At 37.5% G+C, this 133,621-nt stretch overlaps 18 protein-coding genes across 33 annotated transcripts; 9 read left to right on the top strand and 9 right to left on the bottom strand.

The window, feature by feature from the left end:
- Positions 1-12,478: 12,478 nt before the first annotated feature.
- Positions 12,479-14,081, bottom strand: LOC137709849 (protein MHF1 homolog). The gene is made up of 4 exons (XM_068448831.2): positions 13,923-14,081; positions 13,762-13,833; positions 13,035-13,115; positions 12,479-12,855 (listed from the first exon to the last, which is right to left on the bottom strand). Exons 1-4 carry the CDS (start codon positions 14,005-14,007, stop codon positions 12,707-12,709), a joined length of 387 nt encoding a protein of 128 aa, XP_068304932.2. The 5' UTR covers positions 14,008-14,081; the 3' UTR covers positions 12,479-12,706.
- A 6,564-nt stretch (positions 14,082-20,645) lies between these two features.
- On the top strand, positions 20,646-22,004 carry LOC137710445 (trihelix transcription factor ASR3-like). Its single transcript, XM_068449468.2, has 2 exons — positions 20,646-21,417; positions 21,609-22,004. The coding sequence occupies exons 1-2, from the start codon at positions 20,679-20,681 to the stop codon at positions 21,896-21,898; spliced, it is 1,029 nt and encodes a 342-aa protein (XP_068305569.2). The 5' UTR covers positions 20,646-20,678; the 3' UTR covers positions 21,899-22,004.
- A 188-nt stretch (positions 22,005-22,192) lies between these two features.
- LOC137710447 (magnesium protoporphyrin IX methyltransferase, chloroplastic) lies at positions 22,193-23,931 on the bottom strand. The gene is made up of 2 exons (XM_068449469.2): positions 23,286-23,931; positions 22,193-22,828 (listed from the first exon to the last, which is right to left on the bottom strand). Exons 1-2 carry the CDS (start codon positions 23,847-23,849, stop codon positions 22,421-22,423), a joined length of 972 nt encoding a protein of 323 aa, XP_068305570.2. The 5' UTR covers positions 23,850-23,931; the 3' UTR covers positions 22,193-22,420.
- Positions 23,932-26,362: 2,431 nt separating this feature from the next.
- On the top strand, positions 26,363-32,546 carry LOC137710310 (putative alpha-mannosidase At5g13980). Its single transcript, XM_068449242.2, has 27 exons — positions 26,363-26,693; positions 26,786-26,958; positions 27,055-27,229; positions 27,344-27,463; positions 27,612-27,698; positions 27,817-27,888; positions 27,982-28,095; positions 28,191-28,291; positions 28,388-28,481; positions 28,583-28,750; positions 28,838-28,927; positions 29,020-29,085; positions 29,175-29,231; positions 29,438-29,657; positions 29,764-29,903; positions 29,993-30,067; positions 30,151-30,210; positions 30,299-30,370; positions 30,464-30,511; positions 30,617-30,736; positions 30,873-30,938; positions 31,076-31,188; positions 31,298-31,382; positions 31,473-31,679; positions 31,781-31,828; positions 31,915-31,983; positions 32,085-32,546. The coding sequence occupies exons 1-27, from the start codon at positions 26,460-26,462 to the stop codon at positions 32,277-32,279; spliced, it is 3,069 nt and encodes a 1,022-aa protein (XP_068305343.2). The 5' UTR covers positions 26,363-26,459; the 3' UTR covers positions 32,280-32,546.
- A 439-nt stretch (positions 32,547-32,985) lies between these two features.
- Positions 32,986-41,367, top strand: LOC137710505 (putative alpha-mannosidase At5g13980). Of its 2 annotated transcripts, XM_088695611.1 has the most exons (29): positions 32,986-33,323; positions 33,399-33,670; positions 34,348-34,431; positions 35,447-35,535; positions 35,642-35,816; positions 35,946-36,065; positions 36,221-36,307; positions 36,393-36,464; positions 36,579-36,692; positions 36,779-36,879; positions 36,969-37,062; positions 37,164-37,331; positions 37,413-37,502; positions 37,650-37,715; positions 37,813-37,869; positions 38,016-38,235; positions 38,342-38,481; positions 38,582-38,647; positions 38,734-38,793; positions 38,867-38,941; positions 39,079-39,126; positions 39,236-39,355; positions 39,478-39,543; positions 39,669-39,781; positions 40,012-40,096; positions 40,197-40,403; positions 40,504-40,551; positions 40,638-40,706; positions 40,809-41,367. In XM_088695611.1, the coding sequence occupies exons 2-29, from the start codon at positions 33,455-33,457 to the stop codon at positions 41,001-41,003; spliced, it is 3,045 nt and encodes a 1,014-aa protein (XP_088551737.1). In that variant the 5' UTR covers positions 32,986-33,323; positions 33,399-33,454; the 3' UTR covers positions 41,004-41,367. The 2 variants fall into 2 exon arrangements, with proteins under 2 accessions (XP_088551737.1, XP_088551736.1); XM_088695610.1 differs by lacking the exon at positions 32,986-33,323 and having other exon boundaries at positions 33,388-33,670; positions 37,140-37,331.
- Positions 41,368-41,800: 433 nt separating this feature from the next.
- Positions 41,801-47,545, top strand: LOC137710399 (signal recognition particle-related / SRP-like protein). Of its 5 annotated transcripts, none has more exons than XM_068449406.2 (14): positions 41,801-42,106; positions 42,212-42,302; positions 42,393-42,459; positions 42,579-42,689; positions 42,872-43,067; positions 43,295-43,380; positions 43,698-43,893; positions 44,005-44,116; positions 44,882-45,009; positions 45,141-45,347; positions 45,473-45,582; positions 46,151-46,280; positions 46,574-46,723; positions 47,120-47,545. In XM_068449406.2, the coding sequence occupies exons 2-14, from the start codon at positions 42,212-42,214 to the stop codon at positions 47,339-47,341; spliced, it is 1,806 nt and encodes a 601-aa protein (XP_068305507.2). In that variant the 5' UTR covers positions 41,801-42,106; the 3' UTR covers positions 47,342-47,545. The 5 variants fall into 5 exon arrangements, with proteins under 5 accessions (XP_068305507.2, XP_068305504.2, XP_088551741.1 ...); XM_068449403.2 differs by having other exon boundaries at positions 41,838-42,106; positions 46,571-46,723; XM_088695615.1 differs by having other exon boundaries at positions 41,915-42,106; positions 42,200-42,302.
- A 1,089-nt stretch (positions 47,546-48,634) lies between these two features.
- LOC137710506 (ADP-ribosylation factor GTPase-activating protein AGD1) lies at positions 48,635-54,241 on the top strand. Of its 3 annotated transcripts, none has more exons than XM_068449547.2 (21): positions 48,635-48,739; positions 48,813-48,895; positions 49,437-49,513; positions 49,892-49,992; positions 50,069-50,139; positions 50,283-50,345; positions 50,516-50,560; positions 50,706-50,771; positions 50,891-50,938; positions 51,029-51,124; positions 51,201-51,242; positions 51,364-51,579; positions 51,671-51,802; positions 51,887-52,111; positions 52,216-52,302; positions 52,387-52,716; positions 52,794-52,939; positions 53,021-53,114; positions 53,214-53,379; positions 53,458-53,707; positions 53,817-54,241. In XM_068449547.2, exons 2-21 carry the CDS (start codon positions 48,851-48,853, stop codon positions 53,929-53,931), a joined length of 2,415 nt encoding a protein of 804 aa, XP_068305648.1. In that variant the 5' UTR covers positions 48,635-48,739; positions 48,813-48,850; the 3' UTR covers positions 53,932-54,241. The 3 variants fall into 3 exon arrangements, with proteins under 3 accessions (XP_068305648.1, XP_088551739.1, XP_088551738.1); XM_088695613.1 differs by having other exon boundaries at positions 48,653-48,739; positions 50,500-50,560; XM_088695612.1 differs by having other exon boundaries at positions 48,716-48,895; positions 50,500-50,560.
- A 485-nt stretch (positions 54,242-54,726) lies between these two features.
- On the bottom strand, positions 54,727-58,685 carry LOC137710831 (uncharacterized). The gene is made up of 2 exons (XM_068449968.2): positions 55,270-58,685; positions 54,727-55,152 (listed from the first exon to the last, which is right to left on the bottom strand). Exon 1 carries the CDS (start codon positions 58,654-58,656, stop codon positions 55,504-55,506), a length of 3,153 nt encoding a protein of 1,050 aa, XP_068306069.2. The 5' UTR covers positions 58,657-58,685; the 3' UTR covers positions 54,727-55,152; positions 55,270-55,503.
- A 132-nt stretch (positions 58,686-58,817) lies between these two features.
- LOC137711509 (uncharacterized) lies at positions 58,818-61,521 on the top strand. 4 transcript variants are annotated; one of them, XM_068450748.2, is made up of 5 exons: positions 58,818-58,960; positions 59,168-59,454; positions 59,936-60,124; positions 61,004-61,083; positions 61,287-61,521. In XM_068450748.2, exons 2-5 carry the CDS (start codon positions 59,191-59,193, stop codon positions 61,369-61,371), a joined length of 618 nt encoding a protein of 205 aa, XP_068306849.2. In that variant the 5' UTR covers positions 58,818-58,960; positions 59,168-59,190; the 3' UTR covers positions 61,372-61,521. The 4 variants fall into 4 exon arrangements, with proteins under 4 accessions (XP_068306849.2, XP_088551745.1, XP_088551744.1 ...); XM_088695618.1 differs by having other exon boundaries at positions 58,821-58,960; positions 59,173-59,454; XM_088695617.1 differs by having other exon boundaries at positions 58,833-58,960; positions 59,140-59,454.
- A 17,186-nt stretch (positions 61,522-78,707) lies between these two features.
- Positions 78,708-84,271, top strand: LOC137709841 (auxin response factor 2B). Of its 2 annotated transcripts, XM_088695609.1 has the most exons (15): positions 78,708-79,535; positions 79,644-79,756; positions 80,011-80,106; positions 80,229-80,285; positions 80,381-80,536; positions 80,630-80,714; positions 80,884-80,974; positions 81,074-81,238; positions 81,393-81,512; positions 81,622-81,697; positions 81,779-81,950; positions 82,065-82,969; positions 83,075-83,265; positions 83,397-83,611; positions 83,707-84,271. In XM_088695609.1, exons 1-14 carry the CDS (start codon positions 79,394-79,396, stop codon positions 83,575-83,577), a joined length of 2,550 nt encoding a protein of 849 aa, XP_088551735.1. In that variant the 5' UTR covers positions 78,708-79,393; the 3' UTR covers positions 83,578-83,611; positions 83,707-84,271. The 2 variants fall into 2 exon arrangements, with proteins under 2 accessions (XP_088551735.1, XP_068304923.2); XM_068448822.2 differs by having other exon boundaries at positions 83,397-84,271.
- A 2,493-nt stretch (positions 84,272-86,764) lies between these two features.
- Positions 86,765-89,745, bottom strand: LOC137711326 (transcription factor ICE1). The gene is made up of 4 exons (XM_068450557.2): positions 88,167-89,745; positions 87,640-87,867; positions 87,282-87,452; positions 86,765-87,083 (listed from the first exon to the last, which is right to left on the bottom strand). The coding sequence occupies exons 1-4, from the start codon at positions 89,319-89,321 to the stop codon at positions 87,000-87,002; spliced, it is 1,638 nt and encodes a 545-aa protein (XP_068306658.2). The 5' UTR covers positions 89,322-89,745; the 3' UTR covers positions 86,765-86,999.
- Positions 89,746-98,425: 8,680 nt separating this feature from the next.
- Positions 98,426-104,000, top strand: LOC137710272 (ATP-dependent Clp protease ATP-binding subunit ClpA homolog CD4B, chloroplastic). The gene is made up of 10 exons (XM_068449200.2): positions 98,426-98,777; positions 99,500-100,070; positions 100,435-100,550; positions 100,642-100,764; positions 100,881-101,066; positions 101,206-101,421; positions 101,706-101,923; positions 102,185-102,260; positions 102,355-102,444; positions 102,605-104,000. The coding sequence occupies exons 2-10, from the start codon at positions 99,509-99,511 to the stop codon at positions 103,781-103,783; spliced, it is 2,766 nt and encodes a 921-aa protein (XP_068305301.2). The 5' UTR covers positions 98,426-98,777; positions 99,500-99,508; the 3' UTR covers positions 103,784-104,000.
- Positions 104,001-104,409: 409 nt separating this feature from the next.
- Positions 104,410-109,279, bottom strand: LOC137710273 (dual specificity protein phosphatase PHS1-like). Of its 3 annotated transcripts, none has more exons than XM_088695608.1 (11): positions 109,074-109,279; positions 108,774-108,859; positions 108,488-108,630; positions 108,204-108,403; positions 107,893-108,069; positions 107,648-107,808; positions 106,237-107,311; positions 105,973-106,119; positions 105,664-105,891; positions 105,280-105,437; positions 104,410-105,114 (listed from the first exon to the last, which is right to left on the bottom strand). In XM_088695608.1, the coding sequence occupies exons 1-11, from the start codon at positions 109,236-109,238 to the stop codon at positions 104,757-104,759; spliced, it is 2,898 nt and encodes a 965-aa protein (XP_088551734.1). In that variant the 5' UTR covers positions 109,239-109,279; the 3' UTR covers positions 104,410-104,756. The 3 variants fall into 3 exon arrangements, with proteins under 3 accessions (XP_088551734.1, XP_068305302.2, XP_088551733.1); XM_068449201.2 differs by having other exon boundaries at positions 108,204-108,408; positions 108,774-108,839; XM_088695607.1 differs by having other exon boundaries at positions 108,204-108,408; positions 109,074-109,124.
- A 501-nt stretch (positions 109,280-109,780) lies between these two features.
- LOC137710275 (serine carboxypeptidase-like 45) lies at positions 109,781-113,185 on the bottom strand. Its single transcript, XM_068449205.2, has 10 exons — positions 112,776-113,185; positions 112,472-112,573; positions 112,230-112,325; positions 111,561-111,653; positions 111,349-111,425; positions 110,993-111,274; positions 110,668-110,792; positions 110,454-110,546; positions 110,257-110,374; positions 109,781-110,172 (listed from the first exon to the last, which is right to left on the bottom strand). Exons 1-10 carry the CDS (start codon positions 113,131-113,133, stop codon positions 110,023-110,025), a joined length of 1,494 nt encoding a protein of 497 aa, XP_068305306.2. The 5' UTR covers positions 113,134-113,185; the 3' UTR covers positions 109,781-110,022.
- Positions 113,186-117,248: 4,063 nt separating this feature from the next.
- On the bottom strand, positions 117,249-122,118 carry LOC137710274 (coiled-coil domain-containing protein SCD2). The gene is made up of 17 exons (XM_068449203.2): positions 121,548-122,118; positions 121,025-121,197; positions 120,846-120,927; positions 120,656-120,697; positions 120,450-120,512; positions 120,221-120,270; positions 120,115-120,142; positions 119,904-119,978; positions 119,716-119,826; positions 119,575-119,635; positions 119,186-119,302; positions 118,954-119,072; positions 118,766-118,835; positions 118,494-118,535; positions 118,065-118,105; positions 117,788-117,914; positions 117,249-117,608 (listed from the first exon to the last, which is right to left on the bottom strand). Exons 1-17 carry the CDS (start codon positions 121,914-121,916, stop codon positions 117,478-117,480), a joined length of 1,701 nt encoding a protein of 566 aa, XP_068305304.2. The 5' UTR covers positions 121,917-122,118; the 3' UTR covers positions 117,249-117,477.
- A 1,104-nt stretch (positions 122,119-123,222) lies between these two features.
- LOC137711500 (acyl carrier protein 1, chloroplastic) lies at positions 123,223-124,886 on the bottom strand. 2 transcript variants are annotated; one of them, XM_068450740.2, is made up of 4 exons: positions 124,732-124,886; positions 124,155-124,253; positions 123,867-123,989; positions 123,223-123,666 (listed from the first exon to the last, which is right to left on the bottom strand). In XM_068450740.2, exons 1-4 carry the CDS (start codon positions 124,801-124,803, stop codon positions 123,535-123,537), a joined length of 426 nt encoding a protein of 141 aa, XP_068306841.2. In that variant the 5' UTR covers positions 124,804-124,886; the 3' UTR covers positions 123,223-123,534. The 2 variants fall into 2 exon arrangements, with proteins under 2 accessions (XP_068306841.2, XP_088551732.1); XM_088695606.1 differs by having other exon boundaries at positions 123,316-123,666; positions 124,155-124,268; positions 124,732-124,879.
- A 1,539-nt stretch (positions 124,887-126,425) lies between these two features.
- LOC137711501 (mitochondrial phosphate carrier protein 3, mitochondrial) lies at positions 126,426-128,933 on the top strand. The gene is made up of 6 exons (XM_068450741.2): positions 126,426-126,774; positions 127,498-127,859; positions 127,946-127,989; positions 128,087-128,301; positions 128,394-128,518; positions 128,621-128,933. The coding sequence occupies exons 1-6, from the start codon at positions 126,487-126,489 to the stop codon at positions 128,676-128,678; spliced, it is 1,092 nt and encodes a 363-aa protein (XP_068306842.2). The 5' UTR covers positions 126,426-126,486; the 3' UTR covers positions 128,679-128,933.
- Positions 128,934-129,028: 95 nt separating this feature from the next.
- On the bottom strand, positions 129,029-132,381 carry LOC137711499 (uncharacterized). 2 transcript variants are annotated; one of them, XM_068450739.2, is made up of 14 exons: positions 132,094-132,381; positions 131,874-131,967; positions 131,648-131,758; positions 131,418-131,515; positions 131,247-131,330; positions 130,933-131,066; positions 130,769-130,841; positions 130,631-130,676; positions 130,420-130,529; positions 130,222-130,329; positions 130,085-130,144; positions 129,904-129,965; positions 129,427-129,739; positions 129,029-129,306 (listed from the first exon to the last, which is right to left on the bottom strand). In XM_068450739.2, exons 1-14 carry the CDS (start codon positions 132,169-132,171, stop codon positions 129,091-129,093), a joined length of 1,587 nt encoding a protein of 528 aa, XP_068306840.2. In that variant the 5' UTR covers positions 132,172-132,381; the 3' UTR covers positions 129,029-129,090. The 2 variants fall into 2 exon arrangements, with proteins under 2 accessions (XP_068306840.2, XP_088551731.1); XM_088695605.1 differs by having other exon boundaries at positions 131,856-131,967; positions 132,094-132,315.
- Between the last annotated feature and the right edge of the window lie 1,240 nt (positions 132,382-133,621).

Genomic DNA, 133,621 nt, shown 5'->3' with positions numbered 1-133,621 from the left:
ATTTACCCCAAAAAACATGCAATTGAAAACTGGAATATTCCAACAATTAAGAAAAGGTTGTCTACAGGCAAAGTATATGGATTAACTGATTTGTTAAACCACTTTAGTATTATGGTCATTAGTATTATTCTTTACTTGTAAATGAAAGATTTTATGTTCGATTATTTTTAAACACGAATTTAAACTATATTATTGATAATCATTGTGAATCTTAGGAAAATTGAAATTAAACATGCATGTAAGAAATGATATATTTTGTTATGTTCTGTCTTCCCTAATCGGATAGGTCGAGGTTTCGTGTACGAAATGTTTTGGTTTCAAGAATAATTACAAACTTCGCCTATTAACCTGTCCTAAACATTCAATGCATGAAAATACATATAAAAATTTAAATTAAATTAAATTAAATTAAAGGGTTAATCTCTGTTTACTACCCTCAAGTTTCGTGGTTTTCAACATTTAATACATGAAGTTTTTTTCGTCTCAGAGTCATACCTAAAATGTTAATTCTGGACAGTCTCATACATTCGTTAAGTTTTCCGTCAGAACTTCTGTTAACTAATGACATGACGCTCACGTGGACAATTATTGAGTGCCACGTATCAATATAGGCCCATTTTAATATTAAAAAAATTATTAAAAAATTTAAAAACAAATAGTCGTCTCCTCCCTCATCCCCGCACCCTCTTCTCCCTCACTCCGTCCGTTCTTCTCCCTCCCTTCTCTCCTCTGCAAGAACCCACCAAGCCCTTATACCAGATCAGAATTTACACCAAGAAATCAATACAAAAAAAATATTGGAGCTCTCCTCCTTCTATCTTCCTCCTTCCCTCTCTTCTATGTGCATTAGTTAAAGTTGAATTAGGGTTTGAGATTTGGGTTCTTACAATGGTATCACCCATATCGATTCTTGGATTCCTTTTTGTGCGCGCCCGTTGATCCGCTGCTACTTGCGACTCTGCCTTTGAGTCCCATGTTGCTCCCGTGGAGGCTTCCTTGGCGGCTATCATCGCCCATTAACCTTCCCTCATTGCCACTGAGTACGCCAAGGTCTTCGATGTACGTCCCTTTGCGGTTGTTGATGTACGTCCCTCCTGTGGTACGAATCGCATGATGTGGTGTGAAGGAGGACATATGCAGTTTGTCGACTCAGCATTAGTTGCTGAAGCAACTTCAAAATCTGCCAGTGATGCAATGGCGCTGGCCTTTTGTCTGCCCTCCCGTCTTTTCTTCTTCCCTTCTTCTTTCTTTTTCCTTTTGATTTTCCTTTTCTATTTCCATTTATTTCATCTCGAAAGAGACCCCAATTTTTTTGGGTTCACAAAAGAAACCAATATTAGTTTATTTGAATTTTTTTTTTCTTTTAACTTTATAGTTTTCTGGAAAATTGGGAGGATTTGGGTCTCCTCCACCTGCTTCGAGTTTGCATTTTCTAGGTTAGAAGATCCATACTTGAAAATGCCAAATTCTTGTTGAATTGGAATTCCTTTGGTGGGATTTTGTTGAGTTGGGTGTGCGGGGAGGGTGGGTACGGGTTGCAGAGGAGAGAAGGGAGGGTGGTGCAGGTGTAGAAGAGAGAAGGGAGGGAAGGGATGCGGGTTGCAGAAGAGAGAAGGGAGGGAGGAAATGGTGGAGGGGATGAAGGAGGAGACGGTTGTTTTTTCTTTTTTTTTTAATATTAAAGTGGCCTTATATTGACACATGGCGTCCAGTAATTGTTCATGTGGGTGTCACGTCATCAATTAACAAAAGTTCTAACGAAAAACTTAACGGATGTATGAGAATGTCTCAAAATTAACACTTTAAGTATGACTTTGGGACGAAAAAAACTTCATGTACTAAATGTTGAAAACTACGAAACTTGAGGGTAGTAAACAGAGATTAACCTTAAATTAAAATATGCTAACAATTGTCTCCATATTAAAAAAGAAAAAGAAAAATATAGATCAGGTTGTAGATGATGATTTATTGGATTGACAGAAAATAATGATTTATGCACTTTGATACATGTTCGATGTCTTCTTATCCTCCTAATAATTTGCAAATAAACTTATTAATGCTATATTTGTCACAAGAAAATAGTGTTATATGCATATTTATTTTTACCTCTTTATGTCGGTTGTTAATTTCTGTTATGTGTTTTTCTTCGACTCATTCGATAAAATGATCGAAAATCGAAATACGTGTGTGAATAACACCATGCACTTTATAGATGAGGCTCTTCTGATTAAACTAATTAATCTTATGTATGTCAGTGTCTGATTATCTTAAGATAAATAAAGTAGAGATTCGCAGCCAATTTGGATTTACTTTTTCAACATTATAGTAACCAATCACATGGCAATATAGCCAATCATTTATTTTCTGCGTCTTTTGTCCTTTTGCTTTTGGTGTTTCCTATTACTTTAGAAAATTAAAGGAAAGTGTTATTTACACTCCAAAAATCTCATTTTTCACTTTTTATAAGAGTATTTTTATTTTTAAATATAGAAAGTTTGGAGTGTAGAATGAAGAATTTGAAGTGTCAATAACAATTTCCAAATTATATTACTTTATACTAATTTAAAGTTACACTAAGATGTGTTATCCACACTTTCATATTTAACTCTCACATATTCATCTTAATTTTTAACTTCTGAGCTTTTTGAAATAAATAAAACATGTGGAGTTTTTGGAGCGATAATTGGTATCTTATTGAATAAATTGAAAAATATTAATAAACAAGAATTAACAAGAGTCCGGATATTAAACAATGAAAGTTGATTCAGTCTCATTCTAATAATCCGAATGTTGCCATGATAATTTGGATCTTCACATGCAATTTTTCTTCAAATAGTATGGAAGTATTTAGTAGTCCGGTTGTTGAACAGTGAAAGTTAATTCTAAGAAATTAAACGGTGATAATTGTTTAAAAAGCTGAACGTTCACCTGTAATCTCGTCGCTGGAGAATTATTAAAAGTATAACCCTATATTTTATAAGGAAAACTAATAAAAATGACTTGAAAACTTTGAATTTTAACGATAAGGACAAAATAAAAGGTAAAGTTAATAATACCAGGATTGACTTTTTAGTATAAAAATGTGATTTTTTGTTAAAATAAACACTACCGGAAACTTTTCGTTAAAGTTCTGTATTTTATAAGAGTGTAATGTGATTTTACACTCCCAATATCCAAATGAAACTTTTGAATATTTAATCAAATGATCATTGACCTTTTAATCATAGTTATGCCAGCTAGTTCCATTCTCAGCGAATCAACAAATAAAATAAATTATCTTCTTCTATTATTGTTTATTTATAAGTACGAAATGTCAAATTTTAATAATGGTGCATTGTTAATTACTATACTTAAATATTGTATCCATGGCCTATGTGTTTATTTTGGACTTAAAGCTGGTTAAGCCGCGCCGAGCCGAGCGGGAAAGAGCAAGTGATTGTCCACATGGGAGGGACCAACACAAATTTGGTGGCAAATCAATTTATTGGATTGTTAATAGATACCTATTAGACTCGTTTAATTTGATATTACTATAATGTATAGGTGAGATTGTTAGTAGCGAGGATGGTGTAAAGCAAAATCAAACAAAATAAGTCTTAATTGATACTCATTAACAACCCAATGAATTAATTTGTCGCATTGGGGTAAATCATTTGAATGCGTGAGGCTTTGGGGAAGTATCACACAAAAACAAAGTCAAGTCGTCATAAAAATGTTTATTGTAGTTAGATGTCAAATTTATTGCAAATCTATATATAAAAAAATTACGTGAGTTAGACTCGATATCCTAAAAAAGACTATATGATTCTTCAAATGTTTAATTAACTGGTTTGAAACTTGTTTATGCAACTAAGAGATATAAATTAACATTGTACAACTTGTTTAATCTTTTTGAAACTTTTTGTATTTTGTGTTTTGTTCTCTGTATTTTCATAATTAAAGAAAGTCTACTCAAATGATGTACTAGGATACGATGTTCTGTGTTTGAATTTCTCTTTTTTCAATTTCATATGGAAGTTTCTTAATGCAACATCATCCAATTATTATTTTTCCATTCATGTTTATCTAAATATATGCACAACTGGATTGAATTTTTATTAGTAAGTTTTGCATAAAATATACAAAAATTATATATAATATTTGATGAAAATGTTGATATGGTACAATATGAAAGAAAGAATCAAAGTCACCATCATTGACGAATTGAATTGGGTATTCAAAAGCTCATATTCCCAAGATTTTGAGAATATCAACTTGTCACGTCCTTAACCATTGTTGGCAAGCACACTTCACAAAGGAATTTCATACTCATATTTCACATAACACATCTTGATATCGATTTTTGGCACTAATGAATAACATGATAGTGGTCATGGAAGGCTGAAATGTCTCTATGAGTCTTCCTAACCCCAAGAAGGGTGGACTATCGTGGCGAAGCCATAAACTAGTCCATTTTTTTAGTACATCGATATTTTTACACTAAAAGGATGGGGAGTTCAGCAAAGCCACACAATGGGCAGCTAATTTGGTATCGAATTCTCCATTCACGAGATTCAAACCTAAGACCTCTCATTTTCAAGTGATGATAAATACCACCAAACCGTAGTACTGAGTGACAGTCTCTTTTTTTAGAAGAAAAAAAATACAAGATAAATGTTAAGGAGATTCTCTCAAAGTTGGACTCTCCATTAATTCTTTGTCACCTCATAATTAGCCTCAATTTCCGTACCAAAATTATAAAACATTATATCAGAAACATAAAGTAGCAGATAATGTATGAAAAGTTCCAATTTCGAGAGAGTCCACTTTAACATTTCTCAATATCACAATTCACCTCTGTGACTTGTGAGGTGTGACTTGTGTGCCACATGATGATGCAATTAATAATCAATCAAAAAAATTATTTGTTATAACAAAATATAATAAAGTTTATTTTTGAATCATCATACTACATGATTCTTTTTAGAACACCATTATTCTTAACAAAAAAATAATAATAGGGGGCAATAGCCCTAACCACCAAAATTATTTAATTAACTAGATAAATTCACGCCACTTAATACTATGGTCTAGTAGTATTTATCTTTATTTGTAAGTGAAATGTCTTACGTTTGATTTTTGCTAAAGAAGAATTTGAACCATATTATTGCTTGCCCATTGTGAAGCTTAAACCACTTCCTTTCTCCTAGTGTAGATAATATCGTTTGTTAAAAAAAAAAAAAAACAAAGACAAACCCACATGAGAAATGCCAAGGAAATAAATTGATTGGTGTATATAACTCTAGCCAGGTACTTAAGGCTGACACGTGGATAACATCTCACCGAGTAGCCACAAATACGAAGATGGAGCAGGATGGGTCCCGCAGGGGGTGCATCCTTTTTATTTCTTTTCAGATCTGCAAACTTATTTCTTAAGAAACATCATTTCATTTCTATACCAAACCCAAAGGCAATACGAGTAAAAAGAAGAACAAAATTTCCCCACAATTTCCAACTTTTGTCTTCTTTTTGTTTAATCAACCTCCCAAAAACAAAAAATCCCACAGCGACTCACATTATCGTGGCGGGAAATAAATTTGAAATTGAAAATGATAAAATCATCGAAATTAACAAAAAAATGTATGAAAAGTAAATAATGTGTCAATAATGCCACCTTTTTAAAAACAATGATCATATCTGAACTTGTTTAACTAAAACCCCCCAAAAACAGCTTGACGATTAAATTATGTTTCTCTATAAGTCGTCTCTAATTGCCAGTGCCTTCCTGAAAGGCTCAGGGTCAAGGCAAAATCCATAGATGCACAAATCGAACAATATAGAAGGACGACTGCATTTTTTGGCCCCTCTTATATTTTCTATATTATTTACCCTATTTCTTTTTATTTTCTTGGCTTATCTTCTCATGCTTCCATGAAAGTGTACAATTTTTTTGAAACATTAGTTCTAGAGTGTAAAAGATACAAAATAGCAGTGTCGAAATCAATATAGTGTCATTGGCTGCTCATGACTTCAATAGCTTCATAATTTTAGTGTATATTATTTGTATATTTGTATATGACACCTTTACACAATTACGATAAACTGAAAATGAGTCAAAATACTAAACTACAAATTGTTGCTTCTTTTGTGCAACTCCCTCCGTATAGTTACTTGTAAATTTTCTTCTTCTTTCCTTTGTCATTCTTCTCCTATCTCTTCTGTGTGATCTTATGATGCGCAACAAGTGTTTGATAAAAAGTCTCACTTGATAGTTCTCGATAAAAATCTACAAAACGTAGCATAATTGGGCAGATACACACCATAACCTCGACGAAATAATCCAATAAAGTTTTTTTGCCCAAAATTGTTACCCTATTATTATTAAATTATGGCTTCGCTAGTGCACAATCGGATGCCTACTCATTTGGTACGAAGGTGAGAAGGAATAACGGACGTATAAGTGATATACATTTTTTTTAAAATCTATTCGTTTTAGGGACTAATTTACTCATACATTATATATCATCGATGAATTTAATTTAAAAAAGTTTGCCCCTTCAACATCGAATGTTTGACATTGACTCAATTGTTAACCAATCTAGTGTCAAATAGTGTTAAATTTTAATTTGTTAATTTCGTGTTCGTTGTGTCATGTCGAAAAATTACCGCCTTATTTGATGGAATTAGAAGGTACTGGCAACAAAAGAGAAGAATAATTTTCTATTTATTATCCTTTAAGGTCAAAAGTTTGTGCTTGATTATTAATTCAAGGTCTAATTTGAACCTGTACAAATTGTTAGGCAGAATTTTGGTTGTTAGAACTCCATTTCAATATTACCCATACACTAGAGATATTAACAAGAACACTAATTCAATCAAATATTCAATCACGCCTTTGTATTTGCACAAATTTTAACTTGAGTACTCCTAGGTAGACTACATTTTAAATTTATATAGCTGGTTGCAGGCTAAAGATCTTGAACTCAATAATTGAGCTGAATTATTTTTCAAAATTGCTTATGATATGTTGTGAAAATAAACAGCTATAAAAAAAAAAGGTAAGTTTGGTGAATTATAGTGCTAAAAGTGCTTTTAGCAAAAAAAAAAAAAAAAAAAAAAAAGGTATGATTGTTAATATGAAAGTTTCATTAACCAGTACTGCTAACCTGCCTCCAATGAAAAAAAATTTATTTTTTTAGAAGCATGTGTAGAGTTGTTTCTGCTGTTTCGGCATCATAATTTTTTTCCATTTACTAAAAACAAAAAAAAGTCAATCTTTTTTACGAAGCTGCTTTTAAAAAAAATAAAGCAACCCCAAACCATGTCACTATGCGTCCTAACAAAAATCAAACAATTGGCTTGAAAACCTAAGATGAGTAATTCTAGAGAGACTAAATTTGTAAACTAAATGACATAAAAATTGATGATTGAAATTATTAATTAGATTATTACTTAAGCGTGAACATACTTATTTCTCATTTGTAACATATCATTTAGTTTACAAATTTAGTCAACCCAAGATTACTGAAAATCTAATCGAATCTTGTTCGTTAATTAATTAATTAATTAACTGCTCATTTCTTTCTAAAAGTAAAAAAAAAGAATAAATAAAAATACTACTGTTCATAGCATATGCATGAGGCTCGAGAGTGGAAATTGGGCCACCACATAGCAGGCAAATGAGGCAGGGCAACAGGAGCTGCTGCTGGGGTTCTGCAGCTTCTAACAGGTTTCCGGTAAATCGGACGGTCGTTGTGAAAGCGAAAGACAGGGAAACGCATAAGGCGAACGGTTAAAGATAAAAGGTTCACGTGGCATGGGTGGCCTCCTGGCCGTTAGATCTACAGCCTGTTGTTCTTGCATGAAAGTGACACGCTAATCGGCATTATTTATGGCAACCAAAGCAAAACTGAAATAATAATAAATAAATAAAGAATAAGTAAGAAGGAAAATCTTTATTCTTCCCTAATTTGAGCCGTTCGATATTCTTATCATCGTCTAAATATTAGCTCTAAAAAAATTCATTCAGCTTGGAGACTGTTTCACCCCCATATATTTCGAACAAATCAACAATTATAGTTATACATAACATCCTTATGATGAATCATGAATTTCTATGGTTCATATGGAAAAATCCTTAATCGAATGTACTCACAAATAACCTTTAGAGATAATAGAGACAATAATTTATTTCGATTATAAAATTTATGCGATAAAATAAGGTCATGCGTGTTTGTTGAGAATGAGACAAGTGTTGCCTATAAAAACTAGAAAACAAAAACAAAAAGGACAATAATATAGATGGACACGTGGCAGGCCAAAGCTGCTCTTTGTACGTACCTGCAAAGTTATATGGATATGGCTTCTCTGCCTTACCATTTCTTATACATTCTTATTTCCTTCTATTTGTGCAGTTACGGTTAAATTACGTTAACATTTTATATTATTATTATTTTTTATCTTATTATTTCTATAAAAATTAATATAAAATATTGACATAACTTAACTGCGACCGTACAAAATAGAAAGGGATGAGAATGTATGGGAAGTGGGTGTGCAGAGAAGCCGGGTCCAGTTATATGATAATTAAGCATGGGCTTCCATGCTCGGAGCTGCTTGTCTCTTCTGTTTTGTTTTTGTCTTAGGAATGAGGATCCTCATCGGATTATCTTTGTGAGGATTCTGGGAATCTTCAAATCGTATATGTTCATCGTTCATCGTACAATTAGAAATCATTTTAAATAACTTTATTTAAAAATTAAATATAAATAATACATAACAAAAACTGATCGCACGATATACGATAAACGATCACGATTTGAAGATCTCTAGAATCCTCACGTCCTAGTTGTTTTAGGACCACGCAACTGTGGCTTTTTTGTGTGGCTGTGGTTCATAAATTGTGAAAAAGTCAAGCGTTTTTTGGCAAAGCACTTATAGTTTTGGGAGTAAGCATTTGACCATTTTGCACTTTCATGTCTGCCCTTTGTATAAGACATTTGCTTTCATTTTTCTTACTTAAATGGATGAATGGCCATTCTTGTGTATATGTCAACATTGCCAATGACATTTGAGTATTTTTGCTTGATTGGTATTTGATATCCAGCATCACGAATATCCCATCTAAGAAGCGACATGCGAGAAAATCTTTACAGCTGACATATACAATGCCAAATGATCGAAGTTGAGTAAGGCCACACGATTAGTTTCTATTCAAATATCACTTATAGTTTTGAATTCATAATCGAGCTAGCCAATTAGCATTACCTCGAGTGACTTTGAATTTTCTATCAGTGTTTAATCTTTCTTCAATGCAATATTTCTAACATACTCTAATTTACCGGGAAAATACTCAAACACGAATGCAAGATAAAAGACATGTGTCCGTATCAAATAACCTAACATACATATATTTTTTCACCACAAGTAAGTTGTAACATTAAATAAGAGACAAATTTTCATAATACATATAGATAAGTATTGTGACGGTGTATTTTTGTCAATAAAATTATGGATAAATTGCCGATTTAGTCATTAAATTATCACATGCATGAAAATTAAGTCCTTAAATTTTATTTTTTTTCCGAAAAAATCAGTCCTTAAACTAATAAAAATTGCCATTTATGTACATTCCTAATATTAGATTTGAAACTATTCTATCTAGTTTTTCATCAATTTAAGTCACGTAGCTTGCATGTGATACACTTTAGAGGGTATACTGGTAGTTTTTCATAGTTTAAGGAGTTTTTATTTTAAAAATAGTGTATGAGTTAATTTGGGAAGATCAATTAGACATCAGTTTCGCAACATATATTCAATGTGAAGGCTTATAGGCAAGATAATTTGCTGCTTAGTACTATAGTTTAGTGGTATTCATCTTCACTTGTAAGTGAGAGTTCTTAAGTTCTATTATTGTCAAAGGCGAATTTGAACCATATTATTATAGCTAGCCCAATGTGAAATTTAGCTCACTCCTCCATCCCTTAATATATAATGTCGTTTGTTCAAAAAAGAAACAGCCTTATAGGCAAGAAAGTGACAGGATTACCCTCTAAAATGTATCATATAACTTAAATTGACAAAAAATTAGATAAATGTGGTAATTAAAGAACTAAATCTGAAGTGCACCTTAAAATTATTAACAAGTGTGATTAGCATCTTTTACACATTTGTATGGAGCAACACATTCATCTGTGCTTTGGTACAATTTGAAAGACCATCATTGATCCTGAAAAGTGAACGATTTATATACAACAGATTCACCACAACGTGACATTTCGGTCTAATAACACACCACTAGACATTAATTTTTTCTATATAATAATATTGTTAGATCGAACGTTACAATAATGGTCAATCCGTCGTGCATTATTGCACACCTACAATGAAAGAGAGTTTCGAGATGCAAAGAGGACACGTCAATCAATCCCACACGCATGCATAATGCATTCATATTACTGTTCATTTCTGGGTTTCTGTGGACACTGGATAATTATTACTGATGCTGTGATTCCTGAAGGAATCCTGGCCCTCAGATTGCACTGCAGGACAAAATACATCCACCAATCACCCATCACAAAAATATTAAATTAAATTAAATAAATACACTTTTACAATTTATTCTTCTTCTGCAAAAGTAAATAAATATTTAAGGTACTGATGTACATATTTTGCAGGTTTCAGAATCCAGATGAAGAAACTATACATTTTTAAAAGGCGCACAGCTTCTGCTGCAAGAGACACAGATGGGACAACTGGAACCACAAAAGGACCTTTTTATTTTAATTTTTTAATTTTTGCCTTGGGGACCATGGGCAAAGGTTTCAGGAAACTGAAAACTCACTACATATTTTGCTTTCAAAATATCTTTGGCCCTTTGTACCCAAAAATAGGTCTATGACCTTGTCAAAAAGTAACTCAATTTCGTCACCCTTCTTTAACAACCACAAAAACTTAGAATCGTATTACTTGAAACAGCGTTACCGTTGCCGTGATGTTCTGATCAATTAATAAAAATTGTGACGTTTTTTCTTCATATTATATTGCATTGTTAGATTGAAACACTACGTAATGCTAAATTCGTTTCATATAAATTGCGTTCAGGAAATTGAAATGATTCCAAAATCTAAAAATAAGATTGAAAATCTTCCCTCCTTCCTACTATACTAGCACTAAAAAGGCTATTCCTAGTAGAAGCTATGTACATTTTCGAGTTTTCTATTCACTCATGATCTGACTTGGTCGACCTATTCAATTAACCAACTCTTAAGATTTTGATTCAAGACACATATTATTGAGTACGACAAATTTATATGTAATGTTTCTTACCATCATTGTTTGCATGAGTCGTGATCGTCACTCAGAACAATTATTGTAAATTTGTAAGTAGATGGCGTGCCCACCCTTTGTATTCAACAACCTGTCGTGGTCGTTAGCCTAAGTATGCCTAACAAGGCAATGTCCGTGCCGGCAACAAAATTGAAAATCGGTTTAAGTGGGGACATTGGATAAAATTTCGTTTAGTGGGTGCAATTTAGGTATTTTCCATTGGGCCAGTGGAAAAGTACCCTAATTCAGATTGGGCTGTCCCACTCTAGCCAGATTTGGGTCAAACATGGGTCATACCAAGAACTAGGGACTCCTTCAGAAGTGTTTTTTTTATTTTACCCAATTGGGAGCAAAAGTGCTTTTATTAGAAGAGTAAATTGTAGCAATGATCATTTAGCTTTAATCAAATTGGAGTAATGGTCCCTAAACTAAAAATCCATTACCATTGGTCCCTTAACTCATCAAAATGTGTAGCCATGGTCATTTTCATCAAATTCGTTAGAATTTTGTCAAGATGAGTTATGTTGGAAGGACCATTGCTAAATTGGGGTCTCTCAACTTATCAAAACGTGTAGGTATGATCCTTTTCGTCAACTTCATTAGAAATTTGTCAAAATGAGTTATGTTGGAAGGATCATTGCTACAATTTGGTTAAAGTTGAGGGATCATTGCTCCAATTAGGTTAAAGTTGAAGGACCATTTCTCTAGTTGGATTAAAGTTGAAGAGACCAATGGTAATAAATTTTTAGTTGAGGGATCATAGCTTCACGCTTTGATGAGTTGAGGGCCCAATGGTAATGAATTTTTAGTTGAGGGGTCATTGCTCCAGTTGAGTTAAAATTAAGGGACCATTCCTACAAAGTTTTGAAAGTGCTTCCTAAAAAAGCATATGTCATGTGCTTCTCTAGAAAGTCTCTCTATGACTTATAAACACTTCCAAATTTTTCTCCCAGTGCAGTTCAAAATGCTTTCAAAAAAACAATTTTTTAACATTCCACATTCCATAAACAATCTCAGACGAGTCCTTGATTATCAATTAAAGTTCTTAAATTTTTCATTAGAAACATGTTAAAAAGTTAATTAAAAATCCAAGTGTTTCCTAAAAATCACTTTAAATTGCTTCCTGATTAAGCACCAGCTAGGTGCTTAATCTGAAATTTGACACAAGATAATCTGAAATGGCTTTTGTTTTTCATATGTATTTACTCAGGATTCTTCAGAAAGTCACATGATGCAGAAGTTGGAGGCTGCTAAAAGGTCAAAACAAGTTGCAGATTTCTTACATGGACATAAATTTGGCAAACTTGGACAACAAGGTTTCATCCCTCTATCCGATTTTCGGAATCCCTCTATCCGGGTGTGCATTAGTAAATCATGTTAAGGCAGAGACATACCCAAGCTAAGAATCTGGAATATGTACTACACTGGTAGTTGCTTGGTCTTCCTTCTTTGACGCTTTCTTTCTCTTCCTCTCGGATTGTGGTTCTTTGGCTTTCAGATCATTGCAGAACGACCTCAACATGGCGGCCAGATGTTCGTTTCTATGCACTGAAACCGTGTTTTCCAAGAAGAATTAGTACATCCAGAGTCCAAAGAAAAAAGCTCAAACAAAAAATATAGATGACTGAACATAATAACTAGGTTCATAAGAATTTGGGACACATTGTTGTAACATTCAGTCTCGGTGGAGCTGAAATCAACGAGAACTCTAGGGCTTGAAGACTCACCAGAAAGTATGACATCTTCCATGTTTGCTGTTTTACGACCACCGTGTTGAGAAAATAACTCGAGGTCCTTTGCCAGCTGTTCTGCTTTGCACAAATTGCAAATCTTCCATTAGTAATCCATGAGTGCTGCAAATCTTCAATTGCAGCAATCTAAACTTTCTTTCACAATGATGCATCAAAAGCTATCTCACAATTTTCAAATCATCACATAATATCTCTCACGATCCCTCTTACCAACAAATCTAATCCGAATTTCAAACGAAATGCATTCATTCTCCTCCTAGTAATCCAACTTCCAAATCAGACCTATCATTTTTCAATCGAACTCCAAAAACCCAATTCAGAAACTAATTTTCCTACCAAAAGAGGCAGTCCATTTTGGAGTATCAATCACCTCCTACCAACAAATCTAACTGGAATTGCTTCGGTCCACGCAAACGACATTCGTTCATCAAAATTCATTTCTGCTCCGAGTAAGGAAGTGGCCCAATTCCTAATCCGACATTTCATTTCTCTATCAAACTCCAAAAACCCAGTTCAGAAACTAAAATCATTACCAAAATAGGCATTCCGATTCGATTTTCAATCACACAAGCACAAGAATTCCACCGCTCTGTTCCATCCGGTTCTATCATCGATTAAACGAAACTGTGCGGTCATCGCAATTTTCCCAAAATTCTTAATTGTAAAGCAAGAAGCAAAAAGATCAAAGCTAAACACAAAATACCTGTATACTTGAAGGCCAAATCGGCAATGCAAGTCATCACGGGGCCTGAAATCTCCATGTCATTTCGCTTCGCTGCGCAGCGAATGGGGAATTTGTAGACGAAATCAGAACCTTCCAAATTAATGAAATGTTGTGGAAAATTGGAGAATGCGTGCGTTTACCTTCGGCTTCGGCGATATGGATGGTGGAGAGTCTGAATCGATCTCTGAGAAGCTCGCTCACTGAGTCGTCTTCCTCCCTCTCCATTTTTTACTCTTCTTGCTCTGTGGGAAATTCTAGGGTTCCGTTTACTTATACCAGTTGCGCGCGGGAAAACGGATCAAACGCAGCGTTTGGTAAATTGAAATGGAGATTGAACTTCGCGGGTTTAAACGCACCGCTTTGCTCAGCTATTGTGTTTTGTCGTCTCATAGTATATTTGTTTTTCTATATTCCAAGTACGAAGACTTCAACTTGGAAGCCTCGTATACATTCCTTTAAGCCTGACGTAACAGAAAAGTTGGTCTTTTTAATTGAAAGGTCGCTGATTTGAGTAGTGAAAATAACATTTTTATAAAAGTAAGAGTAATGTTACGTATGATATACGTTGCCCTTCTTCGACTCTCGTAAAGCGAGGAGTCGTATTGGCATGGGATCGTGCTTTTTTTTTTATGTGCAGTTGGCTAGATGCGATGAGTTTGATAACAGTGCAGTTTCGAGTCGTGGATGTAATCTTTTTGCAAAAGCAAGGGTGGTGTTGCGTATGATGTATGTTCAGCTCTCGACTTTCGAACGTATGATGTATGTTCAGCTCTCGACTTTTGAAAAGTAGAGAACCTTATTAGCTTATGATCATTTTTTTTATGTGCAGTTGGCCAAATGCGATAAGCTTGATAACAATGTGATTTTGATACGTGGTGGCAATCGAGGTTTAGGATGAAAGGTTAGTGTAGAATTTTGGTTGTTTTAGGTTCCATGGGTCTGACTAGGGTTATGATGTACTGGTGATGAAGGCTTCGTAGTTGCTAGTGTGGATATTGTCCGCTTTAGTTGTGCAACGTTGACCTGCTTTAATTTTTTTTCATTGATCATTATGGTTACAATTAAAAAAATCTGAGTGTTGATGTTAAATTGAATTGAAGTATTAGTCCATGAATTTGTTATAATATGAAGTATTGGTCATTTTGAGTAATTATGTTAGAATTTTAGTCAATTATTTGCCTTTTGAAACCCTTCATTTTAGAGTTTTAACGATGTTATTAAAAAATATGATTGCTCTACCCATAAATTTGTAGTTCAGCGACCAAGGCTTTAATCGGGTCAAAATTCGGGGACCAATGTTCCAATTTTCTCTTACAACTAATGTCTTTGATATATTGTAAGAGAATTGTTATTGGCATTTCAAAATTCGCATTCTACATTCCAAACTTTCTATATTTAGAAGAAAAAAAAATATATACTTGTAATGAGTGTAGAAAGAGATTTTTGAAGTGTCATATCCCGGCCCCGCCCCTCACTATATCCTGGGCTCAACTCCACCGTAGCACGATATTGTCCACTTTGGGCCCCTACCACACCCTCACGGTTTTGTTTCTGGGAACTCACATGAGAACTTCCTAGTGGGTCACCGATTCTGGGACTGCTCTAGCCCCAACTCGCTTAACTTCGGAGTTTCGATGGAACCGGAAACCAATGAGCTCCCAAAAGGCCTCGTACTAGGTAGAGATGAGAATATACATATAAGGTTTACATGATTCACTTCCCTGGGCGATGTAGGATGTTACAATCCACCCCCCTTAGGGGCCTGATGTCCTCATCGGCACACTTTCGACCAGGGATTGGCTCTGCCATAGCACGATATTGTCCGCTTTGGGCCCCGACCACACCCTCACGGTTTTGTTTCTGGGAACTCACACAAAAACTTCCCAGTGGATCACTCATCCTAGGATTGCTCTCGCGCGATCTCGCTTAATTTTGTAGTTCCGATGAACTTCGAAGCCAGTAAGCTCCCAAAAGGCCTCGTGCTAGGTAAAGATGGGAATATACATATAAGACTTACATGATCCACTCCCCTGGGCGATGTGGGATGTTACAATCCACCCCCCTTAGGGGCCCGACGCCCTCGTTGGCACACTTCCGGTTAGGGATTGACTCTGATACCAAATTGTCACATCCTGGCTTGGCCCCTTACCATATCTCGGGCTCGACTCCACCGTAGCACGATATTGTCTGCTTTGGGCCCCTACCACACCCTCACAGTTTTGTTTCTGGGAACTCACACGAGAACTTCCTAGTGGGTCACCCATCCTAGGATTGCTCTAACCCAAACTCGCTTAACTTCGGAGTTCTAATGGAACATGAAGCCAGTGAGCTCCCAAAAGGCCTCGTACTAGGTAAAGATGAGAATATACATATAAGGCTTACAAGATCCACTTCCCTAGGTGATGTGGGATGTTACATGGAGTGTCAATAACACTTCCTTGTTGTAATTGTAAGCATGTTTGAAGTACGGTTTAAGCTTATCTAATGAATATGTGGCATGAAGTTCCTACAACGTTTGCTTTCAACAGGGTAACGTTCGCAAATTAAATTCATGATTTTAGGATAGGTGCTAATATTTTCATAATTAAGTTTATCCTTATGTCACTTAATACTACGGTTTAATGATATTCCTCTTCATTTTTAAGTGAGAAGTCCTAGGTTTGGTTCTCGCCGATGGCAAATTTGAAGCACACTATTGCTGGGCCGTTGTGAGACTTAACTCACTCTCCCGCCCCCTTAGTGTAGATTAGACCTGGCATTTCAAACCCGACCCAACCCGACCCGTTAAAATGAGTATTCGGGTAAGTGTTTAATGGGTCGGGTGGTTAACGGGTCATTTTGGGTGAATCTGTAAGACCCGTTAACCACCCGTTAACACCCGTTATTGAGGGCTTTTGTGTAATTTCAATAGTCAATAATGAAACCCCTGCTGTTGTATCAGCACCTCCAATGCATTTCTTTACTCCCGTCATTCTTTGGTCCTCTTATTCGAACTCAGCTGATGACAATTCCACATCAGAAGAATCATATGTCAAAACTCAGCTGATGACAATTCCATAGCAGAAGAATCACATGTCAATGTTGCTGTTGCTGTTGCTAACGACGACGACGAAGATGATGATGATACTGAGTTGGGAGTCTCGGATTTGGGTCTTTCTCGAAATGTGAAAAGCATTGTCGACATCTTAAGTTTACGAAGCAAGTCGTTAGGCTCTGAGATGAAGAGGAAGCTCGATCAATGTGGCATAGCAGCGTCGTCAGAGCTGGTGGTAGCGGTTCTTTCACGCGTTCGCAATGATTGGGAAAGTTTGACACTGCTCACACTCTCTTGATCATGATCAGGAGGTACTCTTGCGTTCATGATGTTGGCAAGGCTATCAATACTATGCTTATAAATGTTCAGCTCTCAACTCTCGAAAAACGGAGAACCTTATTTGTTTAGGATCATCTTTTTTTATGTGCAGTTGGCCAAATGCGATAAGCTTGATAACAATGTGATTTTGATTCGTGGTGGCAATCAAGGTTTAGGATGAAGGGTTAGTCTAGAATTTTGGTTGTTTTAGGTTCCATGGGTCTGACTAGGGTTATGATGTACTGGTGATGAAGGCTTCGTAGTTGCTAGTGTGGATATTGTCCGCTTTAGTTGTGCAACGTTGACCTGCTTTAATTTTTTTTTCATTTGATCATTATGGTTACAATTAAAAAAATCAGAGTGTTGATGTTAAATTGAATTGAAGTATTAGTCCATGAATTTGTTATAATATGAAGTATTGGTCATTTTGAGTAATTCCGTTAGAATTTTAGTCAATTATTTGCCTTTTGAAACCCTTCATTTTAGAGTTTTAACGATGTTATTAAAAAATATGATTGCTCTACCCATAAATTTGTAGTTCAGCGACCAAAGCTTTAATCGGGTCAAAATTCGAGGACCAATGTTCCAATTTTCTCTTACAACTAATGTCTTTGATATATTGTAAGAGAATTGTTATTAGCATTTCAAAATTCGCATTCTACATTCCAAACTTTGTATATTTAGAAAAAAAAATATTTACTTGTAATGAGTGTAGAAAGAGATTTTTGGAGTGTCACATCCCGGCCCGAGCCCTCACCATATCCTGGGCTCGACTCCACCGTAGCACGATATTGTCCGCTTTGGGCCCCTACCACACCCTCACGGTTTTGTTTATGGGAACTCACACGAGAACTTCCTAGTAGGTCACCCATTCTGGGCTTGCTCTAGCCCAAACTCGCTTAACTTCGGAGTTTCGATGGAACCGGAAGCCAATGAGCTCCCAAAATGCCTCGTACTAGGTAGAGATGAGAATATACATATAAGGTTTACATGATTCATTTCCCTGGGCGATGTAGGATGTTACAATCCACCCCCCTTAGGGGCCTGATGTCCTCATCGGCACACTTTCGACCAGGGATTGGCTTTGCCATAGCACGATATTGTCCGCTTTGGGCCCCGATCACACCCTTACGGTTTTGTTAACGGGAACTCACACAAGAACTTCCCAGTGGGTCACTCATCCTAGGATTGCTCTCACGCGATCTCGCTTAATTTTGTAGTTTCAATGAACTTCGAAGCCAGTAAGCTCCCAAAAGGCCTCGTGCTAGGTAAAGATGAGAATATACATATAAGACTTACATGATTCACTCCCCGGGGCAATGTGGGATGTTACAATCCACCCCGGGCCCAACGCCTTCGTTGGCACACTTCTGGCCAGGGATTGACTCTGATTCCAAATTGTCGCATTCTGGCATGTGCCCTCACTATATCTCGGGCTCGACTCCACTGTAGCACGATATTGTCTGCTTTGGGCCCCTACTACACCCTCACAGTTTTGTTTCTAGGAACTCACACGAGAACTTCCTAGTGGGTCACCCATCCTGGGATTGCTCTAACCCAAACTCGCTTAACTTCGGAGTTCTAATGGAACCCGAAGCCAGTGAGCTCCCAAAAGGCCTTGTACTAGGTAGAGATGAGAATATACATATAAGGCTTACAAGATCCACTTCCCTGGGTGATGTGGGATGTTACATGGAGTGTCAATAACACTTCCCTATTGTAATTGTAAGCATGTTTGAAGTACGATTTAAGCTTATCTAATGAATATGTGGCATGAAGTTCCTACAACGTTTGCTTTCAACAGGGTAACGTTCGCAAATTAAATTCATGATTTTAGGATAGGTGCTAATATTTTCATAATTAAGTTTATCCTTATGTCAATTAATACTACGGTTTAGTGATATTCCTCTTCATTTTTAAGTGAGAGGTCCTAGGTTTGGTTCTCGCCGATGACAAATTTGAAGCACATTATTGCTAGGCTATTATGAGACTTAACTCACTCTCCCGCCCCCTTAGTGTAGATTAAACCTGGCATTTCAAACCCGACCCAACCCAACCCATTAAAATGAGTATTCGTGTAAGTGTTTAATGGGTCAGGTGGTTAACGGGTCATTTTGGGTGAATCTGTAAGACCCGTTATTGAGAGCTTTGGTGTAATTTCAATAGTCAATAATGAAACCCCTGCTGTTGTATCAGCACCTCTAACGCATTTCTTTACTCCCGTCCTTCTTTGGTCATCTTCTTCGAACTCAGCTGATGACAATTCCACATCAGAAGAATCACATGTCAAAACTCAGCTGATGACAATTCCATAGCAGAAGAATCACATGTCAATGTTGCTGTTGCTATTGCTAACGACGACGACGAAGATGATGATGATACTGAGTTGGGAGTCTTGGATTCGGGTCTTTCTCGAGATGTGAAAAGCATTGTCGACATCTTAAGTTTACGGAGCAAGTCGTTGGGCTCTGAGATGAAGAGGAAGCTCGATCAATGTGGCATAGTAGCCTCGTCAGAGCTGGTGGTAGCGGTTCTTTCACGCATTCGCAATGATTGGGAAAATTTGACACTGCTCACACTCTCTTGATCATGATCAGGAGGTACTCTTGTGTTCATGATGTTGGCAAGGCTATCAATACTATGCTTATAAATGATTTCACTTTGATATATATATGCACACACACACACACACACGATGTTAGTTAATGTCTGTAATTTTGGTTAAAAGATGTGTAATTTGTATTGGAATTCAAAATGAAAAAAAAAAAAAAAAATTGTTAACGGGTGTTAACGAGTGAAACGGATGACTTATTAAATTAACGGGTTGGGTTTGGGTGACCCGTTAGCTTAACGGGTTGGGTTCGAGTGACCCGTTAAATTAACGGGTCGCGTTGAACTCGACCCAAACCCAATAAACCCGACCCGTTTACAGGTCTAGTGTAGATAATACCGTTTCTTAAAAAAAAAAGTTTATCCTTATATTATGGCTATGTAATGATGGTTGGAAGATAATGAAATCATTTTTGCATCTGCCGTTGTCTCCAAACCCAGATTTTTGCATATCACAAAATTAATAATATACCAAATATGTAACCACCAAAATCTCTGATTTCCTTAACTGGCGATTCGTACCACATCTGGGCTCAAGGCAATTCCTTAAATCTGCCAAAACTGATTAGATTACACCAAAAACCATAAGATTTGAAACCGTCACATGATGATAGTAATTCACGTGTCATAACATCAATGGTTGACAGACTTCTACACTCCCGATGCCTAGAGTATATTTTTAATAGATATATACGTGTTGCAAAATAACTGGATTGGTAACCCAATGTAGCAAAGTTACGGTCACACTGAATTATTTCTCCGCTGAGAGTGCCTATGCATTGAAGATTAGGCTGTAAATTTTACTTAATTTGTAGGATTTACTAGCAATATATGGGCTGTAAATACTTATAGGAGGAGCCATTGTCCCAAAAGCACAGTCCTCATCACTTCTAACCAAAACTTTTGTGTGATAAGAAGACCCTTCGGTCTCCTGATGGCATTGGAGTCTATGAATCATGAAGCTGCCAGTCCTAGACCTGACCAAGCTGACAAGCAGCAAACGCCGAACGGGAGCAGTGAAGACAAAACGAAGATCACGAGGCACCCTCGATGGACCAGACATGAGACCTTTGTCCTCATAGAGGGCAAGAGGGTCGTGGAGAATGCAGTCCAGAGGGGCCAGCGATCTACTTCAGCGTTGGGGGCAGAAAATTTCGAACCCAAGTGGGATTTGGTCTCGTCTTACTGCAGGCAGCGCGGCATGAGCAGATTGCCGGTTCAGTGCAGGAAAAGATGGAGCAATCTGCTTGTGGATTTTAAGAAAATCAGGAACTGGGAGGCACAGATAGAGCGAGAGGCCGAGTCTTTTTGGGTGATGAGGAATGATGCGAGGAGGGAGAGGAGGCTGCCTGGGTTCTTTGATCGGGAGGTTTACAATGTGTTGGATGGAAAGGAAGTGACTGCAACGGAAGCCTGTCCACTGGCATTGTTTATGCCGGGGCAAACAGATGCGATGGATGGTGATGGAACAGAGGAGGCGGCTGCAGAGGAAGAGGAGGAGGAGGAAGGACCTGAGAAAGATTTACATGGCGGTGGAGATGATATGGCAGAAGATGGATTATGTTCAGATTTTGAGGAGTCTGGGCAAGACAAGACAGTCAAGAAATCAAAGAACGAAAACATTATGCAAGAAAGTCCAACAAAAACAGTCACAACTCCAATGCCTAATTCAGGTGATTTATTTTCTTTGCATCAAAATCATTTCATTACAATTGTGAATTGTCATCCTATAAGCTTTCGGGTTTATGATTCTTCATCTGAATGCAAAAGGTCTATCTGAATACCTAGTCAAAACGTAACACATTGGGCTTGAAGCAAACATACAACTTGAATTTTGTTTATTTGTTGTGATTCGATTATACAGGGGTGGTAAAGGAGAAACGAAGTCTAGGCTCAAAGACTTCTGGAGAAAATATTTATCAGGAGAAATGGAAGCAGAGGCGGGTGTCGACAGATGAAAGCGAACACAGCAGCAACATCGACCAGCTGGTCAAAGTTCTGGAAAGGAACAGCAACATGCTGAGTGCGCAACTTGAAGCTCATAACATAAATTGCCATTTAGAAAGGGAACAAAGGAAGGAGCAAAACAACAGCATACTCGCTGCTCTCGGCAAGGTCACAGATGTTCTAGCAAGAATTGCTGACAAACTATGATCAAACTTCGTGGTAAAGCGAAAAATCCTAGGAAGCTGCATACACATCTTTATCTTAGGCTCATTTTTATTTTCTTCTTGTACTAGTTATTGACATAAAGCTATCAAATTTCTTTCTTCGAGTCTTAAGTGGTTAATTACAGACAACATCAGACTCCGTAAGAGATACACAGATCATTGTTAGCTTCGGAAACTTGATCGTTGCATCTGCTTACTGTTATGGTTATCAAGTTTTTGCCATCTAGCTATGCAAATCGAAACCAGGATAATAAAATTTCAGAATTGTTTCTTGGGATCGAAGGCAACGAATTTAAATTTCATATAAAGACACAAAATTGTCATCATACAATTAAGATTGATACATGAACATCTAGTTTATAAAGAGTACAAAAGCCATACATACACGAAGAGGATGAGATTCGTGAGAACGTACATGTAAATGAGCTTTACAACCAGTTAGAGGAAGATCCTAAGAATTTTCTGTATCAGAGCAAAATGCAGAACTCAAATATGGCATTCTTCCTCACTTAGCAGGAACAGCCTCGACCAGCCTTGAAAAATAAAATTGTGTAGTGGTTAGTCCTCTCTTCCTTATCCTCCACCCAACCTTCTTCAAGGCTCTCTCCACATCTGCCTCCGAATGTAGATACGCCCTTGTTGCCTTCGAAGGCCCCGGGAACAACTCTCCTATCCTCTTCAGCACATCATAATACAATGTCTTTGGTGCAAAACTTATAAGCAAGCGATTCTCCGCCAATGAAGCAAGATGGGCAATCATCCCATCAGCCTTGCTCTGCGGGTAATGAATCAAAACATCAAGACAGACCACTGTATCGTACTTCCCATCCAAGCTCTCCAAATCCTTCACTTCGAATTTCGGCAGTACTGGCCCTGCTGAGAAGCCATTGCTTAACTTAAGCTGCTCTTTTGCCTGCACAAAAATCAAAAATTTGAGATTAAACCACAGTCACCACCCACCAGCAACTCACATTCAAGCAAAACTATCACCAAGAAGACTAAAGGACCATTTGGGACTGCTTCTGTAAGAAGCACTTCTGGTTATAAGTACTTTAGCTAGAAATGCTTTTATTACAAAAACACATTGAAATTATTTTTCAAGTGCTTCTATAGAAAATGCTTATAGGACCCATATAATACTTAAAGGTTTTTGTGCTAAATGTAGTCAAAAGCACTTTGAGTGGTGGTAAGAAAGTGCGAGAAAGTGCTTTTAGCTAGAAGCAGTCAAACACTAACCCAGATTAGCAAAATCCAATTCTACCATAACCCACATTGCCAATTTCCCCAATTCCATCGAATTCAACACTTCTTTCCAAAACCCACAACCATAACAAGCAGCTTTTTTTCAAAATCACTAATTCAAAACTCACCTGCTTCTCAGCCTCTGCAACCATGGCAGCTGAAATATCCGCAGCCGTGACAACCGCCCCTTCCTTGGCCAACGGAATGGCCAAGCACCCGGTCCCACACCCGGCGTCGCACACAGAGACCCCCTGAAGTGGGCCCTCATCGGTCAACATCTTCATCACATTCTCAACGGTCTTGGAGTGGCCAAGCCTGATGTCCCTCTGAACCCTGTTGACGTCATCCGTCTCTCCGTATATCTTCTTCCACCGCTCGAACCCGGACTTGTTGAAGTAGTCCTTCACGACCTCCTTGTCGCCGCCGCCAACCTCCTCAGCCTGGAGGCGGCGCCTGTTTTCTGGGTCCGATAAGGAGAGCGCGGCGGCGAGGGCGGCTACCGAGCCGCCGCCAATGGCGGCGATAGTGGCGCTGTCGACGTCGGCGGGAGGGAGGACGAAGAGGGGCTTGACGGTGGTGGTGGGGGCAGGGGGTCTTAGGGTGGTGGGTTTTGTGGGCATTGGGGAGAATATGGGCCTGGGATTGGGGTTGGGGAAGTGGAGGGGTGAAGATAGCGAGGCGGAGGATGCCATTTTTTGTTTTTGGGTACTTCTCTCTCCGACCGGCGAGAGAGAGAGTTGGAGCTTAACTGTGTCTCTGTGTACGTTGGATGGTTGATGAGCTTATCCTCGTTAGGATAAGAGACATCGTGCTTCCCGATTCCCGCGGGCCCCACTTTGTTGGGCTGTGTTTGGCTTGGGAATATTTTCGAGTGCGTCCCGTCGTGCTACATTACTTGTGCACTCGATAGTTTAAAATACATTAACATCAAGTAAGATTTCAATAAAAAATAGTAAAATTTGAACATGTAAAATTACATTATTGTTCATTAATTTTTTTTTGTGTGATAAAAGGCTAAGTAATCTTTTCACCATCTTTTGGTTGACAAAGAGGATTTCATTAATTAATAGAGATATACGAAACCCTTTTGCATTTGAAAGAAAGAAAAACTAATGAAAAGTTTAAATTTTTTTTAGTTTTAATGAAAAATAATAAATAAAGGTATAGTGAATAATACCAGGAAAAGGTAAAAATGTGGTTTTTCGTTAAAAGTAGAAATGTTTCGTTAAAACTCCCAAAATAGTGACAATACTAGAGAAACCGCATTTTATAGTTCACATGTAAATCATTTTTTAGGGATCTTAATACAAGTAGGTCCCAATTTTATTATACAAGTAATTCACATGTGGTATTCTTAACATTTTGACATAGCGAAAGTGATGAGTTTAGAGATTACAAATGATCATCCTTAGATAGAACTCTGGAATACCAGAGGTTGTGAAAGAAACTCTCGTTTTCTGAATTTTTATTCAATGAAAAGGTTGCTCAATACAAGGCCTAGGAACATACTATAAAGGCTTGCTCAAGAAAAATAAAAGCAGCTAATAAAATCCTTGAAACCCGAAAAGACAAACTATAAAGAACATAAAACCCTTGAAAAATAAAAAACCTCATTTGTTAGTAACTTGCAGTTTTGACGAATTTCTACGAAGATGGTTTGAGGCACTTTTGTGGGAGAATTGCGTTAACTGATTTTTGCGAAAAGTGGCTAGAAAGGACCACCTCTTCTACGACCGCGTTATGGCTTACGGAGAGAAATCTATTAGGCCAAATGAAAGTACCGCTCATTTGAACAGTCTGAAAAGTCCATAACATCCATTTTCGGGATATGGCAGTATCAAATAATTTTTTAACCCCTGAATTACCAATTCTCCAATAACTTTTTTTACTTAAATGATGCTTCCGACTTTTAACTCTTCCGCATCTAAAATAATACCAAATTCGTCATTCATTTTCCTTCAAAAGAATCTTACATGCATCCAATGAAAAATTTCATCAGCGCCTCCTAGGCTTGTATTGGTGGAAAGTGATAATTAAGAGGAGAGAGAGAAAAAAGAGAGAAGAAATCACAACACTCACTTGTTATTGGTATGAATACGTGAGAAATTTTCTCCTTGCATATTCACTCCATCATAGTAGACTCGTATTTGACCATAATGCTTAGGGGTCTTCTTCTTGTGTGTGTGTGTTTTGATAGATGGTGACGTGGTATGACTGAACTTCAGATTTTCTCGTTTAATTTTTTTTTGTTATCGTTTTTGATTGACTTGAGATATTAATTCGACTTCTTCTGTTTAAGAGAATAAGTTTAATTAAAGAAGTCATTCTCATATTCCCTCCGTGATCCTCATGTTAATATTTGTAAATGAATCGATAAACACTATCTTCCTTCGCGAGAATGTTGAATAAAAATGGATTACCATGTCCTCCGTCTTAACTATGGTTGTAGTAAAGGAGGGGATGAGTCTAAAATTATTATTATTTCAAAACGATTGGCACTACAAGATCATTTCAACAAGGGTGCTCTCTTAAATAATCCGATGTAATCTTCATAAAATATAAAAAACAAAAAAAATCAGATGTAATCTTCATAAAAAAAATATAAAATAACAAAAACTCAGATGCAATCATCCAAATAGTTGAGTTCATTAGACAAGTCAAAATTGTTACACAAACAAGCCCTTAGCCTTAAGAAATAGCCAGCACTCATAGGGCCACACTGATGACACCAATCCAATGGTCCAATCTCAATTCCCAAAACCCAAATTTATTTTGTCAATGGTCCCGGCGCCTGCACCGAAAACTAATTTTCAATATCTACACATCACATTGTATTATTAGATCACGAGTCATTATTAGATAATGAGTCAGTTAATAATGACGATGAATCTTATTTCATGCGAGTCAGTTTCCGAATTACATCTTAATAAGTTTAAATTTTAGCGGAACGACAAAGGCACTGCTTTGACTAACTTGATTCGTTAGTCGTAGTAGGGAAGAATTTACTGTTATTTCACATGCAGCAGCACCATACCAAAAGCTAACTGGCAGCAGCCAAAGGCCAAAACTTGGCATATATTTTAACATCATCGACAAACCAAACTACAAGACAAGAGTCCATCCGATTTTGTTGATTTGCAACATCTTCTTCCTTAATATTGTCGCCCCATCACAATATACATACATACATACATACATACATACATACATATATATATATATATATATATTTATATGTAAACACTTTTCTAGGGTCTCAGTGCATTCCGTCACCGACACCGACAACATTAACCTGCGACGACATGGCGGCCTTTGAAGCTCGCCGCCGTGTAACACGGCTTCTGTTGTTAGTAGTAGTAGTACTAGTTGTGTCCGACTTTATTCTGTCTGCGGAGTCCAAGTATATGCAGTACAATACGACGTCGGGGCTTGTCGCCGGGAAGCTGAACGTGCATTTGGTCCCTCATTCCCACGACGACGTGGGGTGGTTGAAGACCATCGATCAGTACTACGTTGGCTCCAATAATTCCATTCAGGTATGATTAAATTATTATGCTCCTTCGAATTAATTTACGTTTAATTAATTTATTATGATTAAAATAACAATAATGTTTATGAATATTTGCAGGGAGCTTGCGTTCAGAACGTGCTGGATTCTCTGGTTCCGGCATTGTTGGCCGATAAGAACCGCAAGTTCATATATGTTGAGCAGGCTTTTTTCCAACGTTGGTGGAGAGAGCAGAGCGAGGGGACTCAGAACATAGTGAAACAGCTTGTCAACGACGGTCAACTTGAACTCATGTACAAAATCTTGCAATGCCCTTCACATTGTTTCGAATCATTTCGTTGGTGTTTCGCTTTGGGTTGTGAATTTGTTGATTTGGGTTTGTTTTGCAGAAATGGGGGGATGTGCATGCACGACGAGGCTGCTACTCATTACATTGATATGATTGATCAGACGACTCTCGGGCATCGGTTTATCAAACAAGAATTCAATGTGACTCCGAGGATTGGATGGCAGATCGACCCGTTTGGACATTCTGCAGTGCAGGCTTACCTGTTGGGAGCTGAGGTCTGGGTTTCGAAACTTTTTGTTTTCGAAATTGCCAATTTATTTAGAGTTTTTCTATTAGCGAATTGTATTTGTGAGACCACTGATTGAACATCAGCAATATTGCTTGCATAGGTTGGATTCGATTCTCTTTTCTTTGCAAGAATCGACTACCAGGACAGAGCTAAACGGATGGGTGACAAAAGCCTCGAGGTTGTCTGGCGGGGTTCTAAGAGTCTCGGTTCATCTGCACAGGTATGTGCAACACGAAGTTTATGTTCTTCTGATGTTGGACTAATCAAAATTATCAGTGTTGAATTTGGTCTTTCAGCTCCGAAACTGTGTTAATTGCTTGAATTTGAAGATTGGAATTATGTTATTAATCAATCCTTCGTGTGTGTAGATTTTCGCAGACGCATTTCCTAAGAATTATGAACCTCCTTCTGATAATTTCTACTTTGAAGTTGATGACCCTTCACCTATTGTACAAGTGAGTCCACTGTCAAATGAAGCTGACACGATGTTCTATATGTGTGTGTGCGTGTGTATCAACTACGTTCCCTGTAGTTTTATAAATATTCAATCATTTCTGCTTTCGTTGTTTGAAGGATGATACGTTTCTGTTTGACTACAATGTGCCCGATCGCGTTAACGACTTTGTATCAGCTGCAATGTCACAAGTAAGATGATCAAACTGTCATCAGTTTAGGCTGATTACTTTAAGTGTGAGAATCTCTCGGCGCTTATATGAATTACTTGCTTCTCCTTTTCAGGCAAACATCACGCGTACGAATCATATCATGTGGACTATGGGAACGGACTTCAAGTATCAATACGCTAATACATGGTTCCGACAGATGGATAAGTTCATCCATTATGTGAATCAAGTTGGTCCATAGCCGAAAATATTGGTGTCATTTTGCATCTTCTGCCCCTTTTATGATTTCTGCGTTAATTGAAGTACTCATATGAATCCTTGTAGGATGGGCGTGTCAATGCGCTATACTCAACCCCGTCAATATACACCGATGCCAAGTATGCAGCAAATGAATCCTGGCCAATCAAGACCGATGACTTCTTTCCGTGAGTTCAAATTTAAGAAATTCAAATTCTCTTGCAGGTGCGGATTCCTTCTCCTTTCTCTTGACCTCTAAGGCTCTAACCATGCTTATTTATCAGATACGCCGACATTGTCAATGCTTACTGGACTGGATATTTCACGAGCAGGCCAGCCATCAAAGGATATGTTAGAACACTGAGCGGCTACTATATGGTAAACTCTTACGATCATTTTAATTCTTGGTAAAGTATTACGTTTTATGCTTTTAGTAAATGTGAAGCCTGTTGAGGTAACTGTGCTTTAATTACAAACAGGCAGCAAGACAATTGGAGTTTTTCAAGGGGTTGAACAAGTCGGGGCCTAACACAGATTCGTTGGCTGATGCTTTAGCGATTGCTCAACATCATGATGCAGTTAGTGGCACAGAGAAGCAGCACGTGGCGTATGATTATGCAAAACGGCTCTCAATAGGTTACACGGAGGTAAACTTGATCTCTCCTGATGTTCTCAGTAGTTAATTTCTTTAGTTTCGCTTCCTGAAATGATTTCTGTTCAATTGTCTCATGCAGGCGGAGCAGGTTGTTGCGGAATCACTTGCTTGCTTGACAGAGACAAAATCAGAAGCTGGTTGCAAGAGTTCTTCAACTAAGTTTCAACAGGCAAATTATAACTACCCTTTATCGTACACTTTTGGGGCGCTTCGCTTAAAAACTAGACTAAGAAGCTGACACTATATCCATCCTTCTTTCAGTGTCCACTTCTAAATATTAGCTATTGTCCCCCATCAGAAGCTGATCTATCAAATGGGAAAACCCTGGTGAGGACAATTTGGCGACGACTTTTACTTCCATGTTTGTGTTTTGATTAAGAAGTAAGAATTATTTCGTGACACATTCTCTTTCGTAGGTTATTGTTGTCTACAACGCTCTCGGATGGAAGAGAGAGGATATCGTAAAGATTCCTGTAAGTAATTATTTCCGGTTCTATGTTCTAACCCTCACCTTTGCATTTTGATGGAAATCATTACTTCAAGTCCTGAACTGTTTTCGCTTTGGATAAAATTGAGCAATATGTTTTAGCTTCGCATACAATCTACTCAATGTAATCTTGTTTTGAATACTTGTTTTGTTTATTCGAGTGAACGATCTCATCTTCCCGACCTGGTACAGGTTGTCAGTGCGAACGTCACTGTAAGGGATTATACAGGAAAAGAAATTGAATCACAAATCTTACCGCTGCTTAATGCGTCAGTGGGTCTAAGAAACAATTATGTTAAGGCATATCTGGGTGTATCACCAAGTGTCACACCAAGTTACTGGCTTGCATTTTCAGCAACTGTACCACCTCTTGGTTTTAGCACTTACACCGTGTCAAGTGCCACACGAACAGGTTAGCGATGAGAATTTTTACGCATACAATACTCATTCAACATACCGTACTACTTGTGCATAGTGGCTCAAATTTTGGTTCTCATGCTTCCTTACTATTGCTGCAGCTACAACTTCTGAGAGACAAACTGCTTACAAGTCAGAAACGAGTCAGAATGATACCATAGAAGTCGGGCCAGGAAAATTGAAACTTGTTTATTCCGGAAATGATGGAAAACTTACTCAATACATCAACACCGGAAGCTTGGTAAGCGAATTTGCCAACTTGCATCTGTGTTTCGATTCTTGAGGCTATTTCTCAATGCGTCTGATTTAACATCTGGTTTACAACTGAAGGTCACCAAGTCGATACAACAAGCTTTTAGTTATTATCCTGGAGATGATGGAGATCATGGAAGTGCGGATAAACAGGTAAAACAAAGATATATCGAAGTCTTCAGTTGTTGCTGTTGTTGTTACTTCCCTAACCTTGATATACATTTTAATTTCTGAAGGCCTCAGGAGCTTATATCTTCCGCCCTAATGGTACAGTCCCCATTAACTCCGAAGGGCAGGTACATACATAATATCTTCTATGAATGTTTCAACTTTTATCAAGTGCAATCTCAATAAGAAATAGCGAGTTACCGTTAGAAATTGCAGGTTTCTTTTACTGTGCTGAGGGGACCGTTGTTAGATGAAGTACATCAGAGGATCAACTCTTGGATATATCAGGTGTGTGGAAATGATATATGGGTTTTCTTTTTCACGGTGTGAAGATTTCGCTAACGATGTTACCAATTGTTTATTTGCTGCAAATTTAAACAGGTCACTAGATTGTACAAGGAAAAGGAGCATGCTGAGATTGAATTCACCGTGAGTTACTGCGTTGTGTTGCGTATTTCCATTGCATGTTTCATGTGGATATCAAAGAATTACCATTTGGAGAACTTTCTTTGACAACAGATTCTCATTTTGCAGGTTGGGCCTATACCAATCGATGATGGAATTGGCAAAGAAATCGTGACTAAGATTACAACCGGCATGGAAACCAACAAAAAGTTCTACACAGATTCTAACGGGCGTGATTTTATTGAAAGAGTATGTCATATACTTGTTTCATTTGTAGTGCAAAAATGTCCTCTATAGAACATGTACGAAGCATCTGCAACTCGAAAGAAACAAGTGAATGTAAGGTGCAGCTATACATTGTCTTAGCAAAATTACTATTTTGCAGATTCGAGACTATAGAAGGGATTGGAACTTGGAAGTGAATCAACCCGTCTCAGGAAATTATTATCCGGTATGTGTATATCGGATAAAGCAGGACAAAGAAAAAGTGGCCAAGAATTTCCCAAATTCATCATTCAAACCGTTGTAAATTATGAAGTGATTAGGTTCTTTAATCACATGACAAAGTCTGGTTTTCTGTCATTTTAGATTAATCTCGGACTCTACACAAAAGACAACAACACGGAGTTTTCAGTACTAGTAGATAGATCTGTGGGTGGATCCAGCATTGTGGATGGGCAATTGGAACTCATGGTTCATAGGTTTGTTCTCTCGGTTACTTTGAATTTTCATGTTTAACTACGCCTAATTATGTCGATTGATATTGAGTAAATTTCATGGTTATTGATGTTGCAACCATCTGTCTATTAGGAGGTTGCTCCATGATGATGACAGAGGCGTTGGAGAAGCTCTAAACGAAACTGTGTGCATTCAAGATGGTTGCAAAGGATTAACAGTAAGATCATAAAAACCAGCCTTATGGTTCTTTGTGTTCACAAATACCAGAATTTTTTGCATCTAATGTGATTGATTTGAATACTGACAGATCATCGGAAAGTACTACCTCAGACTCGATCCATTGGGAGAGGGTGCTAAATGGCGCCGATCATTTGGTCAGGAGATATACTCTCCATTTCTTTTAGCCTTCACAGAACAAGATGAAGATAGCTGGAAAAGCTCTCATGTCACAACCTTTTCGGGAATGGATCCTTCCTACACTTTACCTGATAATGTTGCGATAATAACCCTCCAGGTTCGTATCTCTCCTCAAGAACATGGGAGCAGCATCCTATGAAAGATGAAAAATTCCTCTATCAGATTAACATTGTTAATCCTGTTTTTCAAACTCTGTAGGAGCTGGATGATGGAACACTTCTGTTCCGCCTTGCACATTTATACGAGGTTTTAGTTTCTTCCTTATTCATACTTTACGTTTTCAGCAACGAATTCTAATAAGATTGATATTTTTCTGGTTTATCAAATGCTAGATTGATGAGGACAAGGATCTTTCGGTCATGGCAAGTGTAGAGCTCAAAAAAGTGTTTGCAGATAAGAAGGTACGTAACATAAACATCTGTGCACGAAGATAAAAACTGATCCAAAAAACTAACCATCTAAATACTTCTGGTAACACATTTTTCATTCCAATGAAACTCAGATTAGAAAAGTAACGGAAATGAGTTTATCTGCAAACCAAGAAAGAGCGGAAATGGAGAAGAAGCGACTAGTGTGGAAAGCAGAAGGCTCCTCCGAAGGAGAAGCCAAAGTGTTGAGGGGAGGACCTGTTGATCCAACAAAGCTGGTGGTTGAACTTGCTCCAATGGAAATCCGAACGCTTATCATCGACTTCTAGTCCAAATATCCGACGGCTGAAAGTAAGAATGTGCGACGTACAGACATTGCTTTCGCTCGATACTAAGCTCGAACACTCAAGGGTGCTCGGATAACTTGGATTCAGAAGGCACTGAATCAAAATGAAGTTCAGAGTCCTTTATGATTGTTATACATTATTGCTTCTGTTATAAGATAATGTCATGTGGATCACTAGCCTGGCTCTAATTCTCAGAAGTTTTTAAGACGAATGATTCATAATATAAACACGTTTTCAGACAACCAAAAACGCTTATAGCAAACGAAAATGCACAACTGTGCTAGAATTGATTATATAGCATTTTTTGGTGTAGGATCACATCACATGTATGTACTTTATTCAGAAAGTATTTAAAATTCTTTGAAATATGTCACTTAAAAAAGATATATTAAAATCCTATGAAAAAGTGCGGGTCTTGGTCGAGAAGATGCGGATAAAACGCCAATAGCTTGATATTAGCTTCTACGGAATAAGCTTTAAAGAAGAGAGCTATCATACCACACCCCCCCCCCCCCCCCTCTCTTTCTCTTTCTCTTTTAGAAAGTGTTACTAAAATAAACACCTATTAGGACTTGTTTGGTGAGCTGGATGAAATTTGGCCTTAAGGATAGAATTGGATTGGTAGAGACTTGTAAGACAAGACTTGTAATCTATGTATAAAGATATGTTAGATAACCCACTTTATTGTGAACTCATAACCTATAATGTTCAATCCTGTTCATCTCACATTTAACACAACAAACAACAAACCGGACTCAAGTCCATTTTAATTGATCACAACCTATCTCATGCAACCCACCAAACGAAACCTCAATGCTAGGCTAGCATATAACTGGTTAGACATCAAACAACACGTTACATCTGCTCCAGTCAAAGTGATGTAGTCTACAGATTTTACCCAATAAAAAAAAAAAAGAAAATGGGTCCTGCCGACTGCCTCCATTAACACTTCCTTAATCACAAAAGACCCAATGCCAACCACAAAAGACCAAGACACGCATATTTTCCACAACGACCAGGACTTTGGTATTGCGACGTCCTTAAATAAGTTCATGTGCTTTCTCATCACCTTAATATATTTTCTTTCTTTTGTTTTTCAAGACTTGAAACGTTGGGTGCAAGCGTGAATGTTCTTAAACAACTGAGCTACGAGTTCAATGGCGGTTGAAGCTAATTGCTTGAGGCTTCTTTTGGTTATGGTACTGCTAGTTCAAGTGTTTCTACGTGGGGAGTCCAAGTACATGGTTTACAATACGACGTCGCGCCTTGTTCCCGGGAAGCTCAACGTTCATTTAGTACCTCACACCCACGACGACGTCGGATGGAAGAAGACCGTTGATCAGTACTATACTGGCTCCAACAATTCCCTTCAGGTTGGGTTCCCATCCCTTTCTTTAATTTGATCATTTTACTTTTAATTAATAATTCGATAATGCTGGTGTTTCTCATGGGGAACCTACTTATGACGTGACCTCTCACTTATGATTAACGCGTTTTCACTCTACGAAAATCATAATCAGAATCATTCATTCTCTTTCTCATCATCTGAAGATTATATCTGTAAAAAATCATTTGATCTGGATATTATTTAACCTTCCATAAGTGTCAAACCAATCAATGGTTTTGACCACGATGGAAATGCTCTTATGATGAAACGTCCATTTTTTGGTGCATAAAAATGGTTAAAAGATCTCTACACTGAATGATTTTTTTTTTCATATACGATCTTTAAATGATAATAAAGTAAACGAACGGTTCCAATTATGATGTTTGTAGGATGAGGAGAGGTAGGGGACAAGTAGGTTCCCCTAAGGGAACACAAGCATTATTCATATTAATTTACTTGTGCTTTTCAGTTAATTGTATTGCTTTTATTATAGGAAATTATTAAGAAAAAATCCCGTATGAACATTTTTTCTTCATTCACTTTTTAAATTTTAATTTATCTTCCGGTTCTTAATTTGAAATTTGGATGTTCAATTGCTAATGAACACTCGATCTTTTATGATATTAAAATAATAATAATAATAATTAAAGCTACTGTTTTCAGGTAGCTTGTGTTCGGATGGTGCTGGATTCGTTGGTTCCCGCTTTGTTGGCCGATGAAAACCGCAAATTCATATATGTTGAACAGGTAATCAATATCGTTAATATTAGTTGAAAATATGTGATTTTTATACGTATGATTAAAAATTGTGTGAAAATAACGGGTTTTTAATGTAAAAAGTATATATGTATGTGTATAATATATGTATTGTATGTTAGAAAATACGTACGCACAGATACACGTATTTACTTACCAGGGTCTTGAGAGAAAGAGGGTGGGCAACAAGCACCATTTGAAAGTGGGTGAAGAAGAATTGATGAATTGGAGCGGTGTGGTATCCAAAATTGATATCATCATTATATAGAGGTGGGATTGGTAGTGATGAGGATATAAGGTGAATCAAACTAAATATATCTTAATAGGTATTCATTAACAACTCAATGAGTTGATTTGCCACCTCTACCACATACAATAGTAGAGCACATAGGTTCTTCTGTAGGGTATCCGGCCATCTAGATTAGAGGTGGTGCGAGAGGGAGGTGGGACCAAAATTTGGGGTATGGTTATGGGTCCCACTATCAAGGGTTGGGTTTAGTGGAAAAGGATCCTTGTCGGATCCTTTTTGTGGGGATCTGGGGGATCAAGCAATCAAGGTCGTTCATCGTATATCGTGTGGTCAGTTTTTGTTAGATACTATTTATATTCAATTTTAAAATTTGAATTTAAAATGATATCTAACCGCACGATATACGATAAACGACTGTAATTGCTTGATCCTCACAAAAAGGATCCGACGACGATCCTTTTCCAGGTTTAGAGGCTATTTTATGTGCTAATTTTATGTCTAAATAATACTATGTTTTTTTATATAACAAGCCAAATGGGTTCGAACTGAAGTGGGGAGAGAGGGGATGTTACTTAAAACCAATCTAATCTAATGTTTAGGAGGGGGAATTAAGGTCAAGTGTATACGGAGAGCGTATCCGCTCTAGCCAATTTAATTACATTAACATCTGATTGTTGATGTGTTTTTTTTTTTTTTTTTAAGAAAAACGAAAATGGAATCAGAAATGTAAATGGATTAGTTGATTAATTAATGCAGATTTTTTTCCAACGTTGGTGGAGAGACCAAACGGAGGCGACCCAAAACACGGTTAAGCGACTAGTCAGCTCCGGTCAACTGGAACTCATGTACAAAATCTGCAATGCCTTGCAGTCCAAGTTTCAATTTTTTTCGTTTTATTTAAAAGAAAATAAAATGTCTTGCTGTTGTTTACGATCTGGGTTTGTTTTGCAGAAATGGGGGGATGTGCATGCATGATGAGGCTGCTGCTCATTACATCGATATGATTGATCAGACGACTCTCGGGCATCGGTTTATCAAGCAAGAGTTCAACGTGACTCCCAGAATTGGCTGGCAGATCGATCCATTCGGACATTCTGCAGTGCAGGCCTACCTGTTGGGAGCTGAGGTGCGCGTTTCTTGAAACTATTAGGGCCCGTTTTATAACCATTTCGTTACTCTATTTGTAACATGCATTTAGTGAATGCTCGATATTTGTGAAACCATTTGTTGAACATCAGTTATACTGTTGGCATAGGTTGGATTTGACTCTCTTTTCTTTGCGCGAATTGACTACCAAGACAGAGCTAAACGGAAGAATGAGAAAAGCCTCGAGGTTGTCTGGCGAGGTTCTAAGAGTCTCGGATCATCTGCACAGGTGCGTGTGCGTGTGTGCGCCACAAAGTTGTGTTGTTAGTTCTGGAGGGATTGGTGTTTCAGCTTTGAAACCGTGTTTTTTTCTTTCTTTCAGTTGCGAACTTTTTGAAGATTGGAAATGTACTATTAATCAACCTCTTTTCTTTGTGTTTGTAGATTTTCGCCGGTGCATTCCCTGAGAATTATGGACCTCCGACAAATGATTTTTACTTTGAAGTTGATGACTTATCCCCTATTGTTCAGGTGAGTCCACAGTCTAATGCCTATGTAGTCCGTAGTAACGTGATGACAGATTCATTTATTTTCTTTTGGCTTTCCTTGTTTGAAGGATGATACTGATCTGTCTGACTACAATGTGCTCGAGCGTGTAAATGATTTCGTATCTGCTGCAATCTCACAAGTAAGATGTATCCTATTAGATTGTCTACCAGCGATTCATTTCTGCCCAAGTTTTACTTTCAGGAAAGAGTTTAGATCTGTCGGGGCTTATGCAAACCACTCGTCTGGTTTTCAGGCAAACATTACTCATACGAATCATATCATGTGGACAATGGGATCGGATTTCAAGTATCAGTACGCGCATTCATGGTTTCTGCAGATGGATAAGTTCATTCATTACGTGAATCAAGTTAGTCCATGGCTGTAAAGTGTAACATTGTTGTTGTTTCACATTTTCTGCCCTGTTAATGGAAGTCTTCGTATTAATGTTCGTAGGATGGGCGTGTGAATGCGCTATACTCAACTCCGTCAATATACACTGATGCCAAACATGCAACAAATGAACCCTGGCCAATCAAGACTGGAGACTTCTTTCCGTGAGTTCAAATTTTTTGAAATTCATCGTCATTTACAGGTACCTGGTCCTTTTCCAGCTTGCTAACCTATAACTATGCGCATCCATCAGATACGCTGAGAAAGAAAATATTTACTGGACCGGATATTTTACAAGCAGGCCAGCCCTCAAGGGCTATGTTAGAATGATGAGCGGCTACTATTTGGTATACTCTTCTGAACATTTTAGCCTGCGTTGGTAATAATTATGTTTTGAGTAAGATTTCAAAGAGTATTAAGGTAGTTGTGTTCTTCAATTTATGATCAGGCAGCGAGGCAACTTGAATTTTTTAAGGGAATGAGTAAATCAGGGTCTAAGACAGATTCTCTGGCTGACGCCTTAGCAATCGCTCAACATCACGATGCAGTTAGTGGCACGGAGAGGCAGCATGTGGCCGATGATTATGCAAAACGACTTTCAATAGGCTACAATGAGGTAGATAAAACTTATACCATTCCCGATATTCTCAGTAGTTTCTTTACTTTTGCATAACGAAATGGTTTCGATTTCTTGCAGGCTGAGAAGGTTATTGCAGAATCGCTTGCTTGCATGACAGAATCCAAACCAAGAGCTGGTTGCGAGAATCTGTCAAGGAAGTTTCAACAGGCAAATTAAACTACCCTTTGTCCTACATTTTTCGGCTGTTTCACTTTACCACTGGATTAACAGCAAGCTGACATTACGTTAACAGATTCTTATTTCCTATCACTTTACAATTTTTGTTCATATTCTTCCATTTATATTTTGTTTCAGTGTCCACTTCTGAACATTAGCTATTGCCCCCCATCAGAGGCTGATCTGTCAACCGGGAAATCCCTGGTGAGGATAGTTCAACGATGACATTTATCATCTGCCATGCTTATGTTTCAATCAAGAAGAACGAATTATTTCGTGATTATGCATTTCTCTTTTGTAGGTTATTGTTGTCTATAATTCTCTGGGATGGAAAAGAAAGGATGTCGTAAAGATTCCTGTGAGTAGTTATTTCCTCTTTCATGTTGAAATCCTTACTGTGTTTTAAGATTTTTTATATTTCTCACGCGTTTGTGTGCATATCTCTAGGTAAGTAAGTATATGTTCTTCCTGTTTTTTTTCTTTCTGGATACTTGTTTTCTATAGGTTATCAATGCAAACGTCGCTGTGAGAGATTCTACAGGAAAAGAAATTGAGTCACAGCTCATACCTCTGCTTAATGCATCCTCGACCATAAGAAATTACCATGTCAAGGCATATCTTGGTAAATCCCTGGGAGATACTCCAAGTTATTGGCTTGCATTTTCAGCAACTGTACCCCCTCTTGGTTTTAGCACTTACGTCATCTCAAGTGCCACACGAAAAGGTTGACTATGTGAATTCTTTACCGTGTGATACTGAAGAAACATATCAGAACCAGATTTAACTTTTAATGACGGCTCAGATATTGTGTTTCCGCCTTACAAATGCAGCTACTACTTCAGAGGGACCGACAGTGTACAGGTCAGAAGCAGGTCGAAATGATACAATAGAAGTCGGGCGAGGCAACTTGAGACTTATTTATTCTGGAAATGATGGACAACTTACTAAATATATGAACAGCAGAAGCTTGGTATGTAACTTCTGCACTCAAACAGTACTTGTTTTCTGCAAAAATGTTCGTTAAATTGATTTTCTCCGTGCATATAATTTGATATGTACTATAAATACAGGTCAAAAAAGGGATAAAACAATCATTTAGCTACTATGCTGGAGATAATGGATATGTCGATTTACAGGTAATGAAGTAATACACATTTTAAATGTAATTAAACGTGATTATATGTGATGAAGATTGAAAAGGGAATGTTTCTATTTTCTGAAGGCCGAGGGAGCGTATGTCTTCCGCCCTAATGGTTCATATCCCATTAAATCCGGAGGGAAGGTAGGTAAATGAATGTCATTTTACCATATGCAGTCACAGTCAGAAATAGCAAATTCACCATTAGGAATTGCAGGTTGATCATTTTACTGTTCTGAGAGGACCATTGCTCGATGAAGTACATCAGAGGATAAACTCTTGGATTTACCAGGTGGTTACAGAATCTTAATAAAAATATGGGATCATATGTGTATATGTGTGTGTGTGTGTGTATGAGTTTTCTTTCGTGGTGTGAAGGTTTCGTGATTGATACTAACAACAGTTTATTTGTTGCATATGCTTAAACAGGTCACTAGAGTGTACAAGGAAAAAGAGCATGCTGAGATTGAATTTATTGTGAGTTAACTGCACTGTATTGTGTGTTTCCGCTGGATACGACAATTGAAGATCCAAGAACTAAAAGTTTTGAGAATTTTCCTTTTACAACAATGCTCTGATCTTTCAGATTGGCCCTATACCAATCGATGATGGTGTTGGCAAAGATATTGTAAGCAAGATTACAACCGGCATGAAAACAAACAAACGATTCTACACAGACTCCAACGGGCGCGATTTTATCGAAAGAGTATGTTCTGTGTTTGTTCTCATTTGTTATGCAGAATAACGTGCTGTCTTTCCGGTTTTTGACCAGCCTTGTTCAATGTCTTCAACTTGCTAGAAATTTTCACAGAAATTATTGTTTCACAGATTCGAGACTACAGAAAAGACTGGGATCTTGAAGTGAATCAACCTGTTGCAGGAAATTATTATCCAGTATGTGTAATTACTACATCGATCAATGTGTCTCGTTGTCTCATGTTCGAATTTTCTGGAAAATTACCTTTTACGACAAGTATGTATCTTTAACCAAGACATGACAAAGTTCTCTGTCATTACAGATTAATCTCGGAATCTACACGAAAGATAACAACACAGAGCTGTCAGTATTAGTAGATAGATCTGTGGGTGGATCCAGCATTGTGGATGGACAATTGGAACTCATGCTCCATAGGTTTTCTTCCCTTTACTCTGGATCTACATTTCTTTTTTCGATCTGTCTTTGTTGTTTAGTTAATAACGCGGTTAGTGAGAACGCTATAATCTATCTTGAATTTATATGCCTCGGCATTAGCCTCCCGCTATTTGTTTTGGAAACGAATCAATTTCCTCACTCTTATTCTGAAATGCTGGAATACTAACGAATTCGTTAATATCTTCTTGATTACACTCCACTTTTATTAGGAGGTTGCTCAGTGACGATGACAAAGGTATATTTGAAGCCCTAAACGAAACTGTGTGCATTCAAGATGATTGTGAAGGACTCATTGTATGATCCTAAAAACTCACCCTAGCTAGCTAGGGTTCTTAGTGTTCATAAAGACCATCACTCCCCCATATGATATGCTAACTTTTAAATACATTGACAGATCATCGGAAAGTACTACCTCAGACTCGATCCATTGGGAGAGGGCGCTAAATGGCGTCGATCATTTGGTCAGGAGATATACTCTCCATTTCTTTTAGCCTTCACAGAACAAGATGAAGATAGCTGGACAAGCTCTCATGTCACAACCTTTTCCGGAATGGATCCTTCCTACACTTTACCTGATAATGTCGCGATAATAACCCTCCAGGTTTGTGATCTCCCCGAGAAGATGGAAGCAGCATCCTACAGGAAAATAAAAAATTCCCTTATCAGATTAACATTGTTAATCCTGTTTTAAAACTCTGTAGGAGCTGGAAGATGGAAAACTTCTGTTCCGCCTTGCGCATTTATATGAGGTTTTAGTTTCTTCCTTGCTCATACTTGACATTTTCAGCAACGAGTTCTAATAAGCCCGATGTTTGTATGGTGTATCGAATGCTAGATTGATGAGGACAAGGATCTTTCGGTAATGGCAAGTGTAGAGCTCAAAAAAGTGTTTGCAGATAAGAAGGTACGTAACATAAACATCGGTCCAAGAAGAAAAACACTGATCCGAAAAACTAACCATCTAAAATACTTCTGGTAACACCTTTTTCGTTCCAATGGAACTCAGATTAGAAAAGTAACGGAAATGAGTTTATCTGCAAACCAAGAACGAGCGGAAATGGAGAAGAAGCGACTAGTGTGGAAAGCAGAAGGCTCCCCCGAAGGAGAAGCTAAAGTGTTGAGGGGAGGACCTGTTGATCCAACAAAGCTGGTGGTTGATCTTGCTCCAATGGAAATTCGAACGCTTATCATCGACATGTAATCCAGATGTTCGACCGCTGAAAAGTAAGAATGTGCGATGTTGAGGAGTTCGTTTGTCAAGGGCGCTCGAGTACTTGGATTTAGAAGAGACTGAATTGACATGTCTCGTCGGACATGGAGAAGATGAGGAACCAAATGAATAAGGAGAATCGGCTCGTACACGAGCCGATTCTCCCCATTTACAGATTACTTATTTATTTTTGGGTTTTTGTTCTAATTTTTTTTTTTCACAACACTGAATTATCGTCTTTATATTCTTCAAAATGTAGTCTTTGGTGCAAACCTCTTATCATTGAGCTTTAAACGCTCTAAAAACAACGATGTAAAACTTAAAGCTAAAGAATTTTCAACTTAAAAATATGAAATTTGACTATTACTAGAAAAAAGTTACTTATTTATAAAAGCAGCTTAGAATTGAAAAATTTTGACTTTTACTTAGATGAAACATGTTTACTGTTATCGTAGCGTTTTTGTCCAATACAATGCATTACTAAATCAAAGCGCCATGTGATAATAAATCGTATCCACGACTAATATAACACAATTTGGCACATAAGCATAAATTGCTCATTCAAAACACAAAATTAGAAATATTTGCACACGTGTCAAACTCATTGACAAAAATATTTGCTAAGTTACGTGCATTTACCTAATACATTCACCATCTAAAATTCTTCCATACAACATAAATGTATAGCAAATTGCTCATTCAAAACACAAAATTAGAAATATTTGCACACGTGTCAAACTCATTGACAAAAATATTTGCTAAGTTACGTGCATGTACCTAATACATTCACCATCTAAAATTCTTCCATACAACATAAATGTATAGCATTAAATACTACAAATATTGGATGATCTGGATTGATTTAAATTATTGTTTATATTGTGGTGCCGTGAATTCAGAACGCATTGGAATGGAAATAAACTTTTTGTCCATTCACGTGAAGGGCACATGCTGTAACAGCGCCAAAGGCAAGAGACCAACCACAAAAGTAGAACGTGCCAGAAAGAGAGATACCTAGAGCACTGCGACTGCGACGCCGCCGCCGCCGGAGCAATCCATCGAATTACATTACCCGAGACATCACCTTATCCCAGGTAGGTATTTTCTGGTAACCAAACGCCGCCGTTTCTCTGTGAAATGCTTCTACTTATCAATTGATTTGTCTGTGTTTTTTTTTTCTCAATGAGAGAGTTTTTCAGATGAGGAAAGAGAGCCAGGCGTCCGCCATGGAAATCGACGATACAAAGCCCAAAAATTCCGATCAGATCTCCCCTAAATTCTCCATTAACGGTTCGCTCGCAAATCCCTTCGTTTCTGATATCATTATATCCGTCATCGGTTTTTTTCGTCTGGATTTTAATTTAATTTTGATTTAAACAGTGCTGCAGCTCTTGAAATCTGCTCAGATGCAGCACGGATTGCGCCACGGAGATTACACTCGTTATCGGTACATATTCATTGTCATTTGGTTTAATTTTGTGTTTTATTGTTGTTCATGGTGTGTGTTTGTGTGCATTGTGAGTAGAAATTGATATGTTTTGTTGCTGGAATTGAATTTTTTCGCAGGAGGTATTGCACTGCAAGGTTGAGGAGGTTGTATAAGTCGTTGAAGTTCACTCATGGCCGCGGTAAATACAACCGCCGGGCCATTACTGAATCTACTGTCACTGAAGTGAGGTGGGTCTTATTTTCGCATGAATTTTGTTTTCGGAATTGAATTATATGTTGGTCGTCTATTTTTGTTGCTGGACTAGCGAAAATGTACGAATTTTGGTATATGTATGAACTAGGAAACAATATTTTTTATTTCATGAGTTTTTTTCATGATTTAACGGTTTAATTTTCTGGATTTATGATAGGTATCTTCATGTGGTTCTTTATACGGCGGAGAGAGCGTGGAGCCATGCCATGGAAAAGAGACAGGTTCTGGATGGTCCAAATGCTCGTCAGCGAATCTATCTAATTGGTAGGCTGAGGAAGGCAGTAAAATGGGCTACACTTTTTGCACAGTTGTGTGCAATCAAGGGAGATTCCAGGACTTCTTTAGAAGCCGAGGTGCTTAATTTTTTCTTGTTTCAGTTGCATGTGCATGTCCTGTCCCAAATTTATAATATTTTTGGGTCATAATATGATGTGTTCTAGATGTTTAATTGCCATCGGCACTGATGATAATCATATGGTATGAGATTAACATGTGATTTTCATTGATTTAATAGAACTTTTGTTTCAAGGGGGCATGGTTTATTTTCTTCTCACCTTGCAACTTTTAATTTAATATGTAGGCTTATGCCTCCTTTATGAAAGGGAGCTTGTTGTTTGAGCAAGATCAAAATTGGGACACTGCATTGATGAATTTCAAAAGTGCCAGGTTCAATCTCAAATTATATACATTGATTAATGCTGCTTTTATGTTAGAAATTCATGGGTAATTTGATGCCTATAGTTTGTGTTTGCCCCAAAAGTATAAAGTATCAATGTTCAAAAGCACTAACCGATTAAAATACATGCTGCAAAAGGGAATATAATTTCTCTAGTTGCTTTTTGCTACAAGTTAAGCTCCAATTATACAATTCTAATGGAACAGATACAGCATTTGAATTTTGAATTAGACGGTTATGCATGTAGGAGTCAAGTATTTTTGGTTCAATGAGTAGTGTACGTATAACTTTGTGTTAATATGTTTAGGGCTGTTTATGAGGAACTTGCTAAATATGGAGACCTGGAGAATCAAGTTTTGTGCCGTGAGCGTGTTGAGGAATTAGAACCTAGTATTCGATACTGCCTACACAAGGTTGGAGAGTCAAATCTACAAGCCTCTGAACTTCTACAGATTGGTGAGATGGAAGGACCTGCGCTGGACCTCTTCAAGGCTAAATTGGAGGTAGGGTTGGTTTCATTTAAAGTAAACCATACATTTGATGCTTTTCCTCCCTTTATCCCTCAGAGGCTTCTTTTTATTTTACTGATGACTTGAAGAAACCTGGAAATATAGGCTGTTATGGCCGAGGCAAGATCTCAACAGGCTGCCTCCATGACAGAGTTTCATTGGCTTGGTCATAGATTTCCAATAACAAATCCAAAAACTCGAGTTTCCATTTTAAAAGGTCAGTAGTTTGTTTACTATTTTAAGTCATGGCACCAATATAAAGATTTTTTCTTTCTTGTTCTCATAAAAAAATAAAATAAAATAAAATTCCTACTGATTTTAGGTTTTTGTTAGTTGGTAGAGGACATTGCATAGCAGATCATATCTCTTGTTGTTCATGCTTGTGTGTGTGAGAGTGTAAATGTATGTGCCAGTAAGGTCTCACGAGAGTGATTTGTTTGTATGATGAGAACCTTTAGCTGAAGATGGAAATTTGTTTTTCACTGAAAAAATGATGGTATGTCTATAACTCTAAAAGGATCTGAGAACCACAAAACTGAACTACTCTTTGGAATTTGAAAAGGTGCACCATTCAATAAGACTGTATGTGGGGTGGGGTCTTTGTAATCTTCAGAATGGGAAAAAAAACTAGACAAGGTTTTGATGCATATTTCAGGGAACTGCTATGAGGAAGATATCCTTTTAATTTTGACTTAGAAAAGTTATAGGTAGGGAAAAGTCCTAGCCAGAACCGGATACTTGTCATATGTCATTGCAATTGAGAAATATGCAGCCTTTAACCTCCTTAGATTTCACAAATTACAGATTCTATCAAATTTTTGTGCAAATTTAGTGTGAATCATCATGTCATGTTTCTTTCTTTATTTTTGCACATTTATAATTCCAATAAAATGCTATCTTTTGTTTTATTTGTTTCTTTCTTTTTGCATACTTTAATTCCACTAACCGCTATTCTTTGTTTTGATGTGACAAAATTGTTCAGCTCAAGAATTGGAGAAAGATTTGCTTGGTTCATCAACTAATTCACTCCCACCAGAGAAAAAACTAGGCATTTTTGACAAAATTTTTACTGCATACCATGAGGCAAGGGGTTGCATTCGCAGTGACTTGGTATGGAAGTTTCTCAATATAAGATATTTTCTTTTCCTTTTCTGATGCCCCCAGGGATTTGTCTTTTTGTCATGTGCTTCATCATTATTTTGTATCTTTTTCATGCTGCTGTTCTGATGCACTGTATATAGGCCAGTGCAGGTAATTCTGAAAATGTGAAGGATGACCTGAATGGCCTTGATAAAGCTGTTAGTGCTGTATTGGGAGAGCGAACCATTGAGCGCAACCAAATGTTGGTTACCATTGCGAAGAGTAAACTTACCAAAAGACGTGATGACAAAAACGAGAAAGCTACTAAGCCTGAAGAGCTTGTTAGGTTGTATGATCTACTATTACAAGTTAGTTGCCTCTGTTTTGAATTGTTTCCTACTTGCCTTTCATCATGTGTAAATGAATTACTTTTACTAGATGCTGATATCTCAGGTTATAAATAGAATACCATGTGTGTTGTGATATTTGGCAGAATACATCTGATCTATCAGATTTAGTCAGCTCGGGAAGAGACAGAAAACCAGAAGAAGTGGCTTTTGCTGACGAATGTGAACTAAAAAGTTTAGCCTTCCGGGCAGAGAGGTTTTTTTTCGGCAGAGCTCTCTTTTTAATATATATATATATATATATATATATATATATATATATATATATATATATATATATATATATTGTTTTATGAACTCTGGCATACTTCTCTTCATCAATGTTATGTTCTGGGGATTGCTTCTGTGCTTGTTTTTTCAGATGACACCTATGCCTCATTAAATCTTGAATTCAGGCATCCCTATCTTCTACAAAATCATTGGCCCTAAAACACCAATTTTACATGTATCAAGATGACTTTTCTTGCCATTGTAGGAACTCTTACGTAAAAGCTAATACCACAAAGTGGTTTTCTTGTACTTAGGTTGACTTTTAAATTTTCTGCAGTTACCAAATTACGTGTCTTTTGTCTTCTTCACCCCTTTAGAAAAAACTAAGGCACTTGATAGCGAGGTTCACTATATCTTGTTTACAGTTTCATGCTTGTTATTTTGCTCTGCTTGAACAAACAACCAAGGTTCTACTCTTATCAATAGAGTTGGTATATAGGTGTCAAGGGATATTGTCTATTCTATAAATTTATCAGTATTCCAACTTTTCGCAGGTGTTTCTTTCTGGGCAAATCATACAGCTTGGCCGGTAAGAGGGTAGAAGCTTATGTGTTGTACTGCCATGCTCGCTCCCTTGCAGAGAATGCCCTACAGAAATTCCAGTCTCTGAATAATGGTGATGAGGTGCGTATTAGTGTGGGTTTTTATTTTTTTATTTTTTTTGGAAATATGTTTGCAACTTTGCATAAACATTGACCTCTGTACTTTAAATTAATACTCTTTTGTCAGATGCATCTTGGGTTACATTACATTAGGTTTCTGTTTAGTATATGGCCTTTGGTTCCCATGCAACCAGGGAGACCGATCTTTTTGAGTTAAAACTTTCAATTAGTTGACCTCTTATCATACCAAATACCAATTTTCATGAATGAGCTCTAAGATGAATACAAGTTTGATCGGTTCTATCTTTATAGCAGGCGGTCATCAAGGAGTTGAAGACATTGTGTGATGAGTGCAGATCCAACAGTTGCATCGAACATGCCATGGGGATCATGGAAGAGCTTAAGGCTCCTGAAAACCTTTCAAAAAAGATATCTAGTATCAACTTAAGTGGCGTTGACAAGAAGGTACCACTTAAATCATTTCCTCTTCTTTAAAAATAAACCAGAATTGTGCAAAAATTTCTGGTAATCATATCGGTGTTTGTCTGGTTAGTGTGTAATGTGTCGGGCAAGATACTGAGGCCAAAAGTGAAGAGGTGTACCTAATCTGGACCATTTAAGGCCGTCTCGGGCTTGTCTAGGCTTGCCCAGACATTGGACCATCCAGATTCAAGAACTGGCTTCTATAGATGTTCAAGCTGTTATGTATTATCTAGGTTGTGAGAAACCGTGACTCCTAACCCCGTGATACTAACCTTCTTTTGGATGAGTTTCTCTGAAATTTTGTGTATTAGCATCTCTGTGATTCTGCTCTTAATATGATCACTTTATGTGATACGCTGATTTGGATATTTATTTCAGGTGGAATTCCTCCTTGAGAAACTCAATGTCTACGAGTCTGCAGTTGGCGATGCAAACGTGAAAAGTGCTCCGCGTATTGAAGCCTTCCCTCCTCCCTTTCAATCAATTCCTCGCAACCCCATTGTGCTCGACCTTGCCTACAATCACATCGACTTCCCGTCACTTCAGCATAGGATGAGGAAAGACAAAAGCGGCGGCTTCCTTAAAAGGTTTTGGGGATGAGTTCTCAGAGTTTTTTTCTATACGATAGGTTCACTACATACTCGGAAGAATTTGACGATTTCTGTTAATTGTACTGTCCTCGGCAGCCTTAGAGACACAAGTTTTTAAATTAGCAAACAGGGAATATGGATATGCAACTTCTACTTTTGTTGTCGAATGATGGAAAAATTATATAAGCACAACATGAAATTTTTAGAGGGGAAAGTGGTGGTTTTTATTCCTAGGCGTTTTAACTAAAATGGTCCTTGAGATTGATATAATTCTTCACTTTAGTCCTTAAAATTTAAAATCGATAGAATAGCGTCAATTATTTTGATCATTCCGTGAAATTGAGGTATTTTTGTCATTTATCCTTATTTAACAGATATTTTTTACGGAACAATCAAAATGATTGATAGTGGGCAAACTCAGAGGTCATTTTTATCAATTTCAAATCTCAGTAACCAAAATGAAGAGTTATGTCAATTTCAATGACCATTTTGACTAAAAAGTCTTGTTCTTATGTGTTTTTAGTTGAAGATGTGATAGTGGCCTTCTCTGTGGGTCTGCCCAAACCCGCCGTGTGCGGGGCGGGGGTCGGGTTTGTCGGGGAAGTATCCATCTCTAGAGAAACTTGGTTATCATATCTCACAGCATGACTACTTAATACCGGCAAGTGGCAAAAGAGATTGGTGTCACCGACAATGAGGTTTCTATCAATGTCATCAATTGCTGGAAGTAGTTGGCGGAGGCCAACGTAACGTTATTATTACCTTCATTATATTAACAACCTTGGCTTTTAAGTACAATTAGGTACATTGAATTTCATGCATGACAAATCTTGCGGGATGTGAGAGGCCGGTCCGCCGGTTGTATTTCGTTGATCGACCGACCACTCATATCCCGAATTATCCTACAAGATTTATATTAATTGTAAAATAAGTGTTTTTAATCATTTTGGGATAAGATCCTGTAATTTATGCTTCTTTTAACATTGGAAGACTTACCTTAGAATCCGAGTAGAAAAGAGTATTTACTCCTGCAGCCGATGTTCTATGTTAGACTTCCCTCCTTCAATATTGCATTGTATAGATTCAAACAAATATGTTGTATCTGGTTTAATATCCTAATGTATAGGGTATTGAGTTTTCATCTATGCATTCTGAGTTTGAATCACCCTAGCCTAAACTATTGTAAATTGTAATAGTTTCGAATAATAGTAAAAAAAAAAAATAAATAAATAAATGGAAAGAGAGAGTAAAAAGGAAAAAGGCGGGTGAGATTTTAGTGACATGTAATTTAAGTTTTAGTAACGGCCATGAAAAATCGCAGACACCTTCGTCCTCCAACTGCACAAACCTCCCTTCACTTTCGATCCCTCCCTCTCTAACAAAAACAAAAAACAGCAACAAGAAGAAGGTTTTTTTTTTTTTTTTTCCTGACCAAAAAAGAGAAGCTTTTGGAACCCCCCTCCTCCTCTCTCTCTCTGCAGAAATTCAAGACGAAGGCGATCTCTGTATCCTTCCAAACATGCATTTCGCAAAGCTAGATGATTCGCCTATGTTCCGCCAACAGGTTTCTTTTTTCTTGTTTTCTTTTTTTCAAACGATAAATTTTGTTAGATTAGACGTTAGATTAGCACCGACAAGTTTCTTCATTTTCTATATTTTTATATTTATTGTAATTATTTTTGTGTGTTAAATTATGCCAAAAAAAGCTCAAATCAAATTGTTTGTTTTGGTAGCTGATTTTATCGTCATAATTTACAAATTTCACCTCCTTTTTTTTTCTGAATTTATGGATTATGGTTAACAATGGTGTGACATTTTTGCTTGTATCAGAGTTTGCCGGTTTGGTTGATGTTCTTTATAAATAAACGCATACAGTGAAACAATTTCTGCATAATATGGATAGCTAACGCAGCAACCTTGATGTTCTAATTATATTCGAAACCATGTCGTTAAAATTCCTACGTACCGAAAAAGAAATTACATGGGAAGAAGAAAGTTGCTACTTTTCTCTGCATTTGTTGTTTATTCGATATTCGTTACTCTGCACAATCTGGACACTTGAAGTTTTGATGTTTGCTTACTGATTTATGCTACTTTGGAAACAGATACAAGGCTTGGAGGAAAGTGCAGAGTCACTGAGGGGAAGATGTTATAAGTTTTACAAAGGATGCCGAAAGTATACGTATGATGAGAAGTCTCTCTATCTCCTTATGCTTTCGAGCTGAATAATGAGACCACTTCCTCGTTGAACAGTTTTCTTTCGCAGTCGTGTCTTTGTTGAGACATCGAAACATCAAATCTTAAGAATTTTAGTATCTGAGAATAAGCAGATTACACTAAGAATAGGGCACAAACACATGAATGCACAGAGGAAAACTATACCCTCTTTATATGAAGAATTTAAACCAAAACTTCCCCCACAATCTCCCCCCGTTCAAACCACGGAGTTTTTTACTTCTTAAGAAAAGTAGATGGAATTGCGGAGGTTGCTTTTGTAGTTATATAATTATTAGCAACTGTTATATGTATCTTATAATTTGTATCCAATTTAATTTTTCAGAGAAGGGCTTGGAGAAGCGTATGATGGTGAAATCGCTTTTATAACTGCCCTTGAAAGTTTTGGGGGAGGCCACAATGATCCTATTTTTTCAGCTTTAGGAAGTATGTCTGTGTATGGTTGTGTTTATGTCTGCCTATTTTCAGTCAGTACTTATAAATTCCACATTAATTTTCTCAGGCCAGGTTATGTCCAGATTCACAATTGCATTAAGAGAAATCGCGACGTACAAGGAAGTTTTGCGTTCACAGGTAGTAATTTGGTCTGGTTTCCTCAACAAAATCATAATCTGAACAATATATGTCGATAATCATATTTTTTCAACCTTAACCTTTTCTTCATCTCACGATACTTATATATGATTGATGTGTTGAAATCTCATGTTTGTTCTCAGATAGAGCACATGCTAAATGATAGGCTGGTGAACATTGTCCATGTTGACCTCCATGAAGTCAAGGTACAAGGCGAACGGTTAACTAGGCTTGTTTACATATGCACTATATTTACAGCAGTTGCTTCTACATGGCATCGCTTTCGATATATTGAACTGTGATGTGTTGTACTTCCTTTCATCCCTCTCATTGTCTAACAAATTCCTTTTTTCGCTAAAGTATCTTATTGATGCAGGAATCCCGAAAGCGTTTTGACAAGACTTCACTTGTATATGATCAGGTGGTCTTCTGTTCTGAAAATTTCATACATACGTGTTACTTGTTGAAGTTTGTAGAACACAATATTTTTCTTCAATCAAAATATGGTTTCTTGTGCAGCAAGCATATGTGTTTTTGTACAAGGGTAATGTGTATTCTATGCACAGGCACGTGAAAAGTTTCTGTCATTGAGGAAGAGCACGAGGATGGATATAGCTGCTAGTATAGAGGAGGTATATCCACAATGGTTTACCTCCGAGTTCCAGTATTATTTAGTCTGTTGTATAGGTTGAACTAAGATAGTTTTCCATGGGTGACCATTTAAATCTAATTTGGTAGAGAGACATTCCAGGAACTGCAGAATGCAAGATCCTCGTTTGAGCAAGCCCGCTTCAGCCTGGTAAGATAAGTTTCACGACATTTTGTTTTGAAGAAAGATACAATGCAGAAGCAGTTAGGCTTTCAACATATAGTCCCCTTATGCATCCAGGTTGCTGTTCTTTCTGATATTGAGGCCAAAAAGAGGTTTGAGTTTCTGGAAGCTGTCAGCGGGGTGATGGACGCTCATCTTCGTTACTTCAAACAGGTATAGGACACAACCCTAGCGTAATTTGCAATCCAACATATACACTGCTTATGATATTTTCCCCCTCCGTTTGCAGAGTTATGAGTTACTGCATGCAATGGAACCCTACATTCATCAGGTTTACAATTACAAACTTTCTTCATCACTTGGTATTTTTCCTGAAGAGGTCTGTCCAGTCACATGGCAAAGTTCTCTGTTAATTGTTGATTGTAAGAGTTTTTGCTGTTTTTTCTGTGTAGGCTTTGGCTTACGCGCAACAGACACGAGAAAGTTGCAACCAGGAACAGACGTGTCTCAATGAAAGGATACAAGAGTACAAAAAGCAGATTGATCGGGAAAGTACGCAGTCCTTGAGCGGCATCCATGGTTCTCCTAAAGGAGATGGTCCGCAACCTTTCTCCAGGAAATCACATAAAGTGATCGAGGAAGTGATGCAATCTGCTGCAAAGGGGAAGGTAATTGCAGTTGCAGATATTTTTTGGATATCTTTTAGTTTCAATATATACTTTCAAGTTGCATCCCTTTAGATACAAATATCCTCTTCAGGTACAAACCATTCGGCAAGGATATCTATCAAAGCGTTCCTCCAATTTGAGAGGTGACTGGAAAAGAAGGTATTTCATTCTTGATAGTCGAGGGATGCTGTACTACTATCGCAAACCATGGAGTCGGCCATCTGTAAGTCATTCGCCAGAGGATACGTTATGTAAACCCTGTTTTGTGCCTCCCACTGCTTACTTGATGTTAATCATACTGTTTCAGTATGGGAGTCCATCTTCTCCACAGAAGAATAATTCCTCTGAAAACGGCTCCGGGCTTTTGAGTCGATGGCTTTCATCTCATTACCATGGTGGTATACATGATGAGAAATCCGTTGCTAGCCACACTGTGAACTTGCTGACATCAACGATAAAGGTTGATGCAGACCAGACGGACTTAAGGTTCTGCTTCAGAATTATATCACCTGCTAAAATCTACACTCTGCAGGTATTTCTTTTCCGAAAATTTCTCAGAGGGTAATGCCAGATGCATAGTGAATTTAACACGTTAAACATATGACGGTAGGTCCTCAAATTTTTTTGGTGATGCAGGCAGAGAATGCACTTGACCAAATGGATTGGATTGAGAAAATAACTGGAGTAATAGCTTCATTGTTGAGTTTCCAGACACTTGAGAGGGTAATTTTACTGAATGTGCATTCTTTCGGACATGCAATCTTTGAATCTATAGTTGTTGAAATGGTTATAACAATTGTTTTGCAGCGTCTCTCAACTAGCCCTACAGGAAGCGATGATCAATTCTCTGGAAACGAGGGCTACTTATTAGAAAGTGCTCCTGATGCTGAGCAGACAGCTATTCCGGAACTGTCACCTAAGATCACAGCTTATAATTATCTACGAATCTCTAGAAGTATGCAGCCGCACAAGCTCAAAAGTGAGAAGCCAATTGACATACTGAGAAGAGTGTGCGGTAATGAAAAATGTGCTGATTGTGGTGCACCTGAACCAGATTGGGCATCTTTGAACCTCGGAATTCTTATTTGCATTGAATGCTCTGGTGTTCATCGTAATCTTGGTGTACATGTATCAAAGGCAAGTTGTCTAGGTTAAGATTTAGTCTGTGAAATGGTTATGGATGTCTTGGTTTGTTTAATACTGCTTTGATGCAGGTTCGATCACTAACACTTGATGTGAAAGTATGGGAACCTTCTGTCTTAACCTTGTTTCAATCACTGGGAAATGCTTTTGCAAACTCGATTTGGGAGGAGATGTTGTATTCAAGAAGTACTTTGCAGGCTGATAAAATGCCTATAGGGTAATTAAGGATTCTGTAAATCTATATGATTGAAACTAATATTCTTAGTGTGCTAATAACTCGTCAGTTCGTGCAATGTAGTTTCTCCAAGGCTGATAGGAATGAGCCGTTTCTTATGATAAAGCCATGTAATGACGATCTTAATTCGACAAAGGAGAGGTATATTCAAGCAAAGGTATTCTTCTAAATAATCTGCTCACACCTTTTTGTTTCAACTGCATAATTTCGATATGATGTGTTGTTCGGAACCTCTGAGATTTCCTTCTAAATGCAGTATGCAGAAAAACTTTTTGTTCGTCGTACAAAAAACAATCAGAAACTTCATGTCATGGGGCAACAGTTGTGCAAAAGCGTCCGTGCTAATGACAAGAAAGCAGTTTACCGCTATATCGTTGGTTATGAAGCAGATGTTAATTCTAGATCTGTGCAAGCATTAGATGGTATGCTCTTATAATCTGCAAAATGCAATGTGATTGGTTGAACAGAAAATACTTGATACCAATTTGGTCGCTTTGCAGATAATTCCGGAGACAAGCCCTCCTCAAGTAACTTAAATTCCGTCACTCAAAGTGAAATTCAGCCCGCAGAAGACACCGCTGAAGGCTGTTCCCTGCTTCACCTAGCCTGCCAAAGTGCCGATATTGGCATGGTAGAGCTCCTTTTACAGTACGGTGCCAACGTAAAAGCTACTGATTCAAAAGGTCAAACACCACTACATTATTCCGTTATAAGAGGGAATATTGCTATTGCAAAGTTGCTTCTAACAAGGTAAGCCTTTGTGCATTTGGGACTGCTTCTGTTCGAAGCACTTCTGCTCATAACTGGTTCTTCTAGAAGTGCTTTTATTAAACGCTCGGCTTGTTTAATTTAATTGCAGGGGAGCTGATCCAAAAGCCACTGACAGAGAAGGTAAAACACCAAGTGAGCTTGTATCAGAATCAGCCTCCAAAGACAATGGGATGCTGGCTCTTTTAACAAACTCCGGCAGATGATGTTTAAAACCGAAACTTTTGCGCATACTTAACACGAGAACTGATCGAAAACGTGAGACCGTTTTGCCTCTTCGAACTGTAGGATTAGAGGCAGTTTGATTTGGTTTGTATCTGTTTGTGTACTATTTTGTTCTTTATAATTTGGATTTGTGTATAGAAAAAGAATGCTAGTAGGTTTTAGCAAAGTTATTTTGTTGTTGTACTTGTATGTAGATGATCAGTTTAGTTTAGGCAAAATTTCATTTGCTTTTGTATCAATGAGGTAACTATTTGTTTCTTATTTTTTATAAGAATTGTCGATTGGAAGTGATTTCTGTACGGCTTTTTTTTCTATGTATTTTTGTTTATTTTTGATTTTGAATTAAATAAATTAACAGAGAATTAAGAAACAACAATAAACATGGGGGCACAAGAGGAAAAAAAAAGAGTGCGAAAATCAAAATTTTAATTTAATATTGGAAACCATCTTTTATTCGTTGCAAAAGCAATTTACCTATCTTAATTCTAACTCATTACCGCCCACTAGCAGTGATAGCCTTTCTGAATGAATAGATAAGGAAAAAAAGACATGGTTTATAAATCAAATGATCTGCGCAGAAAATGCAACCTATGACAAACATCATTAGAAACATGACATAAAATGTCAATATTGAGAAGAGTTTTAGTAAATAAAAAACATAAAAGCAATTTAGAAACAGTGTTGAATTCAATCTGTCCAGAAACACCAGCAGCTTCAGACTGCTCTATCATTTGCGAATTTGCATAACGGTAATTAAGATTTAACACGCGAACAGCTGAGATGCATTATGAGCAAGACGCAATTTAGTCGTTTATCAAATCTGACTGTTGAGATACAAGAAAGTAGAATGTTCAAAACAGATCCTCTTTACATTGACTCGAAATGATTTTCTTTCATATCTAATCTGCGTTCATTCTGTACAATACAAGGGCACTTGCTACGTAATATCAGACATTATTAAGGGGAGGAACTAAGAAGTTCTAAACAAATGAGCACGAAGAAGCAGAAATCTTCCAGCATGAAAATATCAGCCAACTAAGTTGCTTCTTTCACAAGCAAAATTGCAAGGTCTGTTACCTGATCTTGCTTTTATCACCCATCTTCGTATCATCTGAATTAGCCCACTACACCGACCTTCGAGTGCACTGACTACTTCATATCCTCCCACTGCTGTGCCTTCCCCATCCTCTTTACATCAACATCTGTTTCAAACCAAAAAAGAGAGTTGCACCAAGTTTTCATGAGGTTAAAATTAAATCAATAGAAACATTCCAAACCATTATGCAGTAACCTATTAAGTTGCACAGGTAAAAGGCTACCTGTCTAACCATTGAATCCACCACTTTGCTTTAGCCTTTAGGGAGAACACAATCACTGGTCCAGAATGAGGAAGCCGCGCTTTGGCAAAAGCAGACCTTTTCCACCACCACAACTTCCTAAGTCCACCCTCGAGCCAGCATTTGAATTTGGTTCATGAAGCAATGAATAGGAAGAGAACCAGAAATTCTGTCACAATCAACTAGACTTGTGCCTGATCGCCACCTTTTTTGGCTTCAACATATTCCGGAGCTAGCCTCACTTCGGTCCTCATGAATTAAGTCATCTAACCTGGTGGACTGTGAAACCCATCCAAACCTAAGCGTGCTCTCAAAAATCCTTGCTGCTTTCTCCACATTCCCTAATTTGTAAAATCCGCGAACTAATGTGCTGCATGTAGCAAGACTGAGCACAAATCCTTGTTCTCCCATTTCATCAAGTGACTTCATTGTCTTGGAAAATTCTACCCTCTGGAATAGTGTACCTGTCAGTGCATCAACCACTACACTGTTCGAGATTGCACCATTGACCAAAGTTTCATCCACCAGCCTTAAACATTTTACCAAATCACCCTCTTTGCAATAAGCATCAACCATCATACAATATGTAACTTCATTAGGCTTGAGTCCCCTCGCCACCATCTCCTCAAAAAGAGCAAACATCTTAAATCTGCTTCCCGTGCTATTGTATCCTTGTAAAAGTGAAGCATACAATAAAATATCTGGCGTCATATTCCTTTTCTGCATTTGCAGAAAGAGCTGTTCTGATTCTCTCATGAATCCCTCTTTGCAGAGGGAAACAATCAGAATCGTGTAGGTGACATGATCTGGTGTCACATGCTTATCCACCATATCTTCCAACAACTGTTTAGCTTCCATCATCCTCCCCAATTTGCAGAAGCCATCAATCAATGCATTGAAAGGAGAAGTGGCTGCAATGCCCTTCCCCACCATATCCCGAAATAAAGACAGGGCCTTCTCTAGGTCACGTGCCTTGCAGCACCCATCAATGAGGATGCAGTAGATGAAGCTATCTGTAGGGATCCTGTGTAGAAGCATCTCATCTAATAACTGAAATGCCTCGGTTAATTTTCCGGATTTGCTATATCCATCCATCATTGTAGCATAAGTCACAGCATTAGGAGACAAACCCTTTCTGGAGATTCCATCAAACAGTTCTCTGGCTCTATCAGTGTCACCTGACCTACACAATCCATTAATCAAGGCATTATAAGTAACAATGTTTGGATCAACACCTCTCCGGCACATCTGTTCAAGAAGTTCGAAAGCCTTGTCCAAATTTCCCTGCTTACAAAGGCCAGATATGAGAGAGCTGTAAGTAAAAACATCTGGAACCAGATCCTTGCCAAGGAGCTCGGAGAAAATCCCCATTGCTTCTTGAATTTTTCCATTCTTTGAGAGACCATGAATAATGACACTATAAGTTTTGATATCTGGGAGCACCCCTCGTCCAAGCATACACCTAAACGTAGAATATACTTCCGTTAAGTTACCCTCTTTGCAGTGCCCTTCAATCAGGGCTGTATAGATAACATCATTAGGAGCTATACCGCAACTCAACATCTCCTGGAAATACGTATTCGCAAGTTGCATTTTCCCCTCCTTACAGTACCCATGAATAAAAGCCCCATAAGTATACGCATTAGGCTTTAATCCTCTCTCAACCATTTCGACGAAGTAAGTCCTGGCTTCGTCCATTTTCCTGGCTTTACAGAGGCCAATTATAAGAGAATTGTAGCAAAAGGCATCAGGCATGACGCCCTTTTCCATCATTCCTTTTAGTACTTTTATTGCCTCTCCAAGTTTTCCTTCCTGGACATGACCTCTAATTACAGTTGTGTAGATAACAGCACCTGGTCTCAAACCTCTGCCAGTCATTTCCTTCAAAAGTTGATTAGCCCCTTGCATATCTCCACACCGGCTTAGGCCATTGATTATAGCTCCATAAGTGTAAACATTGGGTGCAAAGTTCCTCTTCTTCATCTCGTTAAGTAACTCACAAGCCTTGACCATATTTTGCTCTCGACAATACCCGTCAATTAAAAACTTGTATGTATGGGCATTAGGTCTAGTGCCCATAACATTCATCTCATTCAGGAGAGCTTCTGCCTTCTCCATCTTACCAATTTTAGACATCCCAGCAAAAATTGCATTACATGTGGAATCGCACAACTTAAAGCCACGAACAATTGTCTCATCTTTGATCCTCAGAGCCTCTTCCAAGTAACCTTCTTTCATCAACCCATCAATCAAGGCAGCGTAGCAGGTGTTGTCAGGACTCAAACCTTTATCATACATGTATTTCAACATCAATTTTGCTTCTGTTGATCTCTTCTGTCTGCATAACCCATCAACAAGTGCCGAATAAGTATACCTATCCGGGACCAATCCCTTCTCAACCATAGACTTCTTTACCGCTAAGGCTTCATCGACATCCCCAGCTCTACACAAACCACCAATCACCACATTATAGGTACTTAAATCTGGATTACCACCCTTCTCCTCCATCTCAAACAGAAACCTCTTTCCCTGCCCGGCATTCCCTGCCCTACAATGGGCATGGATCACATTGTAATAAGTGTAAAAATCGGGTTTCATTTTCGCCTCTAACATCCCATCATACACCTTCCAAAACAACTCCATTTTATTACACTTCAACAAATTATTCAACAGAAAATTGCAGCAATCCAATCTTGGCAGAATCCCAACTTTCCTAAGTCCCAGAAAAACATCAGCAGCCTCGTTCAACCGCCCCGCCGCCATAAAAGTTCTAATCAGAATCTCAAAAACAATCTTATCCGATCCATCACACTCACCATCTCTAAAACAACTAACAACAGAATCCAAAACTTCAAAAACCGGTTTTCGGGTCTTAACCATTCTATCTAACACAGCATTAGCCTGCTCAAACATCTTGGAATTGCACAGAACAACAGCAAGAATCGAAAAGGAATGCAAATTTTGGGGAAGACCCAGGTGGGTATCGGTCCATAGGAAGAAACTGAGGAGGCGTTTTGGGTCACCAACCTGGTGGTTCTGCTGCAGAACGGCTCGGACCACATGTGGGTTCAGCTTCCTGGGGAGGTGCGAGGAGTTGAGAACCAAGTGCCAGTCGCTGTGGTTTCTGAGGATGGTGGAGATTTCTCTCACTGTTTCGTCATCGTCCTGTTTGAACGTCTCTGATTGCTGCGAGGTGGTGGTGCAGTATTTGATATGAATCACAAGTCTTGCTTTTGCAATACCAATTCGATTGCTCAGATGAAATGCAAAGAGATTTCCATGAGAAAATAACCCCATTTTTTTCCTGATACCCCAACTTGTGAGCGACTCAGCTATGGCAATGGAGGCATGAGAGCAACACAAAGTCATCTGACGAAGGTGAAATGCGTAGAGGGAGAAAGAAGAGAGAGAGAGACAGAGTGATTGGGCTGGACTATTTTGTAAAGTCTTGAACTTTGAAGCCCAATTCAAAAACCCAAATGGCCATGTACATTCTTCAGCTCCAAATTCTCATCTGCTGTTAGTTGCTGCTGGGTTCCCTCCTTCTTCTTCTGCCTCAAAAGCTTCTTGAACTCGTAACCTCCATTAATGCACTGCAAACAACAAACGCTCCTTTGAATTCTGCAGAAAAATCCATGGATGCTCTGTAATTATCCTATCTAATCAGCATCAGGTACATCTTGTTCAATCTGTTTTTTCAAATTGTTTGATGGGTTATGCAATTTTGGATCGTATATTTAATGGCTAATTTTCTTTCATTTATTTTGTTCAATGGACTTTTGTCTCTTTTTCGATTCATGAAGTGGGTATTATACAATTTGTTCAATGAGAAATGTGAAATTTACTTTGAAGCTTTGGTCTTTGAACTGTTGCTGCATAGGAAAGTGATAGAAGCCAGCAGGTATGAACTGGGTGAAGCAGAGAGTGCTGTGGTCAGTTGGGAGGCAGGGGCAGAGGCGTTTGCTGCGTACTTACGATGCGCCGAGCGAAAGCTTGAAGACGAAGATTGCAGAGTTCGGGAAAATGAGGAGGAGGAGAAGCTCAAAGAAAGATAAACAATCGGTGTTCGTCGAGGTTCCGGAGTCCATGACCTACCTCGACACAGCCACAATGCCCCAGATTCTCACTGCCGTTGGCATTGCCCTCTTCGCCAAGCTCCTCATGATGGTAAGAAAAATTAACCATATTTTTCCATCAATGTTTCCACAACCCCATTTGTTTATTTGCTTTCTATTTCCTAAATTTTGTTGCTTTATTGTAATCTCCGAATAGAAATCGCATCTCGTGGAAAATTTGATTTTGATGATATTCATAGCAGTCTTTTGCACACTGCATTGTTCAGCCATTGTTATAGCTGCTTGTGTATTCCAAGAAAAGAATGGTTTCCTACTTGTTTGCACGTTATAAATGCTTGAGAATATTAGTTTCTTGTACAGATAAAAAGGATTAGATCAAGGCCGAAAGGTCAGATCAAAAAATTAGATCTTGGAAGTTATAATCTTGTCTTCTTACCTGTCACTGGTCATGTTTGATTCAAAGTAAGATGAAATACGTAAATGAATTATACCTTGATGTAGGTAATGTTTTGGATTTCGTTGGTTTTAAGTCTATGTAGTGACTTATGTAACTGGCCTCTCATCGCTGGCAGTATGACGACTCAAGGTCCCAAGAATTGATTGAACGCAAAATAAAGAATGCTCCTGCTGAGCAAGGCACTGTTAGGATGCTCTCCCAAGAGGAATGGGAAGAAATTCGTGAAGTAAGACCGAGGACTCCATTTGAATCCAAGCTTGCTCGTCCAAATGCACGCTTAAGAACTGGAGAACCATTACGCATGGTGAGGCATAAGTTATTTTTTACTCTTAACCAGTGCTACATATTTGTAACATTGTTTTTGCAGTCTTGGTCTTGCTGATCGTTGGATAATAGGCTAGGATCAGTCTTGTTTTCCTACATCAAATTGCAGTGTCATTTTGGTATATATGCAATGAAAAATGGTATCGCATCTCAAGTTTTATAACTAATGGCACCAGCTGATGTTCTCCCCCAAGCTGCCATTTACAGAATTTGAGTCTAGTTTTAGCGGGTCTGCTTATGCACATGAATGTTAGGTTACTGCTGGTTTTTCTAATGCACATTAATGTTAGGTTGCCGCTGGTTTTTCTAATGTGCATGAACGTTACGTTACTACTGGTTTTTCTAACATACTTGAGTGCTTAAGCAACCGTGTATTTTTATTGTTGGTTTTCAATTGGCCATTTAGTACTTGGATATTTGCATACCTAGACTTGCACTGGTGACAAATTTGCTGACATTTTCACAAGTTCTGAACTATATATTTGCCTCTTGATCTGAGGAGTTTAAGTTGTATCATGTTTCTCACCCTTAATAGCTTCCAACCCTCGTAAAATTTTCTGTTGCAACCTTGCTATGCTTAACTGCTTTAGAAAGTATCGTCTCTGTGATATTTTACTTCGGTGCTTTTTGTTTCATAATTTGGTTCATTGCCGACGAGAAGGGTCTTACACTGCACTAGAATGTAGAAAACCATAGATCTTAAATATTTTGATTTTAGTGGATTTCTCTGAAAGAACATAAGTAGGAAATGTATATTCCATTGTCCCAAATGAAAACGGTTTGATGCTTTGTACATCTGCTACCCTTTATGTTTTGCTTCCGAGCAGCAAAAAAATGTTTGTTCACACGTTTCTTGCAGGAGGATGTGAAGGATTGGACGATACATGTGCTGACAGATGCATTTGCTCGGGTTGAAGAAAGCGTTAGACACACTTCCAAGTGACTTTTCCCCCATCTTTTGACTATGTAACATAGTGAATATCGAATTTTTTTAATCAAGAGTCACACACAAAGCCTACTTTGGACCAATTCTACGTACTTACGAGCCTCCAGAAGATAGCATCTATGAGTTGCTTCTGAAAAGATATCTTGCAGTCATGTGGATTCGATTTCTGGTATAATTTTGTGATGCTTTAATGCAGAAAATATACTTCAAAGAACCATCACAAAGCAATGGTTGCAAAGGCAGGTGGGAAAGGATGCAGTCTGCTTGCACGTTCCATCTGATGGTAGCCAGAGCTTGCAGAGGCAAGTGTGTACGATTTTGTTCAATTTGTTGGGCCTACTTGCTCTGTTATGTTTGCTTTCCAAAGGCAAACTCTGATATCTTTTCTCATTTTCCTATCTTTATAGTAAAAAGTAAAACCTTTGGTACCACCTGAGATGTGATTGTGGTAGTATTTAAAGCCAATCACGTATTTAAAGCCCTCCTCCTCTAATATCAAGTGATTAAGAGCACTTATCTTACACATGGTTTTTTTTTTTTTTTTTTTTTTTAGGTGAAACAACTAATTCTATTAAAGACAAAGCACACTAATACAAAGTGAGGCAAGTTCGAAGACAATCCACAACACTGAAGTAAAAGTGCAGCCCATTACAAAAGTAAAGTAAAGAAACAAGCTCCAAAAACGAGACCAAAACAATGCCCTAATTGAAACCTTAGATCTGGAAACGAGAGTCAGCCTCCTCCACCAAAATAGCAGCACCACCATCGCTAAGCCGCTGCCATTGGTAAGAAAAACCAACGAAGCGCAGGGATGAACGGAAAATGGGGGTGCGCAAGCCACCTGCGCTAAAGTTCTCCCATAATCCTACCAAGTAGTGCGAATTGCACTTTAGCAGCCACAGAAACCCAAAGCACGCCTTCAACCGAAGTACATGGAGGAAGAATAAGGAGCCGAATAGCCGAACCAAGTGCAGATGTTCGACTCTCCCTTCCTTAGTATTGTTTTATCAAAAAGTAAAACGTTCAACCCTCGATTGCCAATTACGCCAAATTTTTGTCCTTACAAATGATATTACTGTTCTAAACTACCAAAGAGAAGAAAAAGATTATCAAAATAATCCACGACTTGCTCGGTGAGTACCAATTAATGCCAATTGAGTCATAAAGAATCGGAAAGCCAAGAATGTCGGTTTGCAACATCTTTCACTGGGTTTTTGTGTTTGCCACTACCCTTTCAAATAGAACTCAATTTTTGCCCTTTCAAAAAGTGCAAGTGGATATGTGTGTTCCAACTCGTTGTAGGAAAAGAGAGATTTTATTCAATTTCTAGCATTTGGATTGCACTTTTTAGTACAAGAACTAGAACTTGCTGCTCAAAGGCCACTCATTTCTCAATTGACATTGTGGGGGACGGTGATGCAATTTACACTATGCTATTCCTAACCACATATATTCCACCCTCACTAAAAGGTTTATTCATCTGTTGAAATATGGCCCATGCTAGAGCCCAGAGGTGCTTAAATTTTTAAAATTTAGTTTTCAAGTGCACTAATGTGAGAATCACTAAATTTGCTAATCAAATGTCGTATACATGTTAGCACCTTATGGTTTGTGGGCCTAGTTTTTGGATAAATCAAATCGGAATAAAGGAGTTTCAAATCCGATCAAAAGAATTTTGAACGAGAATTGCCTTCCAATTCTATTTTTTTTTTTTTAAATGGAATTTCAACATCCATTACAATTTCCAAAAAATCAGAATTTATTGGAAACCTTAGAAGCAACATATTTCATTATGTGTAATGCTACACTTACCACATTTGTATCACTACTCTAATAGAGATAGGACCACCAATACACGCGACTCCCACTTTTATTAGAGCATTATTATGGATATGTATGAAAAATATAGTAAAAGTAGCATTTTTGTTTCATAATTTTTTTATTACTTACTCAAAATTTTGAGTATGTCCTACAATTTGAAAGATCAAAATTGAAAACCGAGTGAAACCCCGAAGAAACTATCATATGCTAACACAGGAGCTAGAAAGTCGCATTTTGCAAGAAGAATTATAATTAGTGGAGTGTTACTTTTGAAAAAAAAACTATTTCAAATTTGAAATTTCAACATTCATACTAAGGTATGTACTGACTACTAGTTTGTCATTCTAAATAGTTCAAACTTGAATAACACAGTATATTTTGAAACTTTCAAGATTTTAATATATATTCCTATTCCAATTCCAATTCTAATTTTAAGATACAACTAGAGGAGAGACTTTCTAGTGTGTTCATAATACCGGACGGAACATTACGTGTCATTATACAATTGAAATGACTCTTGAAAGAAAAAAAAAAAAAATTCCTCCAAGTGTATAGTAATATGTGGTGTTTCGCCCTGTGTCTTAGGCACATAGAAAAATTTCTCCAACTAGAGGTGTCCACAATTGCAAAGTTATGACTTCAAGTACGGTGACATTATGTTTACTAAATTTTCTAATCAAAATACGTACTGGTAACCTGTACACATGTCAGTATCTTATATGTTAGAAATACACAAGCGTGTGCCCTTTATGCAAAGGGGTCTTTATTTTTATTTTTTTTAAATGGGGATTAGGTGTGGGGTTCACTCCACATCGAACTTCAATGATCCGAACCATCTATTTTGTAAATCTCGATTCATAGATCATCCTTGCAAAAATTCAATTCAATCTGAAACCATTTGCCTATTTAATTATCAAGATAAATTTTCATTGTTTCTTATATAACAAAGTATTCGTTAATTTATTTGAACCAAATTAGATGTCTTAAACATTTTCGATTTGGCTAATATTTTTCAAGGATGATCTATGAGGTGCAACTTGAAAAATAGATGGTTCGGATCGTTAAAGTTTATGTAGTGTGGACCCCACAACTAATTTCCATATTTATAAAAAATTGGGATCCCTTCCATTAAAGATTTCCTATATATAGAGAGGTATTTGTTAATTTGCCCCTTGAACTTGTATGGAGCTGCCAATTTCTCCCTTGAACTTTAATTTTAGCCAATTACCCCCTGAACTTTTATGATTAGCCAATTCGCACCCCCCCCCCCGGGCGTTAGAATTTAAAAACTTTCATTCAATTTTTCATCCATCCATTTTTTTCACTCTTTTTGCCCTCATAGTTGTTTCCGTGATCAAGATAGATGGAAAATTAGATGAAATTTTTTAAAATCTAACACCAAGAGAGAAATTGTCTATTTAAAAAGAGGGTTGCAAATTAAAATGGGTACAAACTAAAAAATAAAAATATATGATACAAAATTTAACCATAAATATAAATATATCAAATGTAACGTTTTTAACACTAAATGAATATCTCTACCAAGTAGTTTTTATTTGAGATCACCGTTAGCAGTGGGCTATGAATGTTATGTGAGAGAGGTTGGAACACAAATGAGACCGATATATATGAAAAAAAAAAAAAAAAAAAAAAAAAAAAAGAGATGAAGTAGGGTGGTTTTATCTGTGTCTGGAGCCGTATGATTGCATGATTCGCCACATCTGACCATAAAATTTCTCCTTTACAAGTGGGTGGAAAATAAGCAAATTAATCTCAAAATTCCAGACTCCTGGATGCAGTATTTTTTTTATTGTTAAATAAAAAGAAAAAAAGGCTTGTGCTCCAATAGTATTTTAGGTTATCCCCTTCCAAAAATATTAATATTATTTTAGGTTATCCCCTCCCAAAAATATTGATATCTTGCCCATGATTCCCTGGATGGATATATCTGATTTTTTGGGTCTTTTATGTATGCTACAAGGAACCATGACCAAGCTTTATTTTGTTTTCTTATTATATGCACTTTATTTTTCTTCTTCATTACTCAATATTCAAATGTAAGGTATTCAATCAAATATTCAGCCAAGAAATTAACATTCAAGTGGAAAAAAAAAATATATATATATAAAGATAAACACATAAAACATATGACAAGCTGATAATTTAAAACGCACCACTTTACTAAATTAGAGTGTAAAAAGACGGATATACTGCTTTAACAACAAGAACGATTACAAGGTTAAAACTAGATATCAACCTACATTAACCATTATGTTAAAAATTAATACCATTATTATTAGAACCCGACGTGATGTGGTAGACGTACCAAAGCATGCAAATTATCTTGATTAGGGTTTTGTATTCAGGTAAATTAAGATGGGTTAACTCACCTAGGATATGTTCAAAGTCGGGCATGCACGTCGGTTTTATCACTTTAAATATGAACAACCAAATTGCCTGCAAATTTACGTTTTCTTTGACCAGGCCCTCCCTCCATTTTAAAAACCATGAATGTCGTAAATGTGAAAAAAAAATACATGTATAGTTTCAACCCTTTATACACACTGTATTCCATGTTTGAAAATTAAACAAAGTTACTTTTGCTCTTTAGGGTTTTTCTTTTACTTTTCTTGCTAAGATTTCCAAGCATACATATTTCAATAATTGCATGTAGCTCCCATGCAAGCACATAGAAATGTCAAAAGTAAGATTTCTGATATTAGCACAACTTCTCACTTTGATTTCTTAGATTTAAAATTGATGGAAGTAGTTTCTGAGATTGTCCACAAACAATCATTTTGATCACTACGTGAAAATTTTCCGTTAAATTGAAAGTATCTTTATCAAATCAAATTGTCCCCTTGAATTGATGGTTTTTTTTTTCAAATTAGGGGAGATTTTCAATTTATTATTTTAATAAACTTTATGTAGTGATTTTCACGCAATTTTTTTGTTTCTTACGCGTTCATGTTAATCATGACAATTGATTTTATTTAACTTTATTCAAAGTCTCACGCTGATTAAGAATCAGGTACTTTGAACTTGGTTTACGCGACACTATTGTTACGACGAATTTGTAAGTTAGGATAAGACGTGCTACGTGTCATATCCCGCCCCGGGTCCCTACCACATCCCTGACTCGACTTCATCGTAACACAATATTGTCCACTTTGGGCCCGGTCCACACCCTCACGGTTTTGTTTCTGGGAAATCACACGAGAACTTCCTAGTGGGTCACCCATTATGGGATTGCTCTTGCGCGCTACTCGCTTAACTTCGAAGTTCCGACGGAACCCGAAGCCAGTGAGCTCCCAAAAAGCCTCGTGTTCGGTAAAGATGGGAATATACATATAAGGCTTACAGGATCCACTCCCCTGGCGATGTAGGATGTTACAATCCACCCTTCTTAGGGGCCCAACGTCCTCGTCGGCACACATCCGGCCAATGATTGGCTCTGATACCAAATTGTCACAACCCAGCCCGGGCCCCCACCACATCCCGACCTTGACTTTACCATAGTACGATATTGTCCGCTTTTGGCCCCGACCACACCCTCAAGGTTTTGTTTCTGGGAACTCACACGAGAACTTCCCAGTGGGTCACCCATCATGGGAATGCTCTCGAGCGCTACTCGCTTAACTTCGGAGTTCCTACAAAACCCTAAACCAGTAAGCTCCCAAAATGCCTCGTGTTAGGTAAAGATGAGAATATACATATAAGGCTTATAAGATTCACTCCCCTGGACGATGTGGGATGTTACACTACAACTATAAGTCTATAAGCGTAATGTTCAATTTTAACTGCGGCACTCACTAATATAACATCAAGGTAAAAAAAAAAAATATTAATAACTATCGCGAATAGTAATTTTTTTCTCAATTTATCTCTTTCAGAGTAAATATATTGTTATATAAAAAATGAATAAAAGAAAAGAAGCGAAATAATTTTGTGGGAGATGAACATCAAACAACTAGTGTAATCAAGCCATTATAGGGTGACTTGTTGGTTGGGATGAATTTCAAGTTCGGATTTCACACGAGATGTAATTGGTTCGATGACGCTGGTAAATTACAAGATTGTGACTATGGGAGGGCCTCTATGAGTTTTCCGGTCCCCAACGAAAATATTAGACATCTTAAGTTAATTAATCAATTTTTTTAAGTGTGATTAGAAGGAGATAAACATTGACAACAATAATTAGAAAAGAAATGAAACCTGATGCATGCATATCCTTTCTTTTCGTAGTGGGTGGCCTAGTGGGGAAAGGACTATGTCACATAGATTTGAGAAATTTTTATGGCATGGACCCTACGTGCATGCCCTTCTTGTTCTTGTGATATTTAATTATTTTTGGCCATGTTGTGTGGACTTAGCAAAGAATCTGTATTTTCATGTATAAACATGAAGAGCGTGGTGGAAGTGTATTTAGCAATGTCAGAAGTTCTTTCAAATAACCAACAAAAACTTTGAATTTTTTTTTCTTAATTGGGGTTTCCTAGATTAAGCATGTGGAGCGTCTTCAATTAGCGTTTTTGACCAAATACATAGAAAATAATTTGAGTTTTAAGCACCTATGTGCTCCTAATAAAAACATTTTATACGCGCCATTGTTTAAATACAATGATGGACTCAAAATTTTCACAAAATGATTGACGTTAGACAATCTCATAAACTACTTGTATTAATTTAAATCTCTGAGACCAAAGTGAGTTATGAAATTCTCATAGACCATTTTGGCTATGAAGCTTCAAATTAATTTTGATATTCTTTTCTGTCATCCTCTTTAAAATTAATTTGATTAATTATTCTTCAAACTTGACTTCAAATTAATTTTGAACTATACTTTACTTGGAAACAGCTATATACTATACGGCTATACGTCTCTTTTTTTTAACTACTTATAATGTGTTGCTTGTATGGTAGACTGATCTGAGAAGAAAGAGTAAAAAGAATTAAAAAGTCTAAAGATATTATACCCAACATTTGAATAAATTAAGAAGTCTTTGAAGAACATAAGTTTGAATTGTTTCAAACGTATGTGCAAGCAAGAAATATGAGAATATGGATGCTTAATTAACAACTATTTACACAAAAAACGTGCCGCTTCAAGGATCATTGAAGGTAACATCCCACGTCATTTAGGGGGAGTCGATCATGTAAGTCTTATATGTAAATTCTCATTTCTATTTAGGACAAGGCTTTTTGGGAGCTTACTGGCTTTGGGTTTTGTAGGAACTCCCCAAAGCGGACAATATCGTGCTACGACGGAGTAAAGCCTCGTGCTCGGGACCCAAAACAGACAATATCGTGCTACAGCGGAGTCGAGCCCGGGATATGGTGAGGCCCGAGCCGGGATGTTACATTGAACCTCTTGCTCTTTATTTTTATATTCATTCATTTTTAATTAATCTAATAATCTCAAGTTGACTTTTCAAATCTCTATCTGCATATTATTTTATGAGCAAAAATTAATAAACAAGTTTTTTATGCACGAAAGACAACAATTTATAAACAAACCGCCCTCGCTTAAAGATTGAAATTTGAGAGACATTGTAACTTTTTAGATTTAAAAATACCAAATAACACATCTGATGAATATTTTAAAGGATGTTTTAACGAAAAACTTACGGTACTGTTCACTTTAACGAAAAAATCATATTTTTACACTAAAAAATCAAACATATTACTATTCACTTTACCCTTTATTTTATCTTTATCGTTAAAACTCAAAATTTTTAAACCATTTTCATTAGTTTTTCTTATTTTAAACAATTATTTGCTTCAAATTTAGTACTCAACAATGATGGTATCTTACCAGCACATCTTGTGGCTGTCGAGTTTATAATTTATATTTTTTTTCTTCTTATTGTTAATGTGTATTTAATTAGTTGGAGTATTGTGTCACTGATTTCTGATTATATATAATTAATCACAGACCCCTCATATAATAATGGGATTTGAAGGTTAATGATAACAAAAAAATATGCCTACAAAACCATCAACCCTAGTTTCTTCCATGGTAGGAGGAGACGCCTCCCTAGCTGACAGCTTTCATGGCCGGTTATTTTTATAACAACAATGCTTGATTACTCTAATATGAGTAAGAATTCTGATTCGGCATTCGTCGTGTTCGAATCGTAGAGTTTATGCTTAAAATCAGAACTGTTCATATTATCAATCACACTGTAAAGATCACCTATGCAAGAAAAGTGAACTAAAACTAAAGTCGTTTAGTCAATCTATTCTAGCAAATACATAGACGGTTCACAATGTTTTTACCAATTTAGTTTGTTCGTTTTTATACAATGTTGGTGATTAAACGAACTTAATTTTAATTGATCTTTTACAGATAAGATCCTTATAGAATGATTTATAATATGAACGGTTTTGATTATAAAAACGAAGTTTTATAAATGGACAACGAACAATTTTGAATTGGAACTCTTATTTCTCATTCGAGTAGCCAAATATTATTCTTTTTTTATTGGCTTTTGTCAAAGGTATGCCTTTTTTTCTTCTATTTTTATATAGGAAGTCTTAACGAAACACTTATGATACTGTTCACTTTTAACGTTAAGGACATTTTTACTCTAAAAAATCACTCTTGATACTATTTACTTACAACATGTTTTTGTCATTTAGGTTAAAACTCAAAGTTTTCAAGTTATTTTCATTAGTTTACCTTTTTATTTATCTCCAAATTTCCAAATGTGTAAAATTTTTCTCACTTTTATGTTCAGACAACCAGAAGGGCTGAATGACTTGATTATATTTGGAATATTTCGGCAAACTGACCTTTAGACGCTCCAACATGACATCAAAGGTGGAATATGAACAGCATAAGAGTCGGTGTACATGAATGAGTTGTGTGCGATAGCGATAGTGGGTGTATGTCGGTCGTTGATGCATTGTTTACATTAACATATGAGAGTCTCTTATGATTTTATTTTATAATTTAAGAAATATAAGAGGTTATTAACTTGGTATCTATTTGATCATTGGTGAAAATGAAACCAACACACGGCTTAATTGTATGTACCAAATTACAGATCACAAGTCTCTACATTTAGGTTTTGTGTTTTTATCTGTATTTCGCTTAATCTATATTATTATAATAGATGATGCGTCGTGTCCTAGATCATCGGATTATTATAATGATTGAGACTGAGCGAAATGCATAAATGCGCAAAATTTAAATGTAGAGACTCGAGATCCTACTAATTACTCTCAACTCTCACATAATCAAAATTTTGAGTTCGTCATTGTATATAAACAATGGCGCGTATAAAATGTTTTTATTAGAAGCACATAAGTACTTAAAACTCGAATTATTTTCTATGTATTTGATCAAAAACACTAATTGAAGACGCTCCACATGCTTAATCTAGGAAACTCCAATTAAGAAAAATAAAAATTTTCAAAGTTTTTGTTGGTTATTTGAAAGCTCTTTTGACATTGCTAAATACACTTCCACCACGCTCTTCATGATTTTACATGAAAATACAGTTTCTTTGCTAAATCCACACAACATGGCCAAAAATAATTAAATCTCACAAGAACAAGGAAGGGCATGCATGTAGGGTCCATGCCATAAAAATTTCTCAAATCTATGTGACATAGTCCTTTCCCCACTAGGGCATCCACCACGAAAAGAAAGGATATGCGTGCATCAGGTTTCATTTCTTTTCTAATTATTGCTGTTAATGTTTATCTCCTTCTAATCACACTTAAAAAAAATGATTAATTAACTCAAGATGTCTTATATTTTCATTGGGACTGTCTCCATTATTCATATTATTATATCACTAATTTTGAAACTCCTATCAATTTTGTTGTTTTTTTTCTCTAAAATGTACCAGTTGGTGGCCTACCATTGAGTTTATCTTTTTGGGACCGGAGAATTCATAGATGCATTTTAACCTCCTCTAGTCACAATCGTGTGACTTACCAGCACCATAAATTGAACCCAGTACGTCTCGTATAAAATCTAAACTTGAAATTTGTCCCCAACTAATGGGTCATCCCGTAATAGCTTGATTACACTAGTTGTTTGATGTTCATCTCCCACAAAATTATTTCATTTCTTTTCTTTTATTCATTTTTATATAACAATATATTTACTCTAAAAGATATAAATTGAGAAAAAAAAAATTACTATTTGCGATGGTTATTTATTTATTTATTTTACCTTAATGTCATATTCTTGAGTGTTGCAGTTAAAATTGAACATTATGCTTAAAGAATTGTTATTAGCACTCTAAAAATCTCATTATACACTCCTAATAAGTGTATTTTTCTTTCTAATTATAGAAAGTTTGGAGTGCCAAATGAGATTTTTTTAGTGCTAATAATAATTTCTTATGTTTATAGTCATAGCACGTCTTATCCTAACTTACAGATTCACGCCGTTATAACAATAGTTTCGCAGAAACCAAATTCAAAGTACCTGATTCTTAATCAACGTAATACTTTGAATAAAATCAAAGAAAATCAATTGTCAGGATTAATAGGAACACGTAAGAAGCAAAAAAATTGTGTGAACTTTAAAAGTCTTAAATTGAGAAAAAAAGGTACTATTCACGATAGTTATTTATTTATTTATTTTACCTTGATGTCATATTCGTGAGTGACGCATTTTAAATTGAACATTACGTTTATAGTCGTAGCACATCTTATCCTAACTTACAAATTCAAGCCATTGTAACAATAATGTCGCGTAAACCAAGTTCAAAGTACCTGATTCTTAATCAACGTGATACTTTGAATAAAATCAAGAAAAATCAATTGTCATAATTAACAGGAACGTGTAAGAAACAAAAAAAATCGCGTGAAAATCACCGCATAAAGTTTATTAAAATAATAAGTATGACGTGCTACATTTGATTAATGACGTAGACCCGTAACGTTCCATCCCCACCTAACCCCCAGTCACGCGAACCCCGTGTGGGGATTAGGACTCGCAACCAAATTTTCAGAAACCGTAAAAGACGGTTGCGCATGCTGGCGTTCAACTGAGAGGCCCACGTGTTCCCCAAATGACTTCACTTCCACGTGGCCGTACGTTATTAGTGGACGAAAAGCAGTCAGTTTCCCCCATAAAGTTCCTTAACTGGATTGAATTCCCATTTGAATTCCGGAAAACGCAATTCAGTTCCGTTTCAGGTCCGTAACCGTCATTGGGCCCGTGGTCCGTAAGATGACGTGGGGCTGTGATAAAGGTGATGGAGATTTCCATGGTGACTTTAGCAAAGCAAATAAATAAAGAAAAAGTTAGGGGTAAATTTGGTATGTGAGAGAAAGACATGACGAGGTTTGGTCTGTGGGTTAGGGGTCAGGAGAGAGGGATTAGGGGGTTGTCCAAACTGCTAAGGGGAGAGGAGGCAGAGCAAGGATGGGCCCACAACTTGGATTAGTTGTAATCTAATTAGGAGACACCATCTGGATGTGGGGCCCACGCTATTCATTTTCCGTTCAGTTCGGTTCATTTTTTAAATATTCGATCGATCTAAATTTAAAGAAAAATAATTATATTCATATCATTCTGCTTTAAATAGATCAATTTTATCGGCCCATCAAAGATATCATTTTGTATCATGTAATTTTTAAAGTATGATCATTTTGGTTTCGGTTCCTAATAAATTTAATTGTTAGACTGAAATTTTGTTTGTTTAAATATTTCGATCGATGTCTTTAGCTTTATTAGAGAGATTTAACTCATGCATTTATGCATTTAATGTCCCACAAATTATGAAATTCAAACACATTCAAATAATATTTTTAAAATATACTAAATACTTAAGTTTTAGAGTAATATTGTTCTTCACAAAAATTATAGCAAAAAAATTATGGACCCACATAATTATTAACAAATTTTATAAAATAACTATTGATATATTTTAAGGCATAAAATTAGCATGAGTACATTTAGCAAAATTAAAAATAGGTACAAATAAATTAAAAAATAAGGGTACAAATATAATAAAAGTTTAAAAAGTACAGGCACAAAAAAGAATTAATACAAGGGTACAAATTAAAACTAAAAATAAAATTGATACAAATTTAAAAAAGGGTTGCAAATTAAAAATGGTTACAAACTAAAAATAAAAATATTGATAAAAAATTAGCCATAAATATAAATATACCCAATGTAACGTTTCTAACACTAAATGAATATATTTAAAAATAAAAACTATTTTATTATTAAAATAATTAATGATGTATATTAAAATTTAATGACCTTGATAAAAAAAATTAAAAAAAAAAAAGGTTTTAATCAATGAAATATGAGAAATAGAGATGAAAGCCTAATTTTTCGTTTAAAATAACTAACTGCTATCTGAATTAAGATCAAATCCTTCATTACATTTGGCGGTTGCTATAACTTGCTTCGTCTCCTTGACCAACATTTTACGTTTTACTTTGCCTAACAATCATTTTGCCTAATATCGTCATATGTGCAAGTGCAACTAAATGTAACAGTAATCTGATCAACTGTCATCATGTATGAGTGGTATATATCATAAAATTATATAATTCATATGTTAACTTTACTTATTTAATTTATTCCTTACTTGTCTCCTTACCCACCCTTATATAATTTATTTAGTATATGAAACTCTGAAACTTTGATAATTTTGTAGACGATTCAATACAAGTTGAATTTCTCCTAATGCAGGTGACACTACACACAAAAATGGTACATCAATTGGCAAATAGAGTACCACGTCGCTTTAGTATGTGGGCCTGTAAATAGCCTCACTCCACGTTAGGTGAGGGAAATTCATTAAAGTAGTTCAGTGGTCGGGAATGAATTTCAGACATGTATTATACATAACATATTCTGGATTTCTTTTATCGTTTTGATGAATCACACGATGATGGTTAAAGAGAAGCTGAAATGTCTCTGTGAATCTTTTCAATCTAAAAAAAATTAGACTAACGTGGCGATGCTAACAATTAAAATTTCCTTGCAAGATAAGTTAGGTGAGGGAGGCAGAATTGGCTTATAGTGACTCAAAATACTCACGTTTTATTCACTTTTATTGCTTTATAATTTGGGTGGTGACTTGACACACTTGTCACCGCACAATTTAGACAAGCTTGCTCGAACACATGCAAGTTTGGGTTCCATTTCTCTCTTGCATGTACATTACATGCAATTTATACGGCAATTTTAAAGAACAATAACATTTTCTTAATTTCCAATAAATTAGTGTGACATAGAGTTCTTTTTTTTTCTTTACATGGACAATCCAACGTGTATGATTTGTTTGGAATTGTTCTTAAAATGACTGGAAATACTTTTGATTAAATTGAGTTTAGGTTCCTAAAAATGTTTTTTAAGAATTTACTTGAATTTTTACTAAAGATTGGTTTTAAAAGTATTTTAGTCATTTTAAAAGCACTTTCAAACGAGTCTATAGTCTATGTACCATTTCGTTCATCTCATTCGTACACTTGAGTAGAGCTTGCTAAATTTTTGAACAGATGGAATTTTTAAGTGCTAATAGGTCGTAGAAGGCTCTTTGGAGAAGCAAATGTTTTTCCCAACTGCTTTTGTATAAGGGCTCGTTTGGATGTACTTTTAAAATGACTGAAAGCGTTTTTGGAGAAAATATTTTTGGGTCCATAAGCACTTAAAGTGTTTTCTACAAGAAACATCAGTTATGTGCGTATTCCAAGAAACACTTTAAGTGTTTTTTCAAGATTTTTTACTTGCATTTTTACTAAGGATTATTTCCAAAAATACTTTTACCAAAAACACTTTCGGTCATTTTTAAAATACATCTAAACGAGCTCTAAATCTCTTATTAATATGTATTTTATTCATAGCATTATTATTTAAATAAAAAACATTTATAATTTTATTTGTTACTTACTGAAGCAGTTCCAAACGTGTCATCCGTCATTCACACTTTATAACACCGAATGATTTTTTCCGGACCATAACCACCTAACATGAGAGATGCTTGAATAGCCCAAAATTTTCGTTGGAGAAAAAGGGTGAAGGGAAAGGGAATGTCAAGAAGGAACCTTTGCTTTGTAGGTTTTTTTTTTTTTTTTTTTCCTCTTGGGCGAATTGTTTAATGGATTTTTGTGTCCCTAAAAATTGAGATTGAAATTGTTAGCGAGTAAAATAACAAAAATGTTATGTTACTACATACTTGTTTCATCTTTTTAATAGAGATGAAACATACATATGTTGGCATGTCCTATTTTTATTAGAAATATGATAAAAATACGTAATAATTGTAACATTACTCATAAAATAAAAGTAAAATGTTTCGATTTTTTTAATTATTGAACCGGAATAGGATATCAACCTTTTTCGGGACAAAGATTGGGATTCCTCCAGTTGTTGCTTTAGAATGAGGATCCTCCATTCACGTTTGTTCATTGCACATCGTGCGACCAGTTTTTGTTAGGTACTGTTTATATTCAATTTTAAATAAAAAAATTATAATGATTTCTAACCGCACAATGTATGACAAATGAAAGTGATTGGTAGATCTCTGAGATCCTCACAAACACAAAGAGGATTCTCATTCGTAGCTCGAGGATCCTCACTAAGGTCATTTCTAACTGAATGGTCCAGAGAGCCAGATGATCGAAAATAACCTGAAAATCGTCTCCAACCGAGAGTCAGGCCAAATGGCTTGTGGGCCCATTGGACAAAAAGGGCCAAAGGGCCAACCGGTTGGCCCAAAGGAACCAGCCAGCCAACCTGGGCAGGGTCACAATTTCAAACACAACGGCTAGCTGAAGTCAGTTACCGTTGGATTTTAATTTTTTTTTTTGGGCCAAATTTTAAAAATAAATTAGAAAAAATTCTTTTTTTTTTTTTATAAATACCTAAGTCATTCTTACACCATTTGTCACAAAATTTTCACCATTTCAATTCTCATATTTTCTTACCTCTTCCAATAATCTTTCCTTCAATTTTTTCAATAATTTTCAAATGGTCTCATTTGCAATGAAAGATAAGGCTTGGACCCGAAAAGAAGATGAAGCTCTTTACAGGGTTTATAGATGGGTCTCGGAAGATAGTGTGAGGGGTAGTTCTCAAACAAGTGAATGTGTTTGGACTCGTGTGTCCAAAAAATACTATGAGTTCTACAAAGACACCACTCCACCGAATACTCGAAACCCTGAGAGTTGTTCTTCAGAATGAAAAAAACATCTTCATCGAAATTTGAATAAATAACATTAAGCACTATTAGCAACTACAAGTAGAGATAAAAGCAGGTCACATTCGTTGGTTTAGACCATACACACCTGCTACTGGACAATGCACGTGGGCCCACACTCGCTTTGTACCCCCAATCTCTACTCCTCTGGTACGCCCTACCTCCTTCAACCTTTCCCCCAACACGTGACTTGCCCTCCCAAACCACAAAAAGACCTTTCTCCCTAAACCCTTCTGAGCTATTATTACGGAAAAGCACGGCAGAATAAATTAGTATCGACTTGTTATTTACATTTTTCAATTTTAGATATATGCCTACAAGTAATACCGAGTAATGCAGAAAAATCATTGTCAAACTACTTAATAATAGCCTTTTTGCATGAACTTCTGCGTGCACGAATTTTTTTAAAAATCCCGGCTCGCTATGTATGCCATAGAGTTCAATTTATTTTTCACATTTGTACTCAATTTTTCTAATCTAGAATTTTCATCAACATTTGATAATTGGCTGGTATAAAATCATGTCTTGGTTCTGTAAGGTATTTTCACTTTTGAATTAAATTTGCTAACGATTTTCACCATAAAGATTTAAATCCCAAGTTTTTAACCACGTAGGCTATTTTCTAACTACCTTATCACAAAATATTAATTCAATTTAGCCAAAATTATAGGGTGAAAAAACCCGTTACTGGTGTGGAAATCAAACTTGTGATCAGGAAGAGGCTGAAATGCATTTGTGAGTCTTCCTGCCCTCGAAAGGGGTGGATAACTGTGATTTGTCACCGGTTGTCCTTCTTTTAAAAAAGAATTATAAGGTGAAAAAGTGGACGAAACCTTAACCCACCTACTGTTAGTGAATTGCTTTGGGGGTATTTTCCAAACCATTGTTGAAAGTCATATAATTTTCATGGGCATTTATGTCCAATTATTTTCCATGAAGCTTTGTAACCCCAAACGATGACTTGGTTTTATAATAGTAGCGATGAAAGTATAAAGTACGGAAATATGTGTTGAATGCTACTTTAAATAAAACTAAAACTTCAAGTCGTCTTATCGAAAAAATAGAGACTAAATATCGAGAGATCAAATCAACATGGTTCGTATTCAATGAACCAATATGATACATGTGTAACACCTTTAACATGAGATTTTCACATTGGTCCATATGCTTGCCTACTAGGGAACAAAATATGAGGATTTTCTTTTTTCAAAGGAGGATGATTCTTTTTAATTTCACTCATGGTGTTTTCGGTAAATTCATTTTACACCCTGTTTATAAGGGTTCACAACAACTTTTTTTTATTTTTTTTTGTTTAACAGCCAAAAAAGTAACCCTTCCAATATAAATGAATGGTATAAGAACCCTTCAAAAAATATACATATATTTCGCCATACATGTTAATTTCTACATTTTTATTCAAATATAAAATGAAAATTATCTATTTTTTGTCTAAGTCACAGTCGCGACTTAAGTGGGTGCTTAGGTAATTCTATTCTGGCACCTAAGCGGCTCTAGGTAAGTAGGTCTTGGCGTCATTTCTTAATTTTCAAATGCCTAGTGATTAAGTAAGGCGGTGGCCAACCTCTTAACATCTAAGCGATAATTTTTAAAAGGGAATTTTAACGAAAAACTCTCGATACTGTTCACTTTAACGAAAAATCATATTTTTACACTAAAAAGTCAATCCTAATACTATTCATTTTATCATTTATTTTGTCATTATCATTAAAACTCAAAGTTTTCAAGCTATTTTCATTAGTTTTCATTTTTTAAAACAGTGTGAATAATATAAGAACCTTTCCATAATATATATATATATATATATATATCTATATATACATTTCGTCATAGATGTCAATTCCAATCCGGATTCTCTTTATGAGGATTTCGAAGATCAATGAATCATATTCGTTCATTGTACATCATACAGTCAGAAATCATTTTAAATATTTTTATTTAAAATTAAATACAAATAATACTTAATAAAATTGATCGCATAATGTACGATGAATAAACACAATTTACCAATCTTCATTAAAAGAATTTGTAGAGAATCGTATTGGGTCAATTTCTACCTTTTACCGTGGTAAAAATATTTTTGGAGTAAAAAATAAAAATAAATAGAGAAAAAGAAAAAGTAACCACGGTTTATGAGACGACCCCTCCTCCTACCCTCCTACATCCATCCAGGCCTGCCCCGTTATTAGCACGACAACGCCATTTCCCAATAAATACATTAACTTTTTCCACTCCCTAACGCCGTTACCTGCTCCTCACTCCACCCCCATCAATCGTCCACCAACACCTGGAAACCGTACTCGACGTCGTTACTCACCACGCACTCAAGCGCGCGAATCAGGAAACGACACCTAGGGACGGCGAAACGAGAGCGTCGTTCTGTACTGTTCCGAGAGTCGCTTTTATTAATGAAACATGCAGTACTGCTGTTGTTTGAAGAAAAAAAAAAACTACTTCTACGCTGTGAGAATAAGCTCATTTTTACTGCTTCACATTTTAAATATTTTTTACCTAAAATTATAAAAATAAGTTGTTTTTAAATGTTTACCAATCATCTTTTTTTAGCTCAATTTTTTTTCATACCACTTTTTATAAAAAAAAATAACAAACCAATACGTAAGGGAGCGGTCGCTGGTATGGGGTTTGCGTCGACCGGGTGTAGACGGTTGGAAAGGCAAGGTCACCGGAGACGACGGGTCATCACCCGGACTTGGTTAGAAATTGACTGCGGTTGAAAATTATTGCACGCTGTTTTGACCACTCAGGGTTTCGCACTTTCATTTTTAAGACACACAGCGACTCATAGAGGAGAGAGAAAGTAGATAGAGAGAGAGAGAAGAGGAGAGGAGAGAGAAAGCTCGGAGCTGCTTCCTGTATGCTGAGAGAGAGACAGGGGGTGAGTTGCATAGGGAGATAGAGAAGAGATAGAGACTGACATTGACGGTCGAATCGAGAGGATTGGTTGAGAATTGACGGAGCTCTGCGTCGACGGCTGAAACGAAAGGGGTTTTCGTTGAGCTGTGGACTGACGAAGAGAGAGAGAGCGTTGGAGTGGTGGAAATTTGAGCTGTTTGCTTCTGTTTCGAGCTTTTGGGTTAGGGTTTTGATTGAGGTCTCAGAGGTAGAGAGAGGCGGAGAGCGGCGGAGGCGTGGAAGTTTGTGGCGGATTCAGGACTCAGGGTTTTGGCTGCTTAGATCTCAGGGTGGGTGTGAAAGTTGAGAAATTGCAGCGGCGGAGAGTTTCAGATGAGAGATCTGTGCTGAGCTCTTTAAAGAAATGACGTCATCGGAGGTTTCGATAAAGGATAATTGCGGCAACCCGAGGGGGGAGAGCTTCTCGTCTGGCTTCAGCGACCACAACGACCCCAGGACCGTCGGCGAGGGGCAGAACGGTCATTCTACTGTTTCCGCCGGGAGGGGTAAACCCCGGCCGCTTTTTGTTTCATTTCCGCCGACAGATTGTGGGTTCTCGTGTTTTCCATGTGCTGTGGTTGATTGTTTTCTTTTGTTTTGATGGGTGTGTGTAGATGCTGAGACGGCGCTATACACGGAGCTATGGCACGCCTGCGCAGGGCCGCTCGTGACTGTGCCGCGTGAACGGGAACGTGTCTTTTACTTCCCTCAGGGGCACATCGAGCAGGTCGACTTTCAATTTCTCTATTCCACCAGCCATGTTTCAGCATAGCTCAAATAGTTTCAAATAGTTTCATTTTCTTCCATTTTTCGTTAGTCTTCATTTGGGTTCAATATATGTTCATTGTTTCATGGAAATTTGAGTGTTCTATTTATTTATTTTGTATGGGGTTTATTAGCTGATATATCTGAGGTTTTGTGTTTCTGGGTTTTCGTTCATTGTATTAAATTGTCAATTGTGTTTTCTGGGTCCGAAAATAGGTTGAGGCGTCGACTAATCAGGGGGCTGATCAGCAGATGCCAGTGTATAATCTTCCATCGAAGATTCTTTGCCGGGTTATAAATGTATCATTGAAGGTAGTGTGGTGGTTGATCTTATAAAGAAACTAAGAATTGTGGATTTAATTGTTTTGCTGCTTCTTTTGTACTCAAGTTATTTAGCTTTTGGAATGAATAAGTTTCTTTCTACTGAATTATAGGCTGAACCAGACACTGATGAAGTATTTGCACAAGTCACTTTACTTCCCGAACCAAATGTAAGTTGTGGGCGTGAGGATTCTGATTTCTTGTGGGTGGGTAAAACTGATTATGGGTTGAGATTCTGATGGTTTGATGTTCTTTTAAATTTTAGCAAGATGAGAATGCAGTGGAGAAGGAGCCTCCCCCGCCTCTACCACCACGGTTTCAAGTACATTCATTTTGCAAGACCTTAACTGCTTCTGATACAAGCACCCATGGTGGATTTTCAGTGTTAAGGCGGCATGCAGATGAATGCCTTCCACAGCTGGTTAGTTTTTATTGCTTTTAGTTTGTTGTTTTCATTTTTTCTTCATTTCTGAATTTGATTCATTGTGGCTATTTTTGGTTTGTGCTTTGGCAGGACATGTCTCGCCAACCTCCAACACAGGAGTTGGTTGCCAAAGACTTGCATGGAAGTGAATGGCGCTTTCGCCATATCTTTCGAGGTAACTTCTATTTCTTTGATACTTACCTTCTTTGCATTCCTGTGCATTTTTGGTGTTACCCAACCACTGTATTAGGACCATTGTTTCTGATACTAGTGAAAGAAAGATTTACTAGACAGTTTCGGCAGTATAATTGTTTACATAATAAACATGCTGTTGGGAATGACAGGTCAACCACGGAGGCATTTACTGCAAAGTGGTTGGAGTGTTTTCGTTAGCTCCAAGAGGCTTGTTGCAGGAGATGCATTTATATTTTTAAGGTTAGTGGGTTTCTCGCAAATTGAGATTCCATAAACTTGCTGTTCATTTGTTATTTATTTATTTATGTTCTGATATGCGACCACCGTGTAACTTCCTAGGGGTGAGAATGGGGAGCTCCGCGTTGGTGTCAGACGTGCTATGAGACAGCAAGGCAGTGTACCATCTTCTGTGATATCCAGTCACAGTATGCATCTTGGTGTCCTCGCAACTGCATGGCATGCCATTTTAACAGGAACCATGTTCACTGTGTACTACAAGCCAAGGTGTGGTCTATTTTTAGTATTTGTATTTCTCAGCCATTAGTTTAGAGGTTTCAAATTTACCGTGAAAGTTGTGTTTTATATTGTTTGTAGTATTTGATCTTGATGATTAGTTCGATTTTGTTTTTGAAGTACTGTTTCAATTGTTTGTTTACAGGACAAGTCCTGCTGAGTTCATTGTTCCATTTGATCAATACATGGAGTCTGTTAAAAACAACTATTCTATAGGCATGCGGTTTAAGATGAGGTTCGAAGGTGAAGAAGCTCCAGAGCAGAAGTATGTTTGATGGATGCTGAATGATTCCTTTCTGTTTATATTAATTACCTGAAAGTGTACTGAGTTTATCTTGTCGTAGGTTTAGTGTAATGAGTTTATCTTGTTGTAGGTTTACTGGCACCATTATTGGAACAGAAGATGCTGACACCAAAAGGTGGCGAGATTCCAAATGGAGATGCCTTAAGGTAAGGAGAATTTCTTAGGGCACCAATTTAGACTATTTTTTGTTGGGTAAGCTAAAACAAACTTTCTTATGTTTCTTAAAGGTGAGATGGGATGAAACCTCTACTATTCCCCGTCCAGAGAGAGTTTCACCTTGGAAAATAGAGCCTGCCCTTGCTCCTCCTGCACTGAATCCACTTCCAATGCCCAGGCCGAAAAGACCTCGAACACACATGGTGCCGTCATCTCCAGATTCCTCTGTCCATACTAGGGAAGGTACAGTCTAATTGACATTGTAATCTTTATAGATACCTTAAATTCTTTTATGCAGAACATTTTTACCTATCTTGCTCTACTAAAAAGTAATAATATATTCTTCTGTTACTTTAGTTGGATCATCAAAAGTAAATGTTGACCCTGCGATGCCTGGTGGGTTTTCAAGGGTCTTGCAAGGTCAAGAGTTCCCGACCTTGAGAGGCAATTTTGCGGAGAGCGAGTCTGATACTACTGAGAAATCTGTTGCATGGCCACCGTCGAAAGACGAAGAGAAGATTGATGTAGTATCTGCTTCAAGAAGATATGGTTCAGAGAACTGGATGTCCTCAGGGAGGCATGAACCAACTTACACAGATCTGCTGTCAGGCTTTGGGAATAATGTTGATTCCTCACATGGTATTTGTCCCCCTTTTGTCGATCAAGGGGTAGCATCTGCTAATTCAATGCGAAAGCATTCACTGGATCAGGAAGGGAAATATAACTCACGTTCGTGGTCCATGTTACCATCATCCCTGTCTCTTAGCTTGGACTCTAATCAGAAAGGTCCTCTTGGAAATATGTCGCATCAAGCACAAGGGAATTCTAGATATGGTGGGTTTGGTGACTATTCTGTTGTGAATGGGCATAGAATTGAGCTCCCTCATGGAAATTGGATGATGCCTCCACCACCTCCATCACCTTTTGAGAATCTGGGGAATGCAAGGGACAACATGCCGAGACCACAGATGTTACTAGACAAACATGAAGCTGTGAAGCCTAAAGATGGAAACTGCAAGCTTTTTGGTATTCCCCTGATAACACCAGATCCTGCATTGTCACACAGAAATATGATGAATGAGTCACCTCGTAATAACCAAGCTCAAACTTTTGAGTCTGACCTGAATTCTGAAAAATCAAGGGGCTCAAAATCAACAGATAATCTCGTGGCTGTCAGTGAGCCAGCTTTGCAAACTTCTCAGCAACATATCAGAGATGTTCAGGGTAAATCACAGGGTGGTTCAACTAGGAGTTGTACTAAGGTACATATCTCCTTCCTGACTATTTTCTTAGGCTTTATTTGGAGCTCTGTTGATAATACGAAAGCCTATCAAAAGCTGAACTTGATAAATTGCTGTTGGCTCCAGGTTCACAAGCAGGGTATTGCGCTAGGTAGGTCTGTTGATCTTACCAAGTTCAACAACTACAAGGAGCTGATAGCTGAATTGGACATGTTGTTTGAGTTTGGTGGTGAGCTGATGTCTCCGAAAAAGAATTGGATGATCGTTTATACTGATGATGAAGGTGATATGATGCTTGTTGGAGACGATCCCTGGCAGTAAGTATTTTATCTTTTATCAATCTGCAGGATTAGTCATTTATTGCCTTCAAGTTGAGTAAAGAGAGATTTTTTTATAAATTTGTGACTGAGAGGCTTAACAAAGTAGCGGTTTTATATGCTTGGTTCAGGGAATTTTGTGGCATTGTCCGGAAGATTTTCATCTACACCAGAGAGGAAGTCCAAAAGATGAACCCTGGGACCTTGAATGCACATGGGGAGGATAATCTATCATCAGGTGCGGAGGGTGTGGATGCAAGAGAGGGGAAGTCTCAACCACTTCCATCTGCATCTACTGTTGAGAAGCGTTAAGCCTGGTTCTCGAGATTTGTGGGTATATGACTAGGTATATAATTATCCTTTGATCATATGTTCTTTTTGTTGTCCATTTTACGTCCCCTTTGGCCATTTCCATCATGCATCTTACTGAAAAGCGTGTAGAGTTTTGGGGGCGAGATGATAGTCATGGTGTTCTTGTGAGGGTCCCTACCATAAGCTATTCGGATATATGAAGTAATGGAGTTGGATGTGAGCCATTTCACTATTGGACTTTAAAAATTCAGCTGACGAGAGTCGCATATAGATGGCGAATGTATACCCTTTTGATATATCCAGTTTTGGACGTATTTCTGCAGTTAGTTTATTTGGAAGCTATCTGGTTATAATATAGATATAGATAAATATGTATACCCTTCTGATTCGAGCAAGTTGACGTGGGACTTGCTTTTTGTCAAACAATTCCACCTTGTACATAGGCTGCTTCGACCTTTTTCCCGTCCTTGTAATGTAAGTATACAGATTATCTGCTGTTATGATGTTTTTCCGTCAAGGAAATTACTTATTGCATTCAGTTTTGTTGGTTTATGTTGTAAAATATCGAGCATGTCTAGCCGGCATTGTTAAAAGCTGAATTCCTGTGGAACGTGTTGTGTTTTGTAAAGATTTGGCTATTTTTACAAGCAGCACAACTCTAGTTTGCAAGTAACCAATGGATTTTGTGGCCAAATGAGTTGTGTTCTCTCTTTTTTCATCCGCATTTTTCTTTGTCCTAGCCTGTGCTTGAATAATTCAAAGGAGAATCGAGGGATAAAAACAAAGGAAAATTAACTGAAAGTTCTCAAAGACTTCAGTTTTAATCAAAATGACAAAATAGTGTTGTAAGTGAATGGTCGTGAATTTTTAGACCAAAAATGTTCCTGACGTTAAAAATGTAGAATTGAAGTGTTTTCTGTTGTGGTGTGGAATTTTGAGACGCTTATCCGTTACGATATGTAATGTGTATGGTTTCGTGAGGTTTCTTTTACCAGAACTAACGAATTTCATGGTGTAAAGCAACCTCTCTTTGACAATGCTATTCAAAACCAAGCAAGCTTCATTGAATCTGTCAATTTTACGTGATTAATGTGCGTTTAATTGACTCTTTTGATGTTAATCTTTGAATATTTTCCTAAATTACAGAGTCCCAACATTATGGTTTTCTTCCCTGTCCCTCCTGGATTAGGGTTTGCCCTTCTTTTTCCCCAAAAAATTGAACTTTTGTTTCCACCCAACTTTTCTCTTTTGGCCAATTTTTACACCTCCAACTTGAAGAAAAACTGTCACACACAACTCATTGTTGTCGCTTGTCACCCACTACATTGCCATAATTTCCCCAATCCTCCCAACTTGTTAAAGTTTGACTCGGATGCTAAAAAATGGATTGTCTACTGTCTGAATGGCATCAATAGCACTGTGTTGTATATCATCAGATGACTTTGATTTTTGAGATCCATAAAGGAGATAAATTAAATCGAACTCATCTGATGAGAGCTAATGAAGTCGATGTTAAGAAAAAATGAATTCTTCTCGCGTACGAAACGTAACTAAGGATGTAACACCAGGAGTTGGATAAGGCATTTTTTTCATAGCATGACAAATATGTTAAAACGACTTTTCCCATTGGGCCAGTTTTCGTATAAAAAGTCAAGAAGTTACCAACTAGCGAGAATAAAGATCTTAAGAAAGAAGAATAGTCTCCACGGATTTCTTCGTGACCAAGCATATGAATAATGGCAAAAATAAGGTAAGAAAAGATAAGAGGCAAAGATATACGAATACGACAGGGAAATACTAGTCGTATATACTGTGCTATGACTATTCACAATGACACATGACCTAGGAAAAAGCATATTCCAAACAGAAACATCTCCCACCTCACAACCTCTTGATATTATTTGTTGGGTTGGGACCATTTTTAGGTCTCATTGCTTTCATGGTCACCTTTATAGTCAATCACATTACGTCACCACAAAGCAAGATTTGGATTGGACAAAGCCCATTTCTTCAATTTTCTTTTAAGCCCAATCTTACTAATGTTCTTTTTCAAGCCCAATTATTTCTTTTTCAAGCCCATTTATATTGTGGATCATTATATGGGTACGGGTACGTGTACGGGTACGAATATAGTGGTTCCGGGTACCCGAGATACACTCCTGTGCGGAACCTTTCGACATTGTTTTTATCATAAGGGCCTTTTTAGCTAAGTACGTTTTACATCCTTCGAGTTAGGAGCGATTTTTAAAACGGATACGAGATTTTGGAATCGGACCAATTTATGTCGTCTAACAGTTTGATTATGTAATTTTTTATTAAATTATTGCTTTGAAAAACGTGAATTTTATTTTTGAATTGACCTGAAAGCTACACTTGCATTATGAACTAAACTAGTTATCGTGGAACTTTTACTTTTCCTTAATGAAATCCATGTATCAAAACCACAACCAATCACATAGATTAGTCCGACCGGTGCTAGTGTGGCTTCTACAAGATCTAAAAATAGGTCAAATATCTCACACGTCATCATTTTAACAGAGAATCATATGATCAAATAGTTAAGAAAGCATAATTGATACTATTTCGAAAATTTCATCATGCCAATATGAGAAACTTGAAAATTTGTCTCCCATTTTAAAATCACACAAAACTTGAAAGTTGTAAAATGTATTCTTCATTGTCAAACTCTTTAATTTTAACAAAAATTTGACATTCATCTAATAAAAACGCTTATGAGTAATGTGTTTGTTTTCTTTATAGAAGCAATCCTTAAAAAAGCTTATAGAAAACCATTCACCACAAAGAGAGATTTTTTAGTGTTCAACGAACACATCAATTGGTTCAAAAGTAAAAAAAAAAAAAAAAAAAAAATTTCAACTAATTGTATTATGACACTTAGTGTATTGAGTCGTGTTCTAGTCACACAAAAAATTTCTCCACGATCCGATAATAGCATAATTATTGTAAAGGGGATAAATTTTAGAGAACTTTAACAAAAAGCTCCCGGTATTGTTCACTTTAACGAAAAACCACATTTTTACACTAAAAAGTCAATTCTGGTACTATTCACTTTACCTTTTATTTTATCCTTATCGTTAAAACTCAAAGTTTTCAAACCATTTTCATTAGTTTTTCTTAAATTTTATGGGGTAATTCTGGTCACAAAATTATCTAATAACAAGGAAAAGAAAGCTGAGAATTATTTTATTTTTTTCAGTAAATCCAGTTCTGATCGAACTGAATTTGCTAATGGTACAAAGCAAATCTACAACTACAAAGTTTATGTTCCTTCAAAATCTGCTAATTAAGAAGTTGATTGAACGACACAATTGAGCTATCAGCTATGGCAACACACATACAAATTGCACGACTCCTTCCTCTCTTTGGTTAAATCAAACTTGAGGTGGTTGTTTTGCTGCAATCTACACCATGCCATGGAACCCGATCAAATCCAGAAGTACTGCCTTTATCTGATCCGGGTGGACGTCCTGGCCTTCCTTGCATTGCTGCAAGATATCGAGAAGTTAGCAGAAATGCTTCATTATCCAACCATCTAACTTATTGGCTACGTGTAAAGATTTCTGATAACATAACATGTTAGACTGTCTGGTGGGAGAGCATTACTCTCCTCAACAATGTTAGGCGACGATAATGTTAGTGGTGTGCTGTATGTGCAAAGAACTGATGAGAGTAATGAACGATACCTCCGCACGGAAGACATCCATAGCAAAACCATTGAAACAGCTGATGACAGCTTGCTGGATGTCCAACCCAAGGTTATCCAATGTTCTCATGGTCGAGAGTAACAGACCTGGCCTTCGGCCGCAAAACATGTGGATATTCACTGCTCGTCCTTCTCGCTGCCTAACTTCAACCTGTATATAGTGATCAATATCAGAACACCACGATGATCTAAAGTGAACAGAGTTACTCATTTCCTTTCGTACTTTTAGCAAAAAGTAAAATTACTAGAAAAGTTTCCGGATGTTAAGACTAAAATCTAATTTATAGTATTGGATTGAGGAAGAGCAAAAAGTAATTTCCAAGCATAGGGGCTGTTACCCTTGCAGGTTGGCCATTTGGGCTAGGTAATGAGCTGGGGCAAAGTTCTTCCTTGATACGATTTGGCAGAGTAGCCGGAGTGGGTGTCAAAGGGTGGAAAGTATTTCCGGTAGGTGTCAATGCAGACCCGGGAGGGATGGACTCCAATTCATTATGGAGGTTGTTGATCCTCTGCAGAAGTTCCTTCAAGTACTCAATTGCATCCCCAAGGATTGAGGCCCTGTCCATCTGATATCACACGACGGAATGTCATTCAAATCATAAAACGTTTTTCGTAGATCCTTCTAATAGCAACTAGTAACTAATCTTTCATTTAAATTGGCTAAAAGTTTGAATGTGAGAGAAATTAATGCCATCTTAAATTGAAAAGGAAGTATTTTGGAGCCTTGTAAATGATGCTACTTGTTCAACAAATGAAAGGGCCAAAAACAATTTGCTTATGAACTTTGAGGACGTAATTAATCACCTAAAACATAATATCATTGCATATTAAAATTCACGACAAAATTGTGTAAAATAATTCTTACTTTGCTGATTTTCGGAACAACGGATCTCAGCATGTACAGCCTATCATTGAGCTTCTGCCGGCGGCGCCTCTCAGCCATCAGATTCTTAGCAGGCAACCCTTTCTTCTTCCCCTTATGACCCCCTCCTCCTCCTCCACCTCCAGCAGCGGTAACAGTACTATTCGCATTCGAGCTATTCCCACCATTCTTGGCACCGTCATCCACCTTAGTGTTCTCAGTAAACTCATCCGAATCATAGTTCAAACCCGAACCATCAAAACTCAGATCATCAACATCATCTCCCCCTCTCATTTTCCTCTTCTTCTCATTCTCTACACCCATCTCCCTCTTCCTCTCATTGCCTTCATTCAAAACCAGGCCCCCTTGTGAGCCCAAAACACCCAAATTCCCTCCACCATCGGCTAAGTTTTTCCGAAGCGCCGCTCTTTTCTGGAAAAGAGTTGGCTGTGCTCCCACAGAAGGGAAGGACTCAAGGGGTCTCAGTAACTTAGGCCTATTAGGAAACAAAGCATTGGCTAAACCATCGTCCAAACCTCGAAAACCCGAAAAATTTGAACTGTTTTCGAGCAATTGAGGCATACGGGTAGTCGAAAACTGTAAATTAGAACCCAAATTCTGAGCATTCATCTGGCTATTCGAGCTCAAATCATTGAACCCGGTTAAAACTCCACCTCCCCGGTTCATCAAACTCGAACCACCAGTCGAAGCTTGAGTGTCAAGAAACCCAATGTCACAGCCCAAATCGAAGCCGTGATCCAAAGGGTTGTTAGGAACAACATTAAGCAGCGAAGACAAGTTGGGATTTTGAGGCATGTAGTAATGAACCTGATTCGGGTCGAGATTGTTGAAAACCGACGACGACGGCGAGCAGGAGGAGGAAGAGTCCACCGGGTTGAGCAGCAAGCTTTCTGGGTCGGCAAAGCTCGGCGAGAAGCTGATGTCTCTGACATCCGAATGACCGTGGATGATGTTATTCGTCCCCATGTACCAGTCGTCTTCAGCCTCCAGCATAGATTTGAAGGTGGAAAGAGAACCCATCTCGTCTTTGTTCTCGGTGGTGCCGGCAATGGCAGCGGCGGAGGTTCTAGTCCAGGAAACAGTCTCTCTGTCCTCCCTGTCGTCCATCCAAACACCACCGTTCAGCCTCGGCAGCATTCTGAAACGAGTTTTCCCTTCTGGGTTTTTCTCAGGAAAGTGACAGAATCAGCAGAAACCGAAAGGGGTCGAGAGAAATACAAAAAGTGAGAGAGCTTTTAAGGGAGGAAGAAATGGAGGTTGCAGAAGGAAAAGGGCATAGCTTTATGGCGATTTCTTGACACGATAGCCTCTGGAAAACGTTACACCCTAATCTAATCTAATCTTATCGCCATTTGGATTTATGTGATGATTACTATGAGAAAAAAAAACTGAAGGCTTTGGGATAAGCTTTCATGGCATCTCCTTCCTCGTTTCCTGCTCGGCTTTTTGGAGAACTAGGTTTTTTTTCCTGCAATTCAGGGATTTGCAGGAGAAGCTCAGCTGGTTTTGTGGGGTGGATTGTGTGAGGTTTGTAGGGGGTTTTAGGTGAGTTCTAAATTCTAATCATGGCATCTTAACGTTAATTGCAAATTTACAGGTAATGATTCACACGTGTTAGGGAGAGTTTTCTTTCTCCCTCTAAAATTTGTATTTAGTTCTTCATTGCAATTTTGTTTTTATTTTGTTTTTAAAAAAGAGGTTGAATATTTGTTCTGTGCTTGCAAATTTGGAAACTTTGAAGCACAAAATTCATCTATTTTATTTATTTTTTAGCTAATTCATGATAATTTTGTGCACCTCACTCTTATGCGTTACACACGTCTTATATGTGTGTTAAACTTGGTTATTAGTACATTGTACTAACAGTTATGGCTATTGGCTACTAACATACTTTCCTTAACTTGATTTGACCATATATGCACCGTCCTTTCAAATTGTATTGTTTTTTAGTGTTCTTTCTAATTTTTTATCTCTTAAGTAATCCTTATACTTTTATGCATGTAATTATTATGCGTTACACACGCCTCACACGTGTGTTAAGCTAGGTCATTAGTAATTTAGTACGTTATACTTACGGTTATGGCTATTGACATACTTTCCTTAACTTGATTTGACTATATAAGCACTTTTCCTGAAGAACATACATTTTTTAATTGTTCTTATTGAAATTCTTATCTCGTAAGTAATTCATTATATTCTTTTGCACTTAACTCTTATGCGTTACGCACGCCTCTCATGTGTCTTCTGCTATGTCACGTATCGCATATGAGACTCTAAAGTAAGTTATGAACTAAGGGCAACATATATTTAACCTACATACTTCTTTGGTGTCCTTATTAATTATAGACTTAGAGGTGATTATAGTGTGCTCTGACCCTCCAAATTAGAGAAAATTTCTATCATATAGTCTAACTCTAGCTTAGCACACCCACCCTAACCCCATCACAATTGAAACCAACTTACATGGCACATAATAGCACAATAACACTGTACATATGCAATGTAAGTTAGTCTCCTATGTTCTAAAAGGCGTTAGTGGGGCGGCAAGTAGATGCCTAGTGACTAGGAGATTAGACGGGGTTTTTATTTGGCGTCTTGGTCCATGCCTTGTCCCTTAAGGTACCGTTTGGTACGTGGGACGGGATGAAATAGAGTGGGACAAGGCGTTTCGTCCTACGTTTGGTGCGCCTAAAACGGGTGGAACGAGCCCCCCTGGAACGACACGTTCCACATTCATGGAACACAAAATTATAACCTCTCCGTCTCCTTCTTCTTCCTCCTTGTTTCCATCCGAGGGCATCTTTACTCCCACTCCGTTCCGTTCCGTCCTGTCCCGTCCCGTCCCGTTCCATTCCATTCCGTCCCGTCTGCATACCAAACGATACCTAAGGGCTCTTTTGGGGCCTTACATGTGTTTGGATTGGATTTTGATAACTAAGATTTAAGGAACGTTGAAGTAGCTACTTAGTACTACGGTATAATTTTATTCCTCTTTACTTATAAGTGAGAGGTCTTAGGTTTGATTCTCGCCAAAGACGAATTTCAACAACATTACTGCTAACCCATTGTGAGGCTAAGCCCTCTCTCCCTTAGTGTAGATAATATCGTATGTTAAAAAAAAAGGGTATGTTGAAGTAAGAATGTGTTTGTGGGGATTTGGAATGAATAGGTTATGAAGTGCTTGATATATTTTGTGAGGATTGAACGATATATTAACTTTGACAAAATTTCTTCATATATTTCTTTCTTGAAATTAATTTAGCATGTTATCCAATCCAATCTCAGATAGGCACCAAAACCATCCATGTGTCCGTAAGACACACTTGTTACATTTGATCTACATAGATGCCAAAATGATTCTGGATTCGACTATTCAAAAACTAATTAGAGTTTCAAAAGTATGTTGTTCTCAAGCATAAATCCTGAAAGTAATTGTGCCTTTGTATATATATAGGGTTTGTTTGGAAGTACTTTTAGTGAAATTTTTTTGGAATCAATCCTTAATAAAACGCAAGTGAATCTTGCAAAGTGCTTTTGAAACCCAAAACATTATCTAAAAACGCTTTCAGTCATTTTAAAAGCAATTCTCAATGAGCCTATAATTGCAGTGAATAAAGGAAAATATTTATATTTTATAATTCTATCCCTTTGCTTCAAATTTTGCGTCAATAAAAGCCAACTTATATCCAAAAATGGAAGGATAGACTGGAATTGTTTTGAAGATGTGGTCAGTGGTCCTATTTGGTACCTGTCCCTCTTCACAACATGATAATTAAGCTGTATTTGGTTTTCTGCAATTATATATATATATATATATATATATAATTGTTATTAGCACTTCAAAAATCTTATTCTACATTTTTTATAAGTGTATTTTTCTTTCTAATTATAAAAAATTTGGAATGCCAAATAAGATTTTTAGAATATTAATAACAATTCTCTACATATATACACGTATATATATTTATATATTTCTGGGTTTTTGTCTTGCATATGAGAAGTGAACATGTTATTGGCAGCCGCATCCCCCAACAGATCTCAATCATTACATGTTACAAAAAATGTGATTTTATCAAAATGTAATAAATATTGCAGGGATCAAAACATAAAAATATAATGATAAAAACAGAATGGATTGCAGATTAAGGAAACTTTAATTGGAGTGTCAGCAACCCTAATTTCTCTGCTAATCACACTGTAGATTCCAGGCTCCTATTTCTGAGACATGACTGTGTTACTGGGCCAAATGCAGAACCACTTTTTTTTTTTTACTGTTTTACCTGTTTTTGGATAAGGCAACTGTTAACCAAAAGTAGGTAATTACAAATGTAGTAAAGGTGATGCTGTTTCACCAACTTTTTTGTTTTGCTTTCATGTTTTACATGTTCTTGATTCTCAAGAGTCTAACAAAGTATTGCTGATTGGTTTTATGATAGCATTTTAGCTTTTTTTTTTTTTAATGATATTAGAGCAGATGATTTTACGTGTGATACTTAACTGCCACACATGCTCCATGATACACGATTTGTGTTGTTCACGTTCTATGCTTGAAAATTCGTCACATGTGAGGAGACTTGTTGAGAGTATCAATCCTGAGAAACCTTGCTTGTGCTTATGAGTAATTGGGTTATTCCCCATATTATCAATTAGTTTGACGGTGAAACCTCAGCTTTCTTCACAAGTAAACTAAGCAATAAGACACATACAAGGGTAAATCTAGATGTTTTTACCCTTGTCTCATGCTTATGTTATCACAATTCGAGCATTGTTTTTACGTTGCTTAAAGTCTAAACCACATTTAAGTTTATAGTTTGTCTCATGCTCATGCCTTGCCACTTATTGGTGTTTAAGTTTACATCTTGTCACACCGCCATCCTTTTTTTTTTATCAATCACCCATTGTTTTTACCCTTTTTCAAAACTTTAAACTAAATTTAAGTTTATAGCATATGTCGTATGGTCATCCTTTACGTGCTTATTCGTTTATCACTCAATCGAGATTTTACCCTTTTTAAATGCTTAAATTGTGATTAAGTTTACAATTCGTTTCATGCTTATTTGTTTTGTTGTTTAACTTTTACATGCTCATCCTTTTACTACTCGATTGTTGTTTTTATCCTTTGCAAAATATGAACTACATCTCGTTTCATACTCATTATTCTACTACTTGACTGTTGCTTAAGTTTACTGCTCACCTTATGCTCATCATTTTACTTCTGGAACGTTGTTATAGTATCAAATTACCACTAAAAGCTCCCAATAGGCTGCCTTATTTGACCTTTGAATTACGAAACTCAAGCATATGTGGATGAAACATAATAACTAAATAGGAATAGTAGTAACCACAACAAGTAGTCGATTGGATAATTACAGACAGCAGCTTCTTAAATAAAAAACAGGAGGTCCTGAATTTGATACTTATAAGTTGTGAATCTGTTTAATTGTGGTCACAAATATGGTGTAATTCTCAACTAGTCTCCTCCAAACCTCAAAACAATGAATAATTATGGTTCGCCACAAGTTGTCTCCTTTTTTTAAAGGAAGAGTAGGAGTAGTGTAGGATTTTGATTAAAAAAATTGAGTAAAGAGGAGAGAGAGAGATAGATGGGATTCATGATTTGCAGTAGCAGCCAGAGTGGCAGAGGGAATAATTTTCAGAGTTAATAGAAAGAAAGCCAAGTATCTCGTGAGCCTCTTTCTATTCACCACAACAACCATGAACCAACCAATCAAACCTCTCTTTCTCCCTTACCTTTTCTTTTGGATTTTTAAGATCTTGTGGTTCCTCAACGGTTACTTCCTTCTCTCTCTCTCTCTCTCTCTCTCTCTCTCTGCCCTTGCCCTTTGGTCTAGTTTGTGTTGTGTGTGCCATTTCATTCACCCTCCCTCCCACCTTTATTTCTAATGTACTAATCAAACTCCCCTTCTTGATTAAGACAAACTTTTATAGAGACACCCAAAATACATCACTCATTCATTGAGTTCTCACAAAATAAGAGGTTATGCGCAATTTGCCGCTTTTTTAAGGATTCTCCACCTTTTACTTTTGCCGACATGAGATCTTATGTATTTTTGTCTCACTTAAAAATGATCTTGGTTTTATCAGATGTGAGAATTACTCTAATCACGCAGCCTTAAACAAGTTTATCTCCAAGTTAAGAAATACCCAACCAAATCAAATTAGAGTTGACCGTTGCTTATGAGCTCAATTACCTTATAAACCCGAAGTTCATCAAATCAAGCTTAATACTTTTCTAGTACATTGGAGAGATCGAACTCTTGACCTATTCTAATTCAGTCTCATTAACCTCAACTCCCAAAACGTAGAAATTTTTTGAAACTTGAATTCAAAATGGTAGATAAATGTATATAAAACAAAAAATTATTTACAAGGGGACCCACTAAATCTACAAAAAATAAAGCAAAGGACAAGTGGAAATTAAAATTATGGACCACAATGAAAGTGTAATTAATGTAAAATGTAAACAGATGTAAAAGTGGAAGGAGAGGGGCCGGCAAGAATAATATTGCAATTGCAAGATGGCAAGGGTAAGGCTGCCTTTAATATTCAAGGACTATCCTCGTGAGCTATATGGACATTGTCCCATTGGCATCAAAAGGCTGCCCTTAATATTTAGGGTGTTAACCCCCACACTACCTTAGTACTTGCAAGAGAAACGTTCTTTTATACTATAACATCCCAACTTAGGAAATTATTTACACGGACATCCCATGCCGGCCCTATGCTTTTTCATTTGACCATAACGAGCTACGTCGCTTCGGAGTAGTTCGGGTTGAGCCGTCGAGCGTAGCATTCCTTCAAAGTGGCCAACAACACACCGAGGGGATCTAGAAAACGATGGAATCTATTGGTGATGCACAAATTGGCTACTTTGGATAAAACCATGAAGAAGTTTGGCATGGTAAAGATTTATCACTCCATTAGGGTAGTAATAGTATTAATTGTAAGACGATATGACACGTATGTGGTGAGATGTTATATTGTTATGCTTACAAGTGTTGCCTCGTCACAATCTAAAAGCGATACCATATTAGTTGCATCTTACTCGTAAATTGTTCTTAGGGTTATCCCAAGGGGTGAAGGTGAGTGAGAAATAAGATATGGGGTAAGCTTAGTCAAAAGTTCGATTTCCTTCCTTATTCCATGATTCTCATCCCTTCATATGTGATATTAAATTCCTCATCTTAGTCCAAAGACTCCAAACTATAATATTCTGCGCAGAAAAGAGAAGTTCGAAAAAAGGATTATTTATTAGGGGAATTATTATTAATATTCTAAAAGTCTCATTTGACACTCTAAACTTTCTATAATTAGAAAGAAAAATACACTTGTAAGGAGTGTAGTATGAAATTTTTGAAGTGTTAATAATAATTCTCTTTATTTTGGCCCAACTTAAAAAGGCCTGAGAAGCCCACAAACATCTTCTTTTTTTTTTGTCAAAACCCACAAACAAATCTTGACCGGCCCACTTTTGGACCATCTTGAATTTGAAATAGACTACAAAGTAGGCTGAGTCTCCTTGGCCCAATTAGCCCAAAAATCTAGCACCTCCATAAGCCCACAAAAGAAGGAACAAACTTAAAAAATTACACACAAAGTTATGGTCGCCGAATTGACAACAAGGCCAAAACAAAAGGCTGCCTACCCCAACACTCCTAAATATTGGAAAGGGATCTTCTGCAGATTCCTTTCCACCTAGTTTGAGATTCAGACCGTTGAAATTTGATAAAACGGCTACAGTTATTATCACTTTTGAAGAAACCTCATATTTGTAACCGTTTGATCAAATTTCAACGATCTGGATTCCGAACTAAGTGGATTAGGTGGAAAGGGATCCAGAGAGGACCCTTTCCCTAAATATTTTCTGATATATTTCTTATATGTACAAACAACAAAGCGCATCCTAATCATTGATCTTTCTCTAATAGTGGTAAGGTAGATCTTGTCAGACTTGGATCCTCTTCTGAGCTAATGGAGAGGATCATCCTCATCAATCATCCATGGCCGTTGGATTTTTATCCAACCGCTACAGACAGGGGGTCCCTTTAAAGTTATAATGATTGTAGCCGCTGGATAAAAATCCAAAGGCCAAGAATGATTGATGAGGAGGATCCTCTCCATTAGCTCAGGAGAGGATCCAAATCCGATCTCGTCTCTATTAAATGTGGTCTCTCTATTACTATTTTGTTTTAATATCGATGTTCCTATTTTAAATTACACTAAAGAGATGAGAGAGTTTGATTTCGGAATACAACATATTAAAGAGGAAGACCCCAACTACTAGGGCAATCCGCCAGTTACTTTTATAACAGTTAGTAAGCTTATAAATATTGAGACTAAACTTAAAAAAATTGAACAACAATCCAACATATTGTTCAATCCAACCGTTGAAAGCCCAAAAAAACTTCTCAAAACTATTTTAAAAAAGATGTTACAATTTTTATTAATAATTGATGTGTTTTTCGAAAAAAGCACTTGGAGGTGCTTATTGTAAGCAGTTTTTGTTTCTTTTAGGGTGCGTTTGTTACACCGGACTATCTCGGACTGGACTAACTTCAGGGACTAAGTTGGACTGGCTTAACATGGACTAAGCAGTATAAGAATAATGAAGCGTTTGGTGCAGTGCCGGACTAAAAAGCGAACTAAAATATTTTTGGAATTTGATATGTTTTATACCAACCTTTTATCTCTCTCACCATTTATCACACCTGTTTTTTGTAGAATGTTGAGCACATAACAAAAAAGTCCAACTCAAACCCAGAATTAAATAAAACACTCAACGTTGAAAAACCATAGTTGTGAGCTTGTCTCTCCATTAAAATCCAATTCTAAATATTCAAAATCAAAACATCTCTCTAATAAAACCAATTTTAAGTGGGAATTGTTATTGGTACTCCAAAAATCTCATTCTACACTCCAAACTTTCTATATTTGGAAAGAAAAATACACTTGTGAGAAGTTCCATTGACCTGCACCTTTCTCTCTGAAATTTGCAAAATTATTATTATTTTTTTATCCAGAAAAAAAGCCAAGGATATAAACCATTTCAATTTCATCAAAATATATTTCAACTACGACATATTTCATCTGGAACTGGAAATAACACACACTCATATATATATATATAACCCCAAAAACAAAAGAATTGCAAATGAGAGTCAGAGAGAGAATTTCAACTTCTTCCTTTTCTCTCTGGTTCAGTATTAACGAAAGCTTGACACACATCCATAGCGAATTTAGCAAAGAAACAATTTTGCAATCCAAAATTGACCAAACCACTCTCAAATTTAAGCTAAACAATCATCATATCATCAGAACTATAAAAAAATAACCATTACCCACTAAAAATAAATCAAAACAATATTTGGATCCTCATCAGCTCACCCCCCGTCATAGCCTTTTTGGGCTTCCTAAGACCCAGATCCGACCGACCCAGATGACGCAAACGACAAGGTAATCGTCAGAGATGAAGCAGTTGACGAGTTCGGCGTCGGAGATGAAGTCGTGCTCGACGCCTTTGCCATCGAAATCAAGGTCGAGGAGGTGGATCGAGCAGGATGATGCGATGTGCCGTCGCAATCGAGGTTGAGGAGGTGAATCAAGCAGACCAAAGCGAAGTTCTTGGCTAATCCAGTGGTTTTTGGGGGGACTCGTGAAGAACGGTTAGCGAAGTCTCTAGTGAAAGCGAGTCCTAGTTAATCTTATTAACACTAGTTCCAAACACTGGACTAGACTAATTTTTAATCTAGTCTAGTCCAATGAGTGCTAAGACGGGCAAACAAACGCCCCCTTATAACCTACCAAACATTTTAACTTATTTTTGATCAAATGTTACTTGAAACGCTTAATCATTATAAAAACGTTCCAAACAAGCGCAAACATTTTTACATATTACAATTACAATGTGAGTTGTAGAATTTACCTCACAAATGACATTATGAATTAAAAAAAAAAAAAAAAAAGGAGAATTTGAAGGAAGCTTAAGCAATTGGTCTCGTGTACGACTGTGATGCAATCAAAACGCGGCGTATTGATATTTCACGGAATATTTCTGGCGAATGAAGTCGAAGCGTATCAAGGGCGAAACCGTCATCCGACGAAATATCTCAGGGTGAAGATAGGGACTGCGCTAGCATTCACATTGGCTTACAGATAAGGCCTGTGGGCCCACTCGAAGCCACAATCTCACACTATTAAACGACGTGTCGTAGCTCGCTGCCGTCGATCACTCGCGGTCGAAGGTTAGCGGTGTTCTTTAGGTATCGTGTACGCAACGGTGCATGAACGCTGATGCACCTTCATGTGGAAGAGAAAAGGCCAACAGATAGATTTATCAATTTATAGAGAGAGAAAGAATTTATAGAGAGAGAGTTTTAGAGAGAGAGAGAGAAAGAGAGCTTCTCTTAAGACCACACCTATCTCTTCCTCTTTCGGCCGACCATATCATACTAAGAATAGGGTCTCTCTCTTCGTCTCCGAAGAAAGACCCTCTCTCTCTCTTCTCTTTCTCTCTCTATAAATTCCGTTTTTAATATTTCAATTCGAAAGTTTATCCAGATAACGGGGTTTTAGGTGAGCTTTTCTTTTCAATCTGTTTACCTTTTTGGATTCACTGCTTCTGTGCGTGAAAAGTTAGGGTTTTTGTACTTCTGCCTAGGTTTATCTGGAATCTGGGTTTTCTGGGGTCTTCCCCTTTTAATCGATTGTTGTTATCTGTTGTGAGTGAAATCTGCTTCTTATGTTCGAGTTTCGGATTTGTTAATGTTTTTATGTTGTTGTTGTAACATGGGTATCTGATGTTTTTGTGTGTTTTGAGGTTATATGGCCTTGTTTGAATCTGGGATCCGTTGTTTTTGTGGTTACTATGTTTCTGTACCTTTTTGTACTGTTGTAATTCACGAAGTTTGTAGATTTTAATGTTATATGGATGTAATTGTTGTTGGGTTTTGATGTTTGAGCTTTACATGCTTGGTTTGGAGACTAAAATGGATGAAAGGCTTGAACTTTATGTTTCGTTGATAGCGAAAATGGAGTGAAAAGGATTTCTCAATTTTGTAGTTATAGTTACTTTTGAGTAAGTCGATACATATGTTTTATTCTAATGGGAGAGAGGACATTTCTGTACCTTGAGTAGTAATCTTACTGGTGTGAATATTGCTGCGTAAATCTCCGTAGTTTGATGCGCGTAGCATAAATTCTGTTATTAGTGAAATCTGTATGTTGAGTTTGTGTCTCTATGGATGTCTTGAATTGTGAACTAAATCTTTGTTTGGTCGTTGCTGAATGCGGAATAGGTTGGAATCATGGCGAGGAATCTGGTTCAGTCTACTTATATTCCAAGTGTGGGAACCGGGAGAAGGCTTGGCTACTCTAAAGGGTCTGGGAATGCCAGAAGGACAGTCATGTTCTGTACTTTACGAGCACCTGCATTGAGAATGAGCAGTTACACAGGACTCCGGAGTGTTAATGCTTTAGATGTTAGCGTAAAACCCAGGCATGACTTATTTTCGACGGTGAAATTCGCAAACACTAAACGTCGTGAACGAGCAAGCAGATGTGTGCCTAAAGCCATGTTTGAGCGCTTCACAGAAAAAGCAATTAAAGTAATTATGCTTGCACAAGAGGAAGCAAGGCGACTAGGTCACAATTTTGTTGGTACTGAGCAGATACTTTTGGGTCTTATTGGTGAAGGGACCGGTATTGCTGCCAAGGTTCTCAAATCCATGGGAATCAATCTTAAAGATGCACGAGTTGAAGTGGAAAAGATAATTGGAAGGGGTAGTGGATTTGTTGCTGTTGAAATTCCATTCACTCCTCGTGCAAAGCGAGTTTTGGAGCTGTCACTGGAGGAAGCTCGCCAACTTGGTACCTTCTTTTCTCTTCCTCCTGTTCACCAAATTCCTCAAAAACATTGATATAAAGTTAAACTAATAAGAAGCATCCTTTTTCTCCTTGAAGGGCATCCTGTGTTTATTTACTTGGTTTTCCTAGTAATTGCGATGTGTAAACCTTCATTTAATTTAGGTGGAACAAAATTTATATAGGCTGTTTGGCATCAAACGTAATCCTTGTGGAGTGAATCCATATTTCAATTGAAGTGTAGGGATCATACATGAATTGAAGGCAGAAATATGATCTCAATGCAAGTTGATAACTCTTTTTTCTTTTTTTTGTTTCTCTGCTGTACATCCAATTTTGTGTTATACAGTTCATAAATGATGGATTTCAGGTCATAACTATATTGGCTCCGAGCATTTGCTTCTGGGATTGCTTCGGGAGGGTGAGGGTGTAGCAGCTCGTGTTCTTGAGAATTTAGGTGCTGATCCTAGTAACATTCGCACACAGGCAAGAATAGCATCCTTGTTTAGTGATTTTTTTTGAAGAAATTCATTATCAGAACTGAAAGTAACCATAAAAACTTTCTTGGTGCGGACAGGTTATTCGTATGGTTGGTGAGAGCACAGAAGCTGTTGGTGCTGGTGTTGGAGGAGGGACCAGTGGTAATAAAATGCCGACTCTAGAAGAATACGGGACCAATTTGACTAAGCTAGCGGAGGAGGTATTGAACTCGTTTGTTCTTTTTTTCCTTTGTCATGTCGTAGAATGTGCGCTGCTTTAGATGTTTTGTTTTTGTATCAAGGTTTGTTTTTAAGATACTTTTTCTTCAATTCACAGGGTAAGTTGGATCCTGTTGTTGGAAGACAACCTCAAATTGAACGTGTCGTCCAAATTTTGGGTAGGAGGACCAAGAATAATCCCTGCCTTATTGGAGAACCTGGTGTTGGGAAGACTGCAATTGCAGAAGGTCTTGCTCAACGGATTGCAACTGGTGATGTTCCAGAAACAATAGAGGGAAAGAAGGTGGGTGAGAGTTTAGTTATAATTCTGAATAGGTTAAAACTTATTTGGAACCGTTCCTTCTATTTCAGTATATCAAGTTATATCTTGAAAAGCAATGTAATAATACGTTTGACCTTTTCTCCTTCTTAAAACTGTCTAGGTTATAACTCTGGATATGGGTCTTCTTGTTGCTGGTACAAAGTACCGTGGAGAGTTTGAGGAAAGATTAAAGAAGCTAATGGAGGAAATCAAACAAAGTGATGAGATTATTTTGTTTATTGATGAGGTGCACACTTTAATTGGAGCAGGAGCAGCTGAAGGGGCAATTGATGCCGCAAATATATTAAAACCAGCTCTTGCAAGAGGTGAACTGCAGGTAATAATCGTAATATTAAAAAAGTGATGTACAGATAAAAAGTATTCAAACCATTTTTTGTTTTTTTTTACCTGAACAAATATCGTATATGTATATTAAACACATATGTATTTGTTAACTGGAGGATGCACTTATAGATTTTATTGTCTGGGGAGTTGAGCTTTTCATTTGTTTTGTGCTCTTTGAATTCTGACGATTCAGGAATGATATATTTGCTACATTATATTAGCTTGCTGCTGTTTACATTTGAATCCGAATAGTAAGTTTCATCTCTATTGGTACAGTGTATTGGAGCCACAACTCTCGATGAATACAGAAAGCACATTGAGAAAGATCCAGCATTGGAAAGGCGATTCCAACCAGTCAAAGTTCCTGAACCAACCGTGGATGAAACCATTCAAATTTTGAGAGGGCTTAGAGAGCGTTACGAGATTCACCACAAGCTCCGCTACACTGATGAAGCCCTGGTATCTGCTGCTCAGCTATCATACCAGTACATCAGGTAGGCATCCATAATTCTATGTGTAATGTTGCTAATGCTGGATACTGTTGATGCTTATTGAAACTAATTAAATGTTGATAGTGTTTTGATGAGTACAAATGTCCTTTGTTATTGTTTGCGTTCCCTCCGCATAACCAATCCGTATAAATTAGTTGGTCTCCACTTTTCTGTTTGTTTCTGATGGTGCTAGCTACCTATCTCTTTCCCCATGCATGTGTACTTGAATAGTTCTGTTCTGATTGATAATTGTGTATACTTCAGTGATCGCTTTCTGCCTGATAAGGCAATTGACTTGATTGATGAAGCTGGTTCTCGAGTTCGCCTTCGTCATGCACAGGTATGAGTATGACCATTTCTAAGTTTTGATAGCCACCATCTTCTTAAGCTCAGGGATTTTGTATTGATGGGGACATGCTAAATGTTTTTTACAGCTACCTGAAGAAGCTAGAGAGCTTGAGAAAGAGCTGAGGGCAATCACTAAAGAGAAGAACGAGGCTGTTAGAAGCCAAGACTTTGAAAAGGTACAGAACTCTGTTTCTGAATGCTCTTCTGTTGTAAAATTGATTTCAGAGTTAATGGGGTTTCCGATGGTAGATTAAGACTGTCAAATATCATCGTCTGTTAGGCCTGTGGCTTAAAAAAACTTGCATAAGTTGAGCTGACAACATGCATTTTGGACAGGCTGGGGAGTTACGTGACAAAGAAATGGACCTAAAGGCACAGATCACAGCTGTTGTTGATAAAGGCAAGGAGATGAGCAAGGCAGAGAGTGAGGCAGGAGATGTAGGTCCTCTCGTGACCGAAGTGGATATTCAACATATTGTGTCCTCCTGGACTGGAATTCCAGTTGAGAAAGTGTCCACCGATGAATCAGACCGCCTCCTCAAGATGGAAGAGACCCTCCATAAGAGAGTGATTGGTCAGGATGAAGCAGTCAAGGCTATTAGTCGTGCTATTCGCCGAGCCCGTGTTGGACTGAAGAATCCTAATCGTCCTATTGCCAGTTTCATCTTTTCTGGTCCAACTGGTGTTGGGAAATCTGAGCTCGCAAAAGCTTTGGCTGCTTACTACTTTGGTTCTGAAGAAGCCATGATTCGGCTTGATATGAGTGAGTTTATGGAGAGGCACACTGTTTCCAAGCTCATTGGTTCTCCCCCGGGTTATGTTGGTTACACCGAGGGAGGTCAGCTGACTGAAGCCGTTCGACGCCGTCCTTACACTGTGGTGCTTTTTGATGAAATTGAGAAGGCACATCCCGATGTATTCAACATGATGCTTCAAATACTCGAGGATGGAAGATTAACCGACAGCAAGGGCAGAACCGTGGATTTCAAGAATACACTTCTGATAATGACATCTAACGTCGGAAGCAGTGTTATTGAGAAGGGAGGCCGACGCATAGGATTTGACCTTGATTATGATGAGAAGGATAGCAGTTACAATAGAATTAAGAGCTTGGTGACAGAGGAACTAAAACAATACTTCAGACCCGAGTTCTTGAACAGGTTGGACGAAATGATTGTTTTCCGTCAACTCACCAAGCTGGAGGTAAAGGATATAGCAGATATAATGCTCAAGGAGGTATTCGAAAGGTTGAAGAAGAAGGAGATAGAGCTTCAAGTGACGGAGAGGTTCAGAGACAGAGTGGTTGACGAAGGATACAACCCGAGCTACGGAGCCAGGCCTCTAAGAAGAGCGATCATGAGACTGTTGGAGGACAGCATGGCTGAGAAGATGCTTGCAAGGGAGATCAAAGAAGGCGACTCAGTCATTGTGGACGTCGATTCTGATGGGAACGTGACCGTGCTAAACGGCAGCAGCGGTTCTCCTGAGTCCTTGCCAGAGCCGATTCCCGTTTGAAGAGTTAACGTAGGCGCATTTCGTTGATCTGTTGGCAATATGTCTGCATCTTTTTTTCATTTGCACTTTGGCCATTAAACGTAGTATGTTTTAATGTCGAAAAGGACTAGTCGGTAGCGGCAATCGAAAGCTGTTTGTTTAATGGTTCTTCGCTTGAATGTTCAAGGCTGTACCAGTTCAATACAGAAAAATAGCAATTCCATACTTCAGTTTCCCATATGGTAGAATTAGACTTCTCTTTTTACACCTCGTGTGGTGGTTCAGTGTTGGTATTTATAATAAAATTTTCAACTGTTAAACTTCTATGCCTCTGAGAAGTTGTGTGCTGCCATGTGACATGAAGTTTGATCAAGCGTTAATCAGTTAGTAACAACTCTAGCGTTTCGGCCCACTTTACTCTCTGATATTTCTCGTAGTTTGAACTGATATTTGTCAAGTTATTATTGAAAGAGTCTCTGACAAAGCGGTTAAATAGACAAACACAACATTGTCGATAAACAATGCAATGTCTACCAAAATAATGACTAATTTTACAAGAATGATTACTGGTACGAAATATTCAAGTCACTAACTGCTAGTGTTTGAGCGCTCCTGTAACATGAATTATTAACAAGGAAATGAAACGATTTTGAGTTAAAAAAGGGTAGTTGCTGCTGATATTCATCTATGTACACATGAAAAACTGTGCTTCCTCGCAGACGCGGGTTAGGCCAATGCGCCTTCCCTTTACATCTCTGTTCGAATCCCTTCACCCGTAAATTAGAGTACATTATAATATCGCTTTGTCAGAAACACAGTGCATGGCACTGCCAATATACATCCCTGACTTGTCTGACAATCTACAATCTTCTTGATTACCAGGCAAACTCTACAATCTGTATATTTATATCTACAAGAATGGCCAGCCACATTTCTGCAACCATAAGTCCTTGACCTCCAAAAGCACCTTATAAAAAGGAGGCCTGGGAGATCCCTAATCTTCCACATCTGAATGAGACCTCTGTTTAGGGATGATGCTTCCGCCTCGGCTAATTTTTAGCGCTGTCAAGGCCTTTTGTATCTCCATTGTCATTGCACTATCGACACTACCTGACGATAGCTTCTTGTGTGATTTCTGCAGATGAAGCTTAAGCGAGCTGCTACTCAGACCTGCATTTACCCCGCAGATGGGGCAAACTTTCATCGTAGGCTTCCGCTGTTGCCACTCCATGGAAACTCTCCCATGAAGTTTCTTATCCAGATCCACTAGGATCTTTGCAAAACCATCATTGGGCTGCGCCCGACGATGAACTTGTTTTAGAGAATTCCACGCCTCTAATAGAGTGCAATTCCTGCACCATAGAAAGATTACTTAGCTAAAGATTTCTCAAAGTAATATTGTTGGAATCACAATTTACACCAATAAAAGCAATACGGGTATTGAAGATCTGTTGATGCCACATGTGTATGAGGAGTGTAATATATGTTCTACGATATGTATAACATATTTTACTTACTTTCTCAGCATTAGGTATGCAAGCACTAGGGTGGCACTTCTACTTTTCCCCTCGAAGCAATGGACAAGAACTTTCCCTCTTTCTTGTTCAACACGATCAGTAAAACTGATAGCTTCATCAAAGATGGTGCTGATATTTGTATCGTCATTGTCGCATATCTGTTCAAAGGAGGTGTGCAGTCTAATCAGGACAATGCAGGTGCCAAACATTTTATGAAAGCAATAAAATACATGCAGAGTTAGGGGATTAAAATTTTAAAACATTAAAAACAGAAACTTCACCAAATTAAATGGTGAGCATGGATTCTGGGAGAGAAGATGTCATCAGACAACGTTCACATATGCTTATTTGGATGTGTAAACACTGATGAGAAAGAACCCTTACAGCAAAATTCTTGTACTCGAATAGATCAGGAAACTGAGAATCTGCTTGTCCAATTTCATTGGAGCACAAACACAATACATGAGTAATTCCTAAGCGTTGCAGCGTGAATACAGATCGTGCAGCCAAGGCTCCACCGATGAACATGCAACTTGTGACTCGAGATGGCCTCTCTGTATTTGCAGCCTCCGATATCAATGCAATCCTCTCAAGAATGTGCTCAAGTCTGACCTGTTAGTTATAGAGAAATGTTTACAAGAAAGAGAAAGAAAGGAATAAAAAAACAGAAAAGGAAAGAAGGGACAAATATACCTTCAATTCATAAGCATCAACAACACCATTGTTGTCACTGCCCTCAAAAAACCCAGAATTAAAATTGTTCTCTTGACATAGTTTGATAGCATCACTCTTTAGCATTTCATTCCACTGTTCCAGTTCTTTGTTTGATTCAGCATCAACCTGAGCATTGTAATATATCGAAGTTTAAGAGAAACTATGTATCAAGAAACGGCTTTCTGTTTCCTCATCTGCGGTATCATATAAGAAAATTTTTAGTTTGCTTTAAGTATGTCCAACCTTGGCGTATTTATGAAAGTCCCGAAGCTTTGCTGTCAAACGTAGACTACTGAGGGGCTCCGCACTTCCTTTAGAGAACCTCCCATGCCAACTATCCCTTGACATGGGAGAGCTGCAGTCATAGCCTTCTTTATTTCCAGAAGACGAAGACCTTAGAGCAGTTCTCTGTGACTCGGAATCACTAAAATCAGGATTGTTCTCATTGACAAGTCGTTCCTTACTTGGTGCAGAAGCACAATGAACACTTCCAGCAGCATGAGAGGGAGACTCAGGAACTGCCAAATCCTCTTTGTCGGACTCCCCTGAGGATATTCTATCTATAATATTGAAGAATATTCGTAACAAGTTCTCCAGTCTTTGATGAAGTGTGAGTAAGAATATATGGAATCCCTGCAGATCCCTAAGAGCAGCTCGGAATCCACTACGAAATTTTTTAACAACTGAAGCCATCTCATACGCTGGTATATCAGATGCATCAGTTTCTTGTATGGTAGAACGTCCTAACTTCCCTAATGTTATTTCATGCAACACATTAGAGGAGTACTCAGAACTGTTCAGTAGTAACTCAACCAACCTGGGATAAATTTCCTGATCATTTGCGCGCTTTCCAGCAGGAGGTCGACGAGGAACCCCAGAGTCAATAGCCACAACTGGAAAATCAGAAAACACTGAATGATCTGATAGTTCACTCTGTATAGATCTTGGTGACTCTATAATATCTGAAAGATCAGAGGTCTGTGTTACTGTTACGGCATTATGAGTACCCAATTTGCTATCTACTGAAGTTGCCCTTCTATCCTTATGAAGACCTCTGATTACTCTTGGTTTGTATCGCTTGATTGCACAATCGAAGGCTTCCTCCAATCTATCCATATTTCCCAAAGCCATTTTATCAGCCAACAATAGATTTGCGGAATTTCCACGCCATCTGAGCTTATGGCAAGGAAGCCTATCCTCATTTCTGATGACAAGATCCAACATCAAGATCCTACCAAGAGCAGCCGCTGTTTTTTCTGCAGTTTCCCTCGACTCAAATACAGTTGGGCTTTCAAGTAAAGGAGATCCCTGAATATAGCTGCAAAAATTAAAGCTTTGGCCTTCAGAACACCATATAAAAGGACCAGTTATCTACTAGGAAGCGTTTTCTAGTGGTCCAGATCATGGAACATGATGCTTCCTCATTTAGTTTCTGTTAAAAGCACACAAGGAGTGGGGCAGAGATCAGGTTCTAGAAAATCTAGGGGAACAATTTAACTGCATACAAAATGACCCGAGCAATCAAAACAAGTTTTTGCCACGACTCTAACTAGTTATGTGCATGCTCGATGGTGAACGAAGCACAAACATTTCATAATGCAGAATTAACTCCTTAACTACGTTAGAAATAGAGACACTATGATTATAGTTAGACCTTATGAGCAAAAGGCACCGGCTAAGTTCAAGAGCTTCCAAAAGTTCTGAGCACGTCATTTCCCCACATTCATCTCCTTCTAAACTTGCTGCATCTCTTGCTTTCTCTGCAGCTTCCTTCATCTGCAGCCACTCCAAGCTACAATTATGAATGACTCTGGCCTGCAATATCCAACAGACAAAGCATATATGTATTATGGTAGATATGATATTATCGCAGGAGAGATTTGAGTGACAATGTACTACCTGAGGAGTTCGAACTCCAAGCCACTTTGCAAATTCATATCCAAGGCGTTCAGATTGTGTGGCCATTCTTGATGATGAAATCTTTATAACAGCCGCCGCTTCCTTAGTAGAAGCATCATCATTCCCTGGCTGGTTGAATAGGCCAAAGAAGACAACGCCCCCTGAATTTACGGTTACCTATATGCACACAACTGAAGAGATTACGGGGAAGCAAATAAGAATATAAATAATGACGTACATATTGATTCAGTGATTCAATCCAGTAAACATAACAAGAATTCCATACAATGTAGTTAATTTAGATTGCACACCTCAAGAGCTTTATTCATTTCATCCTCAGAATTGTCATTGCTACTACTATGCTCAGTGTGATGAAGCGAAGAGAGTCTATCCCAGGAAAAATAACACGACTCAATGTCCAATGCAGCAGCTTTACCAAGTCTTTCCCAGAGATTGACTTCCGTGGTTTGCTCACAGGGAAGAGAACCTTCCCAATCATCAACAAAGTCTCCTACACTGAATGGCCACCGTGATGACTACTACCAAATATTGTGACCACATTTCAACGTAAGATAACACAAAAATTGAAACAGACCTCGAAGGCATACTGTCGAACCTCGGAAGGTGGTGGGGGAAGCCAGAGGAGTGATATTTGGCACTCCGTTTACGAAGCAGTTCCATCCATTGCGTGATTCTATATGCCTGCCCTGCGGCAATGTCGCCCAACATATACAAGGCCTGCATTCCCAATGCACCCCCAAACATCCATGATTAAATTTCATTTTTGTTTCTCAAAAGTTCAACCACTACCTTTCTATGCAAAATCGTACTACAACACAAGCATTCCAATAAAAATGCGGCATATTATACAAGTTACTAACCCGGGAAGTGACGGTGAGAGGTAAAGGGGCCTCAGGCTCGTCAGAACCGGGGTCCAATTCCTTGTCCTGTAATTCCAGCATATAAACTACAAAATATGAAATCGGAAACCCCCAAGTTTAATCATTTTTTCCAAAAAAAAAAAAAAAAAAAAGATGCAAAATTTACACAATGCAGAGAAACCCCAGATTCCAAAACATCAGATAAACGCGAATGGCATTCAAATTAGGCGCAATCTGAGATTTTAACGATCTGGGTTTTAATAAAAGGGAAGGAAAGATAAAGGGAAGGGAGGAAAACACCTGGAGCTGCAAAGGGTTGGTGAGTGCAGGCTCCTGGCTTTGCTCCTTGGCCATAATGTTTATTTTTGGGATGTTGGGGATTTTCTTTAGAAAATGAAAAGAACGGGAGGAGGACAGAGAGACTTGAAGCAGTTGGAGAGAGAGCTGCAGAGGAGGATAAAGCATAATTTAAGAAATAAAAAAAGGAGTTGGCTTTTTTAAGAAAGAGAATGCGGGATCGTTGGAAGTTGGCGCCTTTTCAGTTTGTTTTGCTGTTCTGAAAACTATGCGTTGTTGTTATACGGTAGAGAGAGAGAGAGAGAGAGAGAGAGAGAGAGAGGTCAAATTATGTAAGAAAGGGTGGGGAAATTATGTGATCTATTATATTTTTGATCTTTTTTTACTTGACTCTCATTTAGTATAAGAATTGTCTTAACAAAACATATGTTGTGATTTTCACTCTCGTAATCTTCTTTATCACTTGTCGCTTTGTTGTTTTATACTAATTTTTATTTGATTTATTCAATTTTACGAGTAAAGGCAAGGAGAAAGGAATTGTAAATAATCACTTACCCAAAGTTTCCATCTAACCCTTGATATTGGCTCAAGTCAAGGCCAAAAAAGATTTTTTGACAAAAAATTTGCAATCCAAACAGTCAATATTAAAGGGCAACCCTGGCTCCTCGCTTTGTGAGGGTTGAGGGAAACGTTTATCATACACAACCTTATTTTTGCTTTGTAAAAATATTGTTTTCACAACTCGAACTTCTGATCTTTCGGCCATATAGGAACAAATTTTCCGTTGCATCAAGGCTCGTTCTCCCAAACAGTCAATATTACAATTACAAAATCCACCAAACAAACACACAAAATCTCCCGTCTTTTCTTTTTACATTTTTTTTTTTAGAACCTTTCTTCTTGCAATTGAAAGATCTCTTCAAACTCGAACACCATGGACCAAACAATTGTATCAGAAAACTTCAGGCAGATGCCTGCCTTCCAGAAATGACTTAAATAGCCTCAGTGATCTCTCAGGCTGTGAGAATGGAGCTTCATGAGAGGCACCTCTGATGGTGGCAAATGACAGAATGTTTCCATAAACTTGAGTCCACCCACCAACCTGGACGGAAGAAGAAGAAATCGCATAAAACCCGATTTTCCTTACTCATTTTTCATTACAAATAAATTCCTAGAATATATATACCTGCTTTCCCTCGAACCAAACTCGATAAGGGACAGTGGTGTTCAATTCTAACTCCCTTGCCAATCTAGAGACCAATCTTCGGCTTCCCGTTAATGGAATTACAGAATCCTGATCTCCACTGAATTTTGAAAATTTAGGAGTTTGTTTTATAGCAGCAAGAAGTATCCATATAGCAGGTGAAACTGAAATTTAGTTACCTGTACACCAAGACTTGGATGCCTTGCTTCACAAGCGATCCAACTAATGAGATTGTAGGTACTTCCAGGTTGAGCATTTGGTACTCCAAAATGCTATAGGATCAATATATGCAGCAAAAGTTTGAAATTTTTATTAGTAGCTGCTTAAATTGTATTTGTACAGAATTACTACATCAGCTTTTTCTTTAATCTCAACTAAAAAGAATTTAATTACCTGCTGCAAACATCCCATCTGCGCACGCCAACAAGCCGCGCATGGAGAGCCTTTTGCACATCTTTCCGGTTCAAATAATTCACAGTTTTGTCTTCAACACACACATCTATCCTCTCAGTCATTTGCTGCAGCCACATAATGTGAAGACTTACATGTGTAATGAGAAAAAAAATTCAGAAAAAATGGAAATGATCTCCGTGCACTCCTTTTTTCTGTCTACGCACTCCTATTTATTTATGTTCTTTGAATATCGCTTGATTTATTAGGAATGTGCAGGCGGAGAAAAAGGGTGTAACAAAACGTTAAGGGGGAGAATTAGGCTTACATTGGGGCTTATAAACTTGGATTGTGAAAGCACAGATGAAATACAGACATCTAGGGTTACATCATACTTGTCCACAAATTGACTTGTTTCCTTGGTCACTTGGCTCATAACCCTTGAGCAAACAGGTGAGACCGAGTGTCTGTAGTACTCGCTCACATAGCGCGAATAGTTACAGACAGAAGTGAACATGTTGTATGTTGAATCGGATATCAGCCCGTGAGACCAAAGGAACTCCGCCTGCGAATTCAAGTCCGTGGCAAATTCTAGAACAGGATTTCCCAGCTGCAAGACCTCATGAAGTTATTGAACTTTCTGAGTGGCAAGTGTTAATTTCAGTAAAAGTACTTTCTACTCACAGCAATTCCTTTTAGATTGAACTTCTCCTTTCTGTTGATTTCAACAACGAGCTTCGCAAGTTGAGGGATGTAGTGACCTGGAATTAATAGTAAGCAACCAAAAAAAAAAAAAAAACAATAAGAAAAAGAAAAAGAAAAAGCAAAAGGATGAAGCAGAAATGCCAAAATGCTCTTTCCAAACGACTCTCGGAAACGATAAATTTTTAGAGTACCTGCGTAACTCTCTCCTGCTAGAAATAAATCCATGTGCCTGTATTGGGGGAACTTGTTGAACCAGCGTTGCAAGAATACAAGATTGTCCCTGGCTTGAGAAGTCAAATGCAGAAACAACATTCACAAATACCGTAAGTTCTAAATTATGAATTAGGAACAAAGAAACATAAGAAAGGAAAAAGGTGAAAAGAGCTTGTTAATACTAGAGTTTCGAGCTCTTGGGGGCAAATCTCGTGTTTAACTGTTGTATATCTCTTATCACGAGATTTGATATATTCCGATTATGCTGTAGAATCTTTTATCAGGGGGAGTCAAAAGCAAAAGTAACAGTGACGAGGATCCTCTCTGGATCCTCTTTGTGAGGATCAGGATCGAAGATCCTAGATTATACTATTTATGTTTAATTTTAAATAAAAAATTCAAAATGATTTCTAACTGCACAATATACGATGAACGGATATAATGCAAGGATCCTTAGGATCCCACAATTTGAATCCGAATGGGATTCAAATCCGATATTTCAGCCAAGAATTACGGTTGAACATGTCACTTCTTGAAAAGCCAAAGCAACTTCAATGCAGTCCACTTGGAAAACCATAAGTTTCAAAAGGAGAAAAGTAGAAAGCAAGAAAGAAGCAAAAAGGATGAACAGAACATGTATAATGTACCTGTTGCCTCATCATCCACTGCCATATAGGAGGAGTTGGATTTAGAATAAGAGAATCCCACTCCAACTGGTGTCTCTAAATACAACATATTTGCCTCTGCATTATATCAAATGCCAAAATTATGAATGTACTAATTTCCAAATCATGCAGCTACTTACATATGCTCATCTTTTTTTTTTTTTTATATACGAGCGATATTGAGGAAGGGAGAATCGAACACGGAAACTAAAACCGGTGAATACCTCTATTCCAGCTGTACTCATTTCTAACCAAGACCTCACCATCTGGTCTAAAAGGTCCATTCTCAGAGAATGCTCCTACTCCAAGAGAAGAACAACCAGGTCCTACATGAAAACAAAAATAACACATCAATGAAGGAACCACATTGCAAATGTTATTAGGCCAGTTGGTTAGAGCAGTGCGTCCGCTCTTTTCATTCAAGTTCGAATCCCACCCATAAATTAGAAAAAAAATGAAGGAACCACGTTGTCCATAGTTTAATTTACATTGAAGCAAGTAATAAAGGGGAGTAATTATGTTACTGACCTCCGTTCAACCAGAGGACCAAAGGCTTTGAAGCTGGATTGATTTCTGCTTCAGCAAAGTAGTAAAAGAGAGCTTTATGGTTGTGATCGTCCACAGTAATGTAACCAGAAAACTGTTGGAATCCGACATGGGGTTGTCCAGGAAGGCTGGTTAGCTTGTGATCAGGATGGTGGTGAGATGAGGACTCAACAACCTCCATGGAAGAGTAGGTCTGAAGTACAAGTGCCGCAGCCATTGCCATGGCCTTCCATGTATGAGAAGAAAACATGGTTACAGAAGTGGGGAGAGAGAGAGAGAGAGAGAGAGAGGAGTTGAATGTTGCTCGGTGGAGGCCTGGGGTTGAGAGTGGGGGGACCATATAGATGGAGAGAAACTTACCTAAACCATTGTAGACTTTGTAGTTGTACTTTAAAGTCAAAAAAAGTATCGTCAAAGTTTTGATTTTGTCTCGATAATGTCCATGTGATTGACCTACAATAATGCTAGTATAACGGTATCTCAAATCAAAATGCATTTTAATTTTTTTATGCAGTAATGTGTGATTGATTTGAAATACAGTTACAGTGACCTCTGTAAGAAAATTCTTTTCATAGAAATGTCGTATCTTGTTTATTATTTTGTCCGACAAAACTTTATTCTAAATTACTCTATGTCATATCTTGTTTATTATTTTGTCTGACAAAACGTTATTCTAAATTACTCTAATCTAAAGAGTATGATCGAAACTCAAATGTAAGAGGACTGACATGCTGTCCCGGCCAACTGTCGTGCCATAATGCCATACCTTGTTTTATATTATGATTACAGTCCTAGCTTTTTGATTGCAGGCCTGAAAATGGTGATGAAAGAGATGTGTGAGAGACGCAATGACTGGAGTGTAGAGAGTGAGTCTGGTCTGTGCCTGTTTGGTCTTTTGAAAACCGAAGTTTTGTTGTTTCTGTAACAGTTTTGAGCATGATCCATGGAAAGTGGCTTTACAGTGGACTATACTTTCCATCAAAGAAAAATGCAGGTCAGGTCTACAAAGACACCATCAGAGCTTCACAAACAACAAGTAATTTTGCTTCTAAATTCTAATGGGACCTGACTGACCTGCCTCCTCCTGTAAAACTCAATTGTTGAAGGAAGACTACACACATTGCAGTGCGTGCCATTTCTAAACAAATGATTCTGCAGGTCATCCAATGACCACTGAGCCCTCAAGTCACGGATTTGAAAGGTGGTACTAGTTAAATGAAAGTGTAACTTTGTTTGAGAAAAAAATGATTAATTTATACACTTTTTTTGTTAATTGTTTACGCACCTTTTTTATTTATGGTTGTCGGAGGGAGTAAATGCAAAGTCTACATTTTGGTGAAAAGTGTTGGAGTTTAGAAGTATTTGTAGGTCAAAAACTAAGTCTATGGTGCAAGTTAGTTAGAATGAGGGTCTAAAATGAGATAGGAGTGATGATTGGAGATTGTGAAGTACTAAACAGTAAACGCTTATGTTATTATAGATCTATCTTTCAAAAGGACAGAGAATTAGATGAAGATTTCAATCATAGAATATAAGTTTGATGGATGAAGTGAAATAATACATTGGGTGTGTCGTGCCACTATTGTATGCCACTAAAATTTAAGGAAAAATATGCATAGGACGACAATAAGGCCAATAACAACGCTTTATGACACAAAATGTTGGGCAGTCAAGTATCAACACGTGCAAAAAATGAGTGTAGCGGAGGATGAGAATGCTTTGTTGGATTTGTGGGCACACAAGAAAGGATATGATTAAGAAAGAAGATATTCGAGGTAAAGTGGGAGTGGCTGCAATCGAAAATAATGAAAGAAAATTGGTTAAGGTGATTTGAACATGTAAACCGAAGACCTATAGATGTTTCTGTTATAAAATCCAATTATGAGATAGAGGCTTAGAGGAAAAGGGGTAAAGGAAGACCTAGGAAAACTTTGAAAACGACTTTACGTAAAGAATCAACGAGTAAAGCAAGTAGAATCAACAAGTAATATTAAACATGACCGAAATAATTAAAATTTCAATTTCAATTATTGAAAAAAATGCCTTTCGGTATTTAGTTAATATCGCTAGCATTTGATTCATATTTCTTCAATATTTGATTGAAATACTATCAGTATTTGACTTTGGTTGATTTAACAGTTGAGGTTGTAAATCGATCATTTTAAGCTTCTTATTTGATTTTAAATAAAAAATTAAACGAGATTAGCTCTTTAGTGGAAGTCACATGATGCAAGTGGTCACCCTCGATTTTGAAGGAGAGGATCAACACTTTAGGGTGACATTCCCTTGTTTTATCAAGATAAAAAAGGTACAACATGAACTCGAATATACAACCAATTGCATTCTCTCTTTCTAATAAAACATCTAGCATCTATAATTTTTTTAAGATCTCTTCCGATAAAGTGAAGACTAAATGAAGTAACTACAACTGAAGAAATAACGGGATGATTGTCCTCAATGTGCATCTTAACCTAGATATGAGGTTTAAGCATAAGATAAAATCTTCATGATGAAGTCACATTCACATACCATACTTTGGTTATGGCGGAATTGATATGGTCCCAATTTTATATATATTCCATGAACATGGCTGGTCTTCTTCATCATTGCTTCAACGCCTTTTCTCTGATTTTTAAGGACATAATTTTGGCATCTAACAAGCGCTCAACATTATTAATTAGCTCCTAGGTTAATGATTCTTTTTAATACAGAAAGAGATTTCAGGTTTGAATTTCCGCTACCTTGTCGAGGAAAATAAAAATAAATTGTCAAAGGTAATTGTATCCTTTCATAAGAATTCATGTTTAAATTTCTTTGATATGTTTTGATTTGTTCCATGGTTCCATTGTTTTAAGCCTGCATAGAATGGAAAGAGAAATAAAAAATGGTACTGTTATCTACATATTTATTTTTACTTCTCACACATCTCTTTCAATTTTTGGTTGTCTAATCGAATGAATTGAAGAAGATCAATAACTAAAAATTAATAAGGATGTTTCGGAGGTAAAAATAGGTGTGTGAATAGCTTATTTAAAAATTAAAAAAAAAATAGAGGAATATAAAGAACAGGAAGTGGTTAGATTCTCTCCCGTCCAAATTTTCTCTCCTATCTCATCCCCTCCTCTCCTCTCACACTTTTGTCTTTGTCTCTCTATAAAAAAGTTAACACAAAATGTTGATGTGGCTTCACTATAAGAACTGTGTTCAAGCTTTCCTCAGACCCTTCTCATCAAGGGATTCCTTAATTGTAAACGTTTAAATCAAAAGGGATTAAAGGAGAGAGATAATGAGAGATGAGAGAATCTGAATTCGAATCCGTGGCTAGGAGCATCACAGTTGGAAAATGTGTACATTAGAGTTTATTTTTATAAAGTCTTGACTGTCTTGGCATGAAAGCAATGTTTTCACCTTTTTTCTTCATTTGTTTTATTTTTTTATATACAAATATTTCCCCCCTTTTGGTGGAATTTTAATAGTGGAGAAAAGACAATCAACTTTTCTATATTTAAATAGCTTCCAAAAGAAGGATATAATATTTCTTTTGTTTAAAAAAATGGAAATATTATTGAGTTCCTTCTTTTTAGGTAATGTAGTAAGTGCCGGTTGGCTTGAACTTGTAGAGAAGCCTAGCTTAATTTGGACTTTGCTTCTATTTGTCTACCTAGAAGTGTCAAAAGGCCACTCTCTCAAAAATCAGATTTTTCACATATTTTTTATCACCTTATATTTTTTGCACAACGTTTGATAATGTTAGCAGGAGAATTAATGTTAAGCTGTGAGGCGACAGAGAATTCATGGTTCCTAATTTGAAAGAGTCTCCTTAGCATTTTTCTTGTCTACCATATATAACATGATCCTCAATTTAGGGGTGCTGTGAAGCAGCTTTAGCTTTGAGAGGAGTTGCTTATGTTGTTTTGCGTTTGGCGATTGACTTTTCCCCTTCTTTTTAGGAAGCTTCTGCTATCTATTGAGAGGAGTTTAGTGTTTCGGACCGCTCAGTGCTAACACAAATTTAACATCGTTCAACTTGTTTTGGGTCTCTGGACCAGTAACTTACCGACCCAAACACAACACTAGTGCTCCAAGCATCTAGGATTACAACTTTGAGGTGTCGCAATGTAAGTGTGCAATTTCTTTTGGCATTTTGTCGATCACTTGGTGGGCTAACGTTGTCTACAAGCCATAATGCACACATGTCAACTACCAACTCTTGTTGAGTGCCCCTGGCAAGTGCTGTCGAAACCCTGTTACCTAGTCTTGTCTACTCGTCTTGGGCGTGCTGCCGAGTAAGCATTTCGTCCAACAGTTGTACACAAAAGGACCTCGTACTAGCCATTTGAAGAGTCCCCGAAAGATCTTGACAGGCATGTTTCATTGGTCGAAACAATTGCAAATCTCATTCCGTATAAAGACGAGAGGAGAAATGACTCGCTACTGATTCGCAAACCCTCGCAATGGGAAAAAAAATGTGAACTTGATTACATAAAAAAATTGAGTGATATATGTACTACAATCCCAACTCAGTTTAATTATACAGGAACTCCAGTGAGAGAGAGAGAGAGAGAGAGAGAGAGAGAGAGAGAGAGAGAGAGAGATGCTAGCAGTTTGGACTAACACTTCATGTGAAAAATAGTATAAAAAGAAAAAAGAAATGATATAAGAAACCATCTGAAGGCAGCATCTATCACGAAGAGGTGTCAAAATCTGCTGCAGCAGATTTGTAAGCCGAGACGGGCTGATCGATTTCCTTACGAGATGCTTCCCAAAGTTGCTGTTCTATCCCCAGCTTCCGCAGCTCATATAAACCCCGCTCCGCTGCCACAAGCACTTATACATTCATTTACAGCAACAACATTCGATAGAAATTACAAATTCCAAACGAAAACAAGACTTCCAATCTATTTCTATTTCTCCGTTTAGTAGGCATCAATTTACCGAATCACCGATTAATAAGAATCTAGGCACTGTTGATATTTCATCATTATGAAGCTTACCATCCACAGCATCGTGGCAAGTTGGCGTCTGCACACTACGGCTTATCCATAACTGAAGCCTATCATCTGCAATATCATCTTCCACGCCGTGTTCTTTAGCTCTTCTCCAAAAGTAAGTCAGCCAAGCCTGTGATGTCAATAGAGTATTCAATGCAAACAAATGTCGACTGACATAATTTAGTATCTTGTTTCTGGTTTTAATACAAATAGTAGATATCATAGCAGAAGGGAAGAATATATGGGCATTTCTTATATTCAAGGGGCCAAACCAACTAACCACTTTGAAAGAAATGTCTTCAATCTCATCGTCACTAAGATCTGCAAGGAAAAAAAACAGAATAGTGATAAGATTACCACTTTTCATCAGTTTAAATCTACCCATAAACTTGATGTGTAAATACTATATAACTGTGATTCTATCACATGACTCGAAGCAGGTAGTTTTGAACTACTTGCTTGGTTTTGAATATCCACCAAAACGCAACGTGTGATCACTTTTCTTTACATTTTAATTTTAGTAAAAAAATGTGCATTTAATTTTGGGTAAGTTACAAGAAAAGTCGTCCCGGAAGATGGGAGGCTTTGGGAAATAGTAATAAAATTATTTTCTGATATGATTAAGATATGTGTGCTGAGATTCCTTAATTTCGGCATATATATGTGATACAAAGATACATTGTGCAATAGATCAAAATATCTCTCTTACCAAATGCCTCCATGAACTTGGGGGCGCCAGGTGATTTCGAATCTGAAATTCAAAAGAAAAGTAAGGTAAGCATTGTTTTGAGAATCTTTCTGCTCCGGTCCTTAACCTTGGACAACTCTAGGATAGCCAGCATGAAATTGATAGCAAGAATAAAATGTTGCGACGCACAGCATTTGAACCATCAAGCACATGGATGTAACTATCAAAATAGTTTACCAAAACACCATAACCAGGCAAATTCTAGAATAACATGAGACAATAAAGAAAAATACCTAAAATGGACTGCCGAACAGAATTAGGACGTCTATGTTGGGCCAATGCAATTACAACAGCATCCTCAACCTAAAAGAAATGTAGTACAGCAATTAGAAGTTGAAAACTGGATAATAATAAAAATATAAAGTATATTTTTTTTTAAAGAAGAATAAAAAGATTCACAAGTCAAAGATTAGGAATCGACCTTTAGAGAAGATAATTCCCTCATACCCATTTCCACTGAAAGCATACTCTCAATATTTCCTTCGCTGGTGAGGTCGGTTAAATCCCGAGCCAGCTTACTTCTATCTGGATCATCACCACCTGGTAGACATCATACAGTATAAAAGTTTAATTGAGTGCATCAAATGAAAAACCAAATTAGATAAAGAGATAACATAATCGTTTTCTTTGATATAAGGAACAACTAAACTAACTTTTGCGCCAAGGTTCCTCCTTTGCCTTTTGTCCAGCAGAAATGACAACTTCAAATGGAAGAGGAGCTAACGACGACCAATGCTCATGCTTTGACACTGCTATATCTGCACATATGCCTTAAGCACAAAAGAAAAAAATAAAGCAAAATCTAACTAATTATAAATCTGCAACTTGATTCATTCAAATCCATATTCACATATACACATATATAAACACACTTCACCATACACTTTCTTGATGTTATGACTAAAATGGAATACACAATGTTGAAATTGACCAAAATCTCCAAATCAAGTGAAACATTCCTCAGCAAGCTGAGATGTCAAATTTAGGCATGCAATTTATATCCTCATTCAAGGAGAAGATGGTAGAAAATAGAATACAATACCATGTTGCACCGCTAAACCCCAGTAACGAGCAAGCCAACATCTCTTCAAAACAACTTCCTCCTAAAAGATACATACAAAAATAAACTTAAAAGAGTATGAACAGCTAAAAATAAATCTCACACGAGTATCAGTAGACAAACCATCTCTTCCTGTGTTAAAATCATTCTTTGCGTCTTTGTACGAAGACTCTTTGCTTCAGATTCTGCTTCTCGGAGCTGTTCGGCTGCCGCTGCTGCCCCATCTTTTAAATTCTGATTATAACAACATAAAATACTCAAGAAGCTATCACATAAATCAGAAACACTTGATTAAGATCTAAAGAATATACCTCAATTTCTGATCGAAGAGTTGCAATTTCCTCCTCTTTCCCATCCTTGTTTTGCTTGGCAGCGAGAAGAGCAGCCTGAACAATCAATAAGTTTTAGTTTAAAGACAGCCACTGACTATGTCATTTTAACAGAACAAGTTTCAACTTATACTAGTAGTATCCTTATTAAATGCTATATCTATGCCACATCTAATTTACCCTCCCAACTTACCTCTCTTGAACGCAAAGCTGCTTCCTTCCTGCAGATGAATCATTTAAATAATCACAACCAGGATATCAAATAAAGGCAGAACAGACGCAAAACAGCTCAACGTTACCTGCTCAACAATTTGGCTTCCATGCTTACACCTTCCCCCAGATTAGCAACCTGTGAATGAATTGACCATAAAAATGGCTGAATCAGCACCGCTACCTTCTTTGTAGTAAACTTACGCTAATATTGTTAAAACTATAAAGGAACATATAACATGATAAAAAGAAACATAACGGCAACATCTCCTGATTTACAAGCCATACAGTTAAATCAATATGAATAAAAGGTTTGACCTGTTTCTCAAGCTCCTTAGCTCTGGCCTCTGCTTGCGCATGTTTTTTTTCAGCAAGGCGAAGCTGTAATGCATGTTTAGGCATAAATTTACAAATCGAATATAACCGAGTCATGCTCCATGCGTGCATGGTTATGAATGTATGTCTGTATTAGAATGTAAAGTATTTGCATATACTTGTGTGTACTAAAATGTAGAAGAGCACACCTTCTGAAGTATAATCTCGTTATCTTCTTGTAGCATATCAAGCTGCAATTACAGCACATGTTAGTTTCAAGACTACTGCTGAAAAAATGACAGTTACAGCTCCACAAATAACAATCTTAAAAGTGGAGCAATAATGCGTATCCTTCAGGTAAAGGTTATCTGCGCCCGTTAAGGGATGAAAATGACATACTTCATCACGAAGCGCAGAAGCTTCACGCTCATCTCCTGGGGCCTTTGCTTTGAACTGTCCAATATCTGGTGTAAACCTGTCCCTGTAACAAATTAAATATATCAGCTACACATACTTCCTAAATTTCGATAATATCAACTAGCTACTATAATGCAAGTGAGAAATAGATACGAACTTGCCTTTTATCTCTATTCCTATTAGAAGGAGGATCAATTGGAGGTATGGTTACTGGAGTTCTAAGCGATGGTTTGCTCGGTGGTGGCACTACTGCCGCCGAACGAACTGACATAGAGGGCCTCCCCGTTGATGAGGAGCGAACCGATGTTGTATGCTCTACAAAGTTCCGACCTAACTAATTAAAATACCAGAATCCAATCAGCCATAAGATCACCACATTCAAATCCTCTTACAAGTTTACCAATCGAACGTTAACTAAAAGTCAAATAATTAAATTAACACTAATTAAGAACAAGCCAATGGTAAGAACTCTAGCAGAAAAAATAATTAAAGTTTAATTAGACTGAATTTAAATAAATCTCTATGAAACTAAGCTCCAACTCAATCTAAACACAACGAAGTAAGCAAAATTCAGGTCTTAAAACGATATCAACGAAATTAAACAAAAAAATTAATTAAAAAAATCCAATTCCACATGATTCAAAATTTCAAATCACGTAATTATCAGCGTAGATTTTGAATTACCGCAGGCGAGGGAGATCTATTAGGCCGAGCCACCGCAATCGCCGGAAGAGGCTTTGCGCCGTTAGTAAAACCATTTCCGGAGAAAGAAGACGGTGCATGAGGCGGCTGAGCGAATCGGAAACCGAGATCATCGTCGTCGTCGTCGTCGTCATCGCCGGTGGACTGAGAAGCCATGACCTGAGCTAGCCGTTGAGCGGCGGCTTTAGCAGCGAAGTTTTGATTTCGCTTGATGGTGGAGATTCCGGTGGCCGACGGATTGAGCCGGGACTGAGGGTGCGCTGGCGACATCGCCGGAGAAGAGCCTGTGCTGCTCGAGCCTCCGCTCCACTGCCGCGAGTACACCGGACTCGCTTGTCTCCTCCGATCCATCTATATGTGTGTGTATAAATATGTATGTATTGCTGTGAAATGAAAGCTGATATTTTCCCGAGAAAATTTTCTCGGGAAAATCGGGAGGTGGACTGAGAGAGGGGACTGAGAGAGACTAGAGAAATAGGGGAAGGTGTTTTTCCCCTCGAGTTCGGGGGTTAGAGACAAGTCGTGTGGGGTTGAAACTTGCAATGCGCATGCTGAGCAAACAAACGGTGGCGTTTTGGCTTTTGATTGACGTTGATGCACGTTTCGCGGGAGAGGATGAGTGGAAGCGGGCGGTGACGTGTCAAATGAGAAGGCGTGGGCCCGATGCTTTTGGTGGCAGCCGATGCCAGATGTTTCGGGTATTGATGCATTTCGTCGGCAGTTTCGGACACGTAGACTTTTTGCTGCGGGAACGAGTGAATCCAGATTCTCTTTGTAAGGATTTCGAAAATTCGTGAAGGATATTCGTTCATCGTAAATTGTATGGTTATTTTTTATTATATTATTTATGTTCAATTTTAAATAATAAAATTTAAAATAATTTTTGACCGTACGATATGATAATAAACATGAATTCTTGAATTCTCACAAAGAGAATCCGGAAAGAATCCTTATTCGAACTAACTAACGTTGGGACGAGACGAGGTCTATGAAACGTTAACGTTTTGTGAGGAGAAAGCTTTGGACAATGAGTTGTTAAGACTAATTAATAAAAAATTATTCATCTCTAACTATTCTTAATCATGTCAACTCCCTAATGTGATCATACTTTTTTAATGATTAAACGTGTTTGTTTTCTCAATGCCAAGCGATTGAGTAAAAGTTACTTAGAGATCAATGGGAGTAAGATGTCATGTACATAAATAGTAAGATGTCATGGCATTATAAACAAATAATATGTCGTTTGTTTTTTTAAGTGACAGTACGTTAATGGTTAGAAATGTGAAGATAATATACGCGCAAATGTAAATCTCTCTCGTCAAAGTTGCTTGTGTTTCACTATAACATGAGAAGGTGGGAACCAATTGAGCTCCACTAGATGCATGTTTAGGTGTATGAAAATAACTGTGAACCGTTAATTAAAAAATATTACAATATTAGTTTTACTTGAATTGTATTTAATACAATACATCACTGCGTGTTAAACTTGACGAATTAAGCTCGATTAGCTACATATCTTGGTGTATAAAAGCAATCGTGAAACTGTTGATTGGAAAATCTTTGCAATATTAACTTTGCTTTTATCAATGAACCACAAAAATCCATGATTTTATTTAGGCACATTATTATAGCATTTTAAACCAATAACGCGAGAAAATTAAAACACAAGACATCATTGTATTCACTTATAATGTCACGTTGACGTGCCGAGAAGTGTTAAATCCTTTTTCAAACTTTGACACTGCCGGAATTATGATAAGCTCTATTTGTTCACATACATTAACAAGGAGAAATAGCATGCATTTTTGCAGTAACAATGTTGTAGACAAAAACTATGCAACTTCACCAAACCAAATCAAAGTCATCCAAATCCAGAACTAGCAAACCAACCTCACCAAATCAAATAAGAAAAAGTCGCACCTCATAACCAATAAGCTTAACATAATTAAACTCAATTAATTTGAATAAATTAAGCAGCTGATTTCTTTTCAATGAGCTTCTCTATCAAATCAGCTGCTTCTTGGACCGTGCTTATGTTCTGAGAGCTCTCCTCTTCAACACTAATGTCAAACTCTTCCTCCAAATTCATCACTATCTCCACCTGTATCCAAATTACTTCTTCGTCAACCTAATCGATAGCAAATAATCCGAGATAGTTTTGAAATGGTATAAATAAAGTATCAATATGTTGGCGACATTCTCGAGACTTGACATAGTAATAGCGCTATTTGAGAACATTGCTGCATTATATATGCACATAAAACTAAAATTTGATAAATTGGATAAGAAAATTAGACATACGGTGTCAAGAGAGTCGGCACCAAGTAATGCAAACTTGGAGTCAGGGGAAACCTCTGACTCCGGAGGCAAAGCCAATTGCTTCCTCACAATCTCCACTACCTTTTGCACTGTCTCCGGTTTGGCCTGTTCATTTATGTGGTTTCAATATAACTTGTTAATCTCAAATTTACAAGTCATCTGCCTTGTAACCGATTATAAACAGAGAAATAGACACAAGCCAATATACAAATAATAATAACTATGAATCTTTCGAGAGACACAATTAATTTTTGAGTTCGAAAAACTTACGACGCAACAAATTTGGAGACGAGAGATCCTCAAAGAAGAGAAGCCACTCTTGGCCCATCCATTAGAAACCAACTTTAAACTTGAACTTGTTTTTGTTACCTGCATTATTTTCACCTTCAGCACATTTTATTGGTCTAAAAAACCATCAATTGGGCAAATATTCAAGAAATTCAAAAAGTAACGACTCCTAGTGGTTAACCTATAACTAAGGTATGTGAACGCCTTTCACAGATAAGTAGATAGACTCGTGTGAGATGCACATGCAGAGAGTACACCTATCTTCAGTATCACCATTGGACGCAAGATTTTCTCCAAAACAGACCCCAAATTTTCAAGAGATAACCCAATCGAACAACAAGAGAAATGTGACTTGAGCACACAAAATTTGGTATAGTAGTACTAAAAAACCAAATGAGACTAAAATTAATGAAGACTTAATGACACGTGTTCCCGTTATCGTGGCATCTTGAGCAGTCCTAACATAGAAGTGGCATAGGACGTTGCAATGAACGTGTTCTATGAAGGTCTCTCTCAAAATTAACTGCAATAAAAGTGAATCTAAGGTAAATGTTAGTACCTGGCAGGTCTTGATTGGCTGGTTTTGAAAGGTTTGGAACCTGCAGAGAGGAGTTGCTGAAGCAGAAGCCATTGGAGTTCACAAAAACGAAGCACAGAAACTTGGTTACTTGAAATAGAGATATGGTGAAAGTCAGCTAAATTATCCTATTGGAACAGAGCCCTATCTACTACTTACGTGGTAGATACTCGGACAGCATGGTGGGTCCCCAAAAGCTAGGTACAAGTTGCCACATGGGACAAATTAACAACTAGGCATCCAGCACACGAGACATGTTGTGTACAGAGATTAATGAGAACGGTATGTGACACGTCATATGTAATTGAAGAGATATTTAAAAATTAAAAAAATTTCTTTCAAATTATATGATGAAATATGACGCATCTCGCAAAGATAAAATATGACGTGTATCGTCGTGTTCTATGACTGAAACGATGCTTGTGAAATGAAAAATTACATGTCGAATCACACAAAATGGGTTTACAATGAAAAATAAAATTAACTTTACAGTAATTTGAATACAGTTCGTCTTCAGTTTTGTTTAAATCGCTATTATTTAATCCTTTTAGTTTAATAACTATTGAAGCTTAAAGGACAACGACTTATTACGTCGACTAAATTAGAACATAAGAGGACATGTGTGAGTAAGATGAGTTTTTGAAAAGTACATTAAAATCCTGTGATTTCCAATGGCAACGATTATTAATTTAGATGCACGACAATTGACTTACAGAAATTGAAGTGAAACGTTGTTTGAACTACAAGAATTGACTACATTCATAGACCATTGTATGAGAGAGACTTATATGAATCAGAAACGACAAAATGATGATGCCTCAAATTTATTACATGTCACAATATTTTATCGAGTGTTTTAGGCTTCCCACATAAAACATTACTGATGTTGATAAATTTCTCTACTAAACTACAAAAATGATTCGCTTAATATGAGTAAATCACTAGTGTGATATTTCGTGCTAATAATATATCATAATACTGACTACGTAGAGAACTACGATTGCAGTTGCCAGTTCCATAAAAATTGTTATCTTGAAACTGGAAGATAATTATTACTTATTAAGGTATGGGCAGAAGATTCTTTAATATTTCTATGTCTGAATATTCTTTTTAGCATGTGGTAGAAAGGAAACTAGTTACACGTGGTTGCTCATCGAACAAAAATGATAATGTTATTGATGCATTTATTTTTATTTTTGCAGATTCTTATTAATTGATGGCTGACGTAGTAATGTCAGATTTTTTTTTCTTTTCCAACTGATATATTTTTTTGTTTTAAATGATATTTGTAAGACCTATTTTATAAAAAAATCAATTAAAATAAAGTTTCAGATCTATAATTGGTGCATTAATGGGACATACACAATAAAATAATTAAAAAATGATTTAACATCACTTTTTCTCATATGTTAAATTTGATATATGAAAACTCATATATTAATCCACATAGAATTGGCATATCTGTTAAAATTTGCTCGTACTCTCAAATTTAATTACATAAGATTTCACTTAAAATTGAACATCTTCTTTAAAAATGATCTTAATTTATCCCAAATATTTGAGTGCGACAAGGCTTTGAAATTTTGAATGATGATTGGTCCCCTCCGCAAATGGCCACTCCGCCCGGCCAAGATAATATAAAATTGCGCGGCACGCGCACATTTTTCGACGTGTATTTCCACCAACATTTTAACGCAGTCTCTCCAATTTCCTCTCGTTTCTCAGACAGCTCAAAAAATGGCAGATCCACTCAGCAACTCTCGTCGCCACTCTCTCGTCCCAAGCTTCTTGTACTCTTCATCTTCTTCAATAACGACGAGTACTGATGCACTGCGGCCGTCGGTTTCATCGTCGTTGGTGGGGGCAGCGTTATTGTCGAAAAGAGTGGTGGTTCCGGCGCCTAAAGAGAAGGTGGAGATGTACTCGGCGGGGTTTTACGCCGCGTGTGGCGTAGGAGGGATGTTGAGCACCGGACTCACCCACTTGGCTGTCACCCCGATCGATCTCGTCAAGTGTAATATGCAGGTGATCAGCTTCCTCGCTATTTTTTTTTCCCTCTTGGTTTCTGAAAATATGAGCAAGCGTCGAATTTTGTAGTGTTCATTTATGGATTCTAGGTGTTATTCAACACGAACACAATTTTCATTTGGTTTTGGAATTCATGATTCTTGTAACCGATGTGGTTGTTGTTTAACAAGTTTGGAAGCAAATAGAAAGCCAAAGTATTTTGTTCATGTGTCAGTCACGTAACTTGTAACTTCACAGTTGGTTACTGATTATAATTCACGAATAAACAAAGTTTTGAAACGCACTCAAATATAAACGTAATATAATGTCACGTAAGAGGTAATAACCCAAAAATATTACTCTTAATTTTGAAACACCTTTCTAACTTCAATGAAATGCTATATTTTCTGATCACATTCATCCAATAATTAAGTAGTTAATGTTACTTTTAACATCACTTAGCATGACCAATTATACATTTACACATCAAATGCCCCATTATATCTTTGCAAATAGAAACGCTATTCAGACTCTCTCAACAAGTGCAAGCACTCGCACTTAACCTTGCTTTTGAAGGAGTCTGTTCTTAAGACAAAAACTACAAGCGTCAACAAGTCCCACTCAAATTTGTTTTATAGAGTCTCAATAGCGATCCTCTCAAACGGACATTGTGGCATTACTTATGTTGATTCTAAGCTTACTGAAGTTACCATGCCTCTAAACCCTAAAACCCTTCTTCAGATTGACCCAATCAAGTACAAGAGCATCACATCCGGATTCGGAGTTCTGCTCAAGGAGCAGGGCATTAGGGGTTTGTTCAAAGGTTGGGCACCAACCTGGGCTGGTTACAGTGTTCAGGGAGCCGGCAAGTTCGGGCTCTACGAGTTCTTCAAGAAGTACTACAGCGACGTTGCCGGCCCTGAGTATGCAGCCAAGTACAAAACATTGATCTACCTTGCAGGTTCTGCATCAGCTGAAGTCATTGCTGATGTCGCCCTCTGTCCTATGGAAGCCGTCAAAGTTCGCGTCCAAACTCAGCCCGGTTTTGCCAGAGGCTTGACTGATGGCCTTCCGAAGTTCATCAAATCCGAAGGCGCTCTTGGGTACGTATGAATCGAAAACTGAAACACAATGTTGTGTGTTGAAAAGCTTTGGTATGATGAGGCTAAGGAGTTTCGTTATGTTGTAGGTTGTACAAAGGGATGGTTCCGCTCTGGGGACGTCAAGTTCCTTGTAAGTTGAAACCTTTCAGTCAACTTTTATTCTGCTTCCTAACTTCCTTCCCATGCATTTACTCATAAGGGCGTAAACATGGTCCTGGTTTCTACAGATACTATGATGAAATTCGCGTCTTTTGAGACGATTATCGAGCTCATGTACAAGCATGCCATCCCAACACCTAAAGAGCAATGCAGCAAACCCTTGCAGCTGGGTGTGAGCTTTGCTAGCGGGTACATTGCTGGTGTGTTCTGTGCTGTTGTCTCGCACCCAGCCGACAACTTGGTCTCCTTCCTCAACAATGCCAAGGGAGCAACCGTTGGCGAAGTGAGTGTTCATATATCTCCGGCTTCCTCTGCGTTTACCAACACGTGGTTAATAATTAGTTGTTTATTTTAATTGTGATTGATGTCTTGCAGGCTCTGAAGAAACTGGGAGTTTTAGGTCTTTTCACCCGAGGCCTTCCTCTGCGAATCGTCATGATCGGAACCCTCACCGGAGGCCAATGGGTTATCTATGATGCTTTCAAAGTTTTTGTAGGGCTGTAAGTTTCTGCTCCCTTCATTGTCTTTCGTTTTGTTCTTCCAAGGATGCTCTGTTTTTGGTCGTTGAAATGTGACGTGGTGCGTTCAATTGCTTTTCTCAGGCCGACTACTGGTGGTCCTGCTCCTGCTGCTGCCGCCATCAAGGTTGCCAACACTTGAATCCATACCGGATAGCTGACAACCCCAAATCTTTTTGGCTCTGAGAATTTGCATAAACTATTTCTTTCAAAGTGATGATTTGATTCAATTTCGGTCATTGATCCTGTATGTATACTTGTTCGCTACGTTGTACTGCTCGATTTGATGCCAAGAGAAATTTCTGGGGTCAATTTCCCCATCAATGAACATGTAACATAGAATTAAAAAGTTCCACTAAATTGAGGTAACATTCAAGTCTTCAATGACGCTATTTAATCGTCTACTGTCGGATGAATGAACTGCCAAGAGCTCGTATGAGAGTTGGTTTAACCGCCCTAACCTAGTCGTGTAATTTAGATGAGGGAACAAAGGGACAAAAAACGACTCCCATATCTTACTATTAAGATTTCGAAAATTTGTTCTCACAAGCAAGTCATGTTTGAGCATTATCAGGATTTAGACTAAGAGGATATATGGTATCGAACACAACTCTTGCGAAAATATGCCGAACTTCCGGCAGGGCTCCCTGAGCTAATGACTCATAATCAATCTTGCTGCCCTGCTTCGGGATGAATCCCCTCTCTGCGCCTGACGTTACGCAGCTAAAAATCCGGCAGACCCTCAAAGATAATCCCCACGGGATAAGTACCTGTGATTTGAGATCAAATCAAATAAGCAAGCCCTTTTGCCGTTTATCAATAAATGAGACGAAGAATTACTAGATCAGCATGCAACTTCATCGGGAAAAGAAATAAAAGGAAGTGCTAACCAGATCCGAATATGGTGCTTGTGGGTACGCTGCCATTGCCTGAGAGACTATTTGCTCATCAGTCATATTATTGAGGGCACGCTTAAGAGATGTTGTGAGATTCACAACTTCATCTCGCAAAGCTCGATGGTTCAAATTCTGATTTTCTAATAACTCGTGAAAGCTAACATCATGTACTTTAGTGACTCTCTTGGCTATGCTTACTGCTTCTAACATGTCTCCACCATTGTGAATTGCAAGGCTAAGTGCAGCAACCACCAACGGATCCCGAGGTTGTTCGGATAGTGCATTGTGGAATGCTAAGATCGCAACCCTGGAAGTGTAAACCTGTGATGAGTCTTGGTCCAAAGTGTAATGAGCTTGAAAGAATATCCTAAAACCTCTACTATACAAGAGAACATGCCATTTTATCTTTCCAATTTCCTGCTATTAATGGCATAAGTAAACGAGCATTCATTTATTTCGAAAGGATCTTACCATAAGCTACTGTGGCATGGCTTGTCAGGCGAAAGAAGTTTGTCCAAGTTAGAAAAAAGGGACTGCATGTGGCAAGCCAAAGAATTTACAAGTCTTTCGCTTTTAAGGCAAAGCCTCTTAATATGTGAACTTATGAATAAGCATATAACAAGTAAGTGAATAGTTATGTAATGATGATTACCAAAAGCAGGTTGGTCCTTTTGTCACGTCTTCGAAAACCATGGCGAACAAAATATGCTGCCTACAAGATGAAACTGTATTAGAACTAATTCTATGGTGTGGAAAAGTAGAAAATTTATTCATTTATGAGACCCATACCTGGATAGGAAGAAGCAGTTCTAGAAGTCCAAATTTCCATAACAACCTTAAAGAAGCTTCGGCAGAACCATACGCTAACATGTAGTTCATTTCCATGAGGAGCCTTCCCTAAAGCATAAAGTTATGAGAAAGTAATTCAGGAATTCCAGAATATTAAGTGGAAAAAAAAATGATAAGGTCAAAGAGCTATTGAAATACCTTATCAAGCCTAAGAATTGAATAAGATAAACTTTTAACAGAATAAGCCGTGTCCTTGGAAATACGAAATCCTAAACGGGCAGCAATTCTTATTGCACGTAGAATGCGAGCTGCACAAAATGCAGAATCTGATTTTATTATCTTCATAAACATGATAAAGTGTTTGCCAATTGAGCACAGGTAACCTTGTATTCTGCACACATAAACTCACCACAATCCTCTTGAAAAGAAGTACTTGCAGGTATCACGGTTTGGACCTAGGCCCAAAGAAGATGATGTGAGGACAATGTATTTGCCATCTAGGGTAAAGTAATTTAAGAAATCACAACTGCTAAGAGTACAAGCACACTTTAGCTTTTCTAATATCTTCAATGCCTCCCATGTAGTCGTACACTATCCTTGCATAAGGATCAAACATCAACCTGCAAAAGACAAAAAGGAAGACTATAAGAAATAAAAAGAAGGAAGAGTTTTAATTGCCAACTTTCAAGTAAAAAGGGTTTTATAAGCAACCCGTTAATTGTAAAGTCACGCTGTGAACAATTCATCCAACGCATATAATCATTGTCGTCACAGTGATTTGGTTTCCTGAAATCACGACTTAAGTTTCTGCCAGACTTACGTGCAGAGATGCTAAAACTTGAGACCTGATATGAGCGCAAACATTAACATGACATTAGAACAGTGTGCATATATGTGTGTGCCTGTGTGCAAATGTACAAGGAACTTCATGGTATTTGAGTTCGAAATGATAGCACTCCCAATGCATTAGGCTAATAGTTCATTATTAGTTGAAAAATAGCTTAGAATTACTCCATAAAACAAACCTCAATAACTGTATCACCAATGTGGACATGACATATGGGAAACCGCTTGCCAACTATTTCACACCAAGAAAATGTTCTTGTCACCTGAAAATACAGCAGATACAACAAGCTGGAAACAACTTATAATATCAACAACCAGATAACATTAAAGTAAAAAATTCAGAGCGAAACCTCCTTCAGTTCAGCAGAAGTTATTATGTCAAAGTCCTTTGGCGTACGGTTTAATATAAGATCCCTTACACAACCTCCTACAAGATACACATCATATCCTACAAGAGAAGACAAGCTAACACGGTTATTTACACAATTAAGAATAAAGCAACAACCATTTTAATAATACAAACCAAATTCAACCATAAATTCAAACTTGATCACCATCTAAACGCTACATTAACACGCACCCTTTCGCTTTAGCCCATTGAGAACCTTTCGAGTAGGCTTGTCGATCATTGAAGTAGTAATCCCAAGCTCTGTGGAATTCAACTTCTTCCATGCCGGCGCCTTAGCATCTTCTACACCCCCAAAAAATCCGAAAGTACAAGTTAAAAAAAAAAAACCATTCAAATGATCCATAATACAAAACCCAAATTACAGGCAAGAAAATTAAACCAAAAGGTCGAAACTTGCTTCTTCCATTGGCAGAATTACTGCTTTTATTGTCCTTAAACAGACCCTCCGGCTCATCAAGCGCCTCCATGGCCGCGACCAAGTTCACTTGCACCTGCAATTGATTGAAACGGGTGGCTCATAAAGCAACTCACACACACATGTACATACACACACACACACACACACACACATATATATATATATATATTATATTTGACATATGCAGGGATGAAATTACCTTGCTGATGCAGTGAAACGGAGGAGCACGGAGGCAGAAATGGGGTCGGCAGGCGATTCCGAAGCTCGAAATCACCATTATCGGAGTTGATTCATTCACCGAGTCGGGTTTTGGGAATTTGGATTGCAGAGCTTAAACCCAATTGTTAGGGTTTTAGAAAACAGGGGCAGAAGTGAGAGCAGAGTGGCTCCTCTGACTGGAAATGTTTTAGCCACACGTGAACTGTGATGATCTAAGTTGGATTAGCTTGGGCTTACATGGGCTTACTCCACACGCAAATACCTTATTGGGCTAAATGTGAACTGGTCTAGGGCACATAACGGGTTTGGCCCATGTTCGTATTAGAGCATGGAGGATATCGAACTTGAAATCTCTTTTAACGTCGAGAAATAATATTGTGAAAAGTAGTTTCTTTCATTTTCTGATTGGTAGGAGTGGGCAAGGTCGATTACAATATAATGTTTTGGTTTGGTTCAATTTAACAAATATTATTAAAAAACCGAACCAAATCAAACTCATTTTTGCCTTTATTTTCCTTACTAGTGCCAAATGCCCCCCAGTTCAGTCCAGTTAAAAACGTGCTGGAACTAGATTAGTTCAACACAATACGTATTGGATTGAATTGGTTACTATAAAAACCTAGGTAGCGCCACCTCCACACTTATTTTTACTTTCCACGAACCCCTTGTTAATTTTCATAGTTTGATCTTCTTCAATTCATTATATCTGATGGTTCAAAATTAAGAAAAGTGTGGAGATAAAAAGGATTGTGTTGATAGTACCATCCAAATTTCGCTCAATTATAATTCTTGTTATTTTTCCTTTTTTTCTAAAGCTTAGTTAGCTTGGACTGGGTTGGTATGCATGTCCAGCCCAAATTAACCAACCCAAATTTGTGGCAACCCTCAACTCAAACGTGGGCCCATTAAGAAAATGGTTGCATTGAGCCTTTCTAAACCCCAATATTGAAAAAAATGTGATTGTTGTTCAATCAGTGGCCAAGTGAACCCATGGCATTATGCCAGTTTTCAACCAATGTTGGGGTGAGAGCATTTCCGATTACAGTACTTTTGGATGAATAGATTCACGCTGCCAGTTATAAAAAAATTACGCATCGAAATCACCATCTATACGAGTCGACATTTCACTTACAAGTAAGACGATTATACTAGACTGTAGTGCTATTGGTTGCTAAGTGTGAGTTATGCTCCTAATCATTTATCTTAGGTTAGTAACATTATCATACTATAAAGTGGGTGGTGCTATCCACACCCCTTTTTACTCTTGAGACAACCCTGTTAATATTCATCCTTTAATTTTCTTCAATTCATTTGATATGATAGCATGAAATTGAGAGAAATGTATAGAAAGTAAAAAAAAAATGTGTGGATAGCATCACCATAAAAAATAATGAGGTATTCACCAATTCCCCCCTGGGGAGCTTGTAAGGAGCTACTAATTTCCTCTTTAAACTTTAATTTTAGCCGATTACCTCCCTGAACTTTTATAATTGGCCAATTTCTTCCTG

This window comes from Pyrus communis, chromosome 6 (assembly GCF_041283825.1).
Source record: "Pyrus communis isolate YQ-2024b chromosome 6, ASM4128382v1, whole genome shotgun sequence".
NCBI classification, from domain to species: Eukaryota; Viridiplantae; Streptophyta; class Magnoliopsida; order Rosales; family Rosaceae; genus Pyrus; species Pyrus communis.
This window is presented reverse-complemented; position numbering and strand designations above follow the sequence as displayed.

What these genes read in the sequence shown, in the direction of transcription:
- LOC137711501 (XM_068450741.2), top strand. Translation starts at nt 126,487, where the DNA reads ATGGCAGATCCACTCAGCAACTCTCGTCGCCACTCTCTCGTCCCAAGC. An exon ending in TCGTCAAGTGTAATATGCAG is followed by an intron (nt 126,775 to 127,497) that starts GTGATCAGCTTC and finishes ACCCTTCTTCAG; the next exon opens with ATTGACCCAATCAAGTACAA. An exon ending in TTCAAAGTTTTTGTAGGGCT is followed by an intron (nt 128,519 to 128,620) that starts GTAAGTTTCTGC and finishes TGCTTTTCTCAG; the next exon opens with GCCGACTACTGGTGGTCCTG.
- LOC137710273 (XM_088695608.1), bottom strand. Translation starts at nt 109,238, where the DNA reads ATGCTTTATCCTCCTCTGCAGCTCTCTCTCCAACTGCTTCAAGTCTCT. An exon ending in ACTTTCATAAATACGCCAAG is followed by an intron (nt 106,120 to 106,236) that starts GTTGGACATACT and finishes TACAATGCTCAG; the next exon opens with GTTGATGCTGAATCAAACAA. An exon ending in TCGAGTACAAGAATTTTGCT is followed by an intron (nt 105,438 to 105,663) that starts GTAAGGGTTCTT and finishes TCCTTTGAACAG; the next exon opens with ATATGCGACAATGACGATAC.
- LOC137710506 (XM_068449547.2), top strand. Translation starts at nt 48,851, where the DNA reads ATGCATTTCGCAAAGCTAGATGATTCGCCTATGTTCCGCCAACAG. An exon ending in CGCCTATGTTCCGCCAACAG is followed by an intron (nt 48,896 to 49,436) that starts GTTTCTTTTTTC and finishes CTTTGGAAACAG; the next exon opens with ATACAAGGCTTGGAGGAAAG. An exon ending in AAAGGATGCCGAAAGTATAC is followed by an intron (nt 49,514 to 49,891) that starts GTATGATGAGAA and finishes TTAATTTTTCAG; the next exon opens with AGAAGGGCTTGGAGAAGCGT.
- LOC137711500 (XM_088695606.1), bottom strand. Translation starts at nt 124,803, where the DNA reads ATGGCTTCTGCTTCAGCAACTCCTCTCTGCAGGTTCCAAACCTTTCAA. An exon ending in AGCCAATCAAGACCTGCCAG is followed by an intron (nt 124,269 to 124,731) that starts GTACTAACATTT and finishes AATGTGCTGAAG; the next exon opens with GTGAAAATAATGCAGGTAAC. An exon ending in GTGCCGACTCTCTTGACACC is followed by an intron (nt 123,667 to 123,866) that starts GTATGTCTAATT and finishes ATTTGGATACAG; the next exon opens with GTGGAGATAGTGATGAATTT.
- LOC137710831 (XM_068449968.2), bottom strand. Translation starts at nt 58,656, where the DNA reads ATGACTTTGTGTTGCTCTCATGCCTCCATTGCCATAGCTGAGTCGCTC.
- LOC137709849 (XM_068448831.2), bottom strand. Translation starts at nt 14,007, where the DNA reads ATGGAGAGGGAGGAAGACGACTCAGTGAGCGAGCTTCTCAGAGATCGA. An exon ending in CCATATCGCCGAAGCCGAAG is followed by an intron (nt 13,834 to 13,922) that starts GTAAACGCACGC and finishes TTCGCTGCGCAG; the next exon opens with CGAAGCGAAATGACATGGAG. An exon ending in GGAAGATGTCATACTTTCTG is followed by an intron (nt 12,856 to 13,034) that starts GTGAGTCTTCAA and finishes ACACGGTTTCAG; the next exon opens with TGCATAGAAACGAACATCTG.
- LOC137710447 (XM_068449469.2), bottom strand. Translation starts at nt 23,849, where the DNA reads ATGGCATCCTCCGCCTCGCTATCTTCACCCCTCCACTTCCCCAACCCC. An exon ending in TTGCAGAGGCTGAGAAGCAG is followed by an intron (nt 22,829 to 23,285) that starts GTGAGTTTTGAA and finishes ATTTTTGTGCAG; the next exon opens with GCAAAAGAGCAGCTTAAGTT.
- LOC137710274 (XM_068449203.2), bottom strand. Translation starts at nt 121,916, where the DNA reads ATGGATCGGAGGAGACAAGCGAGTCCGGTGTACTCGCGGCAGTGGAGC. An exon ending in TGTTCGGCAGTCCATTTTAG is followed by an intron (nt 118,536 to 118,765) that starts GTATTTTTCTTT and finishes TTTGAATTTCAG; the next exon opens with ATTCGAAATCACCTGGCGCC. An exon ending in TTGCCACGATGCTGTGGATG is followed by an intron (nt 117,609 to 117,787) that starts GTAAGCTTCATA and finishes TGCTTGTGGCAG; the next exon opens with CGGAGCGGGGTTTATATGAG.
- LOC137711499 (XM_088695605.1), bottom strand. Translation starts at nt 132,171, where the DNA reads ATGGTGATTTCGAGCTTCGGAATCGCCTGCCGACCCCATTTCTGCCTC. An exon ending in AACTGCTTCTTCCTATCCAG is followed by an intron (nt 130,145 to 130,221) that starts GTATGGGTCTCA and finishes TTCATCTTGTAG; the next exon opens with GCAGCATATTTTGTTCGCCA. An exon ending in CCATGCCACAGTAGCTTATG is followed by an intron (nt 129,740 to 129,903) that starts GTAAGATCCTTT and finishes TTACACTTCCAG; the next exon opens with GGTTGCGATCTTAGCATTCC.
- LOC137710310 (XM_068449242.2), top strand. Translation starts at nt 26,460, where the DNA reads ATGGCGGCCTTTGAAGCTCGCCGCCGTGTAACACGGCTTCTGTTGTTA. An exon ending in TCATCCATTATGTGAATCAA is followed by an intron (nt 28,096 to 28,190) that starts GTTGGTCCATAG and finishes GAATCCTTGTAG; the next exon opens with GATGGGCGTGTCAATGCGCT. An exon ending in ACATCAACACCGGAAGCTTG is followed by an intron (nt 29,904 to 29,992) that starts GTAAGCGAATTT and finishes TTACAACTGAAG; the next exon opens with GTCACCAAGTCGATACAACA.
- LOC137710399 (XM_068449403.2), top strand. Translation starts at nt 42,212, where the DNA reads ATGAGGAAAGAGAGCCAGGCGTCCGCCATGGAAATCGACGATACAAAG. An exon ending in TCTACTGTCACTGAAGTGAG is followed by an intron (nt 42,690 to 42,871) that starts GTGGGTCTTATT and finishes GATTTATGATAG; the next exon opens with GTATCTTCATGTGGTTCTTT. An exon ending in GGACTTCTTTAGAAGCCGAG is followed by an intron (nt 43,068 to 43,294) that starts GTGCTTAATTTT and finishes TTTAATATGTAG; the next exon opens with GCTTATGCCTCCTTTATGAA.
- LOC137709841 (XM_088695609.1), top strand. Translation starts at nt 79,394, where the DNA reads ATGACGTCATCGGAGGTTTCGATAAAGGATAATTGCGGCAACCCGAGG. An exon ending in TACTGTTTCCGCCGGGAGGG is followed by an intron (nt 79,536 to 79,643) that starts GTAAACCCCGGC and finishes GGGTGTGTGTAG; the next exon opens with ATGCTGAGACGGCGCTATAC. An exon ending in CTTTCGCCATATCTTTCGAG is followed by an intron (nt 80,715 to 80,883) that starts GTAACTTCTATT and finishes TGGGAATGACAG; the next exon opens with GTCAACCACGGAGGCATTTA.
- LOC137711509 (XM_068450748.2), top strand. Translation starts at nt 59,191, where the DNA reads ATGAACTGGGTGAAGCAGAGAGTGCTGTGGTCAGTTGGGAGGCAGGGG. An exon ending in TCGCCAAGCTCCTCATGATG is followed by an intron (nt 59,455 to 59,935) that starts GTAAGAAAAATT and finishes CATCGCTGGCAG; the next exon opens with TATGACGACTCAAGGTCCCA. An exon ending in AGCGTTAGACACACTTCCAA is followed by an intron (nt 61,084 to 61,286) that starts GTGACTTTTCCC and finishes GCTTTAATGCAG; the next exon opens with AAAATATACTTCAAAGAACC.
- LOC137710272 (XM_068449200.2), top strand. Translation starts at nt 99,509, where the DNA reads ATGGCGAGGAATCTGGTTCAGTCTACTTATATTCCAAGTGTGGGAACC. An exon ending in CTAGTAACATTCGCACACAG is followed by an intron (nt 100,551 to 100,641) that starts GCAAGAATAGCA and finishes TGGTGCGGACAG; the next exon opens with GTTATTCGTATGGTTGGTGA. An exon ending in GAAGCCAAGACTTTGAAAAG is followed by an intron (nt 102,445 to 102,604) that starts GTACAGAACTCT and finishes CATTTTGGACAG; the next exon opens with GCTGGGGAGTTACGTGACAA.
- LOC137710275 (XM_068449205.2), bottom strand. Translation starts at nt 113,133, where the DNA reads ATGGTCCCCCCACTCTCAACCCCAGGCCTCCACCGAGCAACATTCAAC. An exon ending in AGCAGGAGAGAGTTACGCAG is followed by an intron (nt 111,426 to 111,560) that starts GTACTCTAAAAA and finishes TATTAATTCCAG; the next exon opens with GTCACTACATCCCTCAACTT. An exon ending in CCAAGTTTATAAGCCCCAAT is followed by an intron (nt 110,793 to 110,992) that starts GTAAGCCTAATT and finishes ATGTGGCTGCAG; the next exon opens with CAAATGACTGAGAGGATAGA.
- LOC137710445 (XM_068449468.2), top strand. Translation starts at nt 20,679, where the DNA reads ATGGCATTGGAGTCTATGAATCATGAAGCTGCCAGTCCTAGACCTGAC. An exon ending in AACTCCAATGCCTAATTCAG is followed by an intron (nt 21,418 to 21,608) that starts GTGATTTATTTT and finishes TCGATTATACAG; the next exon opens with GGGTGGTAAAGGAGAAACGA.
- LOC137711326 (XM_068450557.2), bottom strand. Translation starts at nt 89,321, where the DNA reads ATGCTGCCGAGGCTGAACGGTGGTGTTTGGATGGACGACAGGGAGGAC. An exon ending in TTGTTCCGAAAATCAGCAAA is followed by an intron (nt 87,868 to 88,166) that starts GTAAGAATTATT and finishes GTGTGATATCAG; the next exon opens with ATGGACAGGGCCTCAATCCT. An exon ending in TGGATGTCTTCCGTGCGGAG is followed by an intron (nt 87,084 to 87,281) that starts GTATCGTTCATT and finishes GATATCTTGCAG; the next exon opens with CAATGCAAGGAAGGCCAGGA.
- LOC137710505 (XM_088695610.1), top strand. Translation starts at nt 33,455, where the DNA reads ATGGCGGTTGAAGCTAATTGCTTGAGGCTTCTTTTGGTTATGGTACTG. An exon ending in CCTACCTGTTGGGAGCTGAG is followed by an intron (nt 35,817 to 35,945) that starts GTGCGCGTTTCT and finishes CTGTTGGCATAG; the next exon opens with GTTGGATTTGACTCTCTTTT. An exon ending in ATGATTGTGAAGGACTCATT is followed by an intron (nt 40,097 to 40,196) that starts GTATGATCCTAA and finishes ATACATTGACAG; the next exon opens with ATCATCGGAAAGTACTACCT.